The sequence below is a fragment of the Patella vulgata genome, chromosome 3, assembly GCF_932274485.2.
Source record: "Patella vulgata chromosome 3, xgPatVulg1.2, whole genome shotgun sequence".
In the NCBI taxonomy this organism is placed as follows: domain Eukaryota; kingdom Metazoa; phylum Mollusca; class Gastropoda; family Patellidae; genus Patella; species Patella vulgata.
The window spans coordinates 77330814-77437295 of NC_065881.2; the positions used below are offsets into that span (position 1 = coordinate 77330814).

The following is a 106482-nucleotide window of genomic DNA, read 5'->3' on the forward strand; positions in this document are numbered from 1 at the left end:
TTTCAGTTTCAAGAATAAAGTGGGAATTACCAAATCCTTTAATAACAATAAGAGTAGGCACGTACAACCTCGGGGTGGGTGCATTTTACATCAATTGAACTTTTGTCTATTTAGGAAATTTGTTTTGATAGATCAAACCAAAATCACTAATAAATGTACTTCTATGATTTTTACAAAAAATAAACTTTTAACACCATCATTCTATGTTAAATAATTCCATTTGTCCTCACCTCCTTGGGTTGATTCATCGGTCATTTTCATCAGCATTGCCAACTGTTGTCGCTCGGAAAGAGGGACTGTGATTCTAGATGGTTGAGGTGTTCGTGGATTGATATTATTTCCAGGGTCTGGAGAGCTTTCTGCTGTAATAGACCCTCTCTTTCTCTTAGGTGTCCCTCTTTTTTCTGTTAAAAGACAAGAACAAAAGCCAACAATCAATATATCAGTATACATCCACTCAAAGACTCTATATAATTTTAGTATTAAATAAAATAACAATTAGATACTATAAAAACAATAAATGTAATAATAGGAACATTAAAATACATGTTCACCAGCAATAACTCAAATGTATGTAGACCTATAGATTAACAATACACATATAACACAAATAGACCATATCATCAACCAGTGAAACTGCCTCAGGTACAACTACACTAGTCTCAAGCCACATGCAGGTTACAGTTAACAGTAATAGCTCTGACTTACGTAAATGAAACACTAAGCTTAATTAATTTAAGGGTTTGCCAGGCAACTGATAAACATCACCCAGCAGCTGCGTTGTTCCACTGTCCATAGAACAGGTGAAGGAACACAGCTTCGACGTATTACGTGTGAAATAATATAATCTCAAAAAGTCTGGTCTTTAGAATGTTCACAAGGTTTCAAAGGACATTGAATAACACTGCTACGGTACATAATAACCAACTGAACAATCTCTAGAACACCAACCTTTTACAGACTACAAAAAACCCCCAACCTGAATAAGCCTTAAACATACATTATGTAAGAGCTAAATCTGCCTATTGCAGGTCTTTCTTTAGGCCTGAAATATTATCTAAATTATTAATTAGACATTAATTAACTTATCCAGACCATAATCAACTCCCGATGGCACCGAATACTCAAGATTTTAACTAGATTAGAACGGTTCACCATTTAAAAATGGGAAAGCCAGGCCAAGTTTCGAATATACCAGTGCCCTGGTTACTACTATGCACACATCTTATCAAAACTACAAACCGTAATAACTTGGCTCAGAATAAATTAATTTCAAAGAAATTTCAAATATTTTCATCATACATTATCTATTTTTGAGCTATTATAGCAAGAATGGTCAGCTCTTTATCTAAATCTTACATTGCTTACACAATGTATCTTTAAGTGTCAAGTGTCTAAATAGCTTGGTTATAGTGCTATTACCCCAATTAAGGTTGAAGAAGACACCTGGTCACAAAGTCAGGCACTAATTCACACTTTTTCTCTGGTACCTGTCAGTTTGTTCAGCATACATTTGATTTTTCAGTGTATTTACTGATATTGTTCAATACATGTCCTGAGTTAAAAGTGTTAGGTTACAAGTTCATTAGCGACTGACAGTTTGTCAAGTACAAATAAAGCCATAATTACCTGGCTTGAAAATAAGTTCATTGTGTTACTTCAATCAACCCACAAGGCAGTAAACAATATCTGAACGAGTTTTATAAAATCATACAATAATATGGTGTCATTATGTGGAACAGGGTTGTATCAAGTATACTCCTCGCACTGTTTCGTTTGATTAGAGCTGATCCCACTAAACACTGCTGTAATGGAAGCAAATTTCTGTGTCCAAATTATGACTGGTCAATAGTCCGATTAACAACCAATAGCTAGCTGCGCAACAATTTGATTATGTCAAGACTTGCGATTTTATATTACGCCCAATTAACCAGTGCATAGCAGAATATTGCAGAAAAACTAATTGCTTGAGAAACGAGGCTATCAAAATGGATACAATGTAAACAATACTGTTTGGAGACGAGCAATACTTTCATCGTTCTTAATACCTTAAATCACTGTCCAAAGTTTTATGGAAGACGCCAGATTAAATGAAGAGCTGTCATGTTGCTGTAATTGGGATAGATTTGATTGAACGGGAAGTTCAGAAGTCAATCCAGCAATGGCCAGAGAGGGATTTCTCTGGGCCATTGCTTCAGGAATATGGTATTACCTGGTATTAAAAACTTGTGAAAGAGTTGGATTAAAATTTTACAAAGACATCTACAAATGTGATGGTTTGTTTTAAATCTACCCATATTTCAAATCAAATCTCTTATTCATTACTACTGGTACATACATATATGAATACAGGATATGGGCCATGGGGAAGAATTCATTACCACCTTCATTAGCCCGGAGGGAGAGGAAACGTTGGACGTTAACTCCATTTCATTTAAATTCAGAATCCAACAATGATCAATCAAACATGCACTTAGATTTAAGAGTTCAAGCCATATGTACATTGTAAATTCAATGGGTTTGCCAGGATTGTTTCATACATGTACTATTTACATATCAGTATCACTGTCTATTCAAAGGGAAGGTTCCTTTTTTTAGGGTGAAATTTTACTGAAATGTGATCATACACATACATGTATATTGCTGTCAGCCTGTATAACTGATACATTTGTGGGTTGGCCTGTCTTGACATCAAAATTTACCTGGCCACAAGTTCACAAAGCATTATCAGACTTAAGTTAAGAATTTACCCAAAATTGTTTGACCTGTTTTTACTAAAATATATCCCTTTATAAATGCATCAATATTATATTTTCACTGCAGAATTATTTCACTGAGACCGTTAAGGGCTGCCCTTCACCTGTTTTGATATGTGTTTATTTTTTGAAATATCTATATTCTGTCTTGTCAGCAGGTTTATCTTGTAGATTTTGTTTAGCGTGTAGTGCAGTCCTCCTGCACTTACTATTTAACAAAGTTAAGACTTTTCACTACTAAGGCTGCTACATTAGACTTTTCTCTACTAAGGCTGCTACTTTAATGGAAATAATGTGACCTACTTATGTACATGTTTTATTTATACCCACATTAACATATCTTTATCTAAAGTGGTCTAATATGTTGGTTCTTATCAATTCACTTCATTGTATATTTAGACCATATATAGACGAAGATTATTGAACTGTTACGGTTATCTTTTAGCAACAGTTATTCTAGAATAAACCTGAGTCATACTTTACTACATGTACCTCCCTTCAAACAAAAAGAAAATAATAATTCAGCTCCATTCATTCTTTTTTATATAAGCCAATCCATTCTTCCTAAAGGTAATTTCACATGTATATCTGGAGGCATTTACCGATATTATTATTAGTAAATATTTTTGACTTTTGAGAAATACATGTATTTGAACACCTGAACATTCTTCCTAAAGGTATCTTACACGTATAGCCTACCTGCTGGAGTCATTTATTTATATACATCTAATAAAAGTCAAAATATTAGAAAATAATAGTACCGATACTATTATTAGTACATTTTTTTTTACTTTTGAGATATTCGTGCAAGTGAATACTGCACCATCTGGCTTGTTTTGCTAGTCTTAGGTTACATGTACGTATTTTAATTCAATGTAATTAAACAAATAATGTGTAAACAGCTTTAAAGATGGGTTCCCAGAAAAGTATTTATCGGGTGGTTATTTCCATAAAAGTATGGCAATTTTGGTATATATGGAAAGTAGAGATATCCAATCTTACTAGAAAAATACTGGATTCCCCGAAAAACACTCATGGAGCGTCTGTAGGACAAAAATGTAAGGGTTCCCCTAATCAACAGCCCGACGATTATGACCTTCTGCACGCACGATGTCAAGGTCACAAGCGAACATTGAGCGCTTGATGTACAAGTTGATAAACTTTATGAAGACTTAGACGTACAATACTTTCTGAGATAAAAATGACGGAAAAAGACGCGGGTAGTGGATAATCCGAGAATTTAATTAGGATTCGATATTTGTAATAAATAGTAAGCGATTAAAGACAACATCGTTTTATGTATGCAATGATTTCTCCTCTGACTCCCAAGACGTGACGTAAACATGACCTGGTTTGATCGAATTTTAATAGCGGGGCATTCCTTCGCAATTACAATGTTTGAGAAGGATTTGAAGCATAATTATGACAAATTAATTAGTTTGAATATGTTTTTGGTCCATATATACCATTAAATCACCCAGTTTGTACGCGGGAACCCATCTTTAAATAACTGGTTTGTTAAATATGTATCCTGTTGTATTTCTAAATTCGGTTAAATAAACAATCTGCCCCCGAGTAATTTACGAACATATTCTATTTATATTTGACTAACGGATCTAGTGTCATGATGATTTCTTTCTTATATTAATATTTGATTTGAGAAGATGTTTTATCAAATTTAATCTATTTTCTAGAGATCATGGACTTCAATCCTTACAATCAATTCAATTCTAAATATACACAGTTTACAAACGGATTCCACAAAATTAAATTCACACAATAAATTTTTCCATCTTATTTTTTTTCTTTTGACCCTGGACTTACTTGCAGGCTATCGCTGAATAAAATCAGCTCTTCCTGTTCAAATAAATGCTATACAATAAACAATATTTTATTCCTAAATGAATATTATTGAAGAGAGAGAGAGAGAGAGAGAGAGAGAGAGGGAGGTTAAGGTCAATTTGACATAAACCGGGTCATTTCGGGACTAACACATGGTTCAATTAAATTTCAATAATTTGCTTGCGCAAAGGGGGTCTTTATTATTAGTGGGAAGAAACTGGAGGACCCGGAGAACGGGAGAAAGCCCACGAGGTCAGACAGACGACCCTACTCCTTGTCACGTACATGTACAACCGGGGAATCGAAACCGCGCCAGTTGACTCAATGACAGACCTTATGATAAAGTAAGCACTTGGGGAATGGGATTGGAGAACAGGCATGGTCTATTTAGCCCCTCACCTTTATACATAAAACAATTCAATTTTAACATAAAAGATGTGCAAGGATAATCAAAATAGTGAAATTCACACATTTAGTGAACTACATGTAACTTATACAATGTGAATATAATAATGATTAAACATTTACAAAGTTAAAGGCCCATTTTGAATTTAATTTGCTATAAGAAACTTGTTAAAATCCCATACATGTCAGTTCAACTTTTATCATTTAACAAAAATAGTTTCATTGTTTTAAATGTCGACTGGATCAGAAACACATAGAAATAGTAAGTAGTCCGCCCTTGTTTACATGTATGTCTTGTCAAGACATCTGAACATACATGTATATTCAGAGAGAGAGAGAGAGAGACAAATGGGGTTTAACGTCCACTCAATAAAAACTAGGTCATTTCGGGACTAACACATAGTTCAATTTTATTTCAATAATTTGCTTACGTGTAGGGATCTTTTAGCAGTGGGAGGAAACCGGAGGACCCGGAGAAAACGCACGAGGTCGGACAGGTGACCCTACTCCTTATCACGTACAACCAGGGAATCAAAAAAACGCCAGTTGACTCAATGACAGACCGTATGATACAATGCGCATATGCTAACCATTCGGCCATCCAACCCCCCATGTATATTCAGGAAAACTATCACCCCAAAAATAAAATGAAATAGGGCCTAACATCCTACTTTACTATACCAAATGAGCTAATGTAGACGGGCACAATGGCCTACTCTTATTTCAAATTTTTAGTGTCAAGGGTTCTTTCAATGCACAGACCTTGTTTGTTTTTTTTTTGTCCCATACAAATGACCGAACACTGTTTCCTGTCACGCCCTCCATCCTGACTAGAGGAAATCTCAATGAAAAAATTAATCCAGCGTCTTACTTACTGATCCACTTTGGCACCCACCACCCTAAACAATTTGAACTGACTAAATACATAAACAAGAATAACGTACTAGTAGTAGAAGGACTTACATACATGTACTTCAAGATAGAAGATAGAAACAAACTAGTTTTGAAACTTCATTGCAAGTTGGGGGGGGAGGGGGTTGGATGGCCGAATGGTTAGCACGTGCGCGCTGTATCAAAGGGTCTGTCATTGAGTCAACTTGCGTGGTTTCGAATCCTTGGTTGTACGTGTCAAGGAGTAGGGTCGCCTGTCCAATCTCGTGGGTTTTCTACGGGTTCTCCGGTTTCCTCCCACTGCTAAAGACCCCTAGGCGCAAGCAAATTATTGTAATAAAAAATCAAACAATATGTTAGTCCCGAAATGACATAGTTTGTGTCGAGTGGACGTTAAACCCCATTTCTCTCTCTCTCTCATTGCAAGTTTTATTAGGGAGGTAAGATATATACATTTCATATCAAATTCCATCAACTGACATATTTCTTTAAAAATTAAGATTTAGAAGTTAGTTCTGAAATCCATTTTGCCGATTTTCAAACTTCACGACTTACAAGATCAACAATTGTCACAACAAGTACGATCGTATTATGGACTTGGAACTGACCATGTTGTTGGATGAATTTCAAAAATCTAATTCACCAAATCAATGCAGAATTGTTCAAAGAAGAAGCATGCCAATTTTAATGTCGATTGGACTTGAATTGACAGAGCCTTAGGCTTTTTCGAAGACCGTCACCCCTAGAACAAGAACGAGTAGCAGTTAACGACCAGAATGTGGTCCCCCAAAAAATATAAGGTCTGTGAGAGGTTATGTATATAATCAACGAAAAGTATCAGTAAGCCTTTAATTATTATAAGATGCTTATAAAACAATATCATTCTCAGTACATCTTTGAGTCCTCATACATGTGTATTTACTGTTGAGGGTTGTTATCCAATATTGGATCCAAGATCAACACAAGACTAGAAAATATGTCAGTCTCTACACAAGCTTTTATTGATTTCAACTAACCAGTGTGTCTACATTCTTTTCTTATATTATTTTAAAAGGTATTCAAATAATAGTCTAGTTTAAATCTGATATGTTTAATTTCCGATATTTGAGCTGATCTTGTAGCCCAGCAACATTTGTGATATCAATAATCAAGAGGAAAGCCTATCTCAATTCATGATCTTAATGTGCTTATTATTTATTCAGAATTATCTACAGAAATTCCATACAAACTGAATACCATTAAGCCAAACACACACCAATATAACTTGAATCAGAAAATAAATTTGACTGTTTTATTTGTGTAGTGTGTTAAGTCAACAAGTCAGCTTTTGATGCTCCACAACACACAAGGAACTCAGACTGGTAATTGAGACTGCATAAGTGTCAGGTAAAACAAATAAACTCTAATCAACCCTTTAAAATTTGGGGCCTGTGTAAGAATTGCTCACAACTATCTCTATTGTGTTGGTCAGGCTTAAATAACTCTAACCTTGACCTATCTCAGCACTCACAATAAAAAAATATCTGTAAAGAGTTTGCTCGAGATTTAAGAAGTAAACAAGACATAAATGGCTGTGAGCAGTGAGCACATGTCACTGAACTCGGGCTGTATCAAGAGTTTTTTTGTACAAATTGAAATCAATATATCTCAATGCACATCTCTACAATACCATGTGTGTATGATGATGGTTTCATTTGATAGACATTTACCAGAAAAATCACTATTTGTTACATGAGGGATGTAGTACAGCATGGAGAAATACTGACTCACAGCATTGGTCTATTTTAGTTGAGAGTATAGAGGCCTACCACCAACACACCATCATTCCACACAACACACACACAGAACGAATGGCTGTACAGCTTGTATAATAATACGCCAATAATGGTGTCTGGTCTAAACCTGCCATATGCTATTGTCGGTTTTCTGTTAAATTTAACGTTTATGCGAGGGTGGAGAATTGACAAAGGGCCAATTTGTAATGAAAAATAAACTATATCATGATTTTTTCAACCGTAACAAAAGAAATTAACAGATTTTCAATTATTTGATTTTCGCATCTAAAACTGAATTTTCTTGAAGATGACCTCTTCTTTATCAAACATTATCAATCTCTAAAGTTTAATGAAATATTTTTAATCACAGAGTACAGACCCTGTCATCCATGCAAATTTTCTGCCTGTACATGATTCATGACAGTGAGATAATTAAAACACTGGGTTTAAATAAAATTGTCAATTTGTTTTGCTATTGGGCAATATCTGTCTTTGTTCAAAATTTTTGATCCATATGAAGCCATTGTTGAGATAACCAGTTTCATGTTCATCATTCAATAATTTATGACAAAAACTTACAGTACTGAATTAATCATATATAAAAAAAAAATTAATCTCCATTTCAAAATGCATCAATGAATTTAACAATTTATTTTTTAAATTATTTCAATGGCATTTAGTAATTGAACTAGAATATACAGTTCACAATTCTATGGAATACAATGTACTGCTTATTACTGAGTGACGTTTTGAGTAGGCTTGATAATGACTAGATAAGCCTAGTTGAAATCTTGCTCAGTAATAAGCTGTAATTGTATTCCATAGAATTGTGACCTGTAAAAATTTATTTTTTTACGTAATTTAGATTTAAATATAGACATCGATACTCTTTCTCTAGCCATTTTGAAATGAAATGAGTTTCAAAATAACATCTTACTTTTCTGCACCAACTGGGCTAATGAAGATAGGCATATGTCATGCAGGGGGCTATGAGGAAAATTTTGCCCAGACAGTGGTGCTACACCTACCGATGTTATTCTCTGCCAACCTCTCGGACTATGAGTATTTTGCCCAGACAGTGGCACTACAGCCTACGAAGTTATTCTCTGCCAACCACTCGGGCTATGAGGGACATTTTCCAGGACAGTGGCGCTACAACCTACTGATGTTATTCTGTGCCAATCTCTCGGGCTATGAGGGACATTTTGCCCAGACCGTGGCGCTACAACCTACTGATGTTATTCTGTGCCAATCTCTCGGGCTATGAGGGACATTTTGCCCAGACTGTGGCGCTACAGCCTACTAATGTTATTTTCTGCCAACTTCTCGGTTAGTGAACCAGAGTTCTACTCGTCAAGTCACCATGTAACCATTTTTATGTACCGGTATATTGATAGTTAGTTTTCAAGCCCATTCTACATGTGTGTATCAATCCAATTTGCTTTTGCCGCTAATGGGTTTTGTACATCACTACCCTCACTATGCACGCCAAGCGGGTACAAGGGTGTACACTTATATGTATAGACATACATATGACTGGACTGGACAGAAAACAACAGGCTGAAATATTGATCTTTTTTCCATATCTTAATTTAAAATTATCGTATGAAACTGGTAATTTAGTATGTAGGAGAATTAGCTATCCAATATGCTGTTATTTCTCACATATTTAAGTCAATTATATAAATATCTAGTTCTTATAGGTAAAATACACAGTCATATATAAGTCTGTGACCTTAATTTCTTGTAAACAGTTATATATATATGTAAGAGTGTATAATGGCATACTTGACCTATTTCTATAGCTTAGGAGTAAATAGGTAGAAGGCTACACATTCATGTAACTCAATAGATCTCTACTACTACACTCATACATGTATAGTCCTAGTTTTAACATGTACAACAATAACAGATGCTTTAGTCAACTAAGTGCATGGCTTGCATTTTTTCTTTAAAAATGTTGATGAAATAAGTACGGTATGGTAAATTATGGAACAGATGTAGAGAGTGTTTGCAATAAATCTGTTCATATAAAACTCTTATGGGTCACCTTGAATTTCATTGCATATTACGGAAGAAAAATCACCCAAATCCGGGATTATAGTTGAAAGAATCTTTCATAGCAATAGAAGGCTTGATCTTGCTTTAACTCCGTACATCTTATCAAGGCCTTCATGTGAACACCCTGGATATTTCGGCACTAATTTCGATTGGGTATTCACCCAACTTGAGAGCCTATCAGATTCCTCGACCATACTTTCCAGCTAAAATGTCTGTGATAATCGAATCAAGGTTTGGTCAATGTCAAGGTTTCTGTGGATGTCGCTATATTTGATTTGAGCGTGTTTGTGTCCAAACCTCTGATTTGACGCTACTGTTCGCGCATGTGCATTAAATGGAGATAACGTACATGTAGCTATGACTTCGGGAATTGTAAAGCAATCTAGCAACGACCAGATGTTGTAAAACTCGCAGGCGTAGCTCCAGGAAAATGAAGAGTACCATCCACTGCACAGGGAATTCTGATAATCACAACATACTTTATATTGCAAGAACAGTTGTGGATAACAAAAAATAACACCCATTTAAATAAATCATTGATTAATTTATTTTGATAGCTCAGGCATTAAGTTCTATCCATGATAAATTAGGTCAAATTTATCAAACGGTTAATTTTTTTTTTTTACCAGCTCAAACCATTTAATTAAGATCAATATTTTATTGACATTTATAACCTGGTGAGATCTATAAATGAATCATGTAAGATGTTGGCTCACTAACCTGAAGGCCCTGTATTCGATCCCTGCGTTGGCTGAGAAAGTTTATCAGGATTTTCCAAAGTGGTTCCAACATGGTGCAGAGAGAGAAATGGGGCTTAACGTCCACTCGACACAAACTAGGCCATTTCGGGACTAACACATGGTTCAATTTTATTTCAATAATTCGCTTGTGCGTAGGGATCTTTAGCAGTGGGAGGAAACCGGAGGACCCGGATAAAACCCACGAGGTTGGACAGGCAACCCTACTCCCTGTCACGTACAACCGGGGAATCGAAACCCCGCCAGTTGACTCAATGACAGACCCTATGATACAGCGCGCACATGCTAACCATTCGGCCATCCAACCCCCCTAACATGGTGCAGGATAGAGGGCATGGCAAGAGACAATTTATTGTTGTTTGGATGACACAAAAAACTAAGGTCCCATGTGCACATAAAAGATCCCTTGGCAGTTGGAATTCAACAAAAAATTTCCCTCATAGCACACAGTATGGCATATTCCCATTTTCTTGAGCCCAGTTGTAGAACAGTAGTATGTGAAACCCCATATCATTTAGTTTTACAAGTAATGCAGAACCGGACAAAGATTAAATCCTTAGGAGTGGCTACAACGTCTGAAATATTTGATTAATGTATGGGCTATTTCCTTCCCCTTGAATCACTAAACCTTTGTTTATTTTACGTACACATCAACAAGCATGAACTTTGATTTTCAATAACATTTTTCCTGCACCCAGCCCAATTTACAATTTGTTGCCAGCTGATTATATACATGTAAAATGGATGACCTAACACATGAACTTTAGCTCATTAGGTCTGTCATTGAGTCAACTCGCATGGTTTAGATACCAAACTTGTAGGTGACAAGCAGTAGGGTCGTCTGAACAATCTCATGGCTCTTCACCGGGACCTTCCATTCCCTCCCACTGCTAAAGCCCATTAGCAAATTACTGAAATAAGATTTACCATATGTTATTCCCGAAATCTGCTGAATTCCACCCCCCCCCCACTCCCAAACTAACAAATAGCAATTTATCAGACTGAAAGTAAGATTTTCATGTAAATAGTATAAAAACATACATGCTCTATAAAAGAATGATTTTCAATATACATACATGTATAAGCTACATATACACAGATGACTGAAGAATTGAAATATTACAAAAGGTTAATTTGTCTGTATAAAAATAGATCTACAAGATATTACTTACACTATGCTTGCACTTTACATGTATATCAAATGACAAGCTATGGTTTATACCCTGACAAAGCCCAGTGACGTGTACAAATGTAGCTGTTTGATTTTTACAATATTGAAATTCCTGCACATGTCAAGCTCTCAATTTAAAATTTTGCATCCACATGTCAAACTTTAGATGTACATGTAGAATATATCTGTATGCAGACCAAAAATTCAAATTTCTATTAGATTCTCTCAGAGAAATCCTGATGAATTCTTGTGAAAATCAGAGAATTACATGTAAACATGATCCATCCATGAACATGTCACCATTTTGCAGGCTGATTCTCCCTTGTCTATGGTGTGGGATGGAGGATCGGGCAATGAAATGAAATGGGGTTTAAGGTCCTACTGTTCTGCTCCGACTTGGCTAATGAAGACGGGTACTAAGGCTGGGAATTGATATGAAATTTCAATATCGATTATCGGCAAGAATTTGTCAGCGATTATCGATAATAATCGATTATCATTTTTCCGGAAAAATCCGAACTTTACCGACCTGTTATTTGTGTTGATCGAGTTACAGTAGTGTTATTATCATCCTAGTCTAATACTGTGCCGACACTGCCGATGTACGTAAAAAAATCAATTAATGTAAAATAATTAGTTGCTAAATGTAGGACTAACTTGAGTATCATTCTAAGTTTTGTTCTTGATTCATTTGAACCTTTTTTTATTCCAATATCTCCGATAAATACAAAGACAATACATGGTTTCTCTTTGCAAGTGACTGGCGATCACACAGTGTTACTACTAATAGAATAAAATAAAATAGAAGGCGTCTATTGATTGGACAATAAAAAAATAATTACAGGCTTTCAAAGTAGAATTTTTATGATTGGATAATTTAGATGAAAACCAAGTAGAATTCTTCCACGAAATTACGAGACATATAGATATTTTCCCTGGAAGTCAAACACGTGTTTTGTATGGGCTGTATCTGACATGATTTTGTAATAAAAGCGGAGTTGATCATTAATAATACAATTAGTTTTATCGTGAAAGCAGACAATTTCTCTACAAATCAATCAAGAACAAAGAAGGGAGATAATTCTTATTTTACTATACATCACTTGCGATTGTCATTGTTCACAAAGTGCGTAACCTATTTTAGTTTCAACTAGTAATAACAACAAAAACAACGAAAATATTAAAATAATGCATTTAATCTTAAAGTTTAGTTTTTTACAATAATATATATTTAAAATGTGCCAGTCTGTAAGCAGAGGGGGGAAATAGTTGTTGTGTTGACGTTGTGTATTCATTCATTCGTCTGCTAATGCCAGACTACGGCAAGTTCAGTCATGTGAAAGTGACCGTAACTTGCCGTCAGAAGGTAAATATACCGATAATCGATATTTGAATTTCAATATCGATTATCATATTGCTAAATAACTTCTACCGATTATCGATTATATCGATATTTTTGCCCAGTCTTAACGGATACACTGTATATGTCATACAGTGTGCTATCTATGAGGGAAGTTTTGCCCTGGCAGCGGCAAGGTATACATGGTACCTTGGTTTTTCGTCCCATCCAAACAACTACACAGCTGTCCTCGTCAGGCCCTCCATCCTGCACCACTGACAAGGGAAACCACACCGCAAAGAAACCACGCCGCAAAGTCCTGATGAACTTTCTTAGCTAACACCGGGAGGGAACCTGCGACCTCCAGACTAGCGAGGTAGTGTCTTACTCACTTAGCCATCGTGGCTCCCCTGTTGGAAATCAAAATATGAATGGGCATACGGTGCAGAAAAGCTAGAGGTTTAACCCAATTCCATTGAATCAATGAGTTTGGCAACAATACATGTGCGACCAAATAAAATGCTGTTAATGGAATAGTAATTACTATGGTTTATTACACTGCCACATTTCAACAAGATTTCACAAGTCATTATCAAGCACAATACACAAATAGATACAATAAACAATCAGAGAGAGAGAGTACACAATCAGAGAGAGAGAGAGAGTACACAATCAGAGAGAGAGAGTACACAATCAGAGAGAAAGAGTACACAATCAGAGAGAGAGAAGAGAGAGAGAGTACACAATCAGAGAGAGAGAAGAGAGAGAGAGTACACAATCAGAGAGAGAGAAGAGAGAGAGAGAGTACACAATCAGAGAGAAGAGAGAGAAAAGAGAGAGTACACAATCAGAGAGAGAGAGTACACAATCAGAGAGAGAGAAGAGAGAGAAGAGAGAGAGATGGGGTTTCGGTCATTTCTGGACTAACATATTGTTTAATTTTATTTCAATAATTCCCTTGCGTGTAGGGGTCTTCAGCAGTAGGAGGGAACCGGAGGACCCGGAGAAAACCCACGCGGTTGGACAGGCGACCATTCTCCTAGTCATGTACAACCGGGGATTCGAAACCACGGCAGTTGACTCAATGACAGGCTTTATGATACAGTGCATACGTGCTAATCATTCAGCCATCCAAACCCCCAAATACACAGAGTAAATTATCCAATACATGTGCATAAGAGACCAGGTGGCTGCCAACAGTATATAATTTGAAAATGTTAAACCTTTAAATATATGTGCTATGTTAGATTATCTGTGACTCCCAGACAACATATTATGGTCAAAGTAGAAATATTATACAGGCTGTCAAATCACTGTCATTTTAATACAATAGGGGGACATATATCTAGACTGGTTCATATAACCAACATATTGTGTAACATCTCTTATAATACAATTACCTTCTACATGTGTTGTAAGCGAAAGGTCAAAAATTGAGAACATTCGAGAATAAAACCTTTCTGTACACGAAAAAATCTTAAGTATGATAAAAATGCAAATATTTATGTTTACAATTTCTGTCCTGTTAGTAAGCATACAAAACTATATCTGGGATTTGCATAGATGAAAGACCGAATAACAAATATTTCCCTGCCATTAAATGTATGATTTAAAGGGCGTTTTCCCTGTCTGATCTAACGTGTGTGCTTCAGACCGTAAGATCTTTCATTGATTCAAGTGTTATGGTTTCGATACCATGCTAATATGGTACATGTATGTCATATTGATTTGGAAAGCCTGTCCAAACATGGGGGTTTTCTCTGGTTTCGTCCAATTGTTAAATGATTTATTGAAATATAATGAAATGAAATGTGGCTAATGAAGACGGGAATATGCCATACAGTGGACTATGAGAGAAATTTTGTCCAGGCAGCAGCACTACGGCCTAGTCACATATCTAATTCCAACTATCAAGGGGTCTTTTACGTCCATGCAAATATGTACACTAACACAGGACATCAGATTTCATCCAATCCGAATGATTATACATTGTCCCTTTCAATACCCTCCGTCCTGCACCACTGACAAGGAGGAACCACGTCGGAAAATTCCTGATGAACTTTCTCTGCCAATGCAGGGATTGAACATGGGGCCCCCTTTTTAGTGAGTCAATGTCTCACCCACACCACTGAGCCATTTATTGAAATAAAGATACACCATGTTTGTCACAAAATTTGTGTTCAGTGGACGTGAAACCCCAGTTCTCCCCCTTTGATTTAGATCAAAAAGAAGTGTTGAATGTTATATGAGAGAGAGAGAGAGAGAGAGAGAAAGAGAGAGAGAAATGAGGGTTAAGTCCACTCGACACAAACTAGGTCATTTTGGGACTAACATATGGGTCAATTTTATTTCCATAATTCGCTTACGCGTAGGGGTCTTCTTTAGCAGTGGGAGGAAACTGGAGGACCCGGAGAAAACCCATAAGGCTAGACAGGCGATAATGTTATATGATGCATTATGGATTGGTGATAAAAGTACATGTAACCTTAATGAATAAACTTTTATATTGACAGTGCAGGAGGAAATTGATTTGTCTTCTAATTTTAGGTTCACCTTTATGTTTGACGTCATCTGTTAATTGTTGACATTCCATGGAGTATATCTTTGCACATAAAATATCACATGTACATGTATATTTTTATCTTACAATTCCAAGATATATGTACACATAATCTTACACACCTTCGGGTTATATCTAATCTCCCATAGCAACAAATGGTATTTTAAGGTGGGGCTATTCCCTGCATCAACTATCAATCTTCTGTAAAGCCATTAGGTTACGATATTGAGGTAATATTACCTTTCACAAGGCACAGGGTAAGCAGAGTGTTCTAATAATTGATTGTAGAATACAGATGTGACGCCATCCTTTGATGTTGCCAATCATACATTATTGAAATACTGGACTCGTGCAGGATAGTGTCTGTATTTTAAGTATGGTTTAATGGTCGAGAGCGAGACATTAAGTAATATATTGATACTGCACAAGGTGTTAGCCGAGTGTTGTTTCAATATATTACGCAATGTCTTTAGCTCGAGACCATTAAACAACTTAAAATACAGAAACTATCCCACACGTGCTTTTCAATGAAATACGTCACACGAGTCCAATATTTCATCTAGGATACATAATGTACGATTGGCAAGTTGCCCGTACATTATTGGAAATAATGGTACGCCAACATCAAAGGATGACGTCACATCTGTATGATCTTAATGATCTCAACCAAAAAATTGCATAATACATGTGTTTAAATCCAAACTCAAAACTCATTTATTTGTTACTTATTATCAGGATTAGTTTTTATCTTCCATACGCTTAGAGCATGCAATACTGTATGGATGGAGTGAGCGCAATTATAAATGTACATTATTATTATTATATTGAAACAACCCTTGGACTAATGTCCTGATGCAGTAGCAATATATTACTTAATATCTTTCTGATTAAAACACAGATCCTATTTCGTTTCGTTTTTTATATTTCAAAATTTTGGTTTACTTGTCTTTACTACACTAGGATCTGGAAGAGATATTATATTACCGGCGTTCTGGTTACGCTGATTGATTGATTTATCAATGTCTGATGTCATAGGATCAAAAATCACTAGCACAACCCCTGACATGACCTTTCAGTACAACCGGTCAGATCTTCATAGGAAAGGCCATTGAAAGTATAAAACAACAAAACCAAATATAGATCTGGGCCCTTATTCACGAAAACTTAAACTAAGATACAATTTTAAAAAAATACTGCAACTTCATTGGATATATGCAAATTGATTTTACTGGTCAGCCAATCGAATTGCAGTATTTCTTAAAATTTCGATTGTATCTTAGTTTAAGTTTTCGTGAATAAGGGCCCAGTATTTTAATCAGATTGCAATTAAACCACACAGATGCGTACTGTATCTGAGATACATGTAGCAATCTATTTTCAGGGCTGTTAATTGAAGTAAAACCTGGAAAGCAGTTGCTACTTAATTTAATCAACAAATTTTTTCTCTCGATTCTGACAGGTTATTAAAATATAAAAGTTTAAAACATTAACAATAAATATTAATAGTCTCACCTTCTTCTTCTAATGTTGGTTCAGTTATTAAGAGTTTTCTTTTCATGCCCTTCCCTTCCAGCTGTGGTCCTTTAACAAGCAGAGGTCTCTCCTGTTACAAATATTATAAATAGTACAAATTTAAACATGAATTCAACATTTGGTCAACTTTTAAAAACAATATCACTCAACATACAGAATATACTACATACATACATGTACATACATGTACATACATACATGTACATGTAAAAAACAATTAGAACATTGTTGCAATCACCAATTAAATTTGTATATTTTGTAGCCTAGCACTTTTCTATTCACAATATTTTGTGGAATATACAAGTTTAGTTAGGTTAATGTCAATATTTTGTTCTGATGAAAAGTGTCTGCGGTTAACTGTGGAGTGGTGAAGAGCAAAGAGACAGGAAGTCAAGAAGACCATAATTACAGACATATAAATCCATCCAATATACATATAGGTATACAGTATAATAAATAATTCCAGTATGGTACAAATTACAATACTGTTAACAGAACCAATGTACATTTATAGTACTGGACCCAGCATTACATGTATGAATCTTTCATAGTCATATTATTTTTATCCAAAAATGCCATAATTGTTTTGTTTTTTAAAAGCCACTGATTATTATTTTGTGTTTTTCTGACAATATCTAATTTTTCACCGCTTAATCCATTCCAAGTGATTATTTAATCATCAATTAAGAAAACAAAACCGAATTATTGGAATATACATGTACACATGTAATCTCCTAGTTTGAATTCAATTAGATTAAAAAGAGGCTCGTCAAAAGATTTTACCCAGCACTTATATACATGTAGGTGGCACTGGCTTGTTTATATCATCAGCAGAGAAAGCCGAATGTTGTAAAAAAACATACCGGGTACATGTATTAAATGGAATTGAACCATTTTTTTAAAACTAATATATGTGTATTTCCTTTGGAGATTAGACTTTCAAAATATTGTAGAGTTCACAAGTGATTAAGAATCCCTCGAATGGCGATCAGCGGCTTTTTTGGATCTAAATTTCTTTTTGCATCGCCACATGCAACCTGTTTTCATTTTCTTTTTCGCTACACGTGAACAGGACTCTAAGACATTTGAAAACAAATTCCAGCAATGTTTACATGAATAATATAGAAGCTCTGTTTCTGTTGGCACCTTGCTATAATGGTAATTTAAGTCTCTAACTAAATTATTTTTATCTGGACATGTACATACTGATCACTATAATAAGCCATACATGTATGACAATCTACCAATTATCACATAGAACTAATTATCAGTGGCTGTCCTGGCCACAAATGTAATCTTAGAACCAAGCCATGTCAGCTGTCAATCTACAATGTCTAACTATGAATGTTTCTAAGGTTACTAACCCACACTAATGTATTTGTTTTTCTTCTCCTAAACATTCAACAAGAGTAGGATACCTACATATATAGTAAATGTAATAGGCTTACATGTAACTTTATCGATATGATGAATGTATGAATTCTATCTGTGTACTACCATGTGTCTATGTATGTGAAATGTAATTTGTTAATTTACGCCTACATGTACGTGTGTGCATGTATGTTATTTTTGTACATACATGTATGTACAATCAGCTTTTTTATATTTAATTCTTATCAGATTTAAATATAAACTAAAGTGTATGTACATGTATATACATGTAGCCTACATTGCGCATGCAGCTATACCAGAGATAAGCACATCATTTAGGCCTAGATAAATATTTTAAAGCCGCCTTATTGCTTTCACAGTGAAATTACATGAAATCAAGTTCACCTTAATTCTTGTTATACTAGTACATCCTAGCATTGATAAGGCCCCGGTTTCACAAAGCATCCTCAGGTTTAAGAATTTACTCTACTTTCAATCACTGTTTAGGAGAAATATTTTTGATCCAGAAACACAAAAATTTGCACATACATGTACTGGTAGTTTCTTACTAATGTATTGCATACATTAAAACAACAGAAGTTTTATAAAGGGCGACATTTTAGTTAAGCTAAGGTAAACAATTTTGAGTAAATTCTTAACTTAAGTCTGAGGACGCTTTGTGAAACTGGGGGCTGTACTTAGAATAATACATTTTCAAAGAGCATTCATTAAAACTACATGAATGTGATCGGAAAGTCATATCATAAAACAACATGTACTGTACATGTACAAACGTCAAAATTCAATATCTCAAGTCTCCATACAATCTTACACTGAACTTCTCAAATTGAAAATTCTATTTATTACCGTCTCTTTAATGGCATATCAGAAATTTCACTTAATCATTTATCATGTCTTCTTAACATTATTAATACACTGTATAAGGCACAAGAGATTCTACATTTACACAGCGTATCTAATTTTATACAAACTAAATTAACCTAACATGATCTGTTGTTAGAGTTTTCTTTGATCCAGGCTTTATTAACAGCAACATTCTAGGGTTTCTTCCACCCTCCTACCACTTTAAATTTAAAGTAAAAGGGTATTTTTGGTCACTATTTTATTAAAGTTTCTTTATTATTAATATGGGTATATGGCGAAAAGATTTCTATATGTATCTACATGTACATGTAATTTCAAATTGACATAAAAAGATCTACTGTCAGCTTTTTCTTACTTGTACATGTAGCTGTATTATAATTTCCGAAATATATGCAGACCTTGTTCCTGTAAACCACAAAATTCTAAAATTTCCCTTTATTCCCGGATTTTAAATTTAGACTACCGTTATTTTCAATCTCGATATGGACTAAAACTGTCTATTGATGGTTAAACACAATTCATGGATATGTGAATCAGTACCCACATGCATTATACATGGCATTCATTACAGTACGGTCCGTACATATAACAAAATTTTCTTTTTGTTAAAAAAAATGCTTATCCGACACAATAAAAGTAAATTCACATAATACATGTAGTCTGGCATGTATTCAAATTTTTAATTCAGTATGGTTAGCTTATTTTGTCAATCAATTATTATTGAACCGTACTGTAGAGTGGTTCTATCAAATTAAAAATAGCTTGCTGTGTGCAGCGATACGATGAAAATTGATAAGCTAAGGATAAAACTCACCCACGTTAGTTACACTTGTGTGTACACTGAATATAGTGTGTAATATACTTGTAATTGATAAAAGTCAAGCGGTCAATTACAGTTAAATCATGTCTACCACAACTAGGCTACATGGACCTATATTTACAAGTACATTGAAATTACATTTAAACATACATTTGTAATGTGATTTGTTTGGGAGCTTAATGCTCACATTTCGGAGTCAACATGTTCCAGGTTCAATTCTGGACATGATCATAGACATGGGATTGAAATTTTTTTTATCGATACAAACACATTTTGAGCCAAAAAAATAACTATCTTGTTTTGCTTGGTTTAGTACATGTAGGTCTACGTAAATAAACAGTTATGTTTCCTTATCAAAATATTGATTTATCTGATATCCAATTTGAATTAATTTTTATGATTTTACTTTAAAAAACATCAATCCTCAACGGTGCAGGATCTACGTGTATACATATAGATCATAAGAAATGTAGGCCTATTGTGTAAATAAGACAATTGCATGCAGTACTGTTAATGTAATTTTTCAGAATATGGCAATTTATCATTATTAATAAGAGTCCAGTATATAAGAAAGTAAAATATATACATGTAGGTGTATTGTGTACCATCTTAATTATGCATCTACCTACATTTACATGTTAATACATTGAAGATGCAGTATGCAAAATTTAGATAAAGAGCTGGCCTTTCTTGCTATCATAATACATTGTACATGTAGTTCAAAAATAGATAATAAATATACATGTACTGAAAATTTCATTCAAATTACTTTTTTCTGTACAAAGTTATATGCATGACTATTTGAAGATGTAGCGTACTCTTAGATCATTCATTATCGTAGCAACAGTACTGGACAACCAAGACTAAGTCTTGATTATCCATTTTATCGTTAAATTTTCAAATCTCATGGGTGTTCAAATCCATTTAAATCATAGTCATCCGATGTTCTAGAAGAGTTGATGTTAGGCTTGTTATATGATTTAGTGTCTAAATAATTTAGGCTTGTCATGTGAATTTGTGTCTAAATAATAAATTACATGTATATAAGATTTAAAGCCTGAAAAACAACCTGCAATAGGCAGACTTACATGTAGCTCTTATATAATGCATCTTTAAGCTTATATTAAAGATACATATAGTAAGATTTAGATAAAGAGCTAGCGATTCTTGCTATAATAGTTCGAAAATAGATAATGTAAAATGAATAGTTTGAAAATTTCATTCAAATTACTCTATTGCGAGCGAAGATATTAGCCTTTGAAGGTTTGACAAGACGTGTGCAATAATTTCAACCACCGTACTGGTTGTTCGACGCTAAGTCTTGCTCCTCCATTTTTAGCTTAAATCAAAATATGGCTGAATTGTTCTAATCTATTTAATATTGGAGAAATCCAATGCCATCGAGAGTTGATTATGGCCTGGATAAGATGATCAATGTCTAATAATTTAGAAAACATTTCAGGCCTAAAGAAAGACCTGCAATAGGCAGATTTAAGTCTTGCATAATGTATGTTTAATGATAGAATTTATAATGTAGGTCTTATTCAAAACCTGTGAACTAAACATGTCATAATGTAAATAAAACAATCCTGTTATTTTTACAACAAAGTGTCATGTTTGCATTTATTTATTGTATCTTCTGATGTGAGTAAATATTCTTGTCGTGAATACAAGTACTATAAGGTCAATCTGTTTTATGTGTTATGTTATTACATGTAAATATATTAAAACTTTCTTTTCGTAAAATGAAAAAGTGCACCCATTCTTCCCTTAAAACCCACCCTTTTCCACATTTTCTAAATGCACGTCATAGATAATATCATGTTTTAAGTGTTCTTAATTAAAATATTTATCTTTGTTCATGTACAATCATAGTTACCACTTTCAACCCATCCCACTAACATACAAAGAAAAGCAAAGAAAATAACAACAAGTATCATGATGATAGGGTCACATGTTTTTCACAATATTTACAAATTAAACACACAATATTTTCAATTAAAACACACAAAGGTATTAATCCCGGGAATTGATAAAACTAAAGCTCTGCTACTCTCCGGGGTTAATCGATAATACAATACTCCAGATCAACATAAATCCACATTCTAGAATCACAAATTACACAGAGAACAACAAAACTAAGAAATTATATCAATTTCACCTTTCTTGGAGGTGATTTTTTCTCTGACATGTCTGGCAGCCACAATGTTTCGTAGCGTAGAGCTGGCATGCAGAGATTTTATAATCCTTCCTATTAAAGATACACAAATTCATAACTAGATTTACGTCTAGCACACAGCATTAAATTAATCCTCAGCATCTGCAAAATAGAAGAAAATAACAAATAAAGGTCAAGAAATTATTTATTTATCAAAGTTATTATTGTCCACGAGGTCATAAAATTAAATCTGAATGACATCTGATCATGTACATGAAGACTAAGGCAAGCTTATTCTTAATGATGTTTAAATAAGTTAAAGAAAGTTAATATTTAATATGTAAATTTGAATTTAGCGTAAATGTAAGGACTGCATCTAACATTATTCACTTGATTGACATGTCTTTAAGCACATAATTATAGAAATGCTTGTTCACATACAATTTTAAAAAGAACCATTTCTGCATGTATTTTTTAAAATTTACATTATGGAGCTCAAATATAAATCAAATGCTATGTTATTAACCCACTTAAATATTATTAAAGTTATTTATCATTCAACGGATATATTGGCATTGTGCCATTTAATTGTCCAATTTGCTGACATGTTCAGGTTTTATCCCAGACCTATTTCATATAATAATGGTCTTGGAACATGTATAGAAATAATCTAATCGTAATTACCGAGTCTGTGCAATTTCAAGCAAACAAAAGATTTGTCAACTTCTATTTTTCACCATCTTATATTGTATTACGTTTCTCTTTATTTGATTGTTTTGTCATGATAGATCAAACCAAATTATTGATTGTGCATTACTCGCAAGAAACTGTGGTGAAATTTTCAAAGAATTAGAAGGATTAGATGCTAAATAAACAATAGTTATTTAAAACAATGGCAAGTCTAAATCATGGCTGGCTTCATCAGTATAACAAGCAACACCAGAGAATTGAGAAAGTCTTGTGCAAACAAGACTGAACACTGAAGAGGACACCTCCACACATGAATCTATACTTGGATTATTGTCAATTTTACTCTTATTATCCATTATGTATAAAACTCTTTTCCGCAATTTATAATAGTATTTTGATTCAAGAATACATTGTCAACAACAATATGCAGATTTTATGTCGTTCCTTTATGTTACAGATATCAAAGAATGCGACTAGAATGATGTCATTGAACTCAGGGGAAGACCGCCATGAAAACTGACGTCCAGTGTCAGTTCGGTTCAAATAAATAAATCTGATAATTTATTGACGGGAAAACATATTATACCCACCAGCAGTCAGAATAGCCATCATAGAACATTAAGCAAGCCAGTTTGGCCATGACAATATAATATAAACATCAATTCCAAACCCAAAAATTAAAATATGGAGAGAAAATATCCAGAAAATACGAAAACAAAGAAGCTAGCTGCCAGCCTTTTTCCGAGCAGCATGGCGTTATGTCGAAATTGTAAACAAACACACGGGAACATTAAACATCATTTTGACCCCAATTAGTGTTAAAAATAGCATAATTTGAAAGTGGAACTATTTGGCTTTTTAATAACATAAAGTATTATGATTATCATTCACTAGAAACAGTTATATTGACGATTGAATAGGAGTACTCACCTTCGAAGGACGTATTCTTTCGACTTTACGCGGGGTGAAACGATTTTGTGATTGGTCGCTTTCACGAAATCATCTATTTCCTTTCCGTAAGGAACACATCTCTTGATTGGCTTAATACCGTGTTTACAACAAAATGGCGACGTCCATGAAGAAAATTTAACTTTCGTGAAGGTTCTATGGATTGTTAAAATATTCCCGTCGAAATAGGATTCTTACATACAAGGTTTATATATATTTTGTTTAATTGAATACGGCGGGAGATCTCAATTTCGTGCATAGATTGTGTTCTGAAATTAATTGATTATTTATGATGTACAGTAACAATGGAGTAATGTCATGTATATAATATTATGTGACTGCCCGTAACCTGTCTGTAACTGTGTGAATGTGTCAGTGATTGTGTCACTTACAATTTATCAGTCTGTCTCAGTGACAGGCTCAGCAGGCTTTTCAAACAACGTACTCCTAGCTAAAACGTATAATCTGATGTTTGTTAGCTAGGGGTTTTGTTTTAGCTGCAATTAATGCCATTTCATGATTTTGCAAACTCATTTTGTTTAATCCCTTAACATCTTATCTTAAATACACCTGTAGTGAAACCTGTAGATAAGATAAGATAAGATGTTAATAATTGCATCAAAACATCCATTATGATTATGGACAGCATGCATACATATACACTTAGTTAGACATAGTCATTTACATTTAATAATACACATTACATAGACAACATATACATTCATACAAAAAGTATAGGGGGCCTACATGTATATCTAAGGGGTTTCAGTTACATGTAGTTGCCACCAAATTTTATTTAGCTCTCTTATCAAAAGTCCAAAACACATATAAAGCCTACTGCCTTGGCAATCGATTTTGGTGGGTTAAAGAGATTAAAAAATTTGTAGGAAATCTCAGGATTTACTGAGAAGGCTGGATATAAATGGGCTTTACATATTTTTTCATACTTGCTACAGTTTAGCAAAAACTGTTGCTCGTTTTCATCAAATTTAAGTCGCAAAATTTGCATAGACGCTGATCAGCAGGAACTTTTTTTGTATCTGCCTCTCTCTATTTCTAAGTGATGCGTACTGAGTAAGTGTGGTCATAATTTTCTTATGATCTCTGTTTTTAAATTCATGTAGTCTGGAGAGTTTGTAACAGTAGTTTTAGAGATGAAATATGTACGTAATATGCTGTTATTTGAGTTAGAGGGTATGTGGTAGAAGGAGTTAAATTTTGATTCAAGGGATTTCTTTATATTCTCCTTATTTAGCAAATGAACATGATTTCTTTGGAGTTCCAATGTTAAATTATTGATTGCAGCTGACCAAGACAATTTTTCATTTTTAGAGGATATAGTTTTATCTTGTATGACTTTATGACATTTTGATCCCACAACATTTTGGACTTACATCCTTTTGGACTAAAAAAAAAATAAGGCCTTGACATTTTGGACTCAGACAGGTGACAATTCTGTCTAGGGTAGGCCACATTTCGGACTTGGAAATATGTTGAAAGGAATGGTGGAAGATAACTGTCAAATCAATTTATAATAAGCCAAAAATGATTTTATAAAAATAAATTGCAAGCAAAATTTTCCTCTAGCCATCAAGTACAGCACATGCATTTGTGGATCACGCACTGTATAGAACACTAAAGGAACAGCAATATTTCCAGTGTTGAATGTTTATAAAAAGAATGATTTATTTCTTTATATCTGTACCACATGTATGTATAATTGATTTAAAAAGTAGTTGATGAATTTATTGGGAATTGTCCAATTCAAAACATGGAAGAATATATATTAACATGAAACATGTGGTTATTAAAAGGTTCTATCAAACGATAAAACATTAGTTCTTTGATAATCATTGTTTCCCGTAAAAGTAATATGTTTTTTAAAAAAGAATACTATGCTGATAAATTTATTTGAAAAGGCAAAAGCAAATATTTACACCACATGCACTGTTTTTACAAGTCCCTAGAAATTTTTAACGATAACCTGGAGCTGCAGGTTTGCCAATCGATAATTAGTGCGTACAAAGAAAAGTCTTTTTGGAAAATATTAGAAATGACAATGATCAAAGCGGGATAATTAAAGCTGATTAACTGATAATCCCAATGTTATTGTAGTATCTGAAAGAATCCTTACGGTTCTTTGTTGGAATATTAGTGATCGGTCAAGCAAGCTCATTTAGTATTTGATAAAAGGAAAGCAACTAAGAATTATTAAATATACACAAATTTCCTACAATATTTGATTGTCAAGTTCAATAGTCGCTGATTAAACAAAACAAAAGACAACTAGTAGTGTTAATCTTTTATTAAATAAAACAAAAGACATGTTGGGTTCTTTGTTTTTGTTTTCAATCTTTTACTAGCGGTTATAGCAATAATAAAAGACAACTAACAATGTTATATTTCTTTATTATTGTTAAAAAACTGTCATCAACCTGACATAAAACAAAAAAAACCCCAGCTATTATATTGATATTTACACACACATTTTCAACAGTCTTTTATTTATTCATCCGAGTCAGAAACTCGAGACCAAAATGTTGCCAGGCCTAGTCCGAAAAGTCGTCCTATAAGTCTGAATCATCATCAGACTAGTCCAAAAGTAGTTCGTGTTGAGTGACTTGAGTCCCAAAGGTCGCGGGACGGAAATGTCGTGCTACCACCTGTATCACTACAGGCCCAGAACTGTACAGTGCAGTAGATGTGCTTATCTTTATGTTATGCTTTCTTGGAAATTATAAAAAAAATTTTAAACAATATTTTATTCACAGAATACCGAAACAAGCCAAAGGCTTATATAAATCAGCTCCAAAAGCAAGATACATAAATGATATAAACATATATTATAAGTATAAATATACATGTATATGGAGTATTAAAATGCACATATAATAAGATTACAGGAAGAATATAATCAGGTTTTAGCTAGCATCAGGACCAAGAAGGGGTCGATACTCGACAGCTGAGGTTTAGTTTGTTACCTTAAATTTAAGCTGGCATATGGAATTGGCCATATGTTCCCAAATTTTATACTGTGTAAGTACCTAGTGTCTAGTTATGAAATACCTTTTGATGTATTTAAATAAACACAGTGTGTACTTTTAATAATCCCCCCCCCCCACCTTCTTGGTCTCTTTGTTAGGAAGATGGCGTCTTGATTGAATCTTAAAGATGGACACTCACTTGGTAAATGTTATCATTAGTATGTAATTGTCTGGATTGGCCCTTCAGACTCAAATTTATATTTGGTGAAGGACAGAGGGGCTGACAAGGACAGCTGTCTAGTCATTCGGATGGGAAAAAAAATCCGAAGGTCCCATGTACACATTCGGTTGCACTTAAAAGAGCCGTTGACAGTTGGAATACGAAATAAGAGTAGGCTGTATCGCTGCTGTTTGGACCAAATTGCCCTCAAAGCAAACTGTATGGCATATGCCCATCTTGATTAGTCCAGTCTGTGCAGAGAAGTATAACGTTAAACCCTATCTCATTTCAACTCATTTTATGCGAAAAGTTCAGATGATTTAATTAAGCTGTATCATCGTGTTTAATTTACAACAATTTTATTTAAATTGTCTTATGAAATACGTGTAAAGTAATTGCAACAAAACTGAGTATTTAAAATTCTGCTATCCAGCACAGTGTATTTTGCTACTTTTTTTTTATGAAAATATAAAGAACTTGATTAGACACAGGATTGATTTCAATAGTTATTATGATCACAAAGTACAGATGCAGATAGTTAAAAAAAACACAACACAATTTATATGGAATACAATCACTGGTTTATATACATATAGCACGACGTTTCGACAAGTATTCTCTTATCGTTATCCTTTGTACTTGATAACGGTAAGAGAATACTTGTCGAAACGTTGTGCTATATGTGTATAAACCAGTGATTGTATTCCATATAAATTGTGTTGTGTTTTTTTAATGTGCTCAATCACTAAATGCCACTCAAGGATTATAATACAGATAGTAGTATTACTGGTAAATCAATTGGAGCTACTCCCTACCCCAATACAAATCTTTGAAAATCAACTACATTTTATAAATGTCACCAGAGGATTCAATACTGTTAAATAAATTTTGAATGGATTGAGGGATTGGAGTGGGTTGATATTGAAATATGATTATTCTTTTTACGAATAAACTTGTACATAAAATTTATAATTTATTGTGGAGTGTGCTTGTTAGCATCAAAAAAATTAGCTAGGCACATTTAAAAAAGCACAATGTGTCTAATTTTATTTCAAATTATTTTCAGAATTGCCCCAGGCTACACTCATTTAGTTATTGAAACTCCAAATTTAGAGTAAATGTCTTATTCCTTATCATTCTTGACAACTAAACCTTATTAAATGCCGTATACCAAAGTACATACCAGTCCTCGTATTTTCTTTGTTATTTGTTTCTTGTCTCTTTCTGCGTTCTTCGAAGCGATCCAGTCTTTTTATAAATCCAATTCCAAATTGGAACTTTGTAGTTAATCATGATGTGGGTGTGGATAACATCAGCTAAGCCTATTATATTATAATGATCTTACACTGGTGAAAGTACTACCTCTTTAAATTTAATAAATGGTAATTAATCTTCAGGAGCTTGCTAATGAATTAAATTTCTTTTCTCTTTTCAGTTTCATTTATCATCATAGGAAATGAATAAACTTTTTTGTTTATCAAATCCATCACCATTAAGGATCCTGTTATCAAATTCTGTAATACAGAAATGTATAGTGAATTCTTTAGAAAAGAAACTACATACCTGTAAAAATTGTGAAATTTTAAGAAAAGGATTATCCTCAAAAAGTTATGGCAGCTGGAATATTGTTTTTAAACCACATATATGTCGTTTGGTAGGTATACCCTTTAACTATGATTTATAAATATATAAATAAAAGTGAATTTATATACATGTAACCTCTGGTTTGTTTTCAGATCCTATTATTATATATTGTATGTTTATAATGTGTAGATATTTATTGAATGACTATTGTTAAAAAAATAAATATATTAGTTATTTATATACATTAAGAAGATGATCAAACAGATTGTACAAGGAAGTAAGATTATAAAATAATGTACAGAGGTGTAAAGTAATGAACAATAACACATACTTGGTTTATTCCCACGAAGGCGCAGTTATTGACCGTAATGGATTAAAGGAGGTCGTTTTTGCCGACTTCGTGGGAAACCACCTCCTAGGGATTAAAATGGATTAAAAACGTAACAATGGTGTTATAGATTGTTATGATAAGAATTTACATTTTCATAATCCCCAATGTAACTAATTAACCAACATTTTAGCATCATTTTTGGCATATGACTTAAAACAATGTTATCGCTGTAGTATTACAATTCTTGGTGCTGCATTTCCAAACAGTAGTTGCATCTATTTTTTGTTTACTTTCACGGTACACATAAACATCTGAGCAAAGATATCGTCCTCCGCGACTTGTAGGTACAAGGCTGAATTCCAGTTGTGCGTTTGCCATTGTAGAGTATTATCTGAATTTCGGATAGTGTAACGGGATTTTATACATCTTTAAAAATGACACTGATTGAGAGTGAGTGAATAGGTGAACACTACTTGGATGATTTGATGATATTCATCATTAGTTGCCAAGATTCATATTAAAAACTTGGATAATTTTAATCGTTAGTTGCCATTTGGTGAATAAAATTCACGGTGAACATAAATTCATAAAATCTTTAACACCTTTAATTGGGTCCTAATAATAACAACATGCCTCTCTTCAAATAAAAGCCGACAAGTCGATATTGGCGCCTTCATGTAAAGGATTTTAATTTTGGTCACGGTCTGTAACTGCGCCGTCGTGGGAATACACCACATACTTATGGAAGAACATTTACTGATTTATTTATTAATAACTCCAATGTTAATTATACCAATTATCAGTGGTCTCACTAATCCTTCATATGCACCTTGCCTTTGATCATGTTGTTTTCATGCCTTTGATCTTGTTGTCATGCATGGTTTCTAATTTGTTGTTATTGCTTGTCTATATATAATTGCCCTACACATTTGTTACTGTACTTGTTTGAAAACATTAAGAGAATACTCTTCGAAACGTCGCCTAAATAAATCAGTAATTGTTCTTCCATAAGTATGTGTTATAGTTAATTGCACTATCTAGTTACTTCATTTGTAAATGCCTCTAAAAGATCAGGTGTATAGTAATTATATAATACACATACCCTGATTGTTTATTGGGATTAAGTTACTTAATGTACATTAACACCTAAACAGTTAATTTAAAAAACAATAATAATATTTAGGAAATCATACATTAGAAGTCAGTAGGACTATAAAATAATGTAAGGACATGTAATTATTTATTTTAAGTAGCAAGTTGATTGTGTATTGAGTTTAGTAATTGATTGTAATGTACACCAAATGTCTTGAGATAATTCAATAAACAATAATAACATTTAGAAGCTGATTGTATAAACCATGGGAAATTATAGTTATGGGTTCAGTCAGACCTATTAATCACTTCAATTTTTCAACAAATCTGTTACACGCTCGGCAAAAAAGGCCAAAAATTAAAATTAATTTATAATGTACATGATGCAGTTTGTGTTTGAGGTTGTTGTACATGTGTATTATGTTTGAAAGTGTAAACATAATTAGGTAAGTGAAGTACATGTAATTGTGTACTGATTAAGGCCTATTGGTTAAATTTGCAGTTTAATTAAAGCTGGTCAGTTCTAGGTCCTAGAGTTCCTAAATGATAACTGATCAAATAAATGTTTCACTCAAATCTGAAAAATTTATCTTGATGCCATCATTTATCGTGAATGAATACCTGAATTGGCATGGTCCTTTAACCTTTTAGAAATGTCAAGCAGTAGCAAAAAAAAAAATCAGAATGAATCCAGTCTTGAGCCACGTCACCAACAGATTGTATTAAGAACAAATGCTTTTGGTGAATTATTGATTAATCAATATGATTAGACTATTGGATATTGATTGGCATGGGTTTCAGACCTTGTGCTATTTATATAATTCTGTGAATTAATCAATATAACAATGGTATTTAGTACCTGATATCTGGAGAGAGAGAGACACACACACACACAAACTAGGTCATTTCAGGACTAACATATGGTTCAATTTTATTTCAATAATTTCCTGGCGCGTAGGGTTCAGTAGCAGTGGGAGGAAACCGGAGGACCCAGAGAAAACCCACGAGGTTGGAATGACATCTGAATACTGAATCAGGAGAACAGAGTATTTAGCTCCTTTCCTCATCTCCAAAGCACTGAGTGAGAGGAAACCAGAGTTTCCAGAGAAACCAACAAGGTTGGACAGGTGATCCTACTCATTCTCACGTACAAGCCAGTTATATAAACCTAACATAACACTCAGATAGTGGCCAGTAATAAATTATGATTTGTAATTAAACCAGAAGCAGGACATAAAGGTTACATATAGTTTCAATTTATTAATAGTAGTAGTAGCCTAAGTTCATTTTGGAGTTGTGTTTCCTCCATGGCAGTGTTGCCTCGGAAGGAACAGCATTTAATTGTTCAGATGTAACAAAAAAAACAAGTTTCCATGTACACATTGTCGTGCACGTAAAAGAACCTTGGAAGTTGTAGTTGCTGTCCTGGCAAAATTTCCAACATAGCACACTGAATGGTGTATGCCTGTCTTTATTATCCCAGTTGGTGCAGAAAAATAAAACCACATTTCATTCCACACACCTGAAATAAATGGCAATATCACTTTAATGTTTACCAATCTAACAAATCATTGTTATTCCCATACATCCTTGTAGAATTGTGTCATTGCTATAAATAGAAATGAATCATTATTTAATAATCTATCGAGATAAATCCAGCAATTTACCTTGAATAAACACGAGTGAGTAAATATACTATAAAAATACTATAGAGAATAAGTACATGTGATTTATTTGGTTCGTAGCAAACTTTGACCCCAACAATACCTTTGACCCCCAACCTTTAAAATTAAAGAGATGAAAGATGGATGGAGTTTTATGTCCACTCAATACAAAGTAGGTTATTTTGGGACTAAAACATAACATAATTATTTAGCAGTAGGAAGAAACCGGAGGACCCTGAGAAAACCCACGTGGTGTGGCAGGTGACCCTTCTCCTTGTCCAGTATGTCCACACTAATCAGCAGTGAATATTCAATAGGCCGCTACAATCACCAATAGGAATGACATCGGTCCTGATTAATTATCTCGCAATTTTAACTTTTTTGTTTCTGCAAATCAATTTCAATAATTTTTTTTTGAAGTATTAGGAAAATAAATAAAGGTGTTTTGAAGTATATCTGGATAAAAAATGTTCCTTCTTAGTGTAAATGGGTAAAAGGCATCATTCGGCTTGGACCAGTTGACGTTATGTAAACAATCATTGATGCCTCGTGATGTAATGTTGCATGTACAGAGGTTTAAGATTATGAAGCCACTTTCGCAATACCTCTGTGAAACAGGTTACTCCTTGTCATGTGCAAGTATGAGATAAAAACCACACTATTTGATTACATGACAGACCTTATGATCTAAAGTGCATGCATAAGACCATTTTCAAACCCATCTTGAATCATCTTGGGCTCTGAGTAATCCAAATAAGAAAATGACAGCTAGAGTTCTACGCAAGTTTATAGGCAGACGGAATTAAATGAAATGAAATGAAATGGAGTTTAACGTCCTACTGTTCTGCTCCTAACCTGGGCTAATGAAGACGGGCATACGCCATACAGTGTGCTATGAGGGAAATTTTGCCCGGGCAGCGACGCTACGGCCTACTCTTATATCGAATTCCAACTGCCAAGTGATCTTTTACGTGCACGCCAATGTGTACACGGGACCTCAGTTTTTCGTCCCATCCGAACGACTAGACAGCTGTCCTTGTCAGGCCCTTCGTCCTGCATCACTGACAAGGGGAAACCACGCTGGAAAATTAGGATGAACTTTCTCGGCCAATGCAGGGATCAAACACCTGACCTCCAGGCTAGCGAGCCAGCGTCTTACCCACTTAGCCACGTGATCCCCAGACAGAATTAAACAAATCCTTCTGTTTGGAAAGAAATGAAATGAAAAGGGGTTTAACGTCCTACTGTTCTGCTCCAACTGGGACCTATAGGCTAGCGAGCCAGTATCTTACCCACTTAGCCACCGTGGCTCCCTATGGAAAGAAATGAAATGGAGTTTAGTGGCATACTTTTCTGCTCCCATAAGGCTAATGAAGTCAGGCATAAATTTGCCCTGATAGCCGCTGTACGTTTGGGATGCTTTTTCTTACCAAGCCCTTCTATCCTGCACGACTGATGAGGGAACTGCTATTTGAACAGATGAGATAAGAATAAAAATTCATTATATGTTAGACTCAAAATGACAAGAGTGAAATCTCCATCAATTTTATCAATTTGAGATCGTTAACAGTAATAATAGTTCATTTGAATCACCCCCACTCAACAATAACATGATTTCTAAACAATACATGTATATATTTTTTTTATATATTACTTGGTCTAATTTATGACAATATTTATATGATTATTGTCAGTTACATGTATAAATACATGAAAGCAACCTCATGGGTTTTCTCTGGGTCCTCCGGTTTCCTCCCACCACTAAAGACCCCTACGCGCAAGCAAAATATTGAAATCAAAATTAAACCATATGTTAGTCCCGAAATGACCTAGTTTGTGTCGAATGGACATTAAACCCCATTTCTCTCTCTCTCTCTCTCCCATGAAAGCAATAGTAGTATTTGTACAACATGAAACAATGTAGATGAAATCGGCCACATGAGTTAGCATTATTATGGAACTTACAGTTGCAATTTTGCCCATATTGTAGCTTATTTGTTTTCTTCAATTTTAAAGTAGCTAAGTCTCTTACTCAATATCATTAAAAATCTTTGACATTGAAAACACAAATTATTTGTCAATTCAAATCAACATTGGTCTTGTGATCTTACAGGGAAAAGATGAGCTTCTGATATCCAATATTCAAGACAAAATAAACATTTTACCATTCGTGTACCATAATGCGTTTCAGTGCCATTTGGAAAAAGGGACTCAAAGAACAGGGCTAGACATATTCCACAAGTCACGTTAAATGGTGACGCTATATCATTTCTGGAGAGCATGCGCAATAAATACCATCGGTATAGACTGGAAAAACCAGACGCTTAAGATTGCCATTCACATGAGACTTCTGGCATATTTCGCCGAATACTGATTAGAAATTACAGTAAAAACAGAAACGATTGAATGTAAATCAATTTATATACATTCATATTACATTATTATATGCGTTGCGACCCATTTTTGTCAATTTCTAGGTCCCAAATATTATCGATTTAGCGCCTTTAAGTTTACTTTTTCATCAAAGAAAATGCAGATCCTTGAAGTTGCGGATTTTGTTTGTGTGTTGTTTTACTGTGTTTTTTGATGTCCAAAGTATGTGGGTGTTATACAAAAAAAATATATAATTTCGCCAATGGGCAGCATATTTTGATTGATGTAAGTAATGTTATTTCTCTTACAGTGGAATGTCCGTTTTGTTATATTTGTTTTTACAGTGGGTGTAATAGCGCCAATGGGCAGCATATTGTGTGGGATTTCAGATGCTTTGTAAATGCATTATCTTTAACATTATAGCTTATTTCCAGTCTTGTATTTTGATCCATTTTATTATGTTCTTTGTAATATCTTTAATAGGGTAGTTATCACAGTCATACATTAAGAAGAGAAATCAAAGCTGCAGGGCAAATTTTGAGTCGTTCTGGTTTCCATAGTAATAAAGATATAGCTAGTCTTCTAGGTATAGGTAAGTCGTTCTGCTTATTGATTTATTTTCTAAGTTTAGAGGTATCTATTAATACAGTCATGTAGTTTTAAATCCCTTTGATAACTAATATTGATATTGTGTATGTTATGATAGTCATATGTTGTTTAAGTTATAAGTGGGGTTATGTGGTTGTGTGGTCTTACATGTGTGTTTTAGGTCATAAGATCTATATGATAATGAGAGGAGGTGGCTGCCCCATTGAGTAGGTTTTCTCTCGAATCTTTGATTTCCTCCCACTGCTAAATACCTCTAGCAAATTATGTAAATAAAATCGTGTGGTCCAACGCATTTACTTTAGATCATAAGGTCTATTATGAGAGTCCACCTGACACAAACTAGGTCACTTCGGGACTAACATATGGTTCAATTTTATTTCAATAATTTGCTTGAAGAAAACCCACGAGGTTGGAAGGAGAAGAGGTGACTGCCCCACTGAGTAGGTTTTCTCCGGAACCTTCGATTTCCTCCCACTGCTAAATACCGCTAGCAAATTATGTAAATAAAATTGAACCATATAGTACAAGTGCAGGAGGACCACACCAAACACAAAACAAAAACTACAAGATAACTCTGCTCTGTACATATGTTAGTCCCAAAATGATCTAGTTTGTGGTGACTAGATGTTTAACTCGTTTCCTCTGTGTTCATGTCATGGGGGTATTGCATGGTAACGTTGTTTTGCCCCATCTTGTTAAAATTTTATTTCAATAATTTCCTTGCACGTATAGGTCTTTAGCAGTGGGAGGAAACCAGCTGTTGGGCAGGCGACCATACTCTTTAACACATACAGACCTGGAATTGAAACCACACCACTAAGACCCAATGACAGATGTTATGATCTAAATTGCGCACGTTAAATGGTGGACACACTAGGCAAAACGTTTGGCTGAGTCAATCAGCGCCGAATTGCAGCCGAATGTGTGGATACATTCACTAGTTGATTGCATCACCTTTCATGTCACGTGATTAAATATGGCAGCGACCATGTCTTCAAACAATCATGTGACTTCTCGATATGAGTGGTGATTGGCTAATGAATTCTACATTCAGGCGAATCCTTCGGTCGAATACACCAAACGTGTTTGATTCAGGCAAATCATTTGGCCGAATAGAAATGACAGTGGACACACTAGGTAAATTTCGGCTGCTGAATCATTCGGCTAGTGTGTCCACCGCTTTATATATTTACATATGTATAAGACAGTTCTTCCCTGACAGTCTTTTGATGGTTGTGTGGCATAAGTGTAAAGCTGAATAAACAATCTCAGTTACTGAAATGTTACTAATCTGTCGTGGGTTAAACTGAACATAAAGACAAGGAGTTATGGTTGTAAGTACGAAATATATTTTATGATTTTACGGTGACACGACGACGGACAGTATAGCCAAGCCTAGCTGATAAACAAATGTATAAGACAGTTTACAATTGAAAAAGTCATTTCTTATCAATATAAAAACAATAGATAATGGTACAAAATTAAGCACTGTAATATGTACATTTAAATTACAGATGTGAAGTCATCCTTTAATGTTGGGCAATGTGCCAACCGTACATTATTTATACTAGTTGAAATATTGGACTCGTGTGACGTATTTCATTGTTCAAAGTGCACATGCTGGATAGTGTCTGTATTTTAAGTGGTTTAATGGTCTTGTGCAAGACATTGTGTAATATATTGAAGCAACAGCTCGGGAACACGTCCCTTGTGTTGTTTCAATATATTACTTAATGTCTCGCTCTCGACCATTAAACCACACGTAATGAGGCATATTGACATTAATTAAATAAATATTTGGCTTCCCAAAGATGGGGTACAGTATAACGCACCACAGATTGTGAGTGGCACGCATGGTGAGATTGACTAATCTGCTATGATGGGAGCAATTCCCCCCCCCCCATCAAGAACGAAAATGAATCAGTAGCACCCATGTAATTCAACCCAGAGTTTTGGTCTAGTTGTAAGCAGGAAGGGGATCACGGTGGCTAAGTGGGTAAGATGCTGGCTCGCTAGCCTAGAGGTTGGGTGTTCGATCCCTGCATTGACCGAGAAAGTTCATCCAGATTTTCCGGTGTGGTTCTCCCTTGTCAGTGATGCAGGATGGAGGGCCTGACAAGGACAGCTGTCTAGTTTAACATCCACTCGTTGGGACTAACATGGTTTTATTTTATTTCAATAATTCGCTTGCGCGTTGGGGTCTTTAGCAGTGGGAGGAAACGGGAGGACCCAGAGAAAACCCACGAGGTTGGACAAGCGACCCTACTCCTTGTCACATACAACTGGGGATTCAAAACCACGCCAGTTGACTCAATGACAGGCCTTATGATACAGTGCGTACGTGCTAACCAATCGGCCATCCAACCCCCCTAAGCAGGAAATATATTTTATTCAGTACGAAAATGATTCAGTAGTAGTAACCATTTAATTCAGCCCGGACTTCTGGTAGGATTTATGTAACGAGAAAAGGAAGTATGTTATTCATAGCTAAATCCTGCTGTGAATTACGTCATAATGTCATTTTCAATTTGTTTACCCACTTGGAGAAAAGTGAAACCGAACATCTTCTTCACTTAGTACAACAATTTGTACAACAATTATTTATCCTTGACTCAGAGCTTTTGTGTTGAACAAAAAAATCTGAACTTTTTATCATTGAATATGATAAGTGATTTTCTCACATGATGTTCTAATGAGGGATGCAGGTGTTCCGTCAAGAATTCTATTGTAGGGGTTACTTTATTATCCCACAGCTAACACAGTCAAGGGAAGGATATTGAAATGGGCACTCGGCAGACCTCAGCAGATTCCACTGCCCTACATCTAGCCTCAGCTGTATGATGAATTCCGCCATTGGAACTACTTTCAAGTTCCCAGACAACGCCTTTGAAGAATATTTCATGCAAATATTTCAAAGTCTGAAGCTGTTTTTCTTTCAAGCTTATCCGATTTTCTTTAAACAATGACAACTTTACACTAAAAATTTTACACACGCTTCAAACGACACAATTTTGATAATTTTTTAAAAAGCGGCAAGTTTTCCTATTAAGTAAACGGGTGCCGCATCGCAATTGTATAGGCAAAGGTACATATCACTTACCGTCATACAGCCGAGGCTAGATGTAAGGTAACGGAATCTGCTGAGGTTTGCCGAATGTCCTCATTTTATTTCAGGAGTAATTTACATAAAGGGTTCAAGATATCTTTATGAAACTTTGTACACACATTAACCTTTTGCTAATTAGAATTTTCGTTGATTTAATATATTTTGTGTTTTCAAAATTATCCCCACTGCATGAAGAGAGCATAAAGTTTCTGACCCTCCCACTGGCCAACTTCTGTCATAACAGCCGTTTGGCTGGTGCAGGTCAGATAATTTGAATAAGCTTACATGTGAAAAATGTTTACTATTTTAATGTACCTGGACTAATGAAGACGGGTGTATGCCATACAGTGTGCTATGAGAGAAATTTGGCCCAGACAGCGGTGCTACAGCCTACTTTTATTTCAAATTCCAACTGTCAAGAGTTCTTGTACACGGGACCTTGGTATTTTTTGTCCCATTTGAAACAACTAGACACTGCTGTTGCAAAGCCTGCCATCCTACACCTACTGATAAGGGGAAACCCCGTTGGTAATTCCAGGGAACTTTCTCTACCAACTCCGGGATTGAATCCAAGACTCCCTGCATATTGGGCCTTGTCCGTAAATTTGTTTTGTGTAATTGTTTGTGTGTGGTGCAGTCCCCCTGCACTTAATACTAGTCACTCAGTCAGCTAACAATTATATCATGATATGACAATAAATTTGGATATTTTACTACCATATTCAGTAGTTGGCAAATAACCCTGTTACTTCCTGTCATTCATAAAACATGGTAATATTATTACAAACTCGTATTTTTTCACATATCAAGGATGGATTCCAGATGAGCATTTATTAGATTAAATGCTGAACATGGAAGACAAATTTATCTTTTTCTTGATTTTGTTATTAGATAAAATATTAATGTCTCTGATTATCATTTGAGGGATTGTTAAAGAGGCATTATGTAAGAAATAGGTAACAAGCTGGTCGTTCTTGCTTTAATACTTCAAAAATAGATAATGCAAAATAAATATGTTGAAAATTTCATTCAAATTACTTTATTTTAAGCGAAGTTAACAATGGTTGTAGTTTTGACAAGATGTATGCAATAGTATGCATTGATCGTAACCACTGTACTTGACATTCGAGTCTTAGCATTGGTTCTCGGCCATTCTAATCTACTTAAAATCAGAGCCATCTGATGGCATCGAGAGTTTATTATGGTCTTGTCATGTTAATAAATATCTAATTAATAATTTATATAACATATAAGGCCCAAAGAAAGACCTGAAATAGGCAGAATTAGCTCTTGCATAATGCATGGTTAATTAGATGTAAAAGATACATTTATGGGAGATTAGATAAACTATAATAGTTTAAAACTAGATAATGTAAAGGGCCCAGAGAAAGATCTGCAATAGGCTAATTTAGCTCTTGCATGATGTATGTTTAATTAGATAAATAATCAGTTTAAGTACATTTTAGAGTGTATTAAATGAAAATAACAAACACAGACTTTAAAAGCAATTTTTGGTAAAACCTTGCCTTAATACATAAAAGGTTAATGTAATTAATGATATTATTTATAATGTGTTTTTTATGGAAAAGCCTCAATATCCCCCCAGCATTCTGTTTATAGCATCAGTTTATTTTATCAGTACATGTACTTTACATGCAGGTGGACCTAATTTAGATTTAAAGAGGTGATATCACTTTTAGCTATGAAATAATTGTAGTTTATTTACGATCATATTCATAATAACCCTAGTTAGATTTAATTACATACTGAAAACTGTATCAATGGCCTACTTTAAGAAACTGATCGGCATTTATGGGAATTTCAATCACTTGTTAATTATAATATTGTTAAAGGAGCTAAATCCGTATTCTTTGTCACCTAGAAACGGACACAAATGGGTTGTAACGCATATAATAATGTAATATGAATGTATATTAACTGTTTTACATTCAGTCGTTTCTGGTTTTACTGTAATTTCTAATCAGTTATGTTCGGCGAAATACGCGAAGATTCCAAATTCAATGGCAGTCTTTGGCATCTGGTTATTCCAGTCTACAGCAGTATTCTCCTGTGGGATACGATTAGCCTCATTCATCGAGTAGCTTCATTATAAATGACGCAAGAAAGCATTCTGTCATGCGATTTGTGTGCCAATTTAAATATTTTCATTTTGTCTTAAATATAAGATATCATCAGAAGCCCATCTTTTCTCGGTAAGATAACAACATCAATGTTGATTAGATTGACCAATAAATCTTGTTTGCAATGTCGAAGACTGTGGATCATATTGAGTTAAAGACATGTCTCTTTTAAAGTTGAAGCTCAAAATGGAATAACATTCCCAAAATGGTTCAATTATGTCCATTATTGGAGCTACGGTGGCTAAGTAAGTAAGACGCTGGCTTGCTAGTCTGGAGATCGGGGGTTAGCTCCCGGTGTTGGCCAAGAAAGTTCATTGGGGTTTCCCCTTGTCAGTGGTGCAGGATGGAGGGCGTGACAAGGACAGCTGTCTAGTCATTCGGATGGGACAAAAAAACGAGGTCCTATGTACACATGGGCGTGCACTTTAAAAAGATCCCATGGCAGTTGGAATTTGATATAAGTGTAGGCCATAGTGCCGCTATCCGGACAAAATTTCCTCATAGCATATGCCCGTCTTCATTAGCCCCTTCGGACCAGACCAGTAGGATGTTAAACCTCATTTCATGTTCAAAATTTAGAAACATTTGGCATCTATCTAGACAATATAAACAAGCTAGCACCACCTATAAGTGTTGAGTAAAATCTTTTTAATCCAATTGAATCCAAGCCAGGAGATTATCTACCGTTGATATTTTGGTATTGTTTTCTTCATTAAATGGTCAACTGCCATGGTTTCGATTCCCCGGTTGTATGTGACAAGGAGTAGGGTCGCCTGTCCAACCTCGTGGGTTTTCTCCGGGTCCTCCGGTTTCCTCCCACTGCTAAAGACCCCTACGCGAAAGCGAATTATGAAAATAAAATAGAACCATATGTTAGTCTCAAAATGACCTAGTTTGTGTTGAGTGGACGTTAAACCCCATTTCTCTCTCTCTCTCTCTTCATTAAATGTTCTTAGGTTTATTTTACCATGGATTAAGCGGTGAAAAATAAGATATTGTCAAAGATCTATATTTTAATCAGATTGTTGTCAAAGAAATGCATTGAACTTAAACATACATTATGCAAGATCTAAATCTGCCAATTGCAGGTCTTTCTTTAAAAGTCACGAAATGTTATCTATATTATTAGTTAGACATTAATTAACTTATCCAGACCATAATCAACTCTCGATGTCATCGCTAGCCTACGATATTTACTGGATTAGAATCCGATCTGCTGCTCAACGCTCATTTATGATTAAATCTGGATAATCAAGACTATTTTTTTTATCATACTGTCTTAAGTAATGATGATCGAGGCTAGGCCTAAAATTCAATCTCAAAATTGTCGGTTCAAAGTGGATCAATTTAACTGAACATTATCTATTTTTTAACTATTATAGTGAGAACTGCCAGCTCTTTATCTAATCTCCCATAATGTATCTTTGATAACCACACTTAAAGGTGTATGATTTAAATTTAATCTGAAAATTCAAAATATCAATATCTCTGGAAAGGATGGCCAAATTTATTTCAAAATTTGCACACAGACTATTTTAAACTTTCCAGATTGAACTGTATTCAAATAAGTTTAAGAATTTTCTTTTATTGATTTGCCATGGTCACCAAAATGACAGTATCTCTTTAGTGTCATTTGTTTTGTCAGAATGAATGAGTTACATGCATGTCTGTCGAAATTTAACTTTTTCTGGTTGTGCTTGTGAACATGTACTTAAGTGGTCGGGGGATTGGATGGCTGAATGGTTAGCGTGCGTGCGCTGTATCATAAAGTCTGTCATTGAGTCGACTGGCGTGGTTTCGAATCCCCGGTTGTACGTGACAAGGAGTAGGGTCACCTGTCCAACCTCGTGGGTTTTCTCCGGGTCCTCCGGTTTCCTCCCACTGCTAAAGAGCCCTATGCGCAAGCGAATTATTGAAATAAAAATGAAATGACCTAGTTTGTGTCGAGTGGACGTTAAACCCCATTTTTCTCTCTCTCACTTAAGTGGTCAAGATAAGGCATTTAATGAATTTTATGAAGTGAGACATAATTTTTTATTTTTCCAAAATTATAAATTGAACAAGTGATAGTGTCACTTTAATGTCATTTGTCTTGTCAGAATGAATGACTTATACATGTATATCGAAAGTTACACCCTAAGGAACTATTTATTATTAACATTTGAGTGAATATAACCTTCTGGTGAAATTACAGTATCTGATTTTATTATATTTATGCATTCTTCCGTGAGATATCTATGTAAATATTAAGTATAGAAAGTTCACTCATACAAAAGTCTTGGTTATTGCTAATTTCTCTCACCAACTTTCTTAAACATTAGATAATGACTATTTTCTATTTTATTTTTAAAGTAGCTTTTGGTTTAAAGTTGCCAATCTTGTGAAATTTTTTAATGCATTATATTTTTGTAAATGCTGAATAGAATGGAACCATTTTTGGACTGAAATTTTTTTTTAGATTCAACTTTCACAATTTGTAATTTTCAAGGGATTTATAAAATCTCTCATTGATAATCAGAGACTTTAAAGGAGCTAAATCGCTTATATTTGTTACCTAGAAATTGACACAAATGGTTCATAACGCATGTAATAATGTAATATGAATGTATACTAAACTGATTTACATTCATTTGTTTCTTTTTTTACTCTCATTTCAAATCAGTTATGTTTGGTGAAATACGCTAGAATTCTCAATCAAATGGCAATCTCTAGCGTCTGGTTATTCCAGTCTACACCTATAGTATTTATTGCGCATGCTCTCCAGATAAAACTATGGCGTCACCGATTGACATGACTTGTAGAATATGTCTAGCCTCGTTCTTCGAGTCGCTTGTTACAAATGGCACTGAAATGCATTATGCTACACTGATGGTAAAATGTTTAGTTTGTCGTAAATATTGAATTTAGGAAGCCCACAACGTCAGTGTTGATTTAAATTGACAAATAAGTTGTGTTTTCAATGAACAAGATTTTAGATGATATTGAGTTAAAGACTTAGCTACTTTAATATGATCTGTTTTACTTATTACAAGTAGTTTGTGAAATGAAATGAAATGAAATGGGGTTTAACGTCCTACTGTTCTGCTCGGACTGGCCTACTGAAGACGGGTATACGCCAAACAGTGTGCTATGAGGGATCTTTTGCCCGGACAGCAACACTACGGCCTACTCTTATATCGAATTCCAACTGTCAAGGGATCTTTTACATGCATGCCAATGTGTACAAGGGACCTCGGTTTTTTGTCCCATCCAAACAACTAAACAGCTGTCCTTGTCAGGCCCTCCGTCCTGCATCACTGACAAGGGGGAACCACACCGGAAAATCGCGATGAACTTTCTCGACCAATGCAAGGATCAAACACCCGACTTCCAGGCTAGCGAGCCAGCGTCTTACCCACTTAGCCACTGTAACCCCCCACAAGTAGTTTGTACTCAACCTTTCCATTTAACTATTTCCCCAAATGTAGAGATCCTAAATGTTACATAACTGTTGATTGAAAAACAAATCCAAACTAACTGGAAATGTATTTTTGTTGCCAAAATCATAACATCAACAAATAGGGTTAAACGTCCTACTTTTCTGCTCTGACTATGCTTATGAAGACAAGCATATGTCATACAGTGTCCTATGAGGGAAATTTTGTCAAGGCAGCAGCATTAGGCCTACTCTTATTTCGAAGCCTGGAAATAAGGGACCTGTCACAAGACATTTTCAGGAGGTACAAATTCATTCTTTGTCAGGCAGAATCCCCCTTTCAAAATTGATTCCTCGGTTGTACGTGACAAGGACTAGGGTCGTCTGTCCGTCCTTGTGGCTTTTCTCCGCATCCTCCAGTTTCCTCCCACTGCTAAAGACCCCTATACGCAAGAAAAGTATTGAAATAAAGTTAAAGCATGTTAGTCCCGAAATGACTTAGTTTGTGTATAGTCTCTCTCTTTGTCAGGGGGGTTGGATGGCCGAATGGTTAGCACATGCGCGCTGTATCATATAATGATTCAAATGGCGTGATTTCGATTCCCTGTTTTATGTGACAGGTAGTAGGGTCGCCTGTCCAACCTCATGGGTTTTCTCCGGGTCCTCTGGTTTCCTCCCACTGCTAAAGAACCCTACACACAAGCGAATTATTGAAATAAAATTGAACCATATGTTACTCCCGAAATGTGTCGATTGGACTTAAATCCCATCTCTCTCTCTCTCTCTCTCTCTCTCTCTATTTTTTTCAAACTTGGTGGGGTTCCTTGACTAATCCAAGGATGAACCCTATTGAAATTCAGGTTTGCTCTTCATCCATTCCTATCGTAATTTTGTTGCAAGTATTTTCTTTAGAGTTAATGCATTTGCCATCAAAAGCTATTCAACTGAGGGGCGTTGATATATTTATTGCTGTGTTCGATCCCTGCATTGGCCGAGAAAGTTCCGACATTTCATTTCATTTATATGTGTTGCAAAGCCACCCTGACCCTATGTTTACACTCATTGTTATTTTCTACTTTGTATTGTCTGTACTAGACTGTATTCCATTATCATATCTGGGCTTGTTAAATCAGTTTTCCTGTAGAATAACTTCGTAAAGATACCCACATATTCAAATTCTGATTGATCTTGAATATCAATAACTTGGGGACACAAAAATCTAGAGTCTCAGAATCAGATATCGATATTAAAAAAAAAAATGATTGATGCAAGGAGAATGAAGGAAGTAGAGGCTCCATCATAATCCTTCAAGTTTTGAAGCCTGTTTCATCGCTTTTTTGGAGTGTTTATATCACCATAGGTGGTACATTGTACGTACATGTATACATGTATATATCTCAATCTGATTAAAACACAGATCCTATTTCGTTTCATACGGTCTGTCATTGAGTCAACTGGCGGGGTTTCGATTCCCCAGTTGTATGTGACAAAGAGTAGGGTCGCCTGTCCAACCTCGTGGGTTTTCTCCGGGTCCTCCGGTTTCCTCCCACTGCTAAAGACCCCTACGCGCAAGCGAATTATTGAAATAAAATTGAACCATGTGTTAGTCCCGAAATGACCTAGTTTGTGTCGAGTGGACGTTAAAACCCATTTCTCTCTCTCTCTCCCTATTTCGTTTCATTTTTTATAGTTCAAAATGATGAGTTGTTATATGACCTGCGTTCTGGATGTTGTGAGGGATTAGCCAATGAAATGGTCTGTTACAGTGAGTTTTTGGCGTGAGGTACATGGAACTGTGGGTAACCCACTAGAAACATCAACGCCGATTGGTTAATCAAATATCTGATGTCATAGGGTCAAAAGCCGCTCATATGACCTCTGATGCGACCGTCCACCACAACCGGTCAGATCTTCATGTAGTAGAGGCCATCGAAAATATAAAAAAAACGAGACGAAATATAGATCTGTATTTTAATCAGATTGGTATATATCTTTAAACCTCTTCAAGAAAGTGGTTAGAGGATTTGGGTGTCGAATGTGCTTCAAATCAGAAGGTCTGTCAATTGACTCAAGTGGCAATTTCCTCTCATTGCTAAAGATGCTACGCACAAGCGGTTTATTGAAATAAAATTGTACATATGTTAGTCACAAAATGTTGTATCAGGTGGACGTTAAATCCCATTCTCTCATTTTATATTGATCAACAAACAATTTCCAGAATTGGTTTAAACATACGATTTGGAAACCCCGCAACAAGAGGGATGAAATGAGCTGAGGAGCACACCACGGTCAAATTCTAATCAGAGCTTCTACTTCATTGATCTACACATCAGGAGTGATGGAATGTTTTTTTTTATCCATTAACTTGTGAACTGTTTAAGTGGAACATTCTCGAGGGAGGATATTATAAAGTGCATAAAGCTGTCTGCAAGTGTGATTATTATTCGATGGTAATTTGATTGAATTGTAGTCTGTCTGCCTAGACTGGTTCTCATGGCTGAGTTAGTTCCTCTGTAGAATAGAATTTTCAGAGAATCATCATGCTTATTGGAAATTATACACCACGAATCACAGGATTTCTAAGAAAGTTCACTTTGTTATCATGGAATAAAAAAACTGAGACTCATAACCCAGTTATATAGCGAAGATTTTGTTAAAGGAAGAGTGGCAGTGGAAAAGCATGGACTTTGTAAATTGTAGGCAACTGGTTTACAAACTTAAAGCGGCATTATTTAAGATTTAGATAAAGAGCTGGTTGTTCTCACTATAGTATTTCAAAAATAAATAATGCAAAATGAATATATTGAAAATTTCATTCAAATTACTTTATTTTGAGCAAAGTTATCAATGGTTGTAGTTTTGATAAGATGTGTGCATTGATTGTAACCACCGTACTGGTCATGTGAATCTTTGCCTTGCTTCTCCATTTTTAAATTAAATCATTAAATGGCCAAACCATTCTAATCTACTTAAAGTACATTTTCTACGGGTCACCCGATGGCATAGCGTTGTTTATGTTCTTATCATGTTAATAAATGTCTACCGGTAATTAATAATTTATATAACATTTAAGGCTCAAAGAAAGACTTGCAATAGGCAGATTTAGCTCTTACATAATGCATATTTAATGTCTGTCTTCACAAATTTCAATTTGTTCCATGGTTTCACTCTCAAAGTTTTGCCAGTCTTTCAGTTTTTGAAATATTTTGTTTACCTTGGAGGATTAGCAAGATATTTTTTCCAAAGAATCTGACAATATTTAGCATTTTATTTACTTGTACATGTAAAAACTCTATATTTAACTGTATTTACTTTGTTTTAAGGTTAAATTCCTTGAAATTCTAATTTAAAGGATTGTTTTTCCTTTTGACTTCTTAGGGCAGACTTTAAAAACATAGTTAATGAAACTATTTGAAAACCTTTCTGAATTATATTTTCAGATAGATTATTACAGCTGCATGTTAAAGCAGCTTAATCTCTAACTCAATATTTTCCATAATATTTGAAATTAAAAACACGAATTAGAATTAAGCATTAGTCCATTTCATTGAATATTGATGGTGTTATCTTGCTGTTAAAATATGAGATCCTAATATCCAATATTTAAAATACAATGAAAGGTTTATAATCAGTACACTTGCTGTGTTTTTTCTGTTCTTTCATGCGCCATTTGTAATGAACAAAGAAAAACGTATCCTATAAGACAGTGCAAAAGTAATTAGTAGTGATTGCGACTCAAAATGACAAAATAATAATAAAAAAAAACGTGTTGAATGGACTAAGCAGGTGTAAACAACTGTTGTTTAATTTGAAATGTTCACATATTTAACCGGACATAATTGATTAGAAATGACAAAAAATTTGTTCTAAAAAATTAATATAAATCACTACATATTACATTAATATGTGCTTTTAGTTTTAGACTTAATTTTCGTCTATTTTAAGGTTCCAAAGCATAGAACCAAATGCCCTTTAAGCTGTTTGATTTTACGATGCTGTAGCCAAGACATGTAAAGCTGTACCTCCCCAGTCCCCCGACCACCCCACCACACCCCTTCTTACACTTAGATTTAGACTTATTTTCGTCTATTTTAATAGACCATATAACCTTTAATCTGCCTGTTTTAACGATACTGTGTAGCCTACATGTAAAGCTGTACCCCACCCCTATCCCACACCTTCTTACACTTAGTTTGATGACAATTGGCAATAACATTTCTAGTTTAATAATACATTTTACATCTGTTATTTCTGTCCTTGAACCTAGTTGGAATCAATACTGCACTACTTCAATAACACTGGTTACATAAATACATCATCTATTTATAGATCATGCCTCTAGGACGTTTAACTTTCTCTTATTCACGTTTCTATCCAGGTGGTGTAGTAATCTCCGTTAGAATTAATGAATAAAGGGCTAATACATGTCATGAGATAATTAAAGTGTCCATTGGTCAACCATTATGTTGGTATGACAACTACTCTAAGAGATAAAGCTTATCTATTGTACTTGGTACCGTAGTCGATAGGGTAATTACTATAGAAATTAGTTCCAGATACAGATATAACCTATCGCTACCTAATATACATGGTTTAGTCATCAGGGGCCTGTTTCACGAAATTTTAACTAAGATAAAATCCAAATTTTATTAATTTGATTGGATAATATAAGGTTGATTTTAGTGCTTAGCCAATTAAAATTGAAGTATCTACTAAAATTTGGATTTTGTCTTTAGCTAAGATTTTGAGAAACAGGGCCTAGGAGACTTAATTCATGAAACTTATAATCTAGGATCTCTAAAAGTCTATGAGCGGGATTTGAGCGATGTAGGAATCCATTACAAATTAGTGGGGTTGGATGTGCTTCAGATCATAAGGTCTGTCATTGGATGAAGTGGTATGGTTTCAATCTCGCATTTGTTCGTGATAAGGAGTAGTGGCCTCCGGTTTCCTCCCATAGTTAAAGACCCTACCATGCATGATGCAAGTAAATTATTGAAATAAAATCGGACCATATGTTAGCCCCGAAATGACCAGGTTTGTGTCGAGTGGATGTTAGTCCCCATTTCTCAGTCATTGTTGTTTGTATTTCAGAGGAGAGCCAAAAAAAGCTCCCTTCAATCAACGAATTGAAGAAATTGCTCCCCTTAAAAAACTCTCCCAGTTTTGATAAGAAGAGTGATTTAGAAATTAAGGAGAGTGATCTGATATTAAGGAGAGTGATTAGTTATGTGTATGGGAAATGGTTCTAAGATCAATAACTGCATGTAATGGGGTAATTCCTGGATTCATAAATGATAATAAACCCCTATGACTTTGTAAAGGAGGGCGATTTTCAGGTGAGCGGCAGGTGCTCAAGAGTGATCGCTCGCCTTAAAAAACAATGACTGATTTCTCTCTATATAGACCCACGTTTTGATATTTTGATGCTCACCCACACTTTGATACACATAGATAACCCAATAAACTGTACTTAATTTTACACTGGAACAATTTCATGGAATACAATTACTGTTTATGACTGAATGACATTTCATTTCATGATAAAAACGAGAGAATCCAGGTCGAAATGTCGCTCGGCAATAAACCGTAATTCTATTCCAGAGAATTATGTCCTGTCTATTTCTAGTTCAATTTCTATCTAAACAATGTATTTTATCGTATCTACATGTACTGTTAACCAAAATACAATCTGATTAAAACACAGATCCTATTGCGTTTCGTTTTTTATAGTTCAAAATTTTGGTTTACTTGTCTTCACTACACTACGATCTGGAAGAGTTGTTATATAACCCACTAGGATCTGGAAGAGTTGTTATATAACCCATGTTCTCGTTGATGTGAGGGATTATCAAATGAAATTGTCTGTTATGGTGAGTTCTTGGCATGCAGTGTATGGAAGTGTGGGTCGACATTTGCAGCAAAGACAAAGGAAAAGTTGTTTTTCCATATACCTACTTGAAAATTAATGCTGATTGGTTAATGAAATGTCTGACGTCATAGGGTGGAAAGACCTCCCACTACAATCGGTCATATCTTCATGTAGTGGAGGCCATACAAAGTAAAAAAAACGAAACGATAGATCAGTATTTTAATCCGATTGACCAAAATATTACCAAATTTACCCAGAAATCTGTTGACCAAAATATTGCAGATTTTACCCGGCAATACTATATACCGGAAAACAACCGGAAAATACCAGAAAACTCCCGGAAAACTCCCGGAAAATACCATGTTATACTGAATGCCGGAAAACACCGGAAAACCACTAAATACCGGAAAACACCCTAAATAGGTAACAAAAAGCCTGGTCCTCTGTTTGCGGAGAGTTAGGGTTATTGTTAGGGCTGGGGTTAGGTTTTTCCGGTGTTTTCCAGAGGACCAGCGGTGGGTTAGGGTTAGGGTTAGGTTTTTCCTGTGTTTTCCAGGGGGCCAGGCTCTGAGTTACCTATTTAGGATGTTTTCTGGTATTTAATGTGTTTTCCGGTATTTAGTGTTTTTCCGGTGTTTTCCGGTATTCAGTATAACAAGGTGTTTACCGGTAGTTTTCTGGTGTTTTCCGGTTGTTTTCCGGTGTTTTTCGGTATATAGTATAGCCCATTTTACCCCACGAACCTAATAAAGTCCTCTATGACCCCCACCTAATATAGCTGTGTATACGGAGTACAGTTGTGTTATTTGTACTGTTTGAAGTGTTTTTATTGATAAATCAATAAAATATAGGAGAAACTTCAACAGCTGGTCCAATATCTGTAAATAAAGATAAAAATTTGATATTAAATAATTATTATAGGTTATTTCACCTAATTCTTCCCTTAAAGGTACATTATGCAAGATAAGATAAAGAGCTGGCCGTTCTTGCTGTTATAATTCAAAAATATATAATGAAAAAAAAAATATATTGAAAATTTGATTCAAATTAGTTTATTCTGAGTGAAGTTGTGACTGTTTAAAGATTTAGCGTAGATGGTTTCGGTACTTGACAATCGAGACATAATCTCAATTATCCATTTTATCCTAAATTTTTAAATCTTGTGGCTGTTCTAATCCATGTAAATCACATCCATCTGATTATAGGCTTGTAATGTATTGTGAATAATAATTTATATAACATTTGGACCCAAAATAAAGACCTGCAATAAGCAGATTAAGCTTTTACATAATACGCCGTCAAAGATACTTTCCCACAAAAGTATTTATCAGGTGGTTATTTCCAATAAAAGTATGGCAAATTTGGTATATATGGAAAGTAGAAACATTCAATTTTACTAGAAAAATACTGGATTCCCTGAAAAACACCCATGGAGTGCATACAGGACAAAAGTGTAAGGGTTTCCCTAACCGGCAACCCAACGATTAGGAATGTCTGCTCGAGTGACGTCAAAGGTTGCACGCGAAGATTACCTGATTTCTCAGCGTTAGTGAGCACTTGATGTATATGTTGATGAGCTAGATTGTGAGCTTAAGCGTACAACAATTTCTGAGATAAAAAACATGGAAAAAGGCGTGGGCAGTGGATAATTAGGTTTCGATATTTATGATAAATAGACAGTGATTAAAGACAACACCATTTTTTATATGCAATGAATTCTCCTCCGGCTTCGCACCCGTTTCTAGATACCTTGTCAGCCAAGTCTAGTGACACAAACCTGACCTCTTTTAATATATATTTTTATAGCAGGGGTATTCCTTTGCGAATACAATGTTTTGACAAGGATTTGAATCAAAATTTTGATGGATTAATTAGTTTGATAATATGTTTTTAGTCCAAATATATATGCGGGAATGTATCTTTAAATGCCAGTAAATGTGAGAATATTATCACGTTATTAGAAAGTGTTATGAGTATCTTTTATAGCCAGTACAGTTGTTACATTGAAGTGCATTCCATTGTGTCGTGACTACAAGTTGAGTCTTTGTTTGTACTGTACAAACCACTGCCAGATTTTAAACATATACTTTCTTGGGGTTTCACACAATCTCAGCATCAAACACCATTCATTTTGTTCAGAGGGAGGTTGGATGGCCGGGTTAGCATGTGCACACTGTATCATAAGGCCTGTCATTGAGTCAACTGCTGAAGACCCCTACGCGCAAGCATATTATTGAAATAAAATTAAAAACCATATGTTAGTCCCGAAATGACCTATTTTGTGTCAAGTGAACGTTAAACCCCATTTCTCTCTCTCTCTCTCGCTCTCGAGCAGTTCAGATCCTAACATTTGTTATAGAGTCAAATGACATGGTTTTAATACCAAGCTTGTATGTGGCAAGAAGTAGCGTCGCCTGTCCAACCTTGTGTGTTTTCTTTGGGTCTTGCGGTTTCCTACCATAACTAAAGCCCTCTACGCACAAGCAGATTATGGAATTAAAATTGTACCATTTGTTAGTTTCAAAATGGCCCAAGTTGTGTCGAGTGGATATTAAAACCCATCTCTCTCTCTCTCTCTCTCTCTCTCTCTCTCTCTCCTGTCTTTCTAGTCTTTCACTGCCAGTAAGTCAAAACTTGCAAATAGGGCTGAACTAAAAGAACTAAAAGGATAGTTCTGGTTCTAAGATTTCAACATCTTGTGTCATGTAAACTGATTGATTGTTTTTTTAAACTACCACATATTGTTTTTTATGTAAGTCGCTTGAGATTTTTAAAATAAATTGGCTGGGATTGTTCAGCTGGTGATACAGTTAAACAAACATAGATTTTAGACTAAAATATTTAACCCACCAAGTCGTTCGTCCAATAAACAAGTACGATTGAACTATGGACCAGGAACTGACCATGTTGGATGAAATTCAAAAATCTAATTCACCAAATCGATGCAGAATTGTTCAAAGAAGAAGCATGCCAATTTTCATGTCAATCGACATGAATTGACGGAGCCTTAGGCTTTTTCGAAGAGCGTTACCCTAAGAACAAGAAGAAGAAGATGAGTAGCGGTTAGCGACCAGTTTCTGGTCCAAAATTAATTATGTCAAGGAATACACAAGGCTTTCGTCTTACTGATAGTAACATCGGCTTAATTGTTGTTTTTGCTAGATAGAATAATTTTGTCTGCTCTGCATCAAAGTACATGTATATGATGGTACATGTTCTTTTAAATACCGATATATACACTGATACTCTGGCATTGAAAAAATATTTAGATTCTACCGGTACTTGAACATTGTACTTTATAGCTCTGATTATCAAGCCAGACAAAATTTATGAATATTAACGAGGCATTAGGTAAGATTAGATAAAGAGCTAACAGTTCTTGGTATAATAGTTAAAAAAAAACAGATAATGAAAACAGAATATGCTGAAGTCTAGCCTTGATGGTGATTACTAACGTTGGTACGATAATAAACAAAATCTTGTTAAGCCATTTTTTATGTTAAATTATTCATCACAAAATGTATGCAAATCCACTAAACATCACTAGGTATCGATGGCATCGAGAGTTGAATATAGTCTGGATCATTTAACTAATGTCTAATTAATAATTTAGAAAACATTTCAGGCCTAAAGAAAGACCTGCAATAGTCAGATTTAGCTCTTGCATAACGTATGTTTAAGTTTGCAGCTTCTATACATATGCTTGTACTTGTTGATCACTGTGGTTCCCCCTTGTCAGTGATGCAGGATGGAGGGCCTGACAAGGACAGCTGTCTAGTCCTTCGGATGAGACGAAAAACCGAGGTCCCGTGTATACATTGGAATGCACATAAAAGATCCCTTGGCAGTTGGAATTCGATATAAGAGTAGGCGATAGTGCCGCTGCCCGGGCAATATTTCCCTCATAGCACACTGTATGGCGTATGCCCGTCTTCATTAGCCCAGGTTAGGAGCAGAACAGTAGGACGTTAAACCCCATTTCATTTCATTTCATTTTTGTTGATCACTATTAATTTTTATAGATGATTCACAACGATTTCATGGTAGAATGGTTTCATGATAAAAGAATTTATGGTACAATAATTTCATTTTGTTGTGGAATGATTTCATGTTCTGAAAAACATTATGGATTTTATTTGAACTTTGAAGGTTGCTATGACCTTGAGAGTTTGAACTTTAAAAGTATCAATATTTAACTTAAAGAGAAATTCAGCTTTCCTGTATAACAGCTGATCCAACATTGTTTTGTTACTTAGGAATTTGTTAAATGATTTTGCGAGGGGAATTTGATTGATCTACAGAGATTAGGTCTTGTATGTAAAGGTTATACCGTGTCAATTGAAATTTATATAAGTTATAGGGACTGTCCCAGAGTTCACAGGATTTAAGTATGCAAAACCATATGTTAGTCCACAAATGACCTACTTTTTGTCGAGTGGATGTTAAACGCAATTTCTGTCTTTTTTAGTCCTCTTTGTGTCGAATGGACGTTAAATCCAATCTTTATATTCATTAGCCTGGTTTTCCAGCAAAGTAGGACATTAAAAGCCATTTCATTCTTTACAGGCCTTAACTTCAACAAGAAAGATCAATTAAGGGGGGATAATTCCATGATTAAAATAAGCAGAAGGTATATTAGCACCGGTCTTTCAGACTATGTGTTATTTTATATATCAGGTTGCTGTACAGTGAATAGATAACAAACCTCATCGCTCAACCCTCCGTGTTTCGAGATAAAGAGATGGTGCTATATAGTTCCACGTAGCAAAGCCCAACAAAAATCACATTGGGCCTCAGTAAGCAACATTGACAATATTTTTCATCAAAACAAAGATTGATTATTGTTATTTATAATATTTCTGCCACATCCAACTACAATTAATCATATAATCCTATATGAAACGGGTATAAATCAATGTATTTAAAATCGAGGCATTAAGCCATTACTAGGAACGCCATTTTTAAACGTGACATGTATGGCGGTGTATGTTGGATAAAAACAACGCTTCATTAATTTAAACACGAATATTTGGTTTTAGGCGATAGTTGTGCCTCTACATTGGTCTGTGTAAGTTTAATTAGTCATAATAGTATAAAATTGTCTTATTTTTAAGACCTTACATGCAATAATAAAGATATTGAGTTTGCCACTTGGAACTAAAATCACCCAATCGTAGCTAAAAACAAACACATCAGTATATCTCAATGTTTTTAGCTACGTTCTTGTAGCTATACAGTGAACACTGTCACTGTTTGTTCTGTGTGTCACTGAAGTATTGTTGTGTATTTTTACACAAGTTAAAAATCTATTTAAAACTTTAGCTTGCACTTTTAAAAGCTTGATCCCATTCTAACGAACTGTGATAGAGAGAGAGAGAAATGGGGTTTAACGTCCACTCGACACAAACTAGGTCATTTCGGGACTAACACATGGTTCAATTTTATTTAGCAGTGGGAGGAAATCGGAGGAGAAAACCCACGAGGTTGGACAGGCGACCCTACACCTTGTTACATACAACCGGGGAATTGAAACCACGTCAGTTGACTCAATGACAGACCGTATGATACAGCCATCCAACCGCCCTTCAGATAAGGAGCTGACAGTTCTCACTATTATAGTTTAAACATATATGTAGATAATAAAAAAGGAATATATTGAACATTTCACTCATATTTCTTTATTCCGAGCGAAGTTATCACTGTTTGAAATCTCGATTTTCATTGCTACTATTGTTACGATAGTAAACAAAGTCTTGTTTATCTATTTATAAATTAAATTATTAAATGTCCATCATGTTTCAATCCATAAGAAATCACGACCATCCAGTGGTCTAGAGAGAAGATTTAGGACTTGTCATGTGAACAAATATAACATTTGGGGCCTAAAGATAGACCTGCAATAGCCAGATTTAGCTCTTACATTAATTATGCAAATTTAAGTGTAAGAAGTAATGGTGGGTCTTATTTTTTTCATGTTCTCCTGGCTGAATGGTTAGCGTGCGTGCGCTGTATCATAAAGTCTGTCATTGAGTTGACTGGCGTGGTTTCGAATCCCTGGTTGTACGTGGCAAGGAGTAGGGTCGCCTGTCCAACCTCGTGGGTTTTCTCCGGGCCCTCCGGTTTCCTCCCACTGCTAAAGACCCCTACGCGCAAGCGAATTATTGAAATAAAATTAAACCATATGTTAGTCCCAAAATGACCTAGTTTGTGTCGAGTGGACGTTAAACTCCATTTCTCTCTCTCTCTCTCTCTCTCTCTCTCTCTCTAGCTGTGTAAACCAACCCAAATATTATACATTGTTTGTTGTATTGCAAATTCAGGTAAATATTTTGTTTAGATTTGGAATTAGGCAGTTTCTTTGTGAATCATTTATTGTTATAATTGTTTACATTGGGAATATTTATTTATGATTTTTATATTGTCATTTTATTTTTAATATTATCATTTTATTTTAATTTGACATTTGACATTTTCACACCAATCAGATGTCATTGTGTTTTTTTGGGGGGGATGGAAATATATAATTTATGTGAACTCTTCATTGTATGTAGGCTGCTATATCTATAATTTATTTTTACATAAATATGTGTATTAAAAAAAACTACGAGATCTCTCTTAATGTTAAGCTTGAATTCTTGTAGATCAATATAGGACACAATCAGAGTTTGAAATCTTGTTTGCCTGCTTGCTTTTCATTGTAAGGAATGTGTAGTCTCTATAGACTTTATACACTAGGTTTAAAAAGGCCGATGAGACAATCGACCTATATGTAAATAGTGTTCATATATTTATAAAGTGCACAGTACTTGTCTGAAAGCTGAAATATGTAGGCCTATATTTTATTGAAATGTACATGTAGGCCTGTATTTAAAGATACATTATGCAAGAGCTAAATCTGCCTATTGCAGGTCTTTCTTTATGCATGAAATGTTATATAAATTATTAATTACACATTTATTAACAAAAACAAAACCATAATCAACTATCGATTAGAAGGGTTGGCCATTTAAAAATTTAATTTAAAAATGGGAAAGCAAGGCCAAGTCTCGAATATACCAGTGCCCTGGTTACCACACTGCACACATCTAGTCAAAACTATAAACGGTTATAACTTGGCCCAGAATAGAGTAATTTGAATGAAATTTTCATTTTACATTATCTATTTTTGAGCTATTATAGCAAGAACAGTCAGCTCTCTATCTAAATCTTACATAATGTATCTTTAAGGCTATGATGTGGGCCTATATTTTATTGAAACATACATGTAGGTCTATATTTTATTGAAATAATACATTTATTGATACATTTGTATGTACAATTGTTCATGTAGACTGAGAATGATGTAGGTATATTTTATTGAACCATAAATGTAGGTCAATAGTTTATTGAAACGTACATGTAGAACAATATTGAAATGTTCATGCAAGACTACATTTTATCGAAACATATTTTTATTGAAATGTACAATTGTACACGTTGACTATAAATGTTGTAGGTATATATTTTATTGAACCATAAATAGTTTATTGAAATGTACATGTAGGCCAATAGTTTATATATCGAAACGTACACGCAGGACTATATTTTATTGAAACATACATTTAGGCCTATATTTGCACTCGTGGCAAGTCTTACAAATACTTCCATTCAACAAAATAAACTGTAATCCTTCAGTGGCATGTGATGATTGGAAACCTAACAAAACTAACACAGTTATATGGGAAAACAATCAATGATTTATTATATGTGTAAATGTTGTGTCTGTGTATGATAAACGAATGATTGTTGTCCCATATAACTGTGTTAGATTTGATATTAAACTGTATTGGTTTGAGGAGATATATTTGGTTTTCTTCCTCTGTGATGAGGATCCAAGATTTGAAATATTTCTTGCATCAGAGTCGAGAGATATTTTGTAGCCTTTACATGACTGTAATAAAACGGGTAGATGGACATTTCAGCCACAAATGTTCAGCCACATAAGTTACACAGTTGCTGAATGGCAATAAATGAGGAGAGAAAGAGAAATAGGATTTAATGGCCACTCGACACAAACTAGGTAATTTCAAGACTAACATATTGTTCAATTATATTTCAATAATTCACTTGCAAGTAGGGGTCTTTAGCAGTGGGAGGAAACCCGAGGACCCTGAGAGAACCCACAAGGTTGGACAGACGAGCCTACTCCTTGTCACGTTCAAGTGGGGAATCGAAATCACGCCACTTGACTCAATGACAGACCCATACCCGATAAACTGGAGCTTTTAAGATTAAAATCCTAGACTGTGGTCATAATTAAATGTGTTATACTGATAAACTGTATCAGATACCACTGATATCAAATGATAACTGCTAAAATATTTGCTTATCTGCAAATAATTCAAGCCTGGAAATAAGGCACCTGTCACGGACATTGTTCAGCACAAATGGTGCAGGACAACTGTTTGGATGAGACGAAAAACCGTGTACACATTGGTTTGCACTAAAAGATTCCTTGACAGTTGGAATTCGATATAAGAGTAGGCCGTTGCACCTCGTAGCACTATGTATGGCATATGCCCGTCTTCATTAGCCCAGTCAGAGCAGAACTATGCATTTTCCCTTGCCAGGCCCTCGGTCCTGCACCACTGACAAGGAGAAACCATGCTCGAAAATCCCAATGAAGTTTCTCGGCCAACGCAGGGATCGAACACGAGACCTTGAGTTTAGTGAGCCAACGTTGTACCTACATAGCCACCATGACTCCCAAAGACACCATAGATATTCTAAATAGATGAAACACTATCTCCTGCTATTCACTATTTATCACCTATATTGGTCCATTTTAATCAATAATGATGTTGGTATCTTACCATGAAAATATAGGATCCTAATATGAAATATTTAAGACACAATGCGAAGATTTAAAAATTGGTACAACACTCTATCTATTGTTTCAAGCGCCATTCCGGACCCACAAGACTTTTGGGAAGCAGAAGTGATTAAAAATGGAAATGAAATGAAATGAAATGGGGTTTAACGTCCTACTGTTTTGCTCCGAACTGGGCTAATGAAGACGGGCATACGCCATACAGTGTGCTATGAGGGAAATTTTGCCCGGACAGCGGCACTACGGCCTACTCTTATATCGAATTCCAACTGTCAAGGGATCTTTTACGTGCACGCCAATGTGTACACGGGACCTCGGTTTTTCGTCTCATCCGAATTACTAGACAGCTGTCCTCGTCAGGCCCTCCGTCCTGCATCACTGACCAGGGGGAACCACGCCGGAAAATCTGGATGAACTTTCTCGGCCAATGCAGGGATCGGATTAAAAATGGCTGAATTTTAATAAAAAAAAACAACTTTGTAGAAAGGACAGAGCAGACGTAAACGACTGCCATTAAATTTGGACTTTCATCAAGCATTGATTAGAAATTACAAGAAATGAAATGAAATGGGGTTTAACGTCCTACTGTTCTGCTCCTAAAGAAATTACAATAAATATGGAATGTAAATCACTTTATATACATGCATATTAGATTAATTTTTGCTTTTAGAACCATAAAAAATGTGATTGACATTCATTGTACAGTAGTTATATATGGTAACTTTTTTTTTTTAGTTTAATATAAAATTTTTTCCCAAATTTGTTGTCGTTAGTTATATTTTAGAGAATCAGACAGGTGAATTGTGTATAAATGGCTCTGAGAAACCGTTATCTTAGTTCTATACCATTATCTCAAGGTTCATACAACCTTTCACTTTCCATAAGTAGTTGGCACTAAGTATACAAATTACAGGCTATCTTCAAGTGGCAAAGTTATGTTGGTAAAAGATGGCCACAATCATCAAGCCACTCAAACATTGAACAATGGAATTCCTTAAATTATGGTAGTTATGTAATGTTATTTTAAAAATCTTAGCACTGTCGAATAACTCAATATATTGACCTGAAACTTTAAGACAAACTATTTGCTTAAATACTCCTCTAAGAATTGGTTGATTCTGGTAATTAGCGGGAACCACGTACAGTGTTTATCGAGAATGAGAATGATCCCACCCCCCCTTTGGCAGTTGTGAAGGGCGAAGGCATTGGCAAGGAAAGTTTACTAGTTGTTCAGATGGGACAAAAAAAAAGAAATGCTGTGTACGCATTGCCTGGCAGGTAAAAAAATCCTTTACACAACTTGAACTTAGTGAACAGAAGACAGAAACATGGCTATCCAGGAAAAGGTTTCCCCTCATAGCCCACTGTATGACATATGCACGCCCTCATAGCCCACTGTATAACATATGCTCATCCTCATAGCCCACTGTATAACATATGCTCATCCTCATAGCCCACTGTATGAAATGCACACCCTCATAGCCCACTGTATGACATGCCCGTCCTCAACCCACTGTATGACATATGCCCATCCTTATAGCCCGCTGTATGACACATGCCGGACTTGCCCATCCTCATAGCCCACAGCATGACATTTGTCTGTCCTCATTAGCCCACTGTATGACACATGCCCACTGCTAAAGACCCCTACGCGCAAGCGAAATGTGTAAATAAAATTAAACCATATGTTAGTCCCGAAATGACCTAGTTTGTGTCGAGTGGACTTAAACCCCATTTCTATCTATCTATCTATGGAGTGGTTTCGAATCCCGGGTTGTACGTGACAAGGAGTAGGGTCGCCTGTCCAACCTCGTGGGTTTTCTCCGGGTCCTCCGGTTTCCTCCCACTGCTAAAGACCCCTACGTGCAAGCGAATTATTGAAATAAAATTTAAAAAAAAACAAAAAAAACAAAAAAACAACCATATGTTAGTCCCAAATGACCTAGTCTGTGTTGAGTGGACGTTAAACCCCATTTCTCTCTCTCTCTTATTGTTGAGAAATTAAACGTCATTTCATGTTCAACTAATCAACAGAGCATTATTGTCTCACATCTATAAATAATTTTTCTCTTGTTGATTATCTTACAAACTATTATATTTGCCATTAATAATTAATAACTTTTGGCTGTGTAACGAAACTAATATTGATATATCTGTGAAAAGAGAGAACCACATAATTACATGTAATTAGAAACTTAGGTGGCCGTGTAACAATAGTCATACATCTCTGAAAAGGGGAAACCCCATCATTACTTAGAAACTTGTGCCTGTGTAAAGATATTGATCAATCTATGAAAAGGGGAAACCCCATCATTAATTAGAAACTTATGGCTGTTATTACAATATTCATACATGATTACTTAAACATACATGATATACAAATCATATCAAAGGGTTAATATATGGGTCTTAACCATCGCCTCGAGGTTGGTTGTTCGATCCCTGCATTGGCCGAGAAAGTTCACCCAGATTTTCCGGTGTGGTTCCCCCTTGTCAGTGATGCAGGACGGAGAGCCTGACAAGGACAGCTGTCTAGTCTTTCGGATGGGATGAAAAACCAAGGTCCTGTGTACACATTGGCGTGCACGTAAAAGATCCCTTGACAGTTGGAATTCGATATAAGAGTAGGCCGTAGTGCCGCTGTCCGGGCAAAATTTCCCTCATAGCACACTGTATGGCGTATGCCCATCTTCATTAGCCCAGTTCGGAGCAGAACAGTAGGACGTTAAACCCCATTTCATTTCTTAACCCCTGACTACCTCGCAGTTGCCTTAATTCATATTTCATCTCCTATCTCATCTGATCTGATCTCTTAATATCGAATCCCCGGTTGTACGTGACAAGGAGTAGGGTCGCCTGTCCAACCTCGTGGTGTTTCTCCGGGTCCTCCGGTTTCCTCCCACTGCTAAAGACCCCTACGCGCAAGCGAATTATTGAAATAAAATTAAACCATATGTTAGTCCCGAAATGACCTAGTTTGTGTCGAGTGGACGTTAAACCCCATTTCTCTCTCTCTTTCTGATCTCTTAATGATTAAATCAACAAATCAGATTAAAGATAGAATTATGGATTATAAATATTGTAACAAATCAAATCGAAGAAGTTAAATTAATATATAAATTTAATTAATAGAATCTGTTAATAAGCTTTTAACCATAAAAAAGTAAAAGCTTTTGACACTTGATTGGCACTGGTCTGACTGTATTGTTAATTTTATATCCCTTGCTCGAGATGTCTCTTTATAAGCCTATTGGCACCCAAAGATTATTCTTCATTAAGCCAATCACTTTATAGACTTTAAATCAGAATGTGAACATATTAAAGTATCGACAGACAGGCTTATAATCTTAATATCAGCCATTTTGTCTCTACATGTGAATTTAGAGTTAAGAAATAAATTATGCATTCTTTAACCCGTTAAGTGCGTAGGTCGTTATATAACATCCTGGACAACTGCCACTGACTTCGTCAAATTAATTACACAATAGGGGGTAGTTAATGTTTTAAATAAAATTTGAGAAAGAAATTAAAATTAGTATCACTATTCAGTGATAATCTGTGAAAAGGGGAAATCACATCATTAAAGATACATTATGGAAGATAAGATAAAGAGCTGGCAGTTCTCACTTAAATTTTAGTCAAATTGCTTCACTCTAAGTCAAGAAAACCTTATTTTAATATTTTTGTAGCCTCGATTGTCATTTTTGGCGCTATCACGATAACTAACAAAGTCTTTATTGTCTAATTAATAATTTAGATAACATTTCAGGCCTAAAGAAAGACCGGCAATAGGCAGATTTACCTCTTTCATAATGCATGTTTAATTAGAAACTTGTGGTGGATAAAAATATTCATTAATTAGAAACTTGTGACTGTGTAAAGATATTGATACATCTATACAATTGGGAAACCCCATTATTAATTAAGGTTATGGTTTTAATATGTGTACTATATTTAGAATAACAATAGACTCACCTGATTATTAAAAGAAACAAGCATTGCTTGGCTCAAATCTAAACCTTTCCGCTAGTGACCTGAAACTCTTTAAAATTTGTTCTTCTCCAAATGATAAATCAGAAACATGGCTGCTAATTAAAACGTCTCATTTTAATAAAAACCATTCATTCTTCTGAAATTGCTAACGGGGTATCTTTTTCACTTTACTTTCTTCTTCTTTATTCATTTTACAAATAATTTGATGTTCCTTAAATACCAAGAATACCCATAAGCTAGAAAACAGGCTCTTGTTAAATTCATTACAACATCATGTCATATTGTCAAGATCTGAAGAAGGATGATTTTTTTCTAGCAATGTATGGTTTCCATTAGAACCACCGTACAAGTCTTGAATGAGGGAAGCCTGTTTCTCACATGTATTTTAACCTGAATAAAAGTATTTTCTTTGAATTGATATTTTTACTAGGATTTCTTTCTGAATTTATCCTAATATTCAAGCCTGTTCTACTCCTACTGGGCTAATGAAAACGGGCATACGCCGTACAGTGTGCTATGAGGGAAATTTTGCCCTGACAGCGGTGCTAGTACAGCTTACTCTTATATCAAATTCCAACTGCCAGGATCTTTTACGTGCACACCCATGTGTGCTATGAGGGAAATTTTGCCAAGACAGCGGCAGCTACCAATGTGTACACGAAACTGCAGTTTTTTAACCCATGGAAATGACTGTACATTGTGTAACAAAGGATCTAATGATAACGATGAATGTGGATTTAACTTCTTTATTTCACCAATGCAGGAACAAACATTAAAAGTCATAACATCTCTTCCGGTTTTCTCCAACAGCTAAAGACCCCTATGCGCAAGAAAATTATTGAAATCAAAATAAACCATGTGTTAGTCCTGGAATGACCTAGTTTGTGTCGAGTGGACGTTAAACCCCATTTCTCTCTCTCATAACATCTCTAGTTCTAACAACCAATACAGCACACAGGAACATAACATATAACAAAAGATTGTAGTCATTATGGCTGTAGCCCTGATTGACGGCTGCTTCCATGGTCACATGCCCTCGTTTTGTCTTGCACATCTGTCTCCATAGCAGTCTGCATTATGTAGTCTGCGTTATGTGATATACTTTGAACCAGAGGTCATATATAATGATCAAGGTGTTATCAACAACCTTATTTTATTAGTATTTAACAGCCATTAATATAATAAGTATATATTAGTAGCCTTCATTAAAACAGGCAATAATATGATATAATCTAAAAATATTGATGTGGTGTCTTAATAACTAACTTAATTAATATATATGTGTGTGATACACCTGCCAATACAATTGTCCATTGCCAGGTGGGAGGGTTGGATGGCCGAATGGTATCATAAGGTCTGTCATTGAGTCAACTGGTGTGGTTTCGAATCCCCGGTTGTACGTGCCAACCTCGTGGGTTTTCTCCGGGTCCTCTGGTTTCCTCACACTGCTAAAGACCCCTATGCGCAAGCGAATTATTGAAATAAAAATGAACCATGTGTTAGTCCCAAAATGACCTAGTTTGTGTAGAGTGAAGGTTAAACTCTCTCTCTCTCTCTCTCTCTCTCTCTCCATTGGCAGGTCTTCGTTTCTGCACCGGAGAATCCTGATGAACTTTTAGCGAGCCAACATCTTACTAACTGAACCACCATGGATCCACAAGACAGGAAATTAGGCATCTGTCAACAATGCTTGCCTCAATACCAGGTACCAACCCTCTGGTGCCTGCCTTTGTGTCCAACACAGATTTGTCTTTGTTCAATTTTTTTACCGATATTTATATTATATGTCCGTCTTTGTCCGACACATATCAGGTTCTAGTTCAGATACATCCAGATCTGCTTATGTTTATTGATTGGGATTTAATTTGAAATGTTGGTCTAGAAATTAACTCTGGATTTTCTGGTGTGGTTTCACCTCTTGTCAGCGGTGCAGACCGGAGAATCTGACAAAACCGAGATCCTATGTGCACTTAAAAGAACACTTGACAGTTGGAATTCAATATGAAAGTAGATCGAAGTGCTGATGTCCGGACAAAATTTCCCTATAGCACACTGTATGGCGTATGCACGTCTTCATTAACCCAGTTGTTGCAGAAAAGTAGGATGTGAAACCCCATTTCATTTTATTTTTATTTATCCAAGTGGTCTGGTGCCTGTTACCTCAATGCAATCATGGTTTTGATTCTGCGGTTGTCCATGACCAGGAGAAGAGTAACCTGTCTTAACCACTTATAATGATCTATACGCAAATTGCTAAATATAAAATTAAGCTACCACGTGTTTGTCACAAAATGACCTGATTGTTGGGAATGTTAAACTTATTTCTCCTCCTTCTCATGTGACAAGGAGTAGGGTCGCCTGTCCAACCTCGTGGGTTTTCTCCGGGTCCTCCGGTTTCCTCCCACTGCTAAAGACCCCTACGCTCAAGCGAATTATGTAAATAAAATTAAACCATATGTTAGTCCCGAAATGACCTAGTTTGTGTCGAGTGGACGTTAAACCCCATTTCTCTCTCTCTCTCTCTCCTTCTCATGTATTGTTTAATCATTGATGTCACATCTGCCTTGAAACTCAATAAATTCGTGTGTTGCATCAAACTTAGCCCAACCTTAGGTCCCATGACCTGCAAGTAAAAACAGTATTGTTACTCATTGGCTATCATAATCAATAACAGTCAAATAATCTGTTATGAATAATATGAAGTAAGAAATGTTGATTTGCCAGAGGCAGACCTATTTTTTATTTGTTATAAAACTATTATCAATAGTACACGATAACCAACTAATGAAGCAATTTTTGCTCTGTCATCATTGATTGTGACATTATGCTTTCTTCTGTTGGACCGAATCTTCGGCTATTGATGGACCAAATCTTTGTCTACATGTATGAATGGACCAAATCTTTGGCTATTGATGGACCAAATCTTTATCTATGAATGGACCGAATCTTTGGCTATTGATGGACCGTATCTTTATCTATAAATGGACAAAATCTTTATCTATGAATGGACAAAATCTTTATCTATGAATTGACCGAATCTTTATCAATGAATGGACAAAATCTTTGGCTATTGATGGACCGAATTTTCCGACTATTGATGGACAGAATTTTTGGCTATGAATGGACAGAACCTTTGGCTATTTTTAATCTTGCGATGTTCAAATCCATTCAAATCTCGGCCATTCCGATGATGTAGAGAGTTAATTATAGGCTTGTCATGTGAATAAATATCTAAATAATCAATTTGAAAACAGAAAACAGACCTACAATAGGCAGATTTAACATCTTTAAAGGCTTATTCTGTCTTACGTACATACGCTGTTATCACTTGATCATATAGATTTACAGATGTTATTTTCAATTGATGGAGCCATGGTGGCTCAGTGAGTGAGAGGCTGGCTCAGCTCACTAATGTGGAGGCCCCATGTTCGATCCCAGTGATGACTGAGAAATTTTATCAGGATTTACTGTCATGGTTTCCCCTTGTCAGTGGTGTAGGACTGAGGGCCTGCTAAGGGACAACGTATAGTCATACAAATGAGAGGAAAATCTGAGGTCCTTTGTACACATTTGCGTGCAAGTAATAGAACCTTTGACAGTTGGAATTCGATCTAAAAGTATGTGCTAGGTCCACTGTTCGGACAAGAATTCCTTCATAGCACACTGTATGCCTCATGCCTGTCTTCATTAGCCTAGTTGGTGCAGTAGGACGTTAAACCCCATTTCATTTATCACTTGACACAAGATATATAGATAAACTCATATACCTGACATAGGTACTGTACAAGGTTACAAGATAAAATATATATACATATATACATATTCTTTAAATGCACACATCCTTATGGACAATGGGGGTGGGGGTGCGTTTGATCGCAAGGACTGTCATATTGAGTCAAGTGGCATGATTTCGATTCCTTACTTGTACATGACAAGGAGTAGGGTCGTCTGTCCAAACCTCAAGGTTTTCTGCCAGTGTTAACTTTGCTGACTTGAAGTTACTCAAATGGTAGTGGGACTTTAATGATTTATAATATGCTCCTTATAAGGAAAGTCAGACCTGAGATAAATCATGTCATATCAGGGTGTAAGAGAATTAGATCTTATACAAGGTCACAACAATAAAATAAAAATACACTCTTTAAACAGGCATTATACAAGAGCTATTTCTGCCTTTCTTTATTATTTAGACCTTAAAGATACATTATGGGAGATTAGATAACGAGTTGGCAGTTCTCACTATAATAGTTAAAAACTAGATAATGTAAAGAAAGACCTGCAATAGGCAGATTTAGCTCTTACATAATGTATGTTTAATTAACTTACCAAGACTATAGTCAACTCTCGATGCCATTGTATCGTCTAGATTTTAAACAGATTTATATCCGATCTGTGGTTCAACAGTGATTGATGATTAGCCATAAAAATGGATAATCCAGACTTCATTTATTATCGTAACAACGGTAGCAATGACAATTGAGGCTACACTATAATTGTATTGTTTATATCTCTGCTTAGAGTGGACTTGTTTTACTGAAATTTTCAAAATATTCCCTTTACATTATCTATTTTTGAACTATTATACTGAGAACTGTCAGCTCTTTATCAAAATCTTACATAATGCCACTTTAAATATTGTGTAAAATGACATTTGGTGTAAAACCTTTTCTATTGTGCAAGACTATTCCAACAAATTATAGGTAGCTGTGGTGCCTCAGTGAGTAATACATTGGCACGCTAATTTGGAGGTCAATTGATCCATCTTGGTGTTGGCTGAGAAGGTTTATTGGGATTTTCCAGCGTTGTTTCCCATTGTCAGAGATTCAGGACAGAGGGCCTGGCAAGGGACAATGTATAGTTGTTCGGATGGGATTAAAAAACAAGATGGCATGCGCATAAAAGAACCCTTGGCTGTTGGCATTCAAGATAAGAGTAGGTCCTAGCACTGCTGCCTGGCCTAAATTTCCCTAATAGCTCACTGTATGGCGTATGCCATCTTAATTAGCCTGGTGGCACCTGGACACTAAACCCTATTTCATTTCATTTCATTTTCCAACAAATTATATCTTCTTTAATTTTTGGGATATAACTGAATTTTGTCACCTTGAGATATTGTATGAAGTTATTCTAGTTTAACCAGGGCTCATATTTCAGAACTTTGTCGATCAATTGTTCACAAATTTTGTTTGTCTAGAATTTGGAGCTCCCCCGCCTCACCTTCAACAATTCAAATTTTATGTTTGTAATTTGATAATTTTGATGGTGTTTGTACAGTAGTGTTTGAATTTTTTATTTTTCAGGAAGACGGACTTTTAGTACATCCCAAACCCGTTTTAATCAAAGGAATGAAAAGGAAAATGAAGATGAAAAAAAGAAGAAAAAGGAGGAAGAGACTATGGGCAGACGTAAGTTGAAAAATGTGTTTTTATTTATAGTCTAGTGGTTTGTCATTTAATCAAGTGGCATGGTTTCGATGAGTAGGGTTGCCTGTCCAGTAGGGTTTTGTCTGGGTCCTCCCTCCTCTGGTTTATTCCCAATGCTAAACACTCTTACGTGCAAGCAAATTATTAAAATAAAACTGAACCATATGTTTTTCCAGAAATGGCCTAGTTTGTTTCAAGTGAATGATAAACCCTCTCTCTCTCTCTCTCTCTCTCTCTCTCTCTCTTAAACTCCATTCCATTCTGACAATTGTCTATAGATTTTAAAAATTTATTTTGAAGTGTTTATCGGTTGTCTGGTTGCATCAACTTTAACAATGACCTCATTTATGCTGTTCAGAACCTGGCAGGATCTCACTTCTCCTCAGCCTCGATCAGCGCCTGATGCAAGTCTTTTGAGATTCATATCTTGGGATGAATTCTACGATGAGATGCTGTTGAAGGGGGAGGTAATTATGAAATGGTTTTCCCTTTTACTTGCTGGATGTCTTCACCCAATAGAATGTATATTTTAATCTGATTAAAATACAGATCTATATTTTGTTTCGTTTTTTTTTGCTTTTGATGGACTACACTACATGACGATCTGACTGGTTGTAGTTGAAGGTCGTGTCAGAGGTCATACGAGCGGCATTTGACCTTATGCAAGCCTGGAAATAAGGCACCTGTCACTGACAATGTCAGGCACAGATTCAGGCTTTGTCAGGCCCTAAACCTCTGGTGCCTGTCATTTTGTCCGGCACTGATTTGTATTTTTTATTAATATTATTAATACACTAGAAGAATGCCCGACTTCGCTCAGGGGTCATAACCCCGAAACCGGAAGTGATAGACTAACGCCACCTGGCCTATGTTACTCCCCGGTCCGAGCTACCCCTATACCCCAAATTTCAGACTCGGGGCAGACCTAGTGTAGCCGCCAACCCCGAACAGACAGACAAACGACAGTCACAAATATTAGTATACTAGCAGGATACCCGGCTTCGCTCGGGGGTCATAACTCCGAAACTGTAAGTGGTAGACTAACGCCACCTGGTCTATGTTACTCCCCGGTCCGAGCTACCCCTATACCCCAAATTTCAGACTTGGGGCAGACCTAGTGTAGCCGCCAACCCCGAACAGACCGGCTTCGCTCGGGGGTCATAACTCCGAAACCGGAAGTGGTAGACTAACGCCACCTGGCCTATGTTACTCCCCGGTCCGAGCCACTCCTATACCCCAAATTTCAGACTCGGGGCAGACCTAGTGTAGCCGCCAACCCCGAAAAGACAGACTTCTCTCGGGGGTCATAACTCCGAAACTGGAAGTGGTAGACTAACGCCACCTGGCCTATGTTACTCCCTGGTCCGAGCTACCCCTATACCCCAAATTTCAGACTCGGGCCAGACCTAGTGTAGCCCCCAACCCCCGAACAGACCGGCTTCACTCGGGGGTCATACCCCAAATTTCAGACTCGGGGCAGATGTAGCCGCCAACCCCGAACAGACAGACTTCGCTCGGGGCAGACCTAGTGTAGCCGCCAACCCCGAACAGACCGGCTTCGCTCGGGGGTCATAACTCCGAAACCGGAAGTGGTAGACTAACGCCACCTGGCCTATGTTACTTCCCGGTCCGAGGTAACCTTATACCCCAAATTTCAGACTCGGGGAAGACCTAGTGTAGCCGCCAACCCCGAACAGACAGACAGACAGAAAGACAGACAGACGACAGTCACAAATATATATATAGATAGATAGATAGATGTCCGGCACTAAGTTGAAAATGTCAGGTACTATTTCATTAGTGCCTGACGTTTTGTCAGGTACATGTAAAACTGTTATTTCCAGGACTGCGGTCCCTATGACATCAGACATTTGATTAACCAATCAACGTTGCTGTTTCAAGTGGGTTACCCATATTTCCGTGCACCTCACGCAAAAAACTCACCGTAACAGACCGTTTCATTGGCTAATCCCTCATGCCATCCAGAATGCGAGTTATATAACAACTCTTCCAGATCCTAGTGTAGTAAAGACAAGTAAAAGAAAAGTTTGAACTAAAAAAAAACGAAACGAAATAGAATCTATGTTTTAATCAGATTGGTATATTTTTACAAAGTTTATATTCTTATGACAAAGATTCGTATTGATTCAAAATGATAGTTGATAATATGATGTACATAGTTTATATTTATAGGACAAAATACCCTATTTATTTGAAATAATGGTGGAGTTATCTCCCCTGATTAGTATGAAATCATAAGACAAAAAATCCTATGTAATTACTATGGATAGTTATTGCCCCTGATCAGTATGCGAAATCTTGTGGACACCCTAGTGGCTGAGTTATCGTCCGATTGACTTAATACGGAGCATATGTTTTGTTGCCTGAATAAGATGTTATATAATAACTGTAACTTAGATTTGTGTTATTTAATATTGTTAAGGTTGAAACGATCATCATAAAACCAAAGCAGGAATTAGCTATTATTAGACTCCATTATGGTGCAGTTATTAAAGGTAAACAGGTAAGACATCAATCCCATGGTAAACTTCAAATGGCTATTAGATATGAATTATGTTTCGACCAATATGTTTATTGGTATTAGATCCTCAGTTTGCTATTTATTCGGGCTTTTTGTCTCTTTAGTACTCATTTCATTTGCCATGGAGACAAAAGCTGCCTACTGCACATTCGATTTACCATAAAGACAAAAGCTGGCTTTGTGAGCTGTAAATTTCATCCTTATTCTCTTGGGAATCTATTTATTGGTCAGACTAATCACTTCAGCTGAAATTTTCGTTACTACGACGACAACAATAACTACATGAACAAAAATACTGAACCATCTAGTGATTAAATAAAATAGTGCACATAAAAACAAGCCTGTCCAACCTCGTGGGTTTTCTACGGTTCCTCCAATTTCCTCCCACTATTAAAGACCCCTACGCGGAAGCGAATTATTGAAATAAAATTGAACCATGTATTAGTCTGAAATGACATCTGTCCAACCTCGTGGGTTTTCTCCGGGTCCTCCGGTTTCCTCCCACTGCTAAAGACCCCTACGCGCAAGCGAATTATGTTAATAAAATTAAAACCATATGTTAGTCCCGAAATGACCTAGTTTGTGTCGAGTGGACGTTAAACCCCATTTCTCTCTCTCTCTGAAATGACATAGTTTGTGTCGAGTGGACGTTAAACCCCATTTCTCTCTCTCTCTGAAATGACATTGTTTGTGTCGAGTGGATGTTAATCTCCTCTCTCTCTCTCTCTCTGTAGATTACCTTGTAGGATAAGGAGAGTCTATTTTAAGGTTAGATACCACAAAGATTAGAGCTAGTGGAAGATAATCATAACCCTATCTCTGGAAACTCTATCAGTTGTACCTGACAATTTGAACTTTGAACTTAACAGGCATTATGCAAGAGCTAAATCTGCCTATTGCAGGTCTTTCTTTAGGCCTGAAATGTTTTCTAAATTATTAATTAGACATCAATTAACTTATCCAGACCATAATCAACTCTTGATGTCATCAGATGGCTGTGATAGAACTAGATTTAAATACGTTTTGTTGTTGATGCGGTTACCATAAAAATGGATAATCAAGACTTTGTTTATTATTATAACAACAGTAGAAATGACAATCGAGACTAGACTATAATTGTATCGCCAATATCTAGCCTCAGAGTAAAGTAATTTGAACATATTCCCTTTTCATTATCTATGTTTTAACTATTATAGTGGGATCTGTCGGCTCTTTATCTAATCTTACATAATGCCCACTTTAATATTAATAAAAAAAAGCCAAATCAGTGCATGACAAAATGACAGGCACCAGAGGGTTTGTGCCTGAATTTGTTCCGGCCATTGTCTAACAGGTGCCCTATTTCCGGGCTTGCCTATATCTTAACCCACAATTCCAAATAGATGAATTTTCCGTCTCAAAATGACCTCCCCTGATCGGTCTGAAACTATACGACACCTACAGCCTACCACGCTGTTATAAGATCCTAGTTAAATCTGTGCTGAAACATGTGATCCAATCAATGGTTTGATGCTATAAATAGATGACGTTGATTGGTGGTAGCTGGAGTAGACATTAATATGTTGCGTATTGGTAGAATATTTACATAATGGGGTCAACTGCCTACTTGACTTTCTCTTTGTAGTTACTGTGTGTTAATTACACCAAGGCTGATGTTAAAAATCAATAAATATAGTCTGGAGTACATGATTGAATATGATTCACACTTAAAGGGAAATAACTCTTATTTTCTTACGGTTCTCCTCTCATTAGACTGTTTTAAATAGGGATTTGACAAATCTTGTTGGAAACCGCAGAGATTGACCCCCTAGATCTTTTAATAAATATGCTCTGGAATATATTAGCAAGATTCACACATAAAGGGAGGTAACTCTTATTTGCTGACAATTCTCTTCTCTTTTTATAATTATACACCCACATTTTCATGTGGACGTATATTGTCGTCGCCACTGTCCGTCCGTAATTTGTTTGTAGACACTCTACAGGTCACAATTCTTATCCAATTTTGACCAAACTTGAAATATAGGTTTATCTCCAAAAGATCTCGGTTCCTTTTGGTATTGGCATGTATCCAATCGAAAATGCATGTTTTATATGCGCATATCGGATTGTAGCTTCCTGAATTATGACCCTTGATTATAAGAAAAATTGCGTTTTTAGCTTGTGTTTCCTCTAGAGGTAACAATTTTTATCCGATTTAAAAAAACGTTTGAATACATCACCGTTACACCCAAATGATGGTTGAGTTCGCGATCCGTGATGTAGGACAAGGTACAACGTATAGTCGTTTGGATGGGATAAAAAAACTGGGGCCCTATGTACTCATTGGCATCCACGTGAAAGAACACTATTTCATTTCATTTCCCTCTCGCATCAGATTTTGTTAAACAATTATCAGAGAACCAAAATTTTGTTCTTGTCTTTTTATCTATTTATAGTCTCAGATTTATAGGAATCTGTTTTTTAAAATGAAAATAAGTGATCCCATAGAATTTGAAAGAAAAGTCCGGATGTGTGAAGAGCAGCTTGGAATTAAGCCCGAAGATCAGATACCAATTCTTGATATTCATAAGAGGTTGGTATTTAATAACTCAATAATAATACCCAATATTGTATATTTTATGGGAGGGAAAGAAATTGAAAAGGCACAATGGATATTGAGTGATTACATCATAAGTGCTGTCAGTGAGTCAAGTGCTGTCAGTGAGTCAAGGGCTGTCCGTGAGTCAAGGGCTGTCAGTGAGACAAGGGCTGTTAGTGAGTCAAGGGCTGTCAGTGAGTCAAGGGCTGTCAGTGAGACAAGTGCTGTCAGTGAGACAAGGGCTGTCAGTGAGACAAGTGCTGTCAGTGAGTCAAAGGCTATCAATGAGTCAAGGGCTGTCAATGAGTCAAGGGCTGTTAGTGAGTCAAGGACTGTCAGTGAGTCAAGGGCTGTGGTTTTAATTTCCCGATTGTACCTATCATTCCCAAATTGACCTAGTTTGTGTTGAGTGGACATTAAAAGTGCATTTTTAATATTATAATATTATCATGAATGAAATGCAAAATTATTGTGAATTTCAGTGAAATTTCAGTGAAGTTTCAGACACTTTAATAAATTGATGTGTTGTGTTTAGTTTCAGTGCTACAGACGCTCTAGTGATTCTTCCAGGTATCATCCTGTTCGTGCTCTTGTTACCGAGATTAACAAAACGTATAAAGATGTCTGATATGCCTAGTCCAACCGATATGTTTGTAAGTAATGTAATTTATAAACCACCAAACAACATCAGAACAAAAACAGGGTTGAAATGAGAGGTGGTTTATTCATCTCCATAACATTTCAGGTTAAAAGACCATATAGCAATCAACTGGTTTTGAATCCCCGGTTCTACGTGACAAGATGCAGGGTCGCCTGTCCAACCTTGTGGGTTTTCTCCGGGTCCTCCGGTTTCCTCCCACTGCTCAAGAGCCCTATGTACAAGCAAATTATTGAAATAAAAATCGAACCATATGTTCATTCCAAAAATGTTAAAACCTAATTACTTTCTCGTCATTTGATCCAGCAGCTACACAGATCTACCGGCTTGTCCAACTTTAGTTACACTTTTAAGGGAGTGTTGTCGTCCCCCCCTCTCATTTCCTATGGTTGTTTATCATCGAGAATTGTATTTATGAACATAACATTAGTATTTTTGTTTGTTGGATACGAGAAGAGGAACACTTCCTTATAAGAGTAGCTAAGTCTGGACAGTCTGGTTGGTACAGAAAATCAGGATGTTGAATCCACTTTTCTTTTTATTTTATTGTATCAAGAGATTCAGTCTGAAATCTGAATCTGCTGGAACACCTTTAAACATAATCATTCAAATTAGATGAAACGTTATTTTCTTACATCAGAAGAACAGTGGAAAGAATTATTGAATCAAAATTGAACCGTAAGTTAGTCCTGGAATGACCTATTTTGTGTCAAGTGGACGTTAAACCCCATATATCTCTTTCTCTCTCAATAAGACAAAATTACAATTTTTTTTGCAGTCTGATGTAAAGAAGGCCCGGTTTGTAAGAGTAGATATATTATCACAGCAAGGTAAAGGAATCAGTTTTAAAGAAGTTGCTGGTCTGAAGGAAGCCAAGCAGGAAATCATTGAATTTGTAGATTATTTAAAATCTCCAGATAGATTCAAGGTAATACTGAATATTACAACTCATAATACTTGAACTGGTTAAGAATTAATGATTTAAGATTAGGTTTTATTTTACATAATGAAATTGAAATAATGCTAAACATTGTCAGAAAGTTAAAGGATAAGCTGAAATATTTTGATTCTTCTGCCTTTTTTAGTATACAAATTGTTTTTTGAGTAACAAATTAGCACCTGAACTGTCCTAAATTACTCCACACTCCAGCATTTGGACTGCCCTCCGTAAATGCTCCATCCAGCACCTGGACCACCCTGAGCTACCGCTCCCTCTTGCACCTGGGCCATCCTGAACTACTGCTCCCTCTAGCATCAAGAAACGCCCTGAACTACTGCTCCCTCTAGCATCTAGACCACCCTGAACTCTGCTCCCTCTAGCATCTAGACCACCCTGAACTACTGCTCCCTCTAGCATCTAGACCACCCTGAACTACTGCTCCCTCTAGCATCTAGACCACCCTGAACTACTGCTCCCTCTAGCATCTAGACCACCCTGAACTCTGCTCCCTCTAGCATCTAGACCACCCTGAACTACTGCTCCCTCTAGCATCTAGACCACCCTGAACTACTGCTCCCTCTAGCATCTAGACCACCCTGAACTCTGCTCCCTCTTGCACCTGGACCACCCAGAACTCTGCTCCCTCTAGCATCTAGATTCGCCCACCACTACTGCTCCGTCTAGCACCTGGAAAGCCCCCCCCTCCCCCAATCTGCTTCCTCAAGAGGGGGTTGGTAGTAGAAAGGTTTAAAGTGTGTATGTTAGATATTTGGTCTGTCTAACCTCATGGGTTTTCTCTGGGACCTCCCTTTCCTCCGACAGCTAAAGACCCCACACAGAAATGTTAGTTCTGAAATAACCCAGTTTGTGTTGAGTGGTTGTTAAACCCCATTTCTCTCTCTGAAGCATTAATTAATTCTTTGCTCTTGATTAAAATAGTTTAATTAGATCCTTTGTTTTTATTTAACAGGAACTTGGAGCTAAACTTCCACGAGGTGCATTATTACTTGGTCCACCTGGTTGTGGTAAAACTCTACTAGCAAAAGCTGTGGCAACAGAAGCTAAGGTACCATTCCTGGCTATGGCAGGATCAGAATTCGTAGAGATGATAGGAGGTAAAACTGGGATCCAGGCCTGAACATGAGGCGCATGTTGCAGACATTGTCAAGTAAAAATTATAGCACAACGTCTATATTATAATATATACGTTATGTAATAATTTGTTTCTGACTAAGTCTGTGACAGGTGCCTTATGTCCAGACTTGTTGGGTTGAGTGGATGGGGATGATAGGAGGCGGGTGGGTGGAGGTTGATAGGAGGTAAAACAGGAGTGGGTGGAGGTTGATAGCAGGTAGAACAGGGGTGGGGGTGGTTGATAGGAGGTAAAACGGGGGTGGGTGGTGGTTGATGGGAAGTAAAACGAGAGTGGGTGGAGGTTGATAGGAGGTAAAACGGGGATGGGTGGAGGTTGATAGCAGGTAAAACAAGGGTGGATGTGGTTGATAGGAGGTAAAACGGGGGTGGGTGGTGGTTGATGGGAAGTAAAACGAGAGTGGGTGGAGGTTGATAGGAGGTAAAATGGGGGTGGGTGGAGGTTGATAGGAAGTAAAACTGGACTGTCATTGTCAGGTAGTATGGTTTTGATTCCCCACTGGTACATGACAAGGAGTTTGGGTCGTCTGTCCAACCTCATTGTTTTATCCGCTTTTCTTTCAATGCTAAAGAACCATACCTACGTGCAAACCAATTATTGAAATAAAATCGAACCATATGTTAGTCCTGAAATGACCTAGTTTGTATCGCGTGGACATTAAACTCCATTTCTCTTTCTCGCTGGCCATGGTATAATTCAATTCCTGAAACCATTTTGTAACTGTTTATTTCTGACCAAAAACGTGTTCTATTATTATCATAGGCCTAGGAGCTGCTCGAGTGAGAGATTTATTTAAAGAAGCTAAGAAGAGAGCACCATGTATTGTATATATTGATGAAATTGATGCTGTTGGGAAAAAACGAAGTGGGGGGTAAGTAAACAATCAATGAACTTACAGAAGACATACACCAAGTCATAAATCCCAATCTGATTCAAATATACTTTCGATGGCCTACACTACATGAAGATTTGACCAGTTGTAGCGATAGGTCGCGTCGGTGGTCATACGAGCTACTTTTGACTCTATGATGTCAGACATTTGGTTAACCAATCGGTATTGACGTTGTAGCGATAGGTCGCGTCAGTGGTCATACTAGCGGCTTTTGACTCTATGATGTCAGACATTTGGTTAACCAATCGGTATTGACGTTGTAGCAATAGGTTGCGTCAGTGGTCATACGAGCGGCTTTTGACCCTATGATGTCAGACATTTGGTTAAACCAAATGGTATTTACGTTGTAGCGATAGGTCGCGTCAGTGGTCATACGAGCGGATTTTGACCCTATGATGTCAGACATTTGGTTAACCAATCAGCATTGATGTTACTAAACTCACCGTAACAGATCGTTTCATTGGCTAATCCCTCACACCATCCAGAGCACGTCAATGATAACAATATTTTCAGATCCTAGTGTAGTAAAGACAAATAAAACAAAATTTTGAACTATAAAAAAAGAAAACGAAATAGGATCCGTGTTTTAATCAGATTGTCATGAATCTTTAGTTATTTCATTTATTGTCTTACCTTTATCTAGCACATCGTTAACAAAGGCTTAGTTTTTTGCAACAGTCATTTCATTAAATGATCTGTCGTGTTGTGCTTGAGGGGGTTTGGGTGGCCCAATGATGTGCATTAGATCATAAGTTCTGTCAATGAGACAAGTGGCATGGTCACCTGTCTAATCTCGTGGGTTTTATCTGGGTTCTCTGCTTTCCTCCAACTGCTAAAGACCCCTACATACAAGCGAAATATTGACATAGATTAAACCATATGTTAGTCCCGAAATGACTAGTTTTTTCAAGTGATTTTGCAGTAGAGGAGATTGGGTGGTCGAGTAGTCTTACACAGGTGCTTTAGATCTGAGATTGAGTAAAGTACAGTGGTTTGGATTAAGTCGGCCCACCTTCATGAGTTTTCTCCGGGTTCATCAGTTTCTCCCATTGTTAAAGACCCAACGTGCAAGCAAATTATTATTCAATAAATATTTACATATTATAAAGTACACTATATGATTGTGGGATCTGAAAAGATATGTTAGTCTCGAAATGACAGGGTTTGTGTTGAGTGGACATTAAACTCCATTTCTCTGTGTCTATTTTCAGTAATGTAGGAGGTGTTAATTCTGAAGGAGAGCAGACGTTAAATCAATTATTGGTAGAAATGGATGGAATGGGAACACAAGAAGGTGTCATCATGTTAGCGTCGACTAACAGAGCTGATATTTTAGACAAGGTATAACATTTTACAAACAAACCTGTCACTTAATCAGAGCTTGGGGGTTGGATGGTTGAATGGTTAGCATGTGAACGCTGTATCATAAGGTCTGTCATTGAGTCAGCTGGTTTTCAGTTCATCTTTGTAAATTCTGAACAATGGAATTAGACCACTCGTAATCTTGTACTAATATTCCTATTTGAGATTCACCTTTCACTGTATTGTAGTTCGTTAAAAGATAAACAATCCTTTAAATGATGATAAGAAATGAAATGAAATGGTGTTTAACGTCCTACTGTTCTGCTCTGACTGGGCTAATGAAGACGGGCATACGCCATACAGTGTGCTATGAGAGAAATTATATCGAATTCCAACTGTCAAGGGATCTTTTTTACGTGTATGCCAATGTATACACTGGACCTTAGTTTTTAGTCCCATCCGAATGACTAGACGGATGTCCTTGTCAGGCCCTCCAAAATGATGATAAGACATTTATAGATATAACTAACGAACTTACACTGTCATTTTGATGTTAAGTTAAACTTATCCTGCTTATAACTGGCCCCTAGATCGATTCACTTAATTTGGTATATACTTTTGTTGTTTATTTGTCCTTGGGTTTGTCTTGTAAATTTGGTGTGGTTGGTCCCCCTGTACTTACTATTTAGATTAAAACAGTTTTATTTACAAATACATGTAATCTATTTCAGGCTTTACTTCGTCCTGGAAGATTTGATCGACATATTACCATAGACTTACCTACATTTGTTGAAAGACAAGAACTGTTTGATTTATATTTAAAAAACCTGACTCTTCAAAATAAACCAGAGTCACTGTCTTATAGACTAGCTCAGCTTACACCAGGAATGAGTGGTCAGTTCAAATATTCTCATTTTTATACGCCCCCGATTGACTTTAAATTTATACACAGTGTTTAAGGTCATGAGATGAAGAAGCCTATTGATTTTCAGCGATTTCCGATAATTACTGCCAGAGTTATGGCCCTTGATCACTTTGAAAAATCTTCTGGACGCTCTATAGGCCAAAGTTAATATCCGATTGACTTTAAATTTATACACAGTGTTTAAGGTCATGAGACGAAGAATCCTATTGATTTTCAACGATTTCCAATAATTACAGCCAGAGTTATGGCCCTTGATCACTTCAAAAAATCTTGTGGATGCTCTAAAAGCCAAAGTTAATATCCGATTGAATTTAAATTTATACACAGTGTTTAAGGTCATGAGATAAAGAACCCTATTGATTTTCAACGATTTCCGATAATTACTGCCAAAGCTATGGCCCTTGATCACTTTGTGACGCTTTAAAGGCTAAAGTTATCATCCGATTGACTTCAGATTGATACACAGAGTTTAAGATCTTGAGACGATCAAGTATATTGATTTTCAAACATTAGCATGGGGCAGAACTTTATAAAAACAAACAAATTCTAATGGTTTTCTGATAATTACTTCATGAGTTGTTGCTCTTAATCAGATTTTAGTGTATTATAAATGTTTCATTACAGAAAAAAGTAAAAATATGCAACAACTCTTGTTGACTGCCCGGACGATTTAGCTGTTGTGGGCGTATGTTTCGTTGCATGGCAACCTATCTTTATTGTCTTTGTTGGGGGTTTGGTGGTCTACTAGTCTGTCATTGAGTCAAGTGGCATGGTTTCGATTCCCTGCTTGCATGTGACAAGGAGTGAGATTGTCTGTCTAACCTTGTGGGTTTTCTCTGGGTCCTCTAGTTTCCTGCCACTGCTAAAGAGCCCTATGCACAAGCAAATTATTAAAATAAAAATCGAACCATATGTTCATCCCAAAATGACCTAGTCTGTCTCTCTCTCTGTGTGTCTCTCTCTCCCCCCCTCTCTCTCTGTCTCTGTCTCATATAGAGCTAAATGATGCAGACGGCTGCAGTATGCAAGTGGTCAGGATGCTTGATACTTGACCCAAATTTTACCGGGTATGATTACTGAAATGGACCTACAATAATTACTAATCCTCGTCTTGCGGAATGAATCTTTTACATTTTCCGTTTTAAATCAATATCTCTGTTTATCTTTATGTGTTGTTTTATTTACAGGTGCTGATATAGCAAATGTATGTAATGAAGCTGCTATTCATGCTGCACGAGAGGGTAAAAAGGTTATTGTTGGTTCCGATTTCGATTATTCTCTTGAACGAATTATTGCAGGTACGACATTTAATAACCTTTAGTTTACATATGTCTAAATAACTAGTTAGTTTAATATTTATCGATATTGGTTTTTACTAATAGTATCTAATATTGGATTTACCGATAACACCCCAATCGACTCATCTCTATTTAGTACATTCAATGTGTTAGGGGCCCCCCCCCCCCCATTCTCTTGTAGGCTCTATCTCTGCTGAAAGAGGAAAAATAAAATGGAGATTTTATTTGCTAAAAGAATTATGTGAACATCAAACCTAATTTCTCTCGGTGGTTTGAAGAGTATTGTGCTCGTTCACTAACCAGGTCCCAGATTCAATCCCAGTGTTGGGGGTTGGATGGTTAGGTCTGTCATTGAGTCAACTAGTGTGGTTTCGATTCCCCAATTGTACGTGACAAAGATCAGGGTCGTCTGTCCGCCTCGTGGGTTTTCTCCGGTTCCTCCAGTTTCCTCCCACTGCTAAAGACCCCTATGAGCTAGCGAATTATAGAAATAAAATTGAACTATATGTTAGTCCCAAAATGACCTAGTTTGTGTATGTTTAATTAAATGTCTGCTGACTACATGCTATTTATCTGTAGGATCCGAGAAGAAGTCAGGACTAATGGCACCAAATGAGAAGAAAGTTGTAGCTTATCATGAATCTGGTCATGCTTTAGTTGGTTGGTTGTTAGAACATACTGATGCCTTACTTAGAGTAAGTAACAACATACTCCATTCAAATTTCTGTTTTACGTCATGATTTCCTCTTGTCACTAGTGCAGGATGGAGAGTCTGGCAAGGAACAGTGTCTAATCATTCAGATGGGATGAAAAAACCACGGTCCCGGATACACAGTGCCATGCTCATGAAAGAACCCTTGACAGTTGGAATTCAAAATAAGATTAGATCGTAGCGCTGCTGTCCGGGCAGAATTTTTCTTATTGCCCACTGCATGGCATAAAACCGTCTGTATTAACCTGGATGTGCAGAAATGTATGCCGTTAAACCACATTTAAACTTCTAACTAATTAGAGTTATTCAACTTCATATACAAAACCTTGTTAACAATCTATAAGCCACTGCTGTTATGCCACCTATCTGAAAGAGTTTCAAGTACATTCAAGGATATCTGACAGTTACTCGCAGAAAACTTTTTGCAGATTTCCAACAATGAATCTAGTACATTCTCCATATTCTGGTCATGATCAGTAGATAATTGAATGACGATTTATGGATCATTCCTGCATTATTGACAGAGCATCTGATGACAACTGGAAGATCATTGTCATAAGAGGATTAAACCCCATAAGCATATTTCTAGATATATTTGCAACCAAGTAAGGGAGAGAGATGGGGTTTAACGTCCACTCGACACAAACTAGGTCATTTCTGGACTAACATATGGTTTAATTTTATTTTAAAAATTTCATTTGCGCATTAGGGTCTTTAGCAGTGGAAGGAAATCAGGGGACCCGGAGAAAACCCATGAGGTTAGACAGGCGACCCTACTCCTTGTCTATACAAGCGAGGAATTGAAATCATGCCACTTCGGCCACCCAACCCCCCTTGCAGCCGAATAATGAAATGGTAAATCATCACACTTCTGTAAGTTTGGCTATTATTGTTTTCTCTTTCAGTTTATGTTCAATTTCTTTTTTATTTTCTTTGCAGATATCAATTGTACCTCGAACTAACAGTATGTTAGGATTTGCTCAGTATAGACCTTCAGATCAGAAATTATATAGCGAGGAAGAAGTAAGCATTTATATTACAATATTATAATTAACGCTTTCCTTACCGATCACTATAGTCACCAATCTGATCAAAACACAGATCCTATTTTGTTTCGTTTTTATAGTTCAAAATTTTGTTTTACTTGTCTTTACTACACTAGGATCTGGAAGAGTTATCATTGACGTGTTCTGAATGGTGTGAGGGATTAGCCAATGAAACAGTCTGTTACGGCGAGTTTTAGCCATGTTTTGTACGGAACTGTGGGTAATCCACTAGTAACATCAATGCTGATTAGTTAATCAAATGTCTGATGTCATAGGGTCAAAAGCCGCACGTATGACCTCTTACGTGACCTATCGCTACAACCGGTCAGATCTTCGTGTAGTGTAGGCCGTTGAAAGTATAAAAAAACAAAACGAAATATAGATCTGTATTTTAATTTTACTGTATAGTCGCAAGTATACTAAGTCTCATTCTGCTATTCTGATTAGAGGTGGAGGAGGGAGGGGCGTTGTAAATTATTTGTTGTTATGCATGGTTTATAATTTGTTGTTATTGCTTGTCTATATATGATTGCCCTACACATTTGTAACTGTACTTGATTGAAAACGTTGAGAGAATACTCTTTGAAACATCCACCAAATCAATTAGTAATTGTTCTTACATAAGTATGTGTTATAGTTTATTACTTTATCCAGTTACTAAATGCCTCTAAAGGAAAATTAAACTCTACAACTTTTGTGTCATATAATGTCACAGGGTAGTAAACGTCTGGCTAAAGATATAGAGAATTTCGTGTCTAGCACCATTAAATATATGTATATTATATTTTCAGTTATTTGAAAGAATGTGTATGGCTTTAGGTGGTAGAGCAGCAGAGGCCGTTATATTTAATCATGTGACAACAGGTAATTACAACGACAGGAGAGGAGGATGGTGGTATGGTTTATGAATGAAGTAGCCATTGTGGCTCACAAACCTAGAGGCTGTGGGTTCGATCCCCGCATTGGTTGATAAAGTTCATAGGGATTTCCCAGCATGGTTCCCCCTTTGTTACTGCTGTAACAATGTATAGTCCTTTGGATTGGACACAAAAAAAAAACCAAGGTCCTCAGTACACGAAAGATTCCCTGGCAGTTGGAATTCGATATAATAGTAGGCCAAAGCTCTACTGTCCAGGCAAAATTTCCCTCATAGCACACTGTACTATTTCATTTCATTTTATGGATTGTATGTGATGAGGTGTAAGGTCATCTGCCTCAAATATTGTGGGAGGGTGTCGGGTAGTAATGAAGCAGCTAAATTGTTTCAATAACATTTACTAATTAAACAGGAATTACATAGGACACAATTCTATGGATCAAAATTTCTGAACTGCTGGATAAAGACTAGACAAGCCTAGTTGACTGAGTTTCAAAAGCATTTCATGCTAAAGCTAAGGAGTGTTTCATGCTGCAGCAATCAGAGTTAAGCAGTTGGATTGAATGAAATCTTGGAATAAAATAACATTGATTCTAATTTGGTGAAAGTGAGGATACTTGGTGGTGTATAGTTTTATTATATCAATATCTTGACTAAGTTCGGTTATGAATATTTTCTGTTTAAGTTAAGTAGAGATCGGTAATTTGATTGTTTGGTGCTTTATAAAAAGATAAATGTGAGAGTGACATCTATTTTTGGATGAGACCTCTGTGTTGGCTTGTTTTATCGTATTTTGGGTGTGGGTTGGTGTGGGTGATCTAACACATGCAATTTAGATCATAAGGTCTATCATTGAGTCAAAGAGTCATATGCTTGTTTCATCAATGATGTATGATATGTTAGTCCCAAAATAACCTGTGTAAACCATGTTTCTCTCTCTCTAATTTATTTTATGGGCAGGGGGGTGGGTGGCTGAATGGTTCTCACGTGCACGATGGATCATATGGTCTGTCATCTATTTCCCACTTGTACGTGACAACGAGTAGGATCGTCTGTCCAACCTTGTGAGTTTCCTCCGGCTAAAAAATCCTATGTGCAAGCGAATTATTGAAATAAAATGAAATGACCTAGTTTGTGAGGAGTGGATGTGAAACCTCATTTCTCTCTCTCTTTCTCTATTTCAGGGGCACAAGATGATTTGAAGAAAGTTACGCAAATGGCTTACGATCAAGTACGCTCTTTTGGGATGAATAAGGTCGTTGGACCGATATCTTTCCCGCGTCAGGGGGAAGAACCAGGACCCAAACCCTTCAGTAGAAAATTAGCTGCCATCATAGATGAGGTAATTTAGAAATTTAAGTCTTTAATTCATTTACAAATTGCCAAATGGTGTTTACAGATGGACTAGGTCCTGTTTCTCGAAATATTAACTAAAGATAAAATCCAAATTTTACTAGATACTTCAATTTTGATTGGCTAAGCACTAAAATCAATCTAATATTATCCAATCAAATTACTAAAATTTGGATTTTATCTTAAGTTAAAATTTAGTGAAACAGGCTGCTGATCAAATAATTTTATACTGAATCTATACTAATATTTGTGACTGTCGTTTGTCTGTCTGTCTGTCAGTCTGTTCAGGGTTGGCAGCTACACTAGGGCTGTCCCGAGACTTTAATTTGGTGTATAGGGGTAGCTCGGAATGGTTAGCGACTGCACATTGTATTATAAGGTCTGTCATTAACTGGTGTGGTTTTGATTCCACGTTTGGTCTTGACAAGAAGTAGGGTCGCCTGTCCAACCTCGTGGGTTTTCTCCAGGTTCTCTGGTTTCCTCCCACTGCTAAAGACCCCTACACACAAGCAAATTATTGAAATAAAATTGAACCATGTGTTAGTCCCGAAATCACCTTGTTTGTCTCAAGTGGACCTTAGACTCTCTCTCTCTCTCTCTCTCCCTCTCTCTGTAAGGTCAAAGGAAATTAATTGTTGGTTCTTCCGTTTCCTGATAAATGAATTGAAGTACTGGTTCTAAGCAGAGCAATCAAGTAATTTTTGTTTTTAAATTACAAAATAGGGAGCTTAAATTTTAGCAGGTGTTCCAAAAGAATAAGAAATCAAATTGATGTGTCCTAAAGGTTTTTTGTTGTATAATAATCTTGTCTTTTTTTATTTTCATATAGCAAGTTCAGATATTAGTCAGTAGAGCTTATCGTCAAACAGAAGGAATTCTACAGAAAAACACAGATAAATTACATTTAGTAAGTACTCAGGTTGGCTGACGGTGGGTGGCTGGATCATAAAGTCTGCTGTCATTGAGTCAAATGGTGTGGTTTTGATTTGAGCCAAGGAGTAGGGTTGCCTGTCCTGCCTTTGGGTTTTCTACAGGTCCACCGGTTTCCTCCTACTGCTATAGACCCCCATGCGCAAGCGAATTATTGAAATAAACTTGAACCATATATTAGTACCGAAATGACCTTGTTGGGTTTAGAGATATGGCAGCCATATTGGATATGACATTAAATAGTTCAGTTCAATTTAAAATTTCACAACATTATTTTATTTTCAGATGGCTAAAAAGTTATTAGAAAAAGAAGTTCTGACCTATGATGAAGTTGAAGTTCTGATTGGTCCCCCACCCCATGGTGTCAAAGATAAAATAGAACCTCATGGATGGGAGGGCATCATGCCCTCAAATGACAACAACAACAAGCCTAAAAAAATCTGATTGATTAAATAATCAATTGTAGTGAATAACTGTGCAGTGCAATCAGTTTGAACTCATCAAGTCCATTTTATTCCAACATAGATCAATTGGCCAATGTATTAATTGTGTTACTAAAATATATTTTAGTAATGAGCCTTACATTCTAAGCATAAAAACTCTATAAGTGACGAATTGAATGGTGCTGTCTTGTTGTGTATTATATTAAATTGTTATATTGTATGGCTGAAACGTCTTCTTATTTCATAAATAAATGTGTTCTTACTTTAAAAATAAAGTTTGCTACTTTTAAATGGTATTTATTGTTCCTAATTCATCTAGTTCTGATCAACAGTCTTGATTGGGGAAACACTTTGGTCCCAACGAAAAGTTGTTGGCCCTAGGACCTATTATAGGCTTTATAAAGTTCCTTCACCCATTAGAAGCCATGGTGGCTCAGTGAGTACGGCTCATTAACTAGAAATCTGGTCATGAAAGTTTCTCAGGATGTTCTAGTGTGGTTTTTGCAAGTCAGCAGTTGTAGGACAGAGGGCCTGGTAGGGAATAAGTTCTAGTCTGGGATGAAAAACCTGAGGTCCCATGTACATAAGAGAACCCTTGTCTGGGAAAAATTTCCCTCATAGCTCCTACTGTATGACATGATTATGATTGTGATTAGTTTTATCATATAAATCTTATTTTTGTGCTGCTTCCAGTTGTAGATTACACTTGATTATCATTTGAACAAATATTTAAAAAATAGAACAAATATTTCTGTAACAATGCCTACCCTACACTTTGAACAATTATGGTATTCGATAGTGCATTTCACACCTGCACAAAATAAGGATGATCACTGCACAAATTGAGGTTGATCATTGCATATTTGGGGGAAAACTGCAAGTTTATTTTATGGACTACACTGATCAATGGATCAATATAAATATACCGTACATGATAATCAGTAAATATTTATTAGATTAAGGACCAAAACAGTAGGCCGTTAAACCTCATTTTATTTCATTTATTAGATTGAGGGTGATAAAAATTATAAATCATTAGAGAAAGTATTGGGCTATAATTTAGATTTATATGGCATGATTTTATATTGGTTCATGTGGTAGAATAATAAAAGAGTTTAGATATTATTAATCTAAACCATTGTGGTCATAGAGAAAGGTATGGTTAAAGACGATGTCTATTAAATAGAGTTGTTCCCCATTGACCACAAGATGCTTTAATCATCGGTGTAGTCTTGCTTATCCGACATTGTGATATATGAATTGATGATTTTAGGACTGGAAGAAGGAGACTACGAAGTTAAAAAGAAAGATGGAGTCAAGAGAAAGCAAAACTTCAGAATGTCCGATTTGTGGTCGATCGTTCGATATATCGACAATAAATCAACATGTCAACGATTGTTTGAATGACGGTGATGATGCCTGTGTTATTACTCAACCGAACAAAAAACGAAAATCCACTGAAATGAACCCAAATGCAGCATGGGGATGTTTAAAAGCGAGCAGTAGCGCAGGGGAAAACGAAAGTAGAGTTAGCCCTGAAAATGTCAAACGACATAAAACTCTTCAGAAAAGTTCAACTCAAAGAAAACCAGCTTCTCCCATTTTGGTAGATGAAGACAGCAGCAGCAATGAATCAAAAGGAGAACTTCAAAATCAAACTAAAACTTTTTTATCCAACACATCAAATTTTCAAAATCGACAAAAAACATTCTTTTCAACTTCAAACAAATCTGATGACAATAATGTTTCATCTCATCCATCTAAATCACAAAATCCATTTTTCCAAAAGAAAACTAACTCCTCTGTTAAATCTGCTAAAAGTGAGTTTTCTCCCCTGGCAGAACAAATGCGACCATTAACGCTGGAAAATTATGTTGGTCAAGATAAGGCTGTAGGAGAGAAAAGTCTGTTGCATTCATTGTTACGAAGTGATCATATTCCATCTATGATATTATGGGGACCACCTGGTTGTGGAAAGGTAATTATTAACATTCCGAATAATAGACTATTTTCAACATAATAACATTCTTCAGGGGCGGATCCAGGATTTTCAGAAAGGGTGGGGGGGGTGCTGTCCCCACTTGTGAGTGCGAATCCCAGCCCCCAGTGGGCAGACTGAGGGGCAATCAACCAAGTAACCAACCGACTCGTTTCGGAGTAAATTATGATTTCCAACCTAAACTGACTGTTAATTCCTTTCCCGCGAGAATATATGGGGTAAAAAATTATTCGCCACTGCAAAAAATAGGTGGGGGCATGCGCCGGGTGCACCCCCCACCCCTCCGGATCCGCTCCTGTTCTTTAGGATTGTTTTATATAACAGCTTAAATTGCTAAAATTTCTAAATTAATGTGAATATGTTAGCATTCAAGGTGGTCAACAAGCCATCGTGGCTTGATGGTAGACCGAAGATAAGGCATAAAAGATTACTAAGACTGCTCAATTTAGGCAAAATATTTCGACTTACATAAGCTACATGTATTGTCACTTTTAATCATGTTAGAAGGGATAATGATTCTTGGAAACTATTTTCTCTCTTTTGTGTTGGGGGGTTGAATGGCTGAATGGTTAGCGTGCGCGCGCTGTATCATAAAGTCTGTCATTGAGTCGACTGGCATGGTTTCGAATCCCCGGTTGTACGTGGCAAGGAGTAGGGTTGCCTGTCCAACCTCGTGGGTTTTCTCCGGGTCCTCCGGTTTCCTCCCACTGCTAAAGACCCCTGCGCGCAAGCGAATTATTGAAATAAAATTAAACCATATGTTAGTCCTGAAATGACCTAGTTTGTGTCGAGTGGACGTTGAACCCCATTTCTCCCTCTCTCCTTCGTTTGTGTTCTTCAAGAAAACTGAAAATTGAAAATTGTAAGAATGCAGCCTTTTCATTGGACAAGAGAACTCCTGCTATGATTTTTGTTTTCAGCCAATGAATCATCGGTTCTCTTAACTTAAGTAAACAAATACACTTTCAGTTAAAAAGATAACTTTTCTATATCATTTCAGACAACCCTGGCTCGTATCATAGCAGCAAGATGTAAAAATGAAGGAAGTGCTAAATTTGTTCAACTTTCAGCTACAACTTCTGGTGTCAATGATGTTAAAGAAGTCATCAAAGTGGCCAAAAACGACCAGAAATTGTTGAGACGAAAGACTATGTTATTTTTAGATGAAATTCACAGATTTAATAAATCTCAACAGGTATATATAAATATAAGGATAGGCTAGTGGGGAGGATTGGGGTGGTCTACAGCAGTGGTTCTCAACGGCACACCTTGGAACACATGAAAAAATAGCGGCACATCTGGCTAAATATATATGAAAAATATTTGAATTTTTAAAAATAAAAACATGACAAGTCATAGCCAGCATAAAAACGTAGACACAGACTAGTCATAGACACATAGAATGACTCAAATTAAATAAAGAAAAACACAGCTATGAACTTACCAGTAGACATCAGTAAATACTCTATTGGGATCACATGGTTTTTTGCATTTTCTTAGTGTGCCGTTCACATTTTCTTTGATTTCTATACTCCCCGGCGATCCAAACTTCGTTCTTCAAGTGATCGTAGCATTTTGAGGATTCCTAAATATTATAAACGTTCTAGTGAATATGCTTGCTCAATCAGAGCAGCCAAAATGTGGAATGATCTTCCAAAAACTCTTCGAGAGTCCTCTTCCATCCAGAGCTTTAAGGCTGTCTTAAAAACATATTTATTTCAAAAATGTTTTTGAACTGTTGTGTTGTGAATGTGCTTAGAAACACTCATGTGTAATGAAGCACTATATAAATCGAACAATAATAATAATATCATTTCTGTTGTTATTTATATCTATCAAGCATAAATATTCCGTTTTAAGATGGGAGGGGTTGGGTGGCCAACCTCAAGGGTTTTCTCCCGATCCTCCTGTTTCCTCCACTGCTAAAGACCCTTACACATCTAGTTTGTGTTGAGAGTGGATGTTAAACCCTATTTTTCTCTTTCTCTCTCTCTGTGTTAGGATACATTACTACCTCATGTTGAAGATGGTACAATTAATCTGATTGGTGCAACAACAGAAAATCCATCGTTTCAAGTAAATAGTGCTTTACTCAGTAGATGTCGTGTTATAGTTTTAGAAAAGCTTTCAGCAGACGCCTTAAAGATGATTATAACCAGAGCTTTATCAGAACTAGGAGCAAAGATATATGAAACGCCAGACGATATTGAAAATAATACAGCTAGTAATAGGTTTGTATGGACTGTATTCAGTGACGTGTGGACTCCCTTGATTTTTGCCCCAAGACGCCCAGTACTTAGACATGTGAAAAACGATAAGATAAACCTTTCATTACAGATATGTTATGTAAGATTTAGAACTGGCTGTTTTTTCTATAATAGTTCAAAAATAGATAATGCAAATTGAGTATATTGAAAATTTCATTCAAATTACTTTACTCTGGGCGAAGATATTAGTCTTTGAAGGTTTGACCAGATGTGTGCACTGACTGTAACCATTGTACTGATTGTTCGAAGCTTAGACTCACTTCACAATTTTAAATGAAATATTAAATGATTGAACTGTTCTAATCTACTTATTACTTAAATGTCTTATTAATATAGTTTATATAACATTTAAGGCCTAAAGAAAGACCTGCAATGGACAGATTAAGCTCTTGCATAATGTGTTTACCGGTAATTAAAGTTAACAGCAATGACTTCAAATTTCATGCACATATACATGCATGTCTTTATTAAATTATTAAATAACTTTGTTCTCTTTGCAGTTTAGTGACAAGGAGTAGGGTCGCTTGTCCATCCTCGTGGGTTTTCTCCGGGTCCTCCGGTTTCCTCCCACTGCTAAAGACCCCTACGCGCAAGCGAATTATTGAAATAAAATTGAACCATATGTTTGTCCCGAAGTGACCTATTTTGTGTTAAGTGGACGTTTAACCTGATTTCTCTCTCTCTCTCTCTCTCTTCACAGTTTAGAGCCAGTTGTATGGGTAGAGGAGCAAGCTATCGGTGTATTAGCTAATCTCTGTGATGGTGATGCAAGAGCAGCTTTAAATAGTTTACAAATGGCCGTTGAATCCAGAATTGCTGCTCTTAAAAATTCTTCCTCCAAACAAAAAAATACACAGAAAAACGGTTTTGACAATGTTGCTATGGTAACCACAGAGCATATTAAAGATGGTTTACAAAGATCTCATGTTCTTTATGACAAAACTGGTAAATATTTAATTTCTGAAGTTCATTGACAGAGTTATTCCCCCTTGCACACTCGTATTTGTTCATGCATTCCCAAATGTTTATTAAAAAATTTGCGATGTTCAAAATTATCTGAATTTGATATTCCAAAAGAATGTAATGGTTTGAAATGGTTGGTGAAAATCACTAATTCATTACACCACATGAAAATGTTTATGATGGAATTAATCTCCTTTAGACTGCACAAAATTCTGTTCTTTTATTAAATTTGTCTTAACTTTGTGGTGGGTTTGATGGCTGAATGGTTAACGAGTGCGCGCTGCATTATAAGAACTTGTCTCTGAGTCAACTGGGGTGGTTTTGATTCCACGTTTGTACATGACAAGGAGTAGGGTCGTCTGTCCAACCTCGTGGGTTTTCTACAGGTTCTCCGGTTTTCTTCCAATGCTAAAGACCCCTACGCATAAGCAAATTATTGAAATAAAATTGAACCATTTGTGAGTCCCAAAGTGTTTGTGTCGGTCAACCTTATCTTTGGACTGATATTCCTTCTAGAGATCCAACATTCAAAATCTTGTATTTGGTAGGGATTCAAAATAACTCCAATCTCTTCTCTTGAAAATATTTATAGTAGCACGTTTTGAGAATGTACAAAATTCCTTTGGTTTATTTATCAACCAAATAGTGCTTGCCAGATATTTTTGAATTGTATATTTATGTTGTATAGGTGAAGAACATTATAACATTGTCTCAGCTTTACATAAATCTATTCGTGGATCAGATGCTAGTGCCTCCCTCTACTGGTTGGCGAGGATGTTAGAAGGAGGGGAGAATCCACTTTATGTATCTAGACGTTTAGTCAGATGTGCCAGTGAAGATATAGGTAAGATAATTTGTGGTGTTCAGTCTGTTCAAAATCAAAACTCTCCTTTAAAAACAAACAGATGGATTCTGTGTAATTATTTAAACTCCCATAGTCTAAATATAAACAATTTGATGGCAGGTATGACGGTGGGTGGTCCTTGGCAGTGCCATTTTCATCTCCTGGTTCTTGCTGTAGATTACTGTAAGTCAAATATCACTCTGTCTCTTTTCAGCCTACTTCTTGTTCCATGATGTCCTCTCATGTCTCTTCTCTGACCTGTTTCTTGTTTCTTGATGTCCTCTCATGTCTCCTCTCTGACCTGTTTCTTGTTTCTTGATGTCCTCTCATGTCTCCTCTCTGCCTATTTCTTGTCACTTGATGTCTTCTCGTGTCTTCTCTCTGCCTATTGCTTGTCCCATGATGTCCTCTCATGTCCCAATGTAAGTTATGGCCATCTCAATTTCCCATCAGTTTCAGTTCATTTTCTGTCTTAGAACATCAGTCAGCTATGAAGAATAATTTATTTCTATCCAAGAACATCCAGGTCAAGATATTATCTGACCTTGCCTTGCTTGAAACTAGGGGATTGGGTGGCCGAATAGTTTAATGTGTGTAAGATCACATGAACCATCACTGAGTCAAGTGGTATTGTTTTGATTCCCCGCTTGTATGTGACAAGGCCTGTTTTCTTCGGGTCCTCCGGTTTCCTGCCACAGGTAAAGTCTCCTATGCGCAAGCAAATTATTGAAATATAATTGTGTCATGTTTGTGTTAAGTGGATGTTAAACCCCATTTCTCTCTCTTTTGCTTAAAACTAAAGTAGATTCTGCCACATGTATTCTACTTGTTTATTAACAGGTTTAGCCGATCCTTTAGCTTTAAATCAAGCTGTTGCAGCTTATCAAGCTTGTCATTTAATTGGAATGCCAGAATGTGAGGTAAATTATTTCTTTTTTTATCTGTTTGTAAAATCACAAAGACAATTTAGTTTCTTTATTTATAGTTCAAAATTTCGTTTTACTTTTCTTTACTACACTAGTTGTTGTATAACCTGTGTTCTGGTTGATGTGAGGAATTAGCCAATGAAACGGTCTGTTGCGGTGAGTTCTTGGCGTGCGATACACAGAACTGTGGGTATTCCACCAGAAACATCAACACTGATTGGTTGATCAAATGTCTGATGTCATAGGGTCAAATGCCGCTCGTATGACCCCTGACATGACCTTCCACTACAACTGGTCAGATCTTCATGTAGTAGAGACCATCGAAAGTATAAAAATATGAAAGATATTTAGATCTGTATTTTAATCAGATTGGAAGAAGCTGTGTGCTATATGTATAATAAACCTGTGGTTTTATTCTGTTATGTGATATCACCAGTAACTCTTAGGCATCATCATTATCAAGTTAATTAATTTCTTCAGATTTTTTTCAAATTTATTAATTCTTTACATAAGTTTTCTATTGTATTTTTTAGCAGTTTGTTGGTGGGCAGTCATATAGTCTATAGCGTGCACTTTAGATCATAATGTCTGTCATTGAGTCAAGTGGTATAGTTTCGATCCAAGCCTTGTCTGGTTTCCTCCCACTATTAAAGATCCCAACGTGCCAACAAATTTTTCAAATATAATTCTACCATTCTATGTTAGTTTCGAAATGACCTAGTTTGTTTTGTATGGAGTGGACTTTAAAGTAGCTAAGTTTCTAAACTCAATATCATCCAAAGTCTTCGACATTGAAAGCACAAATTATTTGTCAATATAAATTAACATTGATGTTGTGATCTTACCAGGAAAAGTTAGGCTTCTGATATTCAATATTTAAGACAAAATAAACATTTTACCATTGGTACACGAATCATGTACCATAATGCGTTTCAGCGCCATTTGTAACAAGGGACTCGAAAAAGGAGGCTAGACGTCAAACAGTGACTCATATTCTTATCTGCAGAGCATGTGCAATAAATACCATCAGTGTAGACTGGAATAAACAGACACTAGAAATTGCCATTCGATTGAGACTTCTCATGTATTTTGCAGAACATTAGACTAAAAACAGAAACGATTGAATGTAAATCAGTTTATATTCATTCATATTACATTATTATGTGCATTGCGACCCATTTGTGTCAATTTCTAGGTCCCAAATATTAGCGATTTAGCTTCTTTAAACCCTATTTCTCTCTCTCTCTTTTTTAACAGTTGTATTAATGATCTTGTAGGTTATTTAACAGTTGTATTAATGATCTTGTAGGTTATTTAACAGTTGTATTAATGATCTTGTAGGTTATTTAACAGTTGTATTAATGATCTTGTAGGTTATTTTGGCTCAGTGTGTCGTATATATGGCTAGAGCACCTAAATCAGTAGAAATCTACGAAGCCTATAATAAAGCTAAGAGAAAGATTAAAGAACATGATGGTCCTCTACCTGGTGTGCCTTTACATCTACGCAATGCTCCAACAAAATTAATGAAAAATTTAGGTAATGATTTTACATTTGTATAGCCTAAAAATGGCTAATGAAGACAGGCATATGCCATACAGTGTGCTGTATGGGAAATTTTGCCCAGACAGCGGCACTACAGCCTACTCTTATATTGCATTCCAACTGCCAAGGGATCTTTCAATTGCACACCATTGTGTACACAGGACTTTTTGTTTATTTGTACCAACCGAAGGACTATCTGTTGACTCTTGCCAAGCCCTTGGTCCTGCATTACTATCAAGGAAGTACCATGCCAGTAAATCTTGATGAATATACTCAGCCAACACAGGGATCGAACATGGGAACTCCAGGTTAGCGAGTCAAGGTCTTACTCACTGAGCCACCGTGGCTCCCATATAGGCTAAAGTATTAATATATTTCAATTGAAAGTTGAATTTTTAAAAGGAATATTAATCCAAAAATGCAGTATTTACGATATGATGAGTTGAAAAAAATTACAACTGCAGATGATATAAACATACCAGTGCCACTAATAAAACTCTTTGATGGCCCTCTTTTTAATCTAGTTAAAGCTACAATTTCATATTTTTAAGTTATATTTTTAAAATGTATTAAAATAAAGCCTTAAAATCGATGCTATGTATAAACAGTCCTACCTTAATCCTATAATTCACTATTACCAGTTGAGAAATTGGCAAAAATATCATTTTCAAATTCAAACGTTTGAAGATAGCTATTCCATGGTGGGGAATAGGAAAACAAGGGAGGTAATTAGGAGGTAATTGTGTTATTATTTCCGGTGTGAAACAGTTTTGAGTGTGAGAATGATAACTATGACCGTATAATAGTGAGTTGACAACCTATTGAGCAAAAGACATAGAAATAATTATGTTTTGAATTTCTTAGAATATATGATTTTCTCGCTTTAAGCCCAAGTCGTGAAATTATCTACCGTTAATAATTTTGTTTTGAAAGAAATGGATCCCTCAAATGACAATAATACATACAGTCTAAACGGCAAACTATTACAGGAGAATAAGAACTAAAAACTATCACAATTCTGACAATAAACATTATCTTAGTGAGTGCCTTTAAAATAGGAATAACTAGATAGAGCCTAGATAGAGGAATAGTGTCTACATGTGTACATGTTGGCATCCATATAAAAGAGCCCTTTACAGTTGGAATTCAAAATAAGAGAAGGTTGTAGTGCCGCTGTCTGGGCAAAATGTACCTCATATATCACAGCATGGTGTATGCCCATCTAGAAAAAACCTGTTGGTTGATGCAGAATATGTAGGATGTTAAACGTAAACACTCTGTTTGGGGGGGGGGGGGGTAACATGTGCGCATGAAATCATTGGGTCTGTCATTGAGTCAAGTGGCGTTTCGATTTCATTCCTACAAGGAGTAGGGTCGCTTGTCAAACCTTATGGGTTTTCCCGGGTCCTCCAGTTTCCTATTTTTCGGCGTGGTTCCCCCTTATCAGTGATGCAGGACGGAGGGCCTGACAAGGACAGCTGTCTAGTCCTTCGGATGAGACGGAAAACCGAGGTCCCGTGTATATATTGGAATGCTCGTAAAAGATCCCCTGGCAGTTGGAATTCAATATAAGAGTAGGCGATAGTGCCGCTGCCCGGGCAAAATTTCCCTCATAGCACACTGTATGGCGTATGCCCGTCTTCATCAGCCCAGTATAGGAGCAGAACAGTAGGACGTTAAACCCCATTTCATTTCATTTCCAGTTTCCTCCCACTGCTAAAGACCCCTACATGCATGTCAATTATTGAAATAAAATTGAACCATATGTTAGTCCCGAAATGGCCTAGTTTGAGTCGAGTGGAAGTTAAACCCGATTGCTCTCCCTCTCTGATTTCCTTTAAAAGGAGTATCTTGTTTTATTATAATAATGATCAATAAATGGGTTAAATTAGATTAGATTAGTTAAATTTAGAATATCCTTGAATGTGATTATTCCTAACGTTATATTTTTAAACAAAACTAATGAGAAAAAATCTGTATTATGAAAAAATGATAAGATCACCTTCAGATTGTAGCCATATCTTAGCAATCGTTTTTTCTAATAGGATCTTAAAAAAAAAAAAAAAAAAAAAATCTAAATAGGTTGATTAGAATAAATCATTTATTTCATCTATTGGCAAGTTAACAAAAATAGATTTGATACTAATTTTGTTTTGGGTCAGATGAGAATAATAGCATCACCATATCAAAATAAAATTATCAAGTCAAAGATAATTGATTTACCATTTTCTCCAGTCTGGATGTTTTTTCTTTCAGGTTATGGTAAAGGCTATAAATATAATCCAGCATTTAAAAACCCTGTAGAGCAAGACTATTTTCCTGAAGAATTAATTGGAACAGATTTCTTTAAATGAACATTTCTGTACTATTTTTGATCAGGAATAATAAAGAATGTTTTTTAAGATTGTTAACCCAAATTGTTAATTCAGATTAAAATTTTCAAATAACTTACCAAAAATAATGTTTGTAAAAAGTCAGGATGGGTTAAACATACATTATGCAAGAGCTAAATCTGCCTATTGTAGGTCTTTCTTTAGGCCTGAAATTTTATCTTAATTATTAATTAGACATTAATTAATTTATCAAGACCATAATCAACTCTCGATGTCATCGCTAGCCTGCGATGTTTATTGGATTTGGTTCCGATTTGCTGTTCGAATTCCATTCATGGTTTAATCATAATATGGATAATCGAGATATGTCTTTTTATCGTACAGACTTTAGTAATGATGATCCAGGCTAAGCCGAAAATTCAATCGCTAAATTCACTTTACATTATCTAGTTTTTAACTATTATAGTGAGAACTGCCAGCTCTTTATCTCATCTCCCATAATGTATCTTTAAGCTAGAATGGGGTCTATTTATCTCACAACATTATACTAATTTGATCAGATGTTTGGCAGAATTTTCCATAATGACTGACAAGAGACCACTTTCATCAGCAGCTGTTTGCAATTAGCAACCAAAGTGCTTAATCTGTCCGTCACAATATAATCAGCCAATGACATAATTTCAACAGGATCGGTTCTATTAAGGAAAGGCCATTTGCAGAAAAATGCTTCAGTCCTTAACAAAGTACAGTTAAGAATACATTATTCAAGAGCTAAATTTGCCTATCGCAGGTCTTTCTTTAGGCATTAAATGTTATATAATTTATTAATTGGACATTTATTAACATGACATAAGTAGATTAGAACGTTTTGGCCATTTAATGATTTAATTTAAAAATGGAGAAATGAGGCTAAGTCTTAAATATTCTAGTAGGGTGGTTACCATAATAAACAATCAATGCACACATCTTACCAAAACTACAAACAGTGATAACTTGGCTCAGAATGAAGTAATTTGAATGAAATTTTCAATATACATGTATTCATTTTTGAATTATGTATTTTTGAATTCATATGGAAAGAACGGTCAGCTCCTTATCTATGTGGGGGTGTTGGGTGGCCAAATGGTTAGCACATGCGTGCTGTATCATACGGCCTATCATTGAGTCAACTGGTGTGGTTTCCAATCCCCGGTTGTACGTGACAAGGAGTAGGGTCGCCTGTCCAATTTCGTGGGTTTTCCCCGGGTCCTCCGGTTTCCTCCCACTGCTAAAGACCCCTACGCGCAAGTGAATTATTGAAATAAAATTAAACCATATGTTAGTCCCGAAATGACCCAGTTTGTGTCGAGTGGACGTTAAACCCCATTTCTCTCTCTCTCTCCCTTATCTAAATCTTCCATAATGTATCTTTAAATGAGAAACTAGATTTAAACAAAACTACAAGAAAAAGAACTATTGATATTACAGAAGGACTGGAGACAATCTTTTATAACAATTTACAACTACTGGGATAACTCTGGTTATATCATTATATCTTTAAACGACTTCACCATTCCAGGTACCCGTACAAATAAAACCATTCATCAATTGCTTTTTTTTAAAACCTCGATATCTTGCAGATATTGATTTTAAAAAACCGAATTTAAATACAAAATTTACTAAGAAAATAATGTCATATATTCAAGGTCTGGCTGTATTTAAAACATTCTATAAAAATTACTATAATCTTAGACTTAATAAACATAACATGCCACGTCTAGCAGACACATAAAAACCCTCGATAAAATCTAACATATGCGATGTAACGACACAGAATTGTTTTAAAGAATGTAAAAGATTAATTAATTATGTATATTAATATGGATTTTAACGACCTAAACTATATTTTTATTCCTGTATGCCGAATCTGACAGACTACCATTACTGACATCAGTCTCTGGGTCGCGACAAATCTTGGAACCGGAGGTATCAAACGCTGTATTATTCCGTCTACGTCTGGCTGTATTTAAAATATTCTCTCAAAATGAATAAAACCCGAGTTTATAAACATAACATGTCAGACGAAACGTAAATATTGGGTTAAAAATTCCAAATATTGTCTCTAGAATTAATCTATTCATAAAAAGGGTAAAATAAAGAATTACGACTTGCCACTTTTTAAAGTTTCGCACAAAAGTTTGCCAACAATGCTAGACGATATAATGGAGGCCTGTTTTTTTGCATGCTACAGTTATTATGACTAGAGGCGATGGTGTGGAAACCATTACTATAATATACCTTAGTTTTTAAACATGAGTACTCAAGCCCCGTTTTTGACACAAATGCACGCAGACTCCGGAACATAATACACCACGCTAAATATATTAAACAACACTATGACTAACTTCAAACAGAGATATATTTCTGGTTGGTGATACATGTCCTTTCTCCTTGCAAGTGGTGCATGGCGGAGGGTCTTAACAAGGACAACGTATAGTCGCTCGTATGGGACGAAAAACTGCGGTCCCGTGGAGTTGGAATTAAGAGGCCGAAGGGCAAAATTTCCAACATAGCAAACTGTATGGCGTACGTCAGTCTTCATTAGCCTAATCAACGCAGAAAAGTAAAACCTTATTACATTTCAATTCATTAGCAAATCACTTGTATTAGTTGTTTTGGATCCACAGAAGACCAATACTTTGTGAATTCTAATGAATACCCCTTGGAATTGGATCACGTAGAAGTGATAGGAAACCTATCAGGTAAAGTATTGATCTTATTCATTGATAAAACGGATAATGTAAACTACAACCGACATTGCCATGTATTTGCAAAGCTGATTTCCACTGAATCATCCGAATCACATCTTAAAGATGTGATTCGAAGTCCCTAACAGTAGTTGTATAATAAAGCAGTTTAAAACGGTTGCATTAAAAGAGTGAATAAAATTGGTTAATTATGTGTAGAAGGCTCTTAGAATCCTTTATTTGTCGAAACAAATATCTAAACCTTTCTGATAGTAAAGTTATCAAAAGCAGTAGGCTATCAACGTTCAGTAGCCCTAGCCCTATTTACTCTCGCGACGTTGGAGGAGGAGGGGGGGGGGGTGGTCTAGAGGTCTAGAGTGTCACGCTTTGACCTCTAGCTGACCGGTCACCTCTGGCTTGCGGTTGTGGTTTCGATCCCTGGTGTGAGCGTATGTGGCTTGGAAATAGTTTAAACAATATTACATTCAATAAACTGAATTGGATTGAACAACAGGCAAATGCCTATATAAGTTCTCTCCCCTTGGAGATTGGGGTGCCTTCTCAACCTCGTGGGTTTACTCCGGGTACTCCGGTTTCCTCCCACAGGAAAAACCCCTGCGCGCGCTAAGATAATGAAAAAAAAAAAAGACAACTTGTGTGCGATATCTCGTTGGAAGCGGACGTTAAACACTAAGAACAACAACAGGTGGCCTTAACATTTAGACCTGAGCAGGCGGGTGCGTAGTAACAATTTCCTGCGAAAATTTGCTCGAGTAAAAAGATAAGCAGGTTATTGCCGCGTTTCCAAGCGACATCCAATAGTCTCGTTTATCGTTTAAACGCTATAAATTATTTTAGAGATCATTTCCAAACGGTTCAATATTTAGAACTGAAACTTCTAGATCAAGCGAGTCAAACTGAAACTTCTAGTTCAGACGAGTTAAACTGAAAATCCGTGCCCAGACGAGTTAAACTGAAAATCCAAGTCCAGACGAGTTAAACTGAAAATCCCAGTCCAGACGAGTTAAACTGAAAATCCAAGTCCAGACGACATAAACTGGAAATCCAAGCCCAGACGAGTTAAACTGAGAATCCAAGTCCAGACGAGTTAAACTGAGAATCCAAGTCCAGACGAGTTAAACTGAGAATCCCAGTCCAGGCGAGTTAAACTGCAAACCCTAGTCCAGACGAGTTACACTGAAAACCCCAGTCCAGACGAGTTAAATTGCCTATTTGCGCCTACAATTTGGTGTTCGATTTGCTTACATAAACGGCCATTTTCCCGGAAAAGTTGGACTTCTCCCTTAAAGCAGTGGTTACGAACTTGAATTATTCACAAAACAAGTTTACGGTAGATTTGTACTTTTCAATATTTTATCAACAGAAAAGCTTTTACAGTAATGATTATTTAATTGTTCGACTGATATTACTGTTAAATGCAATGATTTTTTTACGGTATAATAGTAATTCTGGTTCCCGAACCAATTAATAGAACAAAGCAAGGAATTATAGTGTTGATACCTTTATGCGAGACATTCTTTTGTAGTTATAATAAAACATATTTGATGGTGATGTAGGTTTAATAGATTTTGATCAAATATTGTTATTGACTATTAACCGGATTGTAGTTAATAGATGTACAATATAGATAAAATTACTTGTAATGATATCCACGTGTTTAACCTATATATAGCTCAATCATAACACAATAACAGACAAGTTCATTTAGTTTAATCCCTAGCTGTGCAAATTGGATTTTAAAAAAACCCGATATTGCCAGGAACCTAGGAATACGAAAATTGCGCAAGCTGTCTACAATTAGAGCTCCGCTTGAGAGCATACACTAAGCTTTGGCCGACATTTTAATTCCTAAATCGACGATATTGGTTGAAGACACTAGATATATTTCAAGAATTGTCTGAAGTGTTTATTCTGCTAGATAATGTTTATTTAGTCTTTGTGTGTATGAAAGAAGTAAAAATGAAATGAAATGGGGTTTAACGTCCTACTGTTCTGCTCCTAAACTTGGCTAATGAAGACGGGCATACACCATACAGTGTGCTATGAGGAAAATTTTGCCCGGACAGCGGCACTACGGTCGACTCTTATATCGAATTCCAACTGTCAAGGGATTTTGTACTTGCGCGTCACTGCAGTGTACACGCTATGAGGAAAATTTTGCCCGGGCAGCGGCGCTACGGCCTACTCTTATATAAAATTCCAACTGCCAAGGGATCTTTTACGTGCACGCCAATGTAAACTGATTAGAACCACTCCACAAACTAGAATATTTGTTTCAATATGGCGGCAACTATGGCAGAGATCTATTCTCAAAGTAGATAGACGTTAACTCTCTCTCTCTCTCTCTCTCTCATTTTAAGAGCACTCGGCATTCATTTTTTAATGAGTTCACTCGTCATTCGGAAGGGAAGAAAAAACCGAGGTCACGTGTACACATTAGCGTGCATGTAAAAGAACCCTTGGCAGAGATTTTAACGTTAGTTACGTACGGAGAGAGAGACAGACAGATAACACATGGTTCAACTTTATTTCAATAATTCGCTTGTGCATAGAGGCTTTTAGTAGTGGGAGGAAACCGGAGGACCTGAGAAAACCCACGAGGTTGGACAGGCGATCCTACTTCTTGTCACGTACAACCGGGGAATCGAAACCGCGCCAGTTGACTCAATGACAGATCTAATGATACAGCACACACTCGCTAACCATTCGGCCATCTAACTCCCCAGTTACGTACGGAGTACAACCATATAAATGATATAACATTGTGCTGATTAGAATGTGTGATGTCATTAAAACAGTCTACCACTGACTCGCTGCCCTTTCTATCCAAAGAGAAAATATTGTTTTCATTTAATGTCGTTTAAAATTAAATCATCAAGTTTTTCTTGTTGACTTGTGAAAATGTCAGACGTATTTTAAGGACATTCTCGAAGGACATCAAAGACGCCGGCGTTATAAGGACACGGTCCGCCTTTCTATTAGTGATTTTTATGGAAATAAAAAATTAAGATTCCGCTATCAAGTGACCTTAAAAATATTTATTCTGGCATTTAAACCGACTTACATCTGGTAAAAAGGCCTGTATATTCAGAAATTGGTGGGTTTTTGTGTTGTTGTATTAGTTCTGATACTATGAGGGGATTTTGACATGTGGGAAATATTATTTCTCGGTAGATTGTTTTCGGCGTCCAACTCGTAACTAGAAAATGAAATGAACTGGAGTTTAACGTCATACCTTTCAGTTCTATCCGAAGTAACGAAGACGCTCATATACCATGCCCCGTCTTCATTAGCCCAGTTTAGGAGCAGAACAGTAGGACGTTAAACCCCATTTCATTTCATTTCATTTCATATACCATGCAGTTGGCTATGAGGGACATATTGCCTACTCTTATTTCGAATTGCGGGGGGTCGGATGGTCCTTGTATCATAAAGTCTGTCATTGAGTCAACTGGTGTGGTTTCGATTTCCCGGTTGTACGTGACATGGAGTAGGGTCGCCTGTTCAACCTCGTGGGTTTTCTCCGGGTCCTCCGGCTTCCTCCCACTGCTAAAGACGTCTACGCCCAAGCAAATTATTGAAATAAAATAGAACCATATGATAGTCCCGAAATGACCTGGTTTGTGTCGAGTGGACGTTAAACCCCATTTCTCTCTCGCTCGCTCTCTCTGTTTCGGATTGCAACTGCCAAGTGTTGTTTTACATGCACGCCAATGTGTACACGGGGTCTAGGTTTTCGTTCCATTCAAACGACTAGATGATGTTCCTTGTCAGGCCATATGTTTTGCTCAAGGCCCTGAGTCCTGCACGCCGGAAAACCCAGAGAAACTGTCTCAACCAGATACGGGATTGAGCCCTGGACATCATGGTTAATGAGACAGCGCCTTACTCACTAATTCACAACGACTCCCCTCTTTAGATGGGCCGTTCATATGTGTCCCTAAATCCACGATTGAATACTCTACAAGTTAATATCGGTGTCGTACACAAGATAAATTATGTTTATTCTCCATGGAACACATGGGCTTATCTCATACGGAACTTCCACTGTCTATCTACAACTAACCCCGCTTGAGAACAGACACGAAGGGGTGGGTGGGGGGGTCTAGAGTGCCACGCTTCGGCCTCTAGCTGGCCGGTCACCTCTGACTTGCGGTTGTGGTTTCGATCTCCGGTGTGGGCGTATGTGTCTTTGGAGATAGGGGCGCCTTCTCAACCTCGTGGGTTTCCTCCCACTTGTCTGCGATATCACTTTCGGTGGAAGCGGACTTTAAACAATAAGAACAACAACAACAGACACGAGGTTAGTTGACCAACATTGTAATTCCCATTTCGACGAATTTTGTCGAAAACACTTACTATACTGCGAGAATGTTTAGAAGTATTTTCAAATGGAAATTGAAAATGTTTATTTAGTCTGTGTGTGTGTGTGTGAAATCGATTAGAACCGAACAAGTTATCAGGACTAATCAAGATCTAGACGGCTTTATGTGTGCTAAATGGAGCTTATCTGTAAGAGGTGAAATTATGGTGAAATCAGGCAGTAATCAGCCTAATCCCCGAGTGGCACTTAACAACTTAGCACAATCAAAAAACACAACATAATGTATAGGGAAAACAATCACATACATATATATATATCACGACGTTTCGACAATTTGTCTTATCGTTATCAAGCACACTTGTCGAAACGTCGTGCTGTATGTGTACAGCCAGTGATTGATTTCAATTATAGCTATCAGCTTGCTTCATTTTAAAACAGTTTGGATTTTAGTTTCTTCTCATTATACAGTAATGACAAACTGCGATACAACTGTTATTTACCTGTTAGGTTCTCACAGTGTCTGAATCAGTACCTTAGGACAACATGCACGCAATCACCCTCGGCACCTTTTAAGGAATCTGCAGCACTTTTGTATAGGTGGTTGGGGGAGGGGGTCCAGGGGGGAAATCAATTTTGAATTTCGGTAAACCTTTGTCGCCCCCCCCCCCCGCCCCCCGCTTTGTGTTACGAGTGTGAAGGTTGCATAAATATGCTAAACATGCTAGTTTCCACCTCTTAAATGGAACAGAACAGTAGGACGTTAAACCCCATTTCAATTCATTTCATCTCTTAAATGATACAAAAAGCTCGTGGTTTTCAGTTGACACCAACTGTTTCTTTATTTTTTTACAAAGCAGTGGGGCAATTCTTTTTATAGTAGGGAAATTTTTACAGCAGTGGGGCATTTGCCTCGCCATTTAATGTTCTATAAAAGCCCCGCCTTTAATACGAGTATTGTGGTGAACAAGTATAATACCCAACGACGACATGGTTCTGTATTAATACGCGACGACATTGTCTTGAAGTAATAGGCGACGGTATAGTCCTGCACTAATAGGCGACGACATAGTCTTGCAGTAATAGGTGATGACATTGTCTTATAATAATCATGAAAATCGTGAACAACTACGACATTCAATACTGACTACAGACAATGAGTGTGATCAATAGATTATTATAATCCACTTATCCGCAATTATTGACGATAATCAGAGGTTTAATCATTATATCAATCTCATTAAAATACAGATCTACATTTCGTTTCGGTTTTTTTATACTTTCGATGGCCTCTACTACATGAAGATCTGACCAGTTGTAGAGCGAGATCGCGTCAGGGATCTACCGATCAGCTTTTGACCCTTTGACGTCAGACATTGATTAATCAATCAGCGTTGACGTTTCTAGTGATTTACTCATAGTTCCGTGCCCAGCACGTCAAGAACTCGCCGTAACACACCGTTACATTGGCTAATTCCTAACATCAACCAGACTGCGGGTTATATAACAACTCTTCGAGATCCTGGTGTATTTAAGACAAGTAAAACGAAATTTTGGACTATAAAAAAACTAAACGAAATAGGATCTGTGTTTTAATCAGATTGTTATTATATAGTGCCCTTGACTCATGAGGTTATTAAGAGAGGCAAGTCAAGGGTTAGCATAGGCCAACTGAGTTTTAAACTTTCTCAAACATAGAATAATTGTATATTAAAATCTACAAATTCTCCTACAAAGTAGGCAATTCTGTGCTTCTTGATAAAGTAGTCGTATATCGTCGTCAATGTCTACCTTCTGTTCGCCCTTGCTTCTACTCTACTGTGCCAAGTTCTGAACCGATTGTGTTCACGTTTTAGGAAGAATTAGTAATGAACGTTTTTGCAGTAGTAGTTCTAGAATTATTGCCCCTAACTGACTCGATTGTTAATAAATGTAATTTATTGTACGCGCACTCTCTCTCTACAAACGTCAGTACTTCACCGATCTTCTTCCATTTTCCAGGAATAATTAGTATTGAGATAAAGATGCTCCTTATCAATTTTGAAGTTCCAGAGTTATTGCGCGTGACTGATATGATTGTTGAAAGGGATAGATACTCATTCTACAAGGGCACCAATCCGGAAAAGACGACACGTGACTCGTATATATGTCCGCATAAATGCTGCCTCTATTCTTCCACTACCAAACGATAAAGACTAGATCAATCCATGACCAAAGGCCGCAAATGGGAAAATTGCAAAGTCAGATTCTGAAACTGCATGTCTGCGATATCACATTTTTGGGAGCAGACGTTAATTTAAAGAAGCAAGGTACTACTACTATTCTACAGGGTTCCATTCCTCCCTGATAAGTTTACATCAATTTTTCAGGAATAGTTAGCATTGTGGTAAAGATGATTACATTGTTCGGTCCAAAGTTATTACCCCAGAGTTGTGATTGTTCTTGAAAGGATTTTGTCTATTGCGGTCACTCTGTGGGGTACAGTTGAGTTCGTGACCAATTTTCACAAGAAAAAACAAAAACAAGATTAAAATTCATGAGACGAAGCAAATAAATTGAAATGAAATGGGGTTTAACTTCCCACTGTTTTGCTCCAACTGGGCTAATGAAAACGGGCATACGCCATATACACATTAAATAGTGGTATTATCAAAATGTTATTAAGATCAAATAGTCCCAATGTAAGTTATGACCATCTCAATTTCCAATTACTTTCTTTTGATTTCAGTTCATTCTCTGTCTTAGAACATCAGTCAGCAATGAAGTAATGAAATGAAATGGGTTTAACATCCTACTGTTCTGCTCCGAACTGGACTAATGAAGACGGGCATACGCCACACAGTTTGCTATGAGCGAAATTTTTTTCCGGACAGCGGCGTTACGCCCTACTCTTATATCGAATTCCAACTGTCATGGGATGAGACGAAGCATGTACCTTTATTTTTATTATTTCATAATATTTGGATTTTGCGCCCGGTTCCATCTATTTGATGGGCATCACAAACAGCATTTCAAAAGGAACTATGTTGTTTACCAACTATATAGTCAAACACATGAGGCCTCCCGCAATCCCCAGACCCTAACAGAGGACAGTAAAAGTGTGTTTGAAACACAATTAAACATACATTATGCAAGAGCTAAATCTACCTATTGCAGATCTTTCTTTAGGCCTGAAATGTTATCTAAATTATTAATAAAATCATCCAGACCATAATGAAATCTCGATGGCATCGCTAGCCTGCGATA

The 106482-nt window shown here is 36.2% G+C and overlaps 3 protein-coding genes and 1 long non-coding RNA gene across 4 annotated transcripts in view; 2 read left to right on the forward strand and 2 right to left on the reverse strand.

The window, feature by feature from the left end:
• LOC126815098 (ankyrin repeat domain-containing protein 12) overlaps nt 1-7201 on the reverse strand; it is a gene marked incomplete at its 5' end in the record, with an annotated part of 23049 nt that extends 15848 nt beyond the window's left edge. Inside the window, 2 exons of the mRNA XM_050540635.2 lie at nt 231-404; nt 7150-7201. Coding sequence (XP_050396592.1) covers nt 231-404; nt 7150-7201 — 226 coding nt within the window. The remainder of the gene's footprint in view (nt 1-230; nt 405-7149) is intronic.
• Nucleotides 7202-22328: 15127 nt separating this feature from the next.
• On the reverse strand, nt 22329-23751 carry LOC126816878 (uncharacterized). Its single transcript, XR_007678636.1, has 2 exons — nt 23606-23751; nt 22329-22487 (listed from the first exon to the last, which is right to left on the reverse strand). It is a non-coding gene; the product is annotated as an uncharacterized LOC126816878 (long non-coding RNA).
• Nucleotides 23752-23833: 82 nt separating this feature from the next.
• On the forward strand, nt 23834-85582 carry LOC126816849 (paraplegin). Its single transcript, XM_050543623.2, has 20 exons — nt 23834-24168; nt 28603-28821; nt 34695-34803; nt 67517-67621; nt 67940-68106; nt 70083-70163; nt 72620-72756; nt 73298-73415; nt 74199-74348; nt 75331-75475; nt 76276-76384; nt 77617-77746; nt 78439-78601; nt 79820-79930; nt 80510-80625; nt 81582-81665; nt 82480-82552; nt 83750-83907; nt 84748-84825; nt 85134-85582. Exons 2-20 carry the CDS (start codon nt 28624-28626, stop codon nt 85290-85292), a joined length of 2391 nt encoding a protein of 796 aa, XP_050399580.1. The 5' UTR covers nt 23834-24168; nt 28603-28623; the 3' UTR covers nt 85293-85582.
• A 1000-nt stretch (nt 85583-86582) lies between these two features.
• LOC126816858 (ATPase WRNIP1) lies at nt 86583-96246 on the forward strand. Its single transcript, XM_050543644.1, has 8 exons — nt 86583-87269; nt 88291-88485; nt 89292-89521; nt 90258-90502; nt 91209-91364; nt 92205-92284; nt 93664-93829; nt 96092-96246. Exons 1-8 carry the CDS (start codon nt 86601-86603, stop codon nt 96187-96189), a joined length of 1839 nt encoding a protein of 612 aa, XP_050399601.1. The 5' UTR covers nt 86583-86600; the 3' UTR covers nt 96190-96246.
• The last annotated feature ends 10236 nt before the right edge of the window (nt 96247-106482 follow it).

Coding starts and splice junctions, on each gene's coding strand:
- LOC126816849 (XM_050543623.2), top strand. CDS start 28,624: ATGAATAAACTTTTTTGTTTATCAAATCCATCACCATTAAGGATCCTG. Junction 75,476..76,275: donor ATTCGTAGAGATGATAGGAG/GTAAAACTGGGA, acceptor TTATTATCATAG/GCCTAGGAGCTGCTCGAGTG. Junction 84,826..85,133: donor ACACAGATAAATTACATTTA/GTAAGTACTCAG, acceptor TTTTATTTTCAG/ATGGCTAAAAAGTTATTAGA.
- LOC126816858 (XM_050543644.1), top strand. CDS start 86,601: ATGGAGTCAAGAGAAAGCAAAACTTCAGAATGTCCGATTTGTGGTCGA. Junction 87,270..88,290: donor GACCACCTGGTTGTGGAAAG/GTAATTATTAAC, acceptor ATATCATTTCAG/ACAACCCTGGCTCGTATCAT. Junction 89,522..90,257: donor AATAATACAGCTAGTAATAG/GTTTGTATGGAC, acceptor CTCTCTTCACAG/TTTAGAGCCAGTTGTATGGG.